The following is a 144,179-nucleotide window of genomic DNA, read 5'->3' as shown; positions in this document are numbered from 1 at the left end:
GGTGCATGTTAACATAGCAGTGTAAACCAGTCTGGACTAGAAAGTAAATTCATTGGGAATGCCAGATGTTTCACATAAAACCTAAAAGATTTATTCCGAAATACCGAGGCATTTAAGTGACTGTACATGACAGTATTCTCTTCAGACATCCTCATCATTGTCCAAGCGCCAATGAATGTGACATTACCAGACACCAGAATCCCTCATCCCACATGCCATCGAGCATTTCCATAATTCATATGGTAACATTCACTCACTTCTGTAGTGTTTCGGCAATCTGCGGCCCAAGAATCCAAGAGGTCCAAAAATGTGGCTTTGTCACATTGAATGAAGAGGTTGTGCATTAAACACCATTTCCAGGAAAGATGCTCATTTGGTTCTTTTAGAAACCACTGCAATCTGCGAGCCAGACAAAAACACTCGCCACATTAATAGCAAAACATCATCGGACCAGTGTTGTGTTGCAGAGGCATGACTCGTGCGCTCAGCCTCTGTCTGTAATTATCACCCATCGCATGCCTCTTCTAATGAGCAACGCCTACGACTGTAAGCCCAGCGAGGAATTAAACATGTCAAAAGTGTTTAAGAAAGATCTGTGTCATGTATTATACGTTGACAGTCATTTAGAAAATATTTGTTTGCGCGATATGAACTGATGATCCCTCTCATGATGGCTGTTAAGAACTTGGCAACAAGAAAAGACAAAATGGCACCTCAGCATCATCTCAAGAAGCTTTTCTGGAACAAATTTGACGTGAGTGAGAGCCATTTATTCATTGCTAAATATTTGAGCAAAGATGTCTTTTTTTGAGAGAGAGAGAGAGAGAGAGAGAGAGAGAGAGAGAGAGGTTGTATATTGAGATTAGGCCTTTTTTTTATTCAGTGTGTTAAATTTCTTCTTTTTCTCTTTCAGTTCACCTTTTGACAGCAGGCTTTGTGTACAGACTGTGGGAAAGTTTCCTTTCCTGATGAGGTCATCCCTTCACCCCCCCACCAGATCGGTTTCACTCACACACTCACAAACACACAGGAAGAAGGTATACAACACGGTCTTGGCTTCTCGGTTGTTTGTGCACATATATAGGACTGCGATATAGTTCACATGTGGGTTTTGTCATAATGTTGAAGGAAAAACACAGGTCCATAATAAAGAAAAGAATCAAGGTAAAAAAATGTGAATATGAATGTTCATATGAATTTGAAACACTTTTATATTAAACTTATTATATTATATTTACAAAAAGGATTTTAAAAGTTTTTTTTTCAATGTAAAGTATTTATTGACCAAATACCATGAATGCCATACAATACTACATAAATATTACTTTTTTTCATAAAATTTCATAATGTTACAACACATGACATTTCACAACATGGACTAAACTTGTCTTATCATAAAACATTTAAATATATCTGATATTTTTATTTGACCTTGACACGCAGTCATAAGGGTCTGAAGGGGTCCAATATGTGATAGAATTTCCCATCATATACTTCATGTATACATACATGTAATATACAGTATAGTATATAATATATAATTTGGTGTGTGTGTGTGCTATATACAGTGGGTATATGTTTTATCAAATTCCCTCCACTTCTTAATAGTCCTCAAAGTGCTTCTAGGCATCGATAAAGCCTTTGAGGTTTTTTTCCCCCCATATTAATCCTGGAGAGCTTTGTCTGTGCCTTGCCACCTATGTTATTGTTTGCTTCAGTTGCACTACCAAGGACTGAAATGTTCCAGAAGAGCTCTTTCATGCTGAGCTGATCAAAATGATCACAGCTGATCTTTTTTGTGACTCTGATTTATTTATTTATTTTCTGATATTATTATTTTAGAGGGGGTGATTCTTTTTCATACCCACTATATATAAATATATGGTATATATGTGTGTATATACACACCCAATATAAATAAAAATATATAGCTTTTTTGTATATATACAGAAAAACTATAAAAAGCAATATAATTATACACAATAACAAAGCAATAGAGTTTGCTTTTCAAGAATTTAATTTCTAATGACACTTTTTCTTCATTTATTGAATATTAAAACAAAATGTAATGAATCCTATTATTGAAAAGGCGTATTTAAGTTACTTGATGTTTGAATTGCAATTTTTTTATGTATTTTGAATAAATTAACAGATCAGGAAAAAAAAAAAAACTGTGCCATGTCAGTGATCCAGTATAAAAAAAAAAAGAGCAGGAACCCCCCAAAAAACCTCTCCCACATCTCTCATCATGTAGCAAAATGCGACTCAAACACCCAACCACGTATTGCACGTACCCCTGTCTATCACATTTCATTCAAATACAAATTTGCAGTGACCTCTCGCACCCCCAACCCACAAATAATCAAGCTCTAGGCCAAAGTCTGTATCCATACATGAAGTAGCACCCCAGGGCCGCGCATAGGACACAATGTGTCTTTATGGCCAGAGCTCACACTCCCGGAGTGATGCTGGAACTCAGCAGCAAGCAAAACGTGCAAAACTAAACATACGCAAGAAAAAACACAGAGCTCCCAGTCGTGACCATGAGTCTGATGAAGAGGAATGCCTGACACACAGCTCTGCAGACGTACACACACACACAGGTCTTTGTTTTATATATGTGGAATACACTCACAGCGCTTAATCAAACTCTCCCGACTATGACTCTTTTCCAGTGTGTGTGTTTATGCAAACATGTGGAGACCTGCAGGGTGTTGAGATTAATTGTGTGTGTGTGTGTGTGTGGAGTTGCATGACTGGCATTCTTCTCGGTCACACTGAAGCACATAGTGAGAAGGTTAAAGAAACAGAAAAGTAAGAAGGCACACTCATCGAGCTTGTTGTATTTGGGAGGGTGGGCCAGAAGGGGGCGCTACATCGAAGAAATCCAGCTTCGCTTACTCAGAAAATTCACTCTCTTTCTGAGTTTCTTTATGTCTAGTTCCTTCTTGTTTAATTTCCACCTCCACCCCCTTGCCCCGAGCCTGTATAAAGGGTCAGTTTGTTTAATCAGTAATCACATCTGAACAAGTGAGACACTATGTTTTTATCCGACCGAATCTCTGAATAAGCAAACCATTATACTACCCTCTTTCTCACCGGAGAATACGGTTAGCTGAGCTCATGCCACCTGCAGTCTACCACATTATGCTGAATCAGTGCCTTTGAGTTCGTCAAACTGTGATCCCTTACAAAAACTAACCATGCTTTTACTAGTGTAACCTTGGTTTGACTATGGTTTTTAGTAAAAGAACAGCAACCATGGTTTTACTACAGTTATAACTACAACAATGCTTATGGTTTTAATACAGCATTTACAGTAAATTAAAATGTAGAGTAACCATGGTTTAACAATTGTTTTGTTTGCAGTAAATCTGTCTTAGGGAGCTAGTATGTTCTTTTAGCACAGTACATGACAAATGCTGCCTCGATTTAGTACCATACGGTTTCTTTAATATTGTATTCTGTGCATGTATACAGTCCATAAATCATTCATTTACAAATAAACCAAAGCCTTAGACAGTACAAAGAAAGTACAGAATAGCTTTTGTGATGAAAACATGGTCCTTGCTTCTTAAAGTAAGAAACGTTTCATGCACATGCATGTTTATGCAGATATGTCTGATTCAGATGATTTCCAAGTTAAATGTTTATGGCAAAATCCTCTTTACAGTAAAAAAAAAAAGAAAGAAAGAAAAAATCACAAGTTATGTTATGCTTACCTCAACTAAGGGTGGTTTATCAAATAAGATGGTTTAATTCTCATTTTGCATAGATGAGTAAGAGATAAGTATACACAGAATATGAGTTATATGATATTTCCAAATATATAAACAAAGTCAATACAAATATGCTTTTTAGGGAAACCACTTGTCATTGACTAAAAATGGGAGCTCAGCACTTATAAACAAACACAGAGATAAACAACAACTGAATATTTTGAGCAATTTTTTTTTTTTTAAGTAGCTTCACGTATATAAAATCATTACAATTTTGTAAATTGATATGCAAAATGGTCTTTGGTCTGCATCTTTTGTTTGCATGTGCCCAGACTGAATATGAATCTACATATACACCTCCAACATTTTTATTTCCAAACAAACCCAAGGAGCTCGGAAATACTGCAAACCTAACTGCAAAATAATAAATAAAAATAAGATAAAATAATATTTTTGTGTTTATGGCAGTGTGAGAACGAGCCGAAGAAATGTGGCGCCCCCTTCTGGATGTGTCCTGTGATGCAAGAGTGCCGCATAGATTTCAAAGACTTCCTGTGGAAGGGATCTTCTTGTCCATCATTAGGGGGGACAACTGGAAATGTTGTCCTGGGCCTTGTAAAGTAAAAAAAAAAAAAAAAAAAAAATGGTAGCCCACCTATAAAATAAAATCCCAATGGCATTTAGCGCCGTCCCTGTGTATCTTGTCAAAAAAATAAATAAATGGAGAATCCAACATAAAATAAAGTTTCGTCCATTCCAATACTGATGTTTTACTGTCTCAGCGCCATCAGTGCTTAAAAGCGGTCACATTACAGTAGCAAAACTGTAAATCCGTTTGGCTCCTCTACATCTGAAGTTGAAGATGTGGAGTCGGCCCCAGTTCATCAGGAACCTCTGCATATGTTTTTTCTATTTGGTCTTCTGAGAGCCGATCATCACCTTAGAGACAAAGTTGACAATGGCGCTGGCCGGCTGCTCGGGGTCGTGCTCAGCAAACAGGTGACACACATTCTCTGTGCTGTTACCACTTTTCCTCGCAATGAAGCCAAAGATCCTGTTGTCCAAAGATCCACACACACATAATAAATGTACACACTCAAATACATTACTAGAACTACATCAGAACGGAGATAGTCTGATTAAAACAGGGATTTGACAACACAGAGTGAGAAGGTGATGAAGGAAGACTTACTTTGCAGCTGTGCAGCCGTCCCGTGTCCACCTGTGAACAGAAATCAGAACATCCCATTAAAAGTAAAGTAAAGTGTGACGGTTACATTTTTCTTCATAAATGTAAAAATTTAAGGAAGCTTTAAGATAAATTTGCATTAATTGTATGTATTGTATGGACTAGATGATGAATGAAAAGCAGTCAAACAAATGTTCAAACAAGGGTGCACTGTGTGTGTGTGTGTGTGTGTGTGTGTGTGTGTTACGTACTTCCTGTCCTGAGGATCCAGAGCACAGAATATCACAGTGTTGACAGCATAGTGTCTCCTGAAGAACAATCTGGAAACACACAGTAATATAAAAAACTCAGGACAGCATTATATGTCTATGCATATAGAATGATTCTTTGTATAAATATATACTACTTTTTTTATTTTTTTATTAACCAAGGAAGCATTACATTTGATCAAAAGTAACAGTATATATATATCTATTTTAAATAAAAGCTGTTCTTTTGAACTTTCTTATCAAAGAATCCTGTAAAAAAAGTATACTGAACACTGGAGTAATGACTGTTGATTGCCATCACACGAATCCACTACTGTACATTTTAAATTATATACAAGCTGAAGACAGTTCTTTAAAATTGGAATAATATTTCACAATGTTGCTGTTTAACTGTATTTTTGATCAAATAAATGCAACCTTGGTAAGCCTAAGACACTTTTAAAAACATGAAAAAAGACCCCAAACATTTGAACAGTTCTCATTACACAACTTTACATTAAGATTAGTTTAAAATAGCAACATTTCCATTACAACGTTACTCAGAAAAAATCTCTAACATAAATGTACCATTTCATTGATGACATTACATTATCACTATCTCCCCCTAAACCCATCTAAATATAACTCAGAACTTTATTCAAAATATAAAATCAAGTTAAGAACCAGAAATATAAAGAGACAGACTGACTTCCTCTGGTTGTCTGTGAGGGTGATTCCCTGTGCAGACACTTTAAAGTGAACGACGGTGGATGTGGGTGCTGGATCCATGCTGAAGATCCCAGTGGTGGCCTTCTGGACACCCTGAACTCCTGTCAGAGACTCTAGATCCACGCTGCCCAGGAACCACACGTTACATGCTGAGCAACAACACACACGTTAACACATGCATGAGATAACCACTGATATTATTCAGCATGCACACAGATATTACTCTACCTGCTCCCTGTTTGAGTAGCTCTGCTGCAGAGTTTGTAGACGTCTGTGATGAAGATTCATTTAATTCCTCCAGAGGGTCTGAAACAGGCTTCTGTTAGCATATAAACACTAAAAAGATAAAACACAAACACACACACACACACACTAATATTATACCATACCTCTCTTTGGGATGATGAGTCTGCAGGGTAAAGCCAAGGGTGTGATTGAATGCTGACACACCAAAGCTGTGAGACTCCCTGTACATACAAGAAACAATATTAGTAAGATTAGCTGAATGTTTTACCATATTTTCCATACAATACCAATGCATGGCTGTTGCAATAATTTTAAAATGTATGCTCAGCATAGATGCATTTATTTGATTAAAAATACAGAAATATTGTGAAATATTATTACAATTCAAAATAACGATTTTAACTGATTTTATAGTGTAATTAGTTTCTGCAATAACATCATTACTCCAGTATTTAGAGTAACATAATCCTTCCAATATCATTGTAATATACTGATTAAGTGCTCAGTAAATACATATTATTTCTATCATCAATGCTGAAAATGCTGAATTTTTTTTCAGTATTGTTTGATGCATAGAAAGTTCTAAATAATAATTTCCAACAATACGAATGCCGCTTTTGATCAATTCAATGCATCCTTGTTTAATATAGGTATTAATTTCTTATATACAGTACCTACCAAAAGTTTGGAAACATTACTATTTTTAATGTTTTTGATATTTTATTACAATTTAAACTAATTGTTTTAAAATTTATTATACTTTAAATTATCATTTATTTCTGTTATGCAAAGCTGAATTTTAGGATCATTATCACATGATCCTTTAGAAATCATTCTAATGTGATGATTCATTATCAAAGTTGGAAACAGTTCTGCTGCTTAATATTTTTTTCAGAACACGTGATACTTTTTTAGGATTCTTTGATGAATAAAAAGTTAAAAAAAAAAAAAAAAAAAGAAGCTATGTTTTTAAAATATAAATATCTTGTAATAACAATATACACTACTGGTCAGTAATTTGGGGTCAGTAATTCTTTCTTTTTTTTTGTTAAATTGATAAAAAGTGATAGTAAAGAAAATATATTATTAGAATATATATTATTAGAATTTTATTTTTATTTTGAATAAATGCAGTTCTTTTGAACCTTTTATTCATCAAATATATTAGACAGCAGAACTGTTTCCAACACTCATAATAAATCAGAATAGTATAATGATTTCTAAATGATCATGTGATAGACTGGATGTTACATGTGACACTGAAGGCTGGAGTAATGATGCTGAAAATTCAGCTTTTTTTTTTTTTTTTTTTTTTTTTTTTTAAGTATATTCAAATAGAAAACTATTATTTTAAGTTGTAATCCTATTTCACAATATTACTGTTTTTTTCTGTATTTTTGATCAAATATAAATGCAGGCTTGATGAGCTGAAGAAACTTCTTTCAAAAACATTAAAAATAGTAATGTTTCCAAACTTTTGGTCTGTTCTGTATATATTGCTAACCTGATCTTTTGAGTAAGTGAAAAAAGGGAAACTATTGTATGATGCTCCTGATTACAGCCACTAGAGGGAGATCCTGTCCATGCAGTGATTAAAGAACCAGGCCTCGTGTCTTCATTAACATTCACATGGACCTTAACAGATACTTACCAAAATAAGGTTCGTTGGGGCAGCCTTTTAACCTCACTCCTTTAGATGTGCACTCGATCAGGAAATGCCGCACAAGCTCACTGGACAGATCGCCCACTGTGCACACACAACAGGAAATGAGAAGATTATTAATTATGAGTTTATGAGTACAATTCTTTTTAATTACCAAAGCAATCACAGCACATATGTAATGTCAGGACGAAATGGATGCAGAGGTGTTGACCAGATTTGTAAAGACCCATTTATATATAGAAGATAGAATCAAAAGGATCAAATGGTTATTATTATTATTACTTGTTTTAATAAGCATTTCCCATCCTCTCACTGACGCTTAGAATGAATCTGACTGTTTTTTGTTGCTGTGCTTTACTCACATCATATGTGAAATGAGAAATAGCGCTCTGATATGGGTTTAATATATAACTCCTTCAATGACAACATCGCCAGAATGTAAACAAAACGAAATGTGCTGTACAAACTATGAAAGTAGCTCTGAAATGATCAGGGATGTTGTTATAAAGAGCGTTTCAGCAGCTTGTTCTGAGATCCTTCTGCAGGACTTCTTCCTGTATTTTACTCTTATCATTAGTTCATCTAGCAGTTAGGAACAACAGCATGTATCCTGCTTCCTCCTCACTGCCTCACCATGACTGGCCAGGCCACGTTTCTGAACACCACGCACATCTGTTATTGAAAATAGACTCGGAGTATGTTTTCACACAATGAACTAAAATTTAATTGAATGAGCTAAATTTAATTTATCATGAAAAAATAAATAACATAGCATAATACTGTGTGAAACCCCCTGTTGAGGAGCCATCTAGAATTGAATCAAGAGACTGACAGTGTGTGTGTGTGTGCGTGTGTGTGTGTCTCCCTTTCTTCCTCTGATTGAGAAACACGCCGTGTTTACGGAGGGGCTCTGGATATGAATGCTCCAGCTGTGTTCACACTCATTCAGCTGTTCCTCACACAATAGTGCTGGGACATCCTGCTCTCCAGGGTCTTAAACCCCATCAAATATTTCACTGCAGTTCATTCCAGGAGTTGCCCTGTACATTCAGACTCTGGGGACAGTTCATGTGCTGACAAAGTGCTGGCCATTACAAACCACTGGTCTCAAATCTGGAGCCGTGCTCGGATATTTTCCACACAAAGTACTTTTTAAATCACATGAAGTATGCTATCAAAACCCGAACAGTTTGCAGGCATTCAGTCATCGTTCAGCTCAAGTGAGTGGAAATGTGAGAGCTGTCATAAAAATTACAATGTATGGAGCGTTCTCTTACTTTTTCGGCTTTGCTGTGGAATGGACGGTGGGGGCGTGGCCACCTTCATGGCCAATCCGTAAGCTCCTCTGAAAGAGTGACTGTCTCTGATGATGAAGGACCCCGGCTCTTTATCCTTGAGAATGGCAATAGCTACAAAAAAAAAAGTATATATATATATATATATATATATATATATATATATATATATATATATATATATATATATATATATATGCATTCTGCTGTCATTTTAATTAAAGAAGCAAAGAGGATTTAATGCTTATAAACCTTAGCCGGGATAGACAGCGATGGAGTAATGGAAGCTCTTTTGAGAACATTCAAGTGATCAATTTACATTATAAACCACCAATAAACAGAAAACTTTCACAGAAGCCAAATTTATGAAAAGCAGTTGCTGTCAAAAATAATAATAATATTACATAGAATGCTGCTACAAAAATCATCACTGGTATCTGTGCAAGGATTCAGATAAATCTGAACAAATTAATTTAGTAAAAGGAGTTTAAAAATAATTTCCATTGCTTAATATGACTGAAAACAGCTGAACTACTTTCAGTCTGCTTCAAAAAAGAGGTAAGTGAAAAAACAAAGCTGTGAGGGAAAGAAATGAATAGATGAATTCAACAAAAACACATTGTGACAGCAAAGACTTTTATAATGTCACAAAATATTTCACATAAATATTTGGAAGTTGCTATTCATTAAACGATCCTGAAAAAATTTACCAGTTTCCACTTAAATGTTGATCAGCATAACTGTTTTCAATCAACTGATTGAAAATAATAATAAATGTTTCTTGAAAGCAATTCAGCATAATAAAATGATTTCTGAAGGATCATGTGACACTGAAGACTGTAATGTAATGATGAGTAATGATGCTGAAAATACAGCTATGCCATCACAGGAATAACAAGAATCCTTTTAAAAACATAAAAAAACCATACCTACCCCAAACATTTGACCAATACTGTTTATCCCTCACAGCCATAATCATATTTAACATGCCTCCAAATTCAACTAAGGCCTAATGAGGCTCTAATATTATTACCTTGCTCTCTTGAGATATCTGGCTTGTACCAAAACTTTGACGTATCCTGAACGAACTTCACATTTTCTGGTTTACTGGCCATGAAATCTGCAAATAAGAATAATATCACATTAGCATGTGACGTTTTAATCTAGTTGTCTGTGTGTGCTTCCAGACAGACACGCTACAAACCTGGACTTGGTGTGGATCTGGTGGGTGAGGTGTTGTGACTGGCATAGGACGTGCTGATTCCACTCCTGCTGAACGGGAACATGGTCTCTGAGCCTTCAGTCCCTCGTCTCTTCAGGGGCAGAAGGGGAGGCTGAGCCACATCCAGACCCAGAGCCTCCAGACCCTCCACCGCCTCCAGAAGGCTGCTCTCCAGACCCTCGACATCCAGAGAGGAGGACAGGCCACAGGGTGCTCCCCGAGGGGAGCTGTGGGAGTTTGGGGCCGGGAGGGTGAGGGGTGGGGAGGGCTGAGGGGTGTAGTGACTCAAGGGGGTGCTGGATCCACCCTCTAACCAGGAATGAGCGAGGGTGGGACTGCACGGAGAAGAGAAAACAGCACAGAGTTATCTTACATATCCTGTGCATAGACAAACACACCCCACCATGTGTTTATACATCGTTAAATATAGACTAGATACACATTAGACCACACATGCAGCCTGTTGTTACTGAAAACCCAGCATTTACTTCAGAAAGGTGGGAGAGGTAATATAAAAGTAATATAATGCAGTAATATAAAAAATTTGGCCGATACTATTACCTAGTCAGAAATTGTTAACATACATAAGAAATTTTATATCATTATAAGATTTATATTTTTATAAGTATTATATACATATAATTAATATTTTAAGATTTGTATAATATACATTTATATACAATTTATGTTTACATACTCTTATGATCTGCATTTATATGATCAAAAATACTATTATAGTGTGAAATATTATTACAGTTTAATGAACTGATATCTATTTGAAAATATTTACAAAAGTAATTTATTCCTGTGATGGCAAATTAGATTTTATTAGCAGCCATTACTCCAGTCTTCATTGTCCCATTATACTTTAAAAAATCTTTATCAATGTTCAAAACATTTGTGCTGCTTAATATTTTTTGTGGAAACTATGATTTATTTATTTTTTTTCAAGATTCTATAAGAAACATTTTTACTTAAAATGAACAGCATTTATTAGATTTGTTGTTGTTGTTGTTGTCATTTTATAAATGTCTTTAATGTCACTTTTGTTCATTCCAGTGTGTCCCTTCTCAATAAAATTAAAAGTATACATTATTTATATTTATTTAAATGTGCAAATACAAGAAATCAGCCATTACTTTTAAATACTACATACTAAACAAGTGAATTACAAGTGAAGATTACATTTTACTGCATTATTAAATTAAATTAGCATTTTAAAAGATTTAATGAACATTTAATTATAATAAAGGTACGGGTAATCTAAAAATGAAATTAGGAAAAATGTACATGCACAGTTACTGTAAATACCCAATATCAACTGTTAACTGACATGGAACTGCCATATTGTGCTTCATCACTTTTGACTGCTGTGGTTGGTTGATTGACAGACGGACAGTACCTGTCTGTGTTGACCAGTGGGCTGGGGGTGGAGATAGAGTGCATGGATCCAAACATCCTCTGACAGGAGGTGGGACTTCCTGTGACATCAGAGTGATAGAGCTCTCCATCAGATGATATGCTGTCCACATATCCTCTTGACTCTGCAAGGAAATACACAACAGGATTTTAAAGGCCCGAACACACACACAACACACACACACCTTCAACCACTTTCTCTGGAAGATTCCATTTGGTTTGAGCAATGTCTTATCGCATGCCCACAAAATATTTGAAGACCTGCACTGTGCAACCTGCTACTAGTTGCCAAATCCAGGATATAAATCAAGTGGTATTATTAGACAGAATCTTATAAAGGAGTTGGGCTTGTGGTTTTGGCAGAAACCCATGCATACGCATTCTTCAGATAGTGCATAACAAACCACAGGGGAGGGACCCTGCAGGATTTTCTCTCTGTTTGTCTCCCACTCCCTCGCTCGCTCGCTCGCTCTCTATGTGGAAACTGGCTGGATATAATCAAATTGATTTTGTAGTCTATCCTCTTTGATCTTTGAAAACATATCTGCAATTAAAAATATAGCTTTAGGCAGCAGTTAGCGGCAAAATAATGGGCTTTATTGGCCCTTGATGCAAATTTGTCCCCCATGAAGAAATGGATTCACATCTTTGAAATTTTAACTCCAAGAAGGAAACAGGATTGTTGTTCTCAGTATTGCAAATGTAACCAACAGTCCCAAGTAATCATCCATTCCATAGTTATAGAAAATGCAATTAGCAACAGCCCTTTATGCTGGACTCCTCACAAATGTTTTCCTTCAACAGACAAAGCAATGTTTTACTAATCAAAGCATATACTGTAGCATGATAGCGGCTCCTTCTTCAGCCATGACCACACTCCTAACCACATCATGTGATGCTTGTCAAGGAGATGTTGTCTTTGAAAACGTAATCAAGAATACAGGAAAACACAAACAAACACACAAACAACATCTATAGGCAGAAGAGTCTAAAGTGTTCCCAAAATAGATCTTTGGACCCTCCCAAAAAACAAAAAAACAAAAAAAAAACTGAAACTCATTACCAAGACACAGAATCCCAAAACTGCTTCGCAGAGATTCATCTGGTTTGCTTCTCTCAGATCAGAACAGCAACACAGCTGCTCACCGGCACATGTTGTGTATTGATGCAGGTGGTCAGCATGGGATGCTGGTTTGCTGGTGTCCCACCAGGCTTCTTAACTAGCTTAACCAGCAATTAGCTTCACCTGAAAGACCCATGCTGGTCCACCAACTTCACTAGTTAACTTTTACTACTGAAAAGCACAGCTACACTGATCCTCAAGCTAAATCTGTAAAATAAAACAGAATAACTGAATAAACCAGCCTGGACTTGCATGGCAGTTCATTTAAGTCAACAAATGGATTCAAATGAAGCAGAAAGGCATCCAAACATAATTCTCCAGAAACCAACGGCATCAACAGATGTCAGGGTCACATGAGGATTGCAGCCAAGAGGTCAATGATCTGCTGAACTGTACCAGCTCTTCAAAGAGAAGATCTAGATGACCCTTCCAGACAGAAGAAAGAGGTCTGAGGGGCTAACAAGAAACTTATTACATGCCAAAAATGAAGCAGCACTGACTTTAAGATGTCAGGCATCCCAGGTTTGTTTTGAAACTTGCACTTTATTTCTCAAAATATGAATGCAGATGCTTCTGGTTATTCAAGCTTTCAAAACGCAAGCTTGGAGATTAACTCTTGAAGTGGAGAAGGTACACAATGTCAAAAAATGTGTTTTACAGAAATAACTACTTACAAATGACTTCACATGCCTCTCACTCAAAGAAAGAGTTTAATTGAATATAAGATGTTGTTTTGTTTTCAATATATTTTCTTTAATATATTTAATATATTTAATTTAATTATTAAAGGGAAAAGTATATACTATTAAATGCTTTTTTACTTTTATATATTTTGAAATAATTTTAAATTAAAATTAAAATTATTTCAGTGCTCTACCAATTGAGCTACAGAAACATAATTTTCTTTTAATTATTTAAGGGAAAGTATTTAATATTGGATTGTATAACTAGTCCTCATCTATTTAAGTTTTTTCCACAATTTATATTTTTATTTTGCAGTTCATTTAAATGCAATATAAACAAAATATGTATGTATATATATGTGTTTGTGTGTGTGTGTGTGTATATATATAATAGATATATATAATTTTGCTCATATTCCTTTAGTTTTCGTTGAAGTACTAAAATTAAAATGTTTATTTAAAAATACATCAAATAATAACATGATAATAAAAACTATACAGACATATTAAAAAGTAATTAAAAGATATCAAAATACACAACAAAATAAAAATACCTTTAAATTAAATATAAAATATAATTCAAAATATTAAAAACAATATTATCAAAAACCCAAAATACTATTCTTCTTCTTGTTTTATTTGTATTTATTATAAAAAGATTACCCCTTAACACTAGCATTTTTTATTCATTTGACTTTTTTTATTTAATATATTTATTTTTTACAAAGACCATCTAATACTAGTGTTTCCTATTGTTTTCCTGTTATATCTACCTGTTTATCTTTTTATTTATTCTAAAAACATTAGACTAACCAAGACTTGTCACAGCACTTACATATTATTCCCTTTTATTGTTTTTTTTTTTATTGCTTCTATTGTCCTCATTTGTAAGTTGCTTTGGATAAAAGTAACATCTGCTAACTGACTAAATGTAAATGTAATGTAGTCTTCAAATGAATGAGGTCATAACTTAGAGAGAGTGTAAAAGAGACAGGAGTATATGTTTATGCATCAGTCTGTTTTACATTAAATGCTGTCATGAAAGCACAGCATAACGCTCCTCAATATTTGCACATCATATCAGCATCTTACAGAGTTTGGAATTTGGCTGGCAAATGAAAGAAAAGGATGATAAAAGTTTGTGTAAGCATGTTTGTGTGCATGTCTGCTCAGACCAGGTCTTTCAGGATTAAATCTCTCACATGCCAGTGAGACAAAGGACAACTTCAGTTTTACAGACTTAACAAACTCGCCATTCAAAGGAAGAATGCACAAACACAGACACACACACACACACACTTAACAGTGAGCCAAGTTGAAAAAAGTCCAGCTGTTGTGTTCAAAGCTGCAAAGCTGAGCTGCACAGAGAATGTGTGGAGGGGAAAATAAAAAGAGAGAATTCAACACATGAGAATTAAATACTTTACAGTCAAAGGCATTTCTCCAATATGATGCATGGTCTAAAATATGTCTCTTATAAGATTTAGCTCTAGTCTGATTTATATATCTGGGCTTCCTCTCACACTTCAGCTGCCTTTATGACCAAATTTACATGACGTCTTTTCTTTATGAGACCTGTCCACTTCTGCACAACACTCTCCACTTATTTTAGAGGAGAGAAAAAAACATACCAAAAATAAAACACATACCTTTTCCATCGCTTAGGTACTCAGCACACTAAAATAGCTATGGAGTCTGTTTTGGTCTTTATAATGCAAAATACACATTCAACACATGTAATCAATCAGACAGCTAATGGACTGGACTAAAGCCGCGTTTCCACCGCAGGAACTTTACCCAGGAACTAGGGACTTGGTCCGGTACTTGGTGTGTTTCCACCGCAGGAACCAGGAACTAAATAAAAGTTCCGGGTAAAAAAATGCCCCCCAGAAAGTCCCTGCTGGCGAGGTGGTACTTTTTTAAAGTTCCGGAACTTTCGGGGGCGGGACTTTGGCGCTAAACATGCTGATTGGTTGAGTTCACGCAGCATTGGTTGAGTTCAACCACCATTTATTTGGATTAACATTTTCAAAATATTACTGTTATTGTGTCATGAAATGTAATTTTAAAAGTATTTCAGGCGAGAATGTAGTTGTTTGAAACTCAAATCTGTTGTTTATTTATAAAGACAGCGTCTATTTAAAAATGTGTTTCGCCGATCTCGTAGACGCTGAGCTCCACACGATCAGCGGAAGCTCAGTCCTCATGTATCCGCAGAGAGCAGCCTCTCCTGGGATAGACCTCCTGATATGTGCCGCTGGCTCTGATGTGTCTTTAGTGGTTAAACATAACATATAATTCAGCTGCGGGGTAAATCTAACAGGTTTTCTTTGGTCTGTATTCATTTCATCTATATGTTAAAATGAAAATAAAAAAGGCAAATTTATATAATGTTTCGTTTCAATGTAATGGCTGCATATACACATTTCCCTGAACTAAGTACATTTCTGCAGTTGTTATTATGCTTAAATGAAAACGAAAGGAGGCAGTGGTATTTGATATCATATTTCGTTTTATTGTAAATATACAGTAAGGAAAATTGCAGTAGCCATGACGAGCAGACTGAAGTTATCAAGTAAGCTGCTGTTTATAGATTTACCGGACTTGCGTCATCGCGGACATCACACTCCTGAGACGAATGCACAAAGTCTGAACCAACTACCGAGGATGCACGTCCAAAATCAGCGTACTTTTTTTTTTTTTTTATCAGCGGTACTTTGTGCGCGCAGACCTACGTCACCAGTCATTTGCCTAATCTTCCCGGTACTTTACACCGCGGTGGAAACGCAGAAAGCAACAGGTCTGGGGGGAAAAAAGTTCCTGGGAAAAAAAGTTCCTGGTACAAATGTTCCGGGTAATTTCGGTGGAAACGCGGCATAACTAACCAAATATTCAGATATTCATTCATCCTATTCTTCGTCAAAGTGAGTCCTACCCTGGCAAAAGACCAGTAATAAAAAAACCAAATAGTTTGTTTTGGATCATTTGGGTGTGTGCTGTTCAATCTTCAGCTCAATTTTAGTTCAAACTGACCCAAGACTCATTCTACAATTTCATAACACATTCTTTCCCCATCCACATTCATTTGGACACAGGCCCAAACAAAACTGTCCTTTGTCCAGAGACAGAGAGAAGAATAGTGTCCACTGTCTCCACTCCATCAGAGTGCTCACACATTTACTCACGACAAGAGCACCACGTCCATCTCTTTTTGTTTTAGGGCCTCCCATGGTTACTTGATAAATCTGCCTGGCCAGATGAGAAAGTGCCAAAGCCTAAATCACCAATCTGAGGTGAATTACGGGACAAGTCAAGTGTAAATGAGCTTTAGAAAAGACTGAATACAAGACGTTTTCCACAAAACACCCCACTGGTAAAGTATGATCTGCTGACTCTGTGAGAAAGCACATGAGGAATGCAAAACACCGACAGAACCAACAAAATTTAGAGTACTTTAAGCACAAACACTGGGGCTGAAAAGTGTTTGTCTTCATCAGTGAAGTTTTGGCAATGCAAATAACACTTTCAGATCTTTAGACAAAGTTTCCAAGTCTAAGGGCCAGCGGAGACAGGAAACATTCACAAACCAAAAGAGTGTACCACATACACCCACATCACCCATATACATAAACATAATCTCCAAATATATAATATGTCATTTATATCTTACAATATTTATCCCCCAAAAATTTTGAGATAACAATAGACTGTAAATGCAAAATTCTAAAGAAAAAGCCTAAATTGTGAGATATTAAAAGTGAGGAAAAATTAAACAAAATGTGTATGATAAAAAGTTGCAATTACATTTATTTTAGTTTAATTTATTATTAATATTTAGTTCTTTTTTTTACATTTTTATTATGAGGTAAACTCCAAATATATGACCTACACTCTAAAAACTTATTTTATTTATTTATTTAATCATCATTTCATTGTGTATTTTTGCTGGGAGATTTATTTATTATTTTTTACCCAGCTGCTGGGTATAGGCGGATTTTTTTTATTTATTGAATTTAATTTAATATATTCTTAAAACAAGATAAATATTTCATCCATAATAAGGACACTTTGTCGCAAACAAGTTTTCATGTCATGAGAAACAGAGAACGTTAAAATGTTTTTACTGGAAAACAGGACTGAAACACTGATTCGAATGATTTGCAGTGTACTAAAGATGCACTAAGAGAAGAGAAGGTTTTGTCCATGATGAGGGGGTGTTCACATTGACCTCATGCTGACAAGAAGACTATTCAAGTCTGCGAGAGATGGCTACAGCAAATGGCTGATGCATCAGCATACAAACACACAAGCAAATGCTCAAACACATGCACAAACACAAGCACAACTCAAAAAGTTTGTCAGAATGGCACAAAATCATTCCCCACATACCTAGAGAAGCAGTCATGCTGAAGTATTCCTCAAAAGAAACTCATCCACAGAAGATGGGCTGAACTTGCCAGACCCTGCTGTGTTCTGAAGCTCCTGCACGCTTTCAGTCTTTCACTGCTCCGAGTCTGTAATGTCTACATTGTCACTTATTTCACCTCACATTTTCTCTCTCTCTCTCTCTCTTTCTCTTCCCGGCACAAACACTGACTATGACCATCACATCACACAGTTGCTGTTCTGTCCAACTCCGTCCCCTTACCCTCTCTCTCTAATCATCTGTGTCTAGCCTGAATGAAGTCATTGAGGTTTTGGAATTCTGTTAAACCCCAGATGGAAAACTACTTCATTCTTCCAGCAGTGCCACTGGTTGACTGACTCCAGCTTTGAGGAGGGAGGGAAGGGGGAGGGCAGAAAGAAAAGGAAGAGGGAGGGAGGACGACTGCCCCCAACTGGCATGAGAGAGAAAGGTAGTGAAAACCCCCCATGGCTTCATTACCATTTGAGTTCATGAGTGCTCTCCTGCCTTTGATAGCCCATTCAAGCATTGTTCTCTGCAGACTCTCACAGTCTGTTTCACATAACCAAACGCCAGCACTGGGGTCAGGGGTGAGGATGGCCTTTTATGGACCACCATGTGTTGCTGCTCACCACATCTGCTTCTATGCAAAACAGTCATATTCTTAAAACATACTGTGGTCGTTTTTTGGGGTAAATACATTAAAAACATTATCTTTACCCGGGAAGCAACATTCACAATATACAGTGTGAAGAGTTCTCAGACGAGAAACTTCAATATGTGTATTTTGACTTAAATGTGACTTTCCTTTAGCAGATCATTTCACTTGTTTGACTACTGATCTAACAAATAAACAAAATCTGTTCAAATTAAAAAACGAAATCAAAATTTTATTCAAGAAATGTAAGACAGAATTGCTTTTCCCTGGTGGTCCCAGACTCTATTCAAGATATGTCTTGTTACCTCTTGCTTCTCTAGTGAATTTATCTTGTTTAAAAGTGTTTACTTATTTTTTATACACTACTGTTCAAAAGTTTTGGGTCAGTGAGATTTTATTCACCAAGGGTGCATTTTAAAATATGAAAACATATTCAAATAGAAAACTTTAAATTGTTCCTGCTTAATCAGACTGTATAAAAGACTGATTTATACTTCTGCATCAGAACTACAGTGTAGCCTACACATAGACGCACTCCCTCAGGTGACCTTTAAAGAGGCCGTGCTTTCCTCTTCCTTCCCCCTCAAACGTCTGTGTAAATATTTACATATGCCTGTCAGTGAGAGTTTGGCTGTAAGACCTTTTCTCCTGTTTATTTAGACACTAAAACATAGATGGACTACTGTTACATAACCTCCAAATCTTCCCAAATCAGGAAATTAAACAAGCCGTCCTCCCCTCCTCTAGACCAAACTTGCTAGAGGCTGTGCATGTTTAATGAAACAAATCTTTTTCATGATCACTTTATTTTTTTATATTTAAAATAGAAATCTTGTAATGCTGGAAACTGGATTATAAAACAGGTAATCTGACTTGAAGATAATTTATATTGAAGATAAAGTATAAAAACATTTAATACTAAGATTTGTAGTTGCTTGTAAACGTTTTTATACTTATCAAAGTATTTATACTGTAAAAAGAGTAAAAAAAATGTTAATATAATGTGATACAACATCATCTTCTCCGCTCTTCCAATCTATCATTATTCCCATGTTTTCCTGTGCCTCCTCATTAAGATGTAATCAGGCAATAGTATTTCCCCCATAAAAGTTACATAACTGATGAGTTTTTGCAAATGTGCTGTTTTTGACTTACAATTTTTTTGTATGTTTGTTTTGTTTACATAACTTTAACAAATATGGTTTTGACTAGTAAATAAAGAAATCAAGAAATGACTGACATAATATAATTAGTTAAAGAGACATTTACACTAAATCCCATAGTATACTTGTTTTTTTTTACGCATAGGGTATGTATACAATCAACGATTTAAATGTCATCCTCAGCAAAGTACAGTAAGTGGGAACTGTAAGTGTCTGATTTTTCTAAACATGCAAACTCTGTACACTCAGCTTGCACATACACTTAGCATTTTTGAGCTAATTATTTGGTCGACAAAGGTGGCAACACTGGCAACTGAAAACTGCAATAATAACAGATGCTAACATTGACAAGGACTTGTCTGAGGGAGTTAAGAAATTTACACAACTCTAGTTTAAATGAGTACAAAGACGTTTTCTTTGCTTATAACTTCTAGAAAAATAGTGCAAACACTGGACAAGGATGAAACTGTTTAGTGCATATGTGTGCACTTTCTTTTGCACACTTTGGAAGGTTATGTGTTCAGCTGTACACATACAGTAAGAGCTTGCATCAAAACTGAGTACTTTGGGCTTAATTCTAAGGACAGCTCTAGTTCCCAGAGCACTGACTGGTGAGATTACAGGAAATATGCATCCTGACCCAGAGGGCCACATCCTGTAGCAGAGTTATTATGAGCAGCACAGAATTTGCGACAGCAGCAAGACAGACTTTGCTACAGGGGTATTTTAAAGGTCAAATTTGTATGAGATACAGCTGGATGCTTTCCTAACTGGAGCAACTAAAGGCACGTAAAATGATATCCACACACATTCTTGTCCTCTCAAGCAGATATAACCATGATTTTGCTACTGTAGATATAAAAAGTAGCAGCAAAAGAATGTAGCCTCTGTGTCAGTTGATTACCTTGCCATATTGGAGAGCTCATGTAGTGTCTACTGGTTTGAGAGCTAGATCTTGAAGGGATGAAGTCATGTCCACTCTTCACTGTAAGGTGAAAGAGACAATTAAGCACATTAAGCAGTGGTGTGCCACAGGGTTCTATTCTTGGACCTTTTTATTTTCAATGTATATGTGTCCATTAGACTTTTTCATAAATACAACAATTCCTATCATTTATATGCTGATGATACAAAACTTTTGTAAATAATGCACTTGATCCAAGAGGGTATTCATTGTCTTGTTCACTAGTACATTTCTTAGGCAAGGTGTTTCAGATCAGGTTGGGAACATGTGTGTTACTCTGGACTCTACATTGGAACTTGATATACAGGTTAATGATTTTGTTTAGGCTGTTTTTTACCAACTCAAGAGTTATTTCCAAATTGAAATTGATTATCTGGTCATGTTTCATACTGATTATTGCAATTCATTGTATATTGACTGTTTTATATGTATTTTTCAGTGCCAGTTATCTTAGCTTGACCCATGCACAGAAGATCACTAGTTTTACTCCAGTTTTAGCATCTTTACATTGGTTACATTTTATTTTAGGAATCAGCTGAAGATTCTTTAAGATCAAAAGGTGAACAGGCATTTTCTGTTTTCTGCTCCCAAGTTATGTAATTCTCTTCCATTGCACATACATTATTTTCTGACAGTGGATGTGTTTAAATTGAGTAGACTTTTTAGAAAGAGACATTACTAGGTTTTAATGTATCTATGTGTATGTAAATGTTTATATTTTTTAAGTTATTTGGTGTAAAATCTGCTGGTCAATTCAAGTATTTTGTAAATGTGCTATAGAAATAATATTTTCATAAATGACCATACATGTAATAGTTATATACTAAAATAGTAATAACACTATAATAGTAACAGAGGTTAATAAGACTGTGAAATGCTGCCTCATATAACAAATATCAAACACAGTGTCAGTCTTACCATAAGGAGTGGGGGGTGTCACAGGAAATGCTGGTGTGGGCGGAACTTGATCAAGACCTACCCACAGTGGACTGTCAGCCTCTGGAGGAAGGTCACCAATGTCAACAGAGTCAGTGCGATATAGACCTCGCTGGAGACATAAACATATGAGGCATTGTTTTTTATTGAGTTTAAAAATTAAACATTTAAACGTTTAAAATGTTGAGGCTATACAATTATAAAGTATCTGTACAGTAATAAATGGGTGCACATTTGTACCAGAGATGGTTTGCCAAAGATGAATCTCTGTTTGTTCTCCATTCTATCGCTACCTGCACTCTGCAGCACAGAGTATTCAGAGACATCACTGAGCTGTTTGTGCCTCCAACCTTTACAGAAAGAGACACAGAAACAGAAAGTTATTCACTTGGCATTCACCGTTGATATTCAATGCATGACAGTTCACATTTAATGGTGACTGGTCTTTCAGAAATAGGAGGATCTCCCTCTTATACATGATTTTCTAACAACATCAAACAAAGTTAAAGAGCTTCAAACAGCATGAACTAAAATAGCATGTTCTCAAACAAAGCTTGTTTTCATAAGATAAATTAGTTTATGACCTCACATAAACTCCAGCGCTGTGATATAGTACATTCCACAAAAAACATTAATGGGGTCATATGATGCTGCTAAAAATAACATTATTCGGTGTAATGAAATGTGTTTATGTGGTTTGAGGTTCAAAACCACACTATTTTTCACATACTATATATTATTGTTTCTCCTCTAATCCCAGTCTTCTGAAATGGGTTGATTTTTACAAGGCTCATCGATCTGAAAAGCGAGGTGTGCTCTGATTGGCCAGCTATCCAGTGCATTGTGATTGGCCAAATACCTCAATCGTGTGATGGAAATGTTACGCCTCTTAACATATTGTGATCCCCTGTCCGTTCTGAGTGATGAGATATAAACATAAACCCTATTATGAACATGATATAAACATGATTTCTTGTCGTGTCCTCTTTTGGAAGGTCAAACTAATTCGTTTTGCTTTCTCAACGAAACAGTGTCACACACCATGGCCTAGAATGAGCAGTGGCCAGAGCAGAGGCAGGCTTGAATGAGTGGAGGCCGGCTTGAGAATGGTGCAGGCCGCAGATTTTATGAAAGAGCGTTCATAGGGCTTGCGACAACCACATGTGATGACCCTTGACTGGACTCCACTTCATCCATGGTGAAAGCTGATCTGGCGATCCACAGTGCAAAGTTGATGTATTTCCTCAGCAACCAACCAGGATCAGCTACAAGCATGACGAATAGGATATCGTCCTCTTTTGGAAGGCCAAACAAAGTCGTTTCGCTTTCATGTGAAACACACAGCATCTATATGACATGGCGTCGGCGGCAACGACAATACTAAAAAGAGAATAAAAGGTACACCTTCTTTCTTTGCGTGAACATCTGGGCGGCGCTATGCAAATCTTCCCACATAGTGACGTATAAATGTGAAGGCGTGTTAGAACAAGCCGTTTAAGGGGACGTGGACGAGTCTTAACTTTTTGTAAAGAATATCTCTTTAGATTTGAGACTTTAGTCTTTGCAACTTTACAGATCTTTTAATGCACCAAGAGCTTGTAACAATCAAATTCGAAATCAATTCAAATCGCATCATATGACCCCTTTAAATAAATTAATAAAATAAAATAATATTAGAAAATTATATATTATTTTCTGACACCACCAGTGAAAATGCTCCTGCTTTGCATACTTTTCCATGCTATTTAAACAGTTTTCTCCATTACAAATTATAACATCTTGACTGAATCTTAATTTCAAAATACCTTATTTTGTAGTTTCTGTCTTTTGGTTTAATAACAGCACCACTCAACATACATGAAAATGTTATTCTCCAGCATGATTTGATATCAATGGATGCAAAAACTATACTAACAATCACATGATCAATGACACAAATTTGCTTGATTAGTTATCCCACCCCATATCCCATATTGATTATTTCAAAAGAATCCTAGAATTTCAATGCAGTCTCATAACTTTAGTTCCCAGTTTTTCATAATAATTACATAAACATTCATTACAAATGGGCAACAGTACAAGCTCTGTGAAATATCACTGTAAAGACAAACAACATTTTTTGAGACTTAACGATGGGGAAAGACAACATGTTTTCTGTTTCAGGAGATTTCACTTCAAAGGCATTCCTCAGCCCTTACACCATGTGTATTCAAACACACACCACCGGGCATATTTCTGGTGACATACTACAGTAATAATAACACTGCTAAGATTTCTGTTCAGCAGGATGAATTCATGCTCTACTCAAATAATCTCCATTCCAGGTGTCAGAGCTGTTCTGACATGAGCTGATCCAGCACGAAAGGACCTTGGGATCTTATAACAGAAAACACAGAGGACATATGCAAGGCAGGGACTCACTTCAAAAGCAAAAAGACCCGCTCAGTATGCTGAGGTCAAAGGAGACAGAGTATTGCATTCATTACTGCATCACAGATGTGTTTGGAAAAAGCAGAAGCCAACATAACATAATTAGGGAGTCACTTAATGGTTGTCAAAGGCAGAGTTATTACACTGCTAGAAATATGATTATGTAAATTTTAAAACGAAAAGGCAGCTTAGAGGTCACATTAGCACTATGCAGTCACTCTATACTAGTCATGCATGTTTACATTCAAGCACAGTCACTCTTACACACACACACAGAAATGAAAGGCAGGACTTTATTTTCTTTAGCAAACCTGTCAGGAGCCACACATAGAGGACCATTGTATGTTGCTTTTGAGCATTTATTAACATAAATTAGGCCCCTGCCAATAGAAACCTCAAACATTATAAAAAAAAAAAAAAAAAAAAAAAACATTAACCAGTGAATCAGGCAGAAAATTCCACTGAAAGCACCAAAAAAATGGCACATGTATTTGAAATGTGAGAGTAATACAGTACATGTTTCTGTACTGTACACACACTACAATTCTAAGATTTGGTTCGTTTTTTAAATGCTTTGAAATAATTTATCAGGATTATTTGATTTATAGGAAGTTTAAAAGAACAACATTTGTTTAAAATAGAAATCTTTGTAACAGTATACATGTCTGTACATGCACACATTTTGACTGTAATGTAAAAAAAAACAGTAATAAACAAATCGTTGGTTGCCTTAATGTCTATTTACAGTTAGCTTTACATTTGATATTAATTTGATTTTACAGTCATAATAATGAATTTATGAACATCTATTTCAATTCAAATTTCAAAAAGTATTTTATATAAATTGCCATTGTACTGTGCGTTTTATGTTTAGAACAATAACTATAGAAACTATAAAATCAAAAAGGTTAAAATATTGCCTCTTAATAAAAAGGCTAATTTGTTGGGTATGCAAGTTGAATTAATTTATGAACAAAATGTATGTTGAAAATTCCATGGTGCTGTAATGGTCTTAGATGGTAATACCTGTAACATTTTAGTATGGGAACCAAGTCTCACTATTTACTAGTTGATTATATGCATGCATATTACTAGCATATTGGCTGTTTATTAGTACTTAAACCACATATTAATGTAGTATTCTGCATGGCCATATTTTAATCCTTAATCTTAGCCAATACCTAAACTTAACCACTACCTTGCTAACTATTAATAAGCAGTACTTTAAGGAGTTTATTGAGGCAAAATTCATAATTAATAGTAAGTTAATAGTGAGAAATGGACCTTAAAATAAAGTGTGATCGTAATACCATGATACTTTTAATATTTAATCTGTGACACAATGCTTGCAATTCTGATGTACTGTGGAATTTCATTTCATTTTTGAAATTATATTTCAAGGAATGCCATAGTACTTTGTTCTAAAACATAACTAGAACTTTTTGGTGGATGATTGCAGGTCAGTTGGAATCAATAAATTGATTCGGGACTGGTGAACGTACAGTAACAGGATTTGCTTTTACCTGACTGGAGAAATTTGGCCCTTCCACCTGATTGCGTCTTTCCATTGGTGTCAAGGGAGGCCGAGCGGGTCATGTGACTCCTTGCCTGGGTGGAGACTGGCTCAAAGTCCGGGTCAAGGTCCAGGATCAGCTGATTGAGCTGTTCGATTGATTGATCTACATCCAAAGCCAGTGTCGCAAACTCATCATCTTTGTCTGGTTCGGACTGCGACTCCGGAAAGCCATTGTCTGGTAATGAAGGTTTGTTTGCACCTTTTTGGAGCTCCATCTCCTCCCTGTGTTCCAGTCCGTCTGAGGAAGTGTGCATGTAAGACGTGGATTGTTGCTGTTTCACCCATATATGTGTCTGATATCCAGCAGGTACTGAAGTGTGTATGAGAGTGTTTGAGGAATTCACATCGTCTCTAAATATAGCAGGGGGAGCTTCACTTTGGCAATCATCTGATTGGATGGAGTTCTGACATTCACCTGAAGACAAACCAGACATTTCCTTTGAAGACAGTGTGTATTTAGAGTCAGAAACAGCAGCAGTGGCATCATTAGGAACAATGATGTCATCGTCATCATCTATAATGTCTGTCTCCCGCTCTATGAACATGGCTTTACCATTTAAATGACTGGAATGATCAAATGCATCTTGATTGGCTTTAGGGTCATATCTCAGGATGCCTGGAGAAGGTTGTTCCTCCTCCATACTTAACCCAGGGTTTACTCTGGAGAGTTGGGGATGCTCCTCAGAGCTGTAGCTGATTGTGAGCCCAGAGGCTTGTCCTCCAGTCCACTGGGAGGAGCTGGAGAGTCCAGAGTCACTGCTCAGAGAGTGTGTGCCTTCTTTTTGCTTGGCTGTGAAAGAGAGAACAAAAAGTTAGTACAAAAATTAGAATTAGTACAATAAATTACAGGTGCAATAAAGTTGACCTCTATGATTTGGAACTCATTTAAGATGGCTTATGGAGCCATCAACTTTGAAATGAGTAAAATGAAAAAAGAATATATAACAACGTTTTTTAGTTTTTGTTTTACAAAATCATGAATAAAGAATATGAATCAGGTCTGCTTTAAATATTGTACATTTACAGAACTGTCACATTGATCTACTATTGTATAATGCTTTTTTTATTATTATTATTCAATCATTCAATACAGATGCTGAATAGGGCTTGGGTGCAGCGTTGCATTCTGGGACGTGGCGGCCATGTTGATGGCCTCGCGAATGTAAACATACAGCAAGTTGAATGAGAAGAAGCAGAGTTGGGAGAAAGAAAAAAGATGTTAAAATCACGAAAAGGTTGTGGGATTTATAGGGATACGCTAAATAAGAATGCCAGGGACCGGTATGTGGACAAAATCGGCACTATTAACGGTTTGGATCCATATGAAATTCCCAACAAAGAGTGGAGTACCGACGACAACTTGCTGCCGTACTTTTGCATTACAGATATCTTCGGCTACCTTGTTTGTTTTGTGCGCGTACACTTCAGAATAGTTCCGAAGCTACAAGTCATTGGAGTCTCAGCAGAGGGATAGCAACAAAAAGATGAATGTAGAAATTTCCCGTATTTTGGATGAGTAACCCAAGAAATTTCCCTTATTTTCAACGTTGACTTAAGCTATATAAATTCATATTCAGATGTTATGGTCGCTGTGGACGCGCCTCCAAGCAGGAAAGCGGTGAAAAGTTAATCCATTCTCATTTTATTTTCCCTAAGGCGAATATGTGTTGCGCTATTAAACACCACAATACAGCAACGGTTTACCATGGTTGAAATAGATTTTTAATTAATCAAATTAAGACACATGGATGAGAGGGAGTATGTCTAAACACTGCGCAGTTGTCTGAGTAGCAGTAAAGGAGGCCATCAACATGTCGTCGCCAAGTAATGACGTCACGACGCCCAAGCCCTATTGACTGTGTCTTCCATGTTTTCTCACTGACATATCCCTAACTCAAAGAAAATGCCATTTCCCCCGCAATTGGCAATGCACTGACATTCATCAGAGATAAACTCGTAGATACGAACTTGACTGTGTATCTTTCTCTAGCCTATAGGACTATACTGACACCTATTGGTGTGGATGAAGAATCATGCAAAACAAAAGGCAGATTGAAGAGATTTTCAGAGTCATATTTGGCATCCATGATCTCTGATATTTGAAAGATTAAACATGTTTGTTTAAATTACTAATAATTTTTTACATTTATAACAATTTGAAATTGTAAAAAGTTACCAAGGTGACACGTATAGTTGTTGAAAACAAAGTCACACCTGTGGCCCCTTATCTTCACCCACTCCTCCTACATTCAGTCCTCTGTGTCATTGTCTGGGGTCTAGTGGAAATGTTAACATGTCTCTAACGAGTTGCAGACACCTTAGTCATCACACAAATACACAGGTACAAAGACCTAGATATGTCTTTGTGTGGCCGTGGTGTGTGTTCTAGCAAAGACACATCAGTCAGCCTCTGGCAGCTGAACACCGATCACAGCAGATAGTGTCATGTGTCATGACACACTCAGAGTCTCGCAGCAATGATCATGACTGATAACACGTATCTACTGTTCAACATGAAGCCAGAAGGCAGCATCACACAAGCAGGCTGTACAAACACACACAAACACTGATATTTAACATCACGCCACACTCCATGATCAATTCTGACAGTAGAGTGCAGCTGGGATGATGTGTTTTTGTAAGCCAAAACCCAAAATGTTTCCTACAATAATTAAAAAGCCAATGGAAAAAAATCCTACTGGGTTATTGTCAAGAAATCCAAGGTGAAAATACGTAATCACTGCAACACTCAATAGACAAGATATATGTTACGTAAAATTCTCAGTGGTGTTTTGTTAACTAGAAATAATCAAATCACATGGACCCACTTTATTTTAAGTGTCTTAACTTCCATACTACTACATTTATCATGAATCATTTTGGTACAGTGCACTTATTTGTGAACATAAACGCTTTTGTATTCATATTTAAAACCACCTGAATGTAATTATATCCTTTAATTAATTTCTGCGATTACATTGTTTCCCTCTTAACCCACCCTTAAACTTAACCACACCACACAACAAACGGTGTGCTATACAAAATGAACAGAGTGAGTATATTGTATTACAGTTTTTGTGATGAAAAGTGGGACCAATCACAATAGCATTGGTTAACAACTGGTTAGTATGTCAACTGGTGAAAAACACAGACCTTTTTAACTAAACCAGTAACGCTTCTCTAGTCTCAAGAGGCTGAAATCCAAATACCAGGCATGCATGATAAAACGCCACAGCTGGCAACTCTTTCTCACACACACTCACTCACACAGGCATACAAACACACACCCAACAACCGAGATTCAACAGGCATTTTATTTTTTACAAATGTTAATAACCTAAAATAAATATTGAATAGACCACTTGATCAAAACCAACTACTTTAATGCTCAGAATTGAGAAAAATGGCAACAAACTTGACTTTGACTTTTAATTTGACTTTGCAACTAGCAATATAAATGAGTACTTCAAAAGTGATTCATGCAGCAACTTTTCCTGATAAATTAATTTGTTAAATCACAAGAGCCTTCAATAACTCACAAAATAAATCAAGCGTGTTGCTGCTGAAAGCAGATGCCACGACCCTGCACCGCTTCAAACATGCACGTAGCATCACAAACCTAATGCTTTCCAGAAACATCCTCTCAAACCAGACCCCAAAAGTTATCTGAGAGGACAACAGATGACTCTGACCATGGAAACAAAAAACAAAAAACATCTTACAAAGTCACAAGTGAGAAAAAATCCCAACAGTACAAAAAAAAGAGAAAAACATTTCATGAATGAATAAAGAAAGAGGTTAAAAAAAAGGGAGGAAAGAGAGAGGCAATCAGTCCTGACCGTGTTTATCCAGCAGACGTCTGTGCCCATTTTGTCCTGCTCTCTCTTTCAGTCGTTCTCTCCTCATGCAGTTTTAAACAGACAGGCAGCTTGCATTCATTCCCACAAGGTGATAAAAGCTCCCCTGCTTCTCTTTTTCATTCCCTTTCTTCCTTTTCTTTCCTTTCTCTCAGTCAATCTCTTTCCTCCCTTTCCCCTGTTTTCACCTTCTCCTTTTCCTCTCACAGTACTGCTCGCTCTCCCTGTCTCTCGCTCTCTTTCTCCACCTCTACACACAGGTAACCCCTTTCAGGTGCCCCTCCTGGGTGTACGGGAAAATCCTGGCTTAGGAAGCATTATTCCACTCGAGCCAGCCAATGCTCCTTGAAATACAGCTGTACACACACACACACACACACACACACATATGCTTGTTGTAGAGCGCGAACGGATGCTTGGAGGTCCTTGAGCCCACCAAATATGGAGTGGGGAATGTAAACACAAAGGCGGAGTTATGTATGGGTGGAGAAACCGAGAGCAAAAGAAAAGGAGGCAGAGAGAGATAAGGAAGGTACTGGTATAGTAAACAACAAGAATACCAGGCAAAAAGAAACACACAATGATGAAAGAGAGATTGAAAGAAAGGGAAAAGAAAGATAACAAGAGAGAGAGAGAGAGAGCATGCAACTTCTGGTCGGCTGGCAGCACAATTCCCTTCAGACTGTTTGTCGCTACGACTGGAAACAATTACAGACATTCAAGTGTGTGTTTGTGAGCATGTGTAATTCTATATTTGAGTTTAAGTAATGTAATTTGTAAAGGGTGTTTGTGCTCCAACTATGAGGTGTCTCTAAATTACACGGCTGCTTGACACAGAGTCACACAACCAGATGTGCATCAAGCCTCAGTCCCATATGAAACACACACACACACACTGTTGTGATTGATTTTTTTTTTTTACAGTTGTGCACAGAAACTCTCAATCTTTAAATATATGGCCCTGGAATTTCTGCTTCTTGTGCGTAGCCCATTTAGCATCTGAAACACTGAACTATGTGCAGAAGTGAGGGGTAAACATAGCAAGTGCAACTTATTTGTTCCCTGATCACTGAACTTTAACTAGACAAGGAGAACAAAGTTAATTTCCATGGAGTTAAACACTCATTGAACACTCATTGAAGCGATTTACTTCAGCATAATTCAGTTTTGTGCATATAGGGGAAGGTGGATTAAGATGTGCCAGTGGGTAAATTGAGCCATCCTGAATTTTGTTACTGCATCAATACAATACATGTTTGGGGTCAGATTAAAAGATTTTCTTAAATTGATCAAAAGAAAAGGCAATGTTTTAGTGTTACAAAGGATTTCAAATAAATAGTTTTAACTTTTTATTAATCAAAGAATACTTTAGAATAACATTTCACAAACTGTTTTAACTGTTCAAATGAATGCAGCCTTGGTGAGAATTAGATGCTTTTTTTTCAAAAACATTAATATATCTTAAAGATCCCAAACTTTTAAAAAGTAGGAAAAAAAGATGGATTTTTACATACCAATTTTTTTAAAGCCAAAATAAATTTTCTGCATCACTGATAAAATTATGTTTACATCATTGGCAAATCTACCTACTTCAGAAATAAATATCATGGGCACTGGTGTGACAAATGATTCATAGTGAAATATAAGATCACATAAATTGTGTTAACCCTGTTATCATAAAATCGTCCTCTTTTCAAGTAACAAATTATTACCAAAGTAACTAAAACTTTGTTATAACTGCATCAAATTAAATTGTCAATAAAACCCATCCTTTTACTTTTGTAACTTTTCTAGCATTTAGTTAGGGTTCTGGCAATTCTGCCATCGTAGAAAAGCTGAAAAGAACACATTCAGCCAGTTCATTATGGACTGAGTCAAAAACTGTTTCAGTTTACAGCTGGTTTCTATATAGATAGCTAGCTATTTGAAATTGTAGTCCACATACCTCCTAGCCATATATCAATATATTCATGTGTCTCGTGTCAAGACCCCATAGAGGAGAGGGCATTTAAAGTGACACGCACCAAAACGGGTCGCTGTGAACAGAACTGTTTTTGACAAGTTTTACACATCTACTGAGGAGTTTTAACCAAAGTATGTAACAGACATTTCACAAAGACCCTAAAAATCATACCATATTGAGGAAAATTGGCATCTGATGTCCCCTTTAAGACAATTATGTTTTGCAATACAGTTTTAAATGTCCACACTGTTAGTATGAGTTAATATAGTAAACATCTGATGACTGAAATGTGGATATCTATAAAGATTTCATAATTGAAATTACACTATAATTTAAATTCTTAGGCACCAGGCTTGTAAAAATCAAACTGAAGTGTACAACAGTCAACCCTGTTACTGTTAAATCTCAATGAAGATGTATTCAATTATTATATATATTTAAAAATAAAATGCTTTACATATCATCTTATTAGACTGGAAATGTTATGGTTACTATTATGGTTGCCATCATTCAGCAAATATGTTTCACCTCTACCTAGAAGACAACTCAAACCATTTAACACATGAGTCATTTGTGTCTGTTATGTCTGAGCTCCATCCCTCTGCTTTGATATTCTGACTCACTCTCCTCGACAAAACATTTTGTGGTATGAGCAGTTCTGTCTTACTACAGTTCATTTAGTGCAGCTACCTTAACATTTTCAGTAATTACAAACCCCCAAGGAAAACAGTCACGCCAACAGCACTGAGCACTGTGGCCATACTATGGTAACTGGCAGATCTCGTTTGGAGCTCATTATGGTGCGGAGGCCTAAGGCCAAACAAGATTAGATTAGGGTCAAATACAAGAACTTTACTATTATTGTAGGAGATTACGTTTTCCACGCATTCTGAACAGTCCCTCACAGTCTCATATGTTCCAATTAACCTCAGCAAACAGTGGCCAGACTTAACAAGGGTATTAGAGGTAAAGCGTGTTTCCTGTAGCAGACTTGGCAATTAGTAGACCATTACGAGCATTCATGTCTCGGAAAACTATTCTTTGCATCCTAAACTAAACACTGCTTACATGTGCATGCTTTTGTTTGCTTTCTAAAAATAAATACCCACAACCCCATGGTTTCAACACCCAAGCCCCACAAGAGGCCTGTGAAGTACTATATAAATGTGTCCCGCGACAGTTAGTGAATGCAAAGCCAGATTTAGTGTGGTTGTAGTATGTTAAAAAAGTGTACGCAAAGTAAAACTAACTGTTATTTATTGGGGAAATTAAAAATAAAGAAGAAAGAAAAAGAGACATGTTACTGTATAAATGATATGTTGGATTTAAAGTTTGATGAAAAAAGTGATTTGTTTTAAAGTGATGATATTAATAGGACAATAATTGGTCCTTTTGAGATCTGTACTGATTAATATTTATAATCTGCCAATTAGCAGAACTCTTCCATTGTTATTTTCTAAAATGGACCAACATTTTAAAGTAAAAATTTAGGTAAATATTTTGTAAATAAAATTTCTCCACCATATCTGGTTCTAATCTAGGGCATAGGCCTAGCCACCTGTCTCCATTAAATCTATAATGTCAAAGGAATAAGGAATATCTCCTCGGCCACTATTAACCGTACAAGTGAATCGGGTCCCTGCCAGATGACTGCAACAGAGCAAACCAGAAATGGGGTCTGATGTCTGAAAAATGACTGCACGCCTCTAGACCAACAACATCCAAAATATGATTGTTCAAGTTTAAGCACCGACTGACAACACAGAAGGATGAGTTTTAAAAAAAAAACAAAAAAAACTTTATGAAATACCTCATCATGACCTCAAGATTGTCCTTGGTAATTTCAATGCACAGCTGGACAGTGATCAAAACAGACTTGAACTGTTGGTGCTTTTGCATCATCTGAACATCTGCATGATAATGGTGAGTGGCTGATCTCATTTCGACACCATAACAACTTTTGTATCGGTAACACATTCTTTCAACATTGTCGCTGACGAGTGGGGTGGGGCCGAGGGCCTTGGGAACGGAGCAAGGCTGGTGGAGTGATTTGGAAATGAGCGACACCTGCTCCACTCACTGGTCTCGAGTCCCATGGAAGAGATTAAAAGATACAAAAGAGGAGCGATGACGGACGTAAGAGTACCACTTTTTGTCGTCTGTGAGGGGCTGTCGCGCTGTTTTGAGTTTATTTTATTATTAAAGCTTTATTTATAAGTGTTCCCAAACTCAAACGCCAAAGGCAAGTTCAGGTCAAGCATCCATGTGCCACAGAGAAATTTAACAATCAAGATATTACCGAAGAGTTTGCTTGACCTTCAAAATTGGTTTGAGATCCTCACTGACAACATTGAAGATAGTTGGAAGACAATGAAAACCATCATCTAGAGCTGTGCAGATGAGAAAAATGGCTGCAGACGGGGAAAGATTAAAGAAAAATGGATCCAAGACCAGACCTGGCAACTGATTGATGAAAGATGAAGAGCAAAACAGAGAATGATCAGGCTAATACTTTGAATGAACAAGCACTTGCAGCCACACTATATACACTGACCTCAACCACCAAGTCAAACTATCAAATTTTGAGTTAAGAGAGGATGGCTTTTAAGAAAGGGAGCAGAGGTCCTGGACCCAGGACTGTGGAGACTCCAGAATGCTCCACTGAACTGTCAACGAGCTCACAGGATCACAGAATTGTTTGAACATCCCAATTTATAAAGACAAACATGGAATGCTTTTATTTTCCACAGCAGAACAGGATGAAGGATGGATGGAACACTTTCAAGACAGCCTTAACCAACCTGACCGACCACCATGGGCAATTTCACTGTAGAAGGGGGGCATATCGATCTAGATGTCAATATGGGCAACTTTTCGATGGAAGAGACGAAGATGGCCCTCAAAGGGCTCTGGAACAATAAGGCGGCTGGACTCGATGAGACCAACCCAAAACTTCTGAAAGTGAGTGGTCAGCCCCTTCGCCTGGGGAAAGTCAGAGAGGATTGGAAAAAGAGCGTCATTGTTCGACGCCCCAAGAAAGGCGATGTCACCAACTGCACAAATTGCCAAGGCATTACACTCCTCTCCGTTCTGGGAAAGACTTTCTGCAATGTTATGTCATTTACTCTAACCCACTGTCTGCGAGAACAGCAGGCAGGCTTTTGTAATGGTTGCTCCTGCTGGCAAGCAGATTTTTACTCTACCAAATATCATTGAGCAATGTGTTGAGTATCGCCATGCAATTTACATAAATGTTATTGATTTCAAAAAGGCATTTGACAGTATTCATCGAGACTCACTGTGGGCAATCCTCCTGCTCTATGGTGTCCCAAAAGCCTTCGTAATCATCTTTGTAAATCTTTATCTAAACACTTCTTGCTGTGTAAGAAGTTCTTTTTTTTTAGATCACTACCGGAGTCCGCTAGGGGTTCATCCTTTCACCGATCATCTTTCTTATCACCCTTGAAAGCAACTGCATACAATGGAGCAGGCATCCCTTGGATGGTTCAAGATCGTTTAACAGATCTAGATTTTGCCGATGACGTGGCCCTGTTCACCGAAGATGAAACTCAGCTTTCAAACACAAGCTCATGAAGACCGGACATACAACCAAGCCAGTCAACATCACTGTAGACGCAAAACATCTGGAAGCAGTGGAAAAATTTACCTACTTGGGGAGCATCGTTTGTCACAATGGTGATGCCAATACCGAAATCCAGACCAGGGAAGCTTGTCTTTCATTGGCTACTGCACATCTGGTTGTCAGCTTCAATGTCTTTATGACTATACTCCTCCATTGTCATCCCAACCACAATCTATTGAATGCAAAATGTGGAAGAGTACAGCAAACATAATCCAGAGGAAAAACAGATTCCACCAGCGATGTCTCCAGTGCATTCTCAGGGTCTTGTGGCAGAGAAATTCCAACAGCCTTCAAGTCACAATCACATAACACCACCTTAGACTAGCCGGTCATATTCTACGAATGCAACGACATCACATCGCCCGGGTGGAAATGCACTGGTGTGGCCGATACCAGCCCTAAACCTAGTGCTGAACCTTTATCAACAATCTCGAGCTCACCAGGATGAAGCTGAAGTGCTAGTAGAGGACCGACAACGGTGGAGAGATCCAAAGTGCCCAACAGCATGGTCTAAGTAAATTTTATTTAAACAATTTAGCACACGTTATGTCATTACTTCTTAATTGTTCTACTGTTTCAATCTCTAAAAAGCAATTAAAATGCCAATGACACAACTTTATAACCATTTCATATTTCAATATATTTGTTGAATTAGATAACATTTATATTATAAGTCTTTTCAAGACCACTATTCCAGACATTATGAAGAACTTGAGTCCAGTCTTACCAGCTGCTGCAAGATTTTCAGTGAAGTCCCATTGAGTGTGTAGTGAATTCAGAGTGTCATTTTCCATGTCAACTGCTGAACTGTTCCAGTGGCCACAATCTTGAAATGGATAAACAGTGTTCATTTATTCCTAAATTAATTTCTACCTAAATTAGCCATATTAAATCATGCAAATTCACAAAGATCCATAAAACACCTTTCATTCAAGAGAAATTAGAGGATACCTGAAGCAAGGGACGGGCCTCTGTTGGCAATTTCTGAAAAGAGCATCTCCACCACACCGTCCTCTGGGAATCTTGGGTCTTGAATAGAGACAAGAGCAAATGATGACTGAAATGGATGAAAGGTATAGAAAAAAAACTACGCTGCAAAGCAATATGGGAACATCAAAACACACAAGTTCAATGACTCTGTGACTTGTAAGCACATTCGCCACAGCCATGTGACTGTTTTTGCTTCTATCCATCCAAAAGTTTGATTGATTGCGTAAGGTTTCTAAAAATAAAGAAGTAAAAATGTATGTTGGCCCGAAAAGGATGAATTTCACAACATTACATAAAAATATCAAATGTCATCTGAAAACAACTGCTTTTAGAGGATGTATGAAATCAGTTTCTTTCCATTATAGAAAGAAAACACATATAACAAAGACTGTTATTATTTCTACAATAAAAGAAAAACAATAAGGATACAAAATTATGCACACACACACACACACACACACTGTTCAAACTATGAACATTTTCCAATAAAGCGTCTTCCAGATTTACAGTTTAAGTCAATTGATTTATATGAAAAGATTTTTGTGCTACATACAAAGTAAACATTATTTGGTTATATTTTGTAATATTTTGCAAATGGAAAAACCTCCAAAACCTTTTGGGCCACTTCGAGTGCAACAATTTTAACAAAAAAACTTTGTGTACCTATGTTGGCATGATCAAGGTCTTCTTTCTGCAAGGAAAGTTTGTCTCCACACAGAGTGCTGGTGTGGAACTGCACACGAAACACTGTCTCATGAGTCCTCGTGGAACCATTTTTATGATAACACGCAATCTGCACAGAATGAAGAATTTAAGATTAGTGCTGTCTGCATGTGTTAGTGTGTGTTTGTGTGTGTGTGTAAGGGACAGAGAGAAATCTCACCATGAAATCGCCTTTGAGCATCTGCGGGGGTTCCAGAACAAAACACACTCTGTCTGTTTGACCTACAGCAACCTGCCTGAGAATTATACACAAGCAGTAATTAGGAATACTGTATAATCACATGGAGAAACAGGATGAGACATAAAAAGTGCTTTCATATTGTATTTATATGATATCTGGTGTCTTACTGCACTCCTGATGTGTATACTGTCTGTGTGTCTTGATACACTCTGATAAACAGCTGACACACTGAAAAAAAAAACCCCAGATGAAAATAGTTACCTTTTCGATAGTTATCTTAAAACAGATCGCAGTAATGGTTCATCAACTATTAACTTGTACAATGGAAGCAATCGAAATCAGAGGTGTGACGTGTGTTCTTTTCAGCTCATTAAAAATTAACCTTGCTGTCGCGTTCTGGATTAATTTTAAAGGATTATTTAATTCTGCATTAATTAATTAGTCCTTTACTCACGTTGATTTACGTCTGTGAAACACACAATATATTTTGTCTCTTTTTTGTTTTCATACAATAGAAGTCAATGATCACCAGAACAGTTTGGTTACCAACATTCTCTAAAATACCTTCATTTGCGTTCCACAGAAGAAAGAAATGAGAGTGAGACGACAGACTTTTCATTTCTGGGTGAGCTAATATTTTAAGTGATATTACAGATGTATTTTTCATAGGAGAAAATTTGGAGAATTCAGAGAAATATCTGTTCTCTATTAATGTACAAAAGAAAGAGTGTTGTCCTCACCTGTAGGGTGAAAGTCAGGAACGGGATGGATATTAATGCAATGGATGAAGAGTGGGGAAGAGTTTATGTGGATCTGATGAGTAAGGAGCCTGCCAAACGCCTGCACATACCTGAATCATCCAAAAACCCCACAGTCACTCTTACTGACACAAGACAACAAATCAAGCCTGATGACACCAGCACAACTTCAGGTGAAATCAATAATAAAACAGCAAAAAATGCACCAGCCTGGTCTTATTTGGCAATTATCAGCATTTAAAAAAAGGGGATTTATGGGAAAGAAAAAATGCATGAGTATTTCCAAACAAACAAGCCAAAGGTGTAAAAAGTATGGAAGCACATTTCCACCGCAAGGTTACAAAAAATAAATAATAATAAATCAATGTAATTGCTACTTTTTATAAAAAAGTCTGACTAATCTTCTCAAAATTCAGAACTGCTCAATATAAACTCATGAAAAATTCATAATTGCGATATAAAGTCTTAATTTTTTCTTGCACTTTTTTGTTGTTTACCTCTCACAGTTCCAACTTTTCTTCACAGAATTGCAAGTTATTAACTCACAATTGTGAGTTAACATCAATTTGAATCTGACTTTTTTTCCTCCGAATTTAAAGTTTATATCCACCAAGTTTACATTTCATAAATCTGTTTTTTTTTTCTTTCTTTCCTTTTCATTACAATTGCAAGCTTCTCACAGTTTGACTTTTCTTTCCTCGTAAATGTGAATAAACAACTTAAGCAACTGCGAGGTAACATCGAGTTTAAATCTCACAATTCTATGTTTACATCACAAGAAAAATTTACATCACATTCTAAGAAAAAGAACTGCAAGATAAAAATTCAGCATTACAAGATATTAACTGAAAACGCCTGTTGTGGAAACAGGCTTCCATAGAAAAGTGTTACTGGTTCTGAAAGATGACCCCAAAAAATAAAAAACATTCCTTGACATTCCTCCATTGATTGAGTGCTATTCTGGGTGTGCCTCACTATCAAAGAGAATAAATAGCTTCTTTATACTTTTGCCAAAATCAGCTTCTTTGTGCTCTTCCAACAACAGATCAGAGCAGAATATTTATGTTGCCGTTTTTGAAACTTTACAATAACTCATCTTCTGAAAAGTGTTTCTATAGTCAATAGAGATGGGAGAACATAAAGGGAGGAAAATGATAATGTACTTAAACAGCAGGGGAAAAAGTAAAAACTCTTGCTCAGTTTGTACGTGCATGAAGACTCACAGGCAGTGTCTTTCAGTATGATGTTAAAAATTAAATACCAAAGTGTAAAATGAAGATCATTCAGAGAAAAGGGAAGTGGGGAATAATGTCAGGACATCCAGACTGTATAGGGGGATTTCCTCTTATGTGTGTCCACAGCGTAACCTGAGTATGCTTCAAGGTGAAAAGCAACTGGAAGAAGGGGAAAAAGAAAGTTAATGCATAAACGAATGAGCCTTGCCTTTTCTGAGATGGAGTCATAAGGTTAACCATTTTATCACGGCAGAACTTCTTCATGGAGTAGAGATCTAATGCTTGTTCCTCACTGAAAGACAGACAAACAAATGTATAAAACTATAAAATCTCTTTGAATATTCCCCTACAGTTAGTTTTTTACTTAAGAATCTCTGGATCACTGAACAAAACCTGGACATTGCTCATGATCTGATATTTGAATCTGTTCCTCACACATGTGAATTCTGAGGACTTGGAATATGGTGCATAATCAAAAGGACTACTTTTTTATGGTGCTTTTGGATCTATTTCAAAGCTTTAATGTTCTCGTGACCATTTATTGTAATCACACAGAAAGACATACAGGTTAAGAATGGCATGAGTAAATAGTACAAAATATTTCATTTTTGGATTAACTATGTCTTTAGGCAGCTTTTCTGAGAAGGCGATTGTATTTTTAATGATGTTTGGACTTGTTAACAGTGGATATAAATGGTTGAGTTGTACCTGGTGGAAACATTAGCTAGCTGGATGTAAGAGGATATGACCACACCCACTCTGTCTTTGCAGCCCTAGGAGAGACACAGGAAGAAGTCAAGCAACCGTGGCAGAGTCCCATAGACAAATAATGGACTTTGAGCCTTAAAATAACCTTAAAATATCTTGAAATCTCACTTTGCAGTGTAGCAGCAGCACATTTTCAGAGTATGCCCTAAGCCAGCTGTCCATGTTTTTACACACCGAACACAGCAGATGGAGCGACGGAGCATGTTTCTCTGGCCATCCCAAATCCACCACCTAACAGTCAGAAATGTGAAACAGTTAAACATATATTTCCATTCAAATGTTTGGGGTACAACAGCTTTTTAGCTTTTTTGAAGATGAATAGAGTGGAAAAGATTACGAGAATGAAGTCTAAATATTATGAGAATAAAGTATGAATGTTTCGAGAATAAAGTCATAATATTATGAGAATAAAGTCGAAATATTATGAGAATAAAGTCGAAATATTATGAGAATGAAGTCGAAATATTATGAGAATGAAGTCGAAATATTATGAGAATAAAGTCGAAATATTATGAGAATAAAGTCGAAATATTATGAGAATAAAGTATAAATGTTTCGAGAATAAAGTCGAAATATTATGAGAATAAAGTCAAAATATTATGAGAATAAAGTATAAATGTTTCGAGAATAAAGTCGTAAAATTATGAGAATAAAGTCAAAATATTATGAGAATAAAGTCAAAATATTATGTGAATAAAGTATAAATGTTTCGAGAATAAAGTCGTAATATTATGAGAATAAAGTCAAAATATTATGAGAATAAAGTCGAAATATTATGAGAATAAAGTCAAAACATTATGAGAATAAAGTCGAAATATTATGAGAATAAAGTCTAAATATTATGAGAATAAAGTCGAAATATTATGAGAATAAAGTATAAATGTTTTGAGAATAAAGTCAAAATATGAGAATAAAGTCAAAATATTATGAGAATAAAGTCGAAATATTATGAGAATAAAGTCGAAATATTATGAGAATAAAGTATAAATGTTTCGAGAATAAAATCGTAATATTAAGAGAATAAAGTCAAAATATTATGAGAATAAAGTCAAAATATTATGAGAATAAAGTCGAAATATTATGAGAATAAAGTCAAAACATTATGAGAATAAAGTATAAATGTTCGAGAATAAAGTCGAAATAGTCTAAATGTTTTGAGAATAAAGTCAAAATATTATGAGAATAAAGTCAAAATATTATGAGAATAAAGTCGAAACATTATGAGAAGTCGTAATACTGTGAGAATAAAGTCGAAATGTTTAGAGAATAAAGTCCTAATATTATGAGAATAAAGTTAAAATATTATGAGAATAAAGTCGAAATATTATGAAAATAAAGTCAAAATATTATGAAAATAAATTCGAAATATTATGAGAATAAAGTCAAAATATTACGAGAATAAAGTTGAAATGTTTAGAGAATAAAGTCCTAATATTATGAAAATAAAGTTAAAATATTATGAGAATAAAGTCGAAATATTATGAAAATAAAGTCAAAATATTATGAAAACAAATTCGAAATATTATGAGAATAAAGTCAAAATATTATGAAAATAAATTCGAAATATTATGAGAATAAAGTCAAAATATTACGAGAATAAAGTCGAAATGTTTCAAGAATAAAGTTGTAATAATATGAGAATAGAGTTGAAATATTACGAGAATAAAACAGTTTAATTTAATTAATTGTTTCACATAAATATAACGATCTGATCATTAAAAAAATTGAAAAACAAATTATTGTAAAATACATAATTTGTGTTTAGCTATAAAACTGATTTTGAAAGCCGAGACATTAAAAGTAGGTTTATCAAAAGCACTTATTTTTATTGGGTGGCTGGCGCACTACAAATAACTAATGCAATGGAAGATATGAAATATTATTTGCAAGCATACTGTCCCCGCAAGTATGACACATGGTATGAGTTCTGCTAATAATCCCACATATATTTGTAGTTTATTTTAAAAAAAGGGTTAACCTAAATAAGAGAGCTACAGCGCCCCCCCAAGGAATGTCGATTGGGTGTGTGGGCTGATGTTAACATAAAAAGTTGTTCCTGTTCAGTCTGTTAATAAATATCATATTCTTGATATTAAGCTGTTTCCGCGAGTCCTTAAAACTGACTCTTCCTCATCCCAATAAGATGATGCGGGCACTCAGATGGAACAATATTCAAACAATCTCAGTGGTCTGCAACTTCTCCCGGTGCTCTTAATCCGGGACATTTACCGCCGCAATAAAGGCATACTCTCAAAATATGATAACTTTAATTTCTACTATTAAATTCTCAAAACATTTCCACTTTATTCTCCTATAGTATTACAAATTTATTCTCAAAGTATTTCAAATATATTCTGGAAAAATTTCGACTTTATTTTCGAAGCATTTTGACCTTTTCCTCGTAATATTTCGATTTATCCTCGTAATATTTCGACTTTATTCTGGTAATATTTCGACAGTTTCAAACACTGATCAGAATAAGTAATGTTTCTTGAGCAGAAAATCAGCATATTCGAATGATTTCTGAAGGATAATGTGACACTGAAGACTGGAGTAATGACTGCCGATGACCCAGCCTTGCCATCATAAATTATATTTTAAAAATATATTATATTATTCCAATAATATTTCATACAATTATTTCATATTTTAATATTCATATCTCACAAAATTCCTATTTTTATTTTATTTTGGATCAAATGAATGTAGCCTTGGTGAATATATAAAAAATGTTACCGACCCCAAACTTTAGTATGGAAGTATGAATACTATCAGACATCTGTAATAGTCAAGAGTTTATCTTTACCCTGTGATTCATCCTGCTGAGATCATCACTGCGTTCGGTTAAGTTAATGACCTGCATGCATGAAAGTAAAGGTTTTGGTCCATGTAACAGTCAGCCAGGTCAACAGACACACAATGACACCTGATTCGGTTGTTTTTCTGGTCTGCTCACCATGTATCGATCAGCATGTTTGGACCGCAGCATCTGCGTGATGCTGTGCAGGTTGTGCTGGTACGTCTGCTCTGTGCAGGACTGGAGGAAGGTGAGGCCAATGATACGCTCTGTAATGTAGTCCAGGTCAAATTCCGATCCCTCCGCCATCGCAGTGTTCCCTCATGAGAGGAGACCTGCAGAGAGGACGAGACTGGCTTCAGTTGAATAATATGCAGGACTCTTTGAAAAGCAATTGTTTTGGCATGTAGGGATGCTCAAAGCTGAAAGAATCCATGAAGGACCTGCACTGGTTGAAATTTCAGCCAACAGACAGTAACAGTAGGACTTTGTCAAGGCTTTGGACACTTACAATCAGACATGCAGAACTGCTTGCATCATTTAAATGGCATAGAAATCTTCAAGATAAGATGTAACTTTAATATATGAAATAATCTGTGGGTTCTTTAACACATTCATTAGTCTCACATACTCTTAATACACACTTTTTACACTCACTTTTTTTGTTTTAATGGATGTAAATTATTATAGCACATGCATGCAGTGAACATAGATGCATTATGAGAGAAATCTGACACTTCTGTCACTTTATGAAAGCCTTGTGTGTGTAGTGTTCTGTAGTGAAAATGCTGATGGTGGAAATTGTATTTTCTTAACTTCTGTAATAAAATGTTCAACTACTTTTGCTAAGCCTAGTTGCATAGCTAGATTTCTATGCACTCTTTTTTGTTTTTTAGTTTTTTGCATAATTTGGCAAAATTACAGCTTGACTGGAAATGAAAAGTCATAGTTAAACTGATTTTTCTTCACACATCATGTGACATTAGATCTCAAACAAACCACAACAAAGTGACAGTGTAAATCATGTTCAAAAACTTCTGATTATTAGGTCATAGTTTTGAAAATGTTACTGCTATTATTTAAGAGTTATATTATGATGTTTAAAGGGTAAAACAAATAAAATCTATAAACTACCATTTAAAAGTTTTTGAGAAAAAAAATGTCTTATGCTCACAATGGATGAATTCAAATAAAAAAAATACTGAATTATTGAGAAATATTAATGCAATTTAAAATATCTGTTTTCTATTTAAATTTATTTAAAAATGAAATTTACTCCTGTGAATGCAAAACTGAATTTTCAGCATCATACTCCACTCTTCAGTCTCACATGATCCTTCACAAATATGCTGTTTTGATGCTCAAGAACCATTTCTTATTATCATCGATGTAGAAAACAGTTGTGCTACTTAATATTTCCTTTTCATTATTCTTTTATTAAAAGAAACAGAATATTTTGAACATCTTCGAACATGTTATCTGAATGTCCGTCAACTTTTTAAATCATTTTATGCATCCTTGCTGAAAAAGGTCTTCATTCCTTTTTTTGTTTTCTTAATAAATCTCGACTTTTGAATGGTAGAGTACATAAAGGACATTTGAAAAGTAAAACATAAAAAAGTAGATACTTTACAAAGTGACTTGTTGACTTCAGAAAAGCCCATAAGCAATGTCTCACCAAACATTAATAGCAGCATTTAAAAATCCACAAGGAAGCAGCCACAGTTCCTTCATCAAGGAGTCACAAGATCTAAATCTGCTTTTGCTCCGATACATTCTCTTTCACACCAAGGATGCTTCCTCTATTATTTTCAATCAGTATCTCTTTTGCTTTAAGAAGATAAAAACTCTTCGCAATACTACTACATTGCAAAAATTCTCTCTCTCTCTCTCTCTCTCTCTCTCTATATATATATATTTACACACACAGTTCCATTTTTGCCTCAGTCCTCTATTCATTTCTGACCCACAAACACAAGATCACACAGCTTCTAATATATAAACACATGACAGCGTAAGGGTCACTCTGACCCTTGTCATATGAGAGTGGAAAGACAAAACAGACCCACTGAACTGAAGTGAGACACAAAATTAGCCACTCAGAGTGTTTGTCTTGTGAGCTGACCTGACACAAAGTGGACACACCTAACAACAACACAGAAAGAGACAGAGAGGACTTTGCTTCTCATTTCTATTAACAATTCAATATAAATACCTGTTTCCGAACACACCAATTCTCCACTTCAAGCAAAGCTTTATTCTCCGTGTATTTCAAAATAAATATAAGATAACCTTATATCTCGTATAGAGCTGTGGCTAAGCACAGTTGATCTGCTCACCGTGTTCCCGGTTCACACCAGATCAGTTTTCCTTCACTTTCAGCATTGCACACCTACACCATGTGCTCCATGCGTCAGTGTATGTGCGTCTGCTCACTTATCTACAGTATGTTTAATCCTTAACCTGTGTTTAACCTTCAACCTCCAATTAGATCCATAAAAACAAAAAGACACAAAAACTCGAGTTACGTACAGAGAGCTCACCTGAGAGCTGTCTTCACCTAACACATGTAGAAAAAGCTGAAAGAACTCACCCTTCTGTCCGGTTGAAATCTCCTCTCAATACTCTTCTAAATGCCTGCAAACACAAAAAGGGTAAATAAATGCAGCCGAAGGTGCTTTGTCTGAGCTCACATGTACTTTGGCCGTTGTGGTGTATGTGCGTGTTCATCCGTTGTCAGTATTTGTTGTGTGGTAAGCATGAATAAAGAAACAGTAGGGTAACACACCTCCCTATTTCAAAGAAAAAGCCCTGTGACACACAATGGACATATGATGCAGTTAACTCTGCATTTTTTCTTTGTGTATTGGAAAGGCCAGACCTGATATTGAACAGATTGTATATCATTAAAAACACACAATTATCACAGCAATCCAGTGATTTCTAAATAATTAATGAAACTATGTGAGCTCACGTAGGTTTTTTTCCATCCTGTAACTGGGTCATAATGGTTAAATATTACCAGGATGTGCATTCCAGACTCCTGCTGTCTCCAGACTTCCGAGATCATGAATGTCAATCACAAACTGAAAAACAACTCTGAAGGAGTGTGGAAGCTGAAGCTTCACCAAACATGGAATATGAAACATAAATGTATGGTTCGTTCCTTTTTAATAATTTCTAGAAAAAGATTACATAATAGGTTTGCTTGAGCAATGCAAGTCACATTCAGCAATAAGGTTATTTAAGGTCATACATCATAGTAAATGTGAGGTCAGACTGAGGGGCCAAACGTGCATGTGTGTCTGCTGCCCCCTACTGGACAATCAGTAATAGAAAAACAGAACAGGCTCATCCATATATATATAAATATATTTATATTATATTATATTATATATATATATATATATATATATATATATATATATATATATATATATATATATATATATAAAAAATTTTTTACATTATTTACTCGCTCTCATGTCATTTCAAACCTGTATGACTTACTTTCTTTTGCAGAATGCCAAAGGAGATATTTTAAAGACTGCTGGTAATCATATCATTTAATTGACCATATTTGGACCAAAAAGAATTAAAATCAAAAATCTAAAAATCTGTGTTATTGTCTGAACTATCTTGTGTAAACTAAATTTTCTGCATAACTAAATATTCAAAACAATGATGTCGAAAACCAAAAGACTAACTGACCATGGGTTCCATACAGAAAGGTTATATATATATATATATATATATATATATATATATATATATATATATATATAATGGGATATTTCAATTTATGAGTAAAATAAGGTTTTTGGTAAATATAAATTAACAAAACTTTCATGTTTTGATCTATAATGTAAATTGCACATATCTATACTGTAATCGCAGAATCTGAATTAGTTATGTTGAAGGGGTCTTTGGATGCTACATGCACTTTTACAAGTTGTTTAAATGGAAATGTGTGTTGACAGTGTTTCTACAACCACCGTTTAATAATACAAATAATAAATAAAAAAAATTCTACTAAAATGGCTACAAAACGGCATGCTCTGAAAAGAGCTGTTTTTGACAGGGGAAAAGGGTGTTGTTTTACACTACCAGTGAGAAATTTTAACCAAACTATGTTACAGACTTTTCATTAAGACCCCAAAGAATCATAGCAACTTGGGAAAAGGGCATCCGATGACCCCTTTCATTTTTCAAAAATGTACAGTATGTTTGTAATATCATGGTTTCTACAAGTTCATGAAGGTAAATTTAAGACTTTGAAATATCAAAGAAAATCTAAGGAATACAATAAAGGGGAACACAGCACATTAATATTTACCAGCACTTTACCGTACCTTCTGATCACACTGCACAAAAAGTGGTGCTCCTCAGTATTTATTGTCTTGTTTTGATAAGACGTCCTGTTTACTGGGAAATTCATCAAAATGAAATGAATTTATGATCACTGGGGAAAGACAAACATCTGCCAGTGGGCTCAGAGAGATCAACTGGATTAAAAGGGGAAGCAAGTTTTCATTTACAGATGTTTTAATAAACTCTCTTACTCTTTTAAAAAACACTCATATCTTAATTTGCATCTCAAGTAAATTGTTTAGATGTTTGAAACGGAAAATAAGACGGAACAAAGATGCAGTGCATGCAACATTTAATGCCATAAGCCCATTATAAAACGTTTAAGGCCTGAATTTGTGGAAGGGAAATTTAGGGCTTTTCAGTACCCAGAAATACCCTGAGTAAGTAACTACAACAGAACATTTTTGAGTGTGTGTGATTTACACTGTAGAGCAAAACGCCAAGTTGTACCAAAAGTGCACCAAGTGATGTTTACCACAGCCCTTAGTTTACTCATGATCTGAAAAACCCCATTTTAAAATCCATAGGAAAATCTTAAGCGGAGCCATGGCCAATTAGTCTTCTGAGTTTTGCCGTCAAAGCTGCAGCACTCTATTGCACTTTTTTTTCCATAAAAAAAACAAACAAAAAAAACCTTTATACAATATTTATTCACTGGTTATTAGTTGAAAAATGTCATAATTAAAAAGCCTGAGACTATAATATGCATACAAATTCTAAAAACAGGTTTCTCACAGTCAAAATTGTTTAAAAAAATAAAGAAAGCCAGTTTATATACATCCATTCCAGAGGGTTACGAGTTTGCTGCACAACTCAGACGTAAGTGTCAGGATGAGGAGGTGTTTTCAGAGGACTTCTGGGTTGTTCTCTGCGTTCGGCTTCATAGCGGTCACGCTCCTTCAAGTAACGTCTGACATCCTGGATTGTTTGTCCCGTTAAAAAGGTCCCGGCAGCATACAGAATTGCAGTTATGATTCCAAACAGCGCAACAGCTGCATCCCCCCCACCTACGCTACAGTTCATCCAGGTATATCCGTTACGAGCATACAGTCGTTCACGCCGGGCGCACACATCCGTTGAGTTCACGGAGATCACGAAGTGTAGGTACAAACCTACAGCAACCACGTAACCCACTGCACCAATGATCTGGAAGGCAAACTGTCCAATCAGGAGCTTCCTTGGAAGCATGTGGGGGGGTTTGCTGCTGGACACTACAAACAGGAGTGTAAGTGCACCAAAAGTGAGGCAGAAGGCCACACCTCCATAGACTCCTGGTGCTCTCATCTGTCCGAACTGCATGTCAAGCTCACGCACCTGCTTCAGCTCCACCCCCTCAAAAGGAATCATGGCATCAATGAAGCTCCCTCCGCCCATGCCCATCGCAGACATGCCCATCTGTGACATGTGAGCAGCCACCACGCATATGAGCACCAGCGCATTGGTCAGCACGGCACATATCAACACAATACCTGAAACAAACACAGAAACACATGCAACCACATAAGAAACTGTGATCATGTTTAGAGCAGGAACTTTTTAACGTCTAAATCTCCCAAATATGATGATCATCTTGTGAGGGACCTTTTATGAAAAAAAGATGCAACATAAGTAAATCTACTCTATCATGTAAAATTACAAGGAATTAGATTTTGTTGTTGTTGTTGTTGCAAAATTGTATTTATATTTTACTCAAAAGAAAGAATCTCAAATTTATTTCACAAAATTTAATAACTATATAATACTATAATGTATTATTTTTTTAATAAAATCTAAATTGTTTTGTTGTTTTTTTAACTGAAGTACATACACAATCTTAAACCTTATAGAATCTCAAAATGAATCTTATTTTTATCAATTTAATATACAAACACTCTAGAGTCTGTTAATAAAACAGTTTGAAAACAAGAAACCGTTATACAGCCTTCGAATATTGTGCTGGAAAATGGGTGGACTTAAGTCGAACCACCCCTTTACTCCTCCCTGAGGGTCCATGGACCCTAGTTTAAAAGACAATATATCTGTAAGTGACCTTGAATTAAAATGTTCTTGTGTACAAATCAGCACTTTTTATGTGTGTCAGAAACAAACTGTCATGTATGTGCATCATTTTATGAGATAACTTCTCTTTATACAAGCATGCAAATATAGGTCACCCGCTAACACAACAGCAAGCTTAAAAAAGCTAAACCAGTTAGACCAGGAGAAAGGAGGAAGAGGGGTAAATATACATTGTGTCATGTCAGAAGGTGTGACTTGAGCTAGGCTGAAACCAGACCTGTGTGAGGTCATGTTTGAAGTTTAAAAAAAAAATAAACATGTTCTCAGTACTGACACCCAAATTCAGAGAACTACCCGAAACTGATTCCAGACATTTTAGTTGTTTGGATACATACTTCCAACATAGTCCCTACAAGGTTTCTCTTTCAGTCCAACGTTCGCCTCCCATCCACAGTTATGTGTGTCTGTGATTGCCTACCTCTCCTGGAACAGATGTGAGAGCACTTTGACTCCCGGCGCTCCTCTTGAGGATCGCTCCTCACATGTCTCTGAGAACCTCTGGGGTTATAAGAGGGCTGGCCAGATGACCTAGGTCAGATGCAATTATAAAATAATTAAAATAATATTACAATCATTTGTAATAGTGCACAGTTAGCAAACCATAGCCTTCAAAGCAAAGATTTCCTCTGTGTATGAAGTAGTATGTGGCCCCACCGGTCACTGGGACTGTCCCGTCGGCTGCGGGGCTCTCGGTCTCGCCTCTCACTATGCTGTCCTCCGTTTCTCTCTCTCTGCGGACGATGGTTTCTGGAAGGCTGGCTCATAGCTTCATCAGGGAAAGAAGCTTTGGTGTTATGTGCTTACATGCCAGAAGATTTCACATTTTACAGAACCAGGGACCCTAGAGGTGACCCAGAGACCCCAATATAAAAAGGATGAAAAAAAAAATGTATTACCATACAAACGTTTTTATGTTCATAAAACGTCTATACAGGTTTGTATAGCCTATAAGTTTGATTTCTCTGTAACTCCTAATACTCAGGGGTCGATGGACTCTTGTTTTTTTAAAGAATCTTATATTACTTTTTATCATTAACAATACATTAGGATTCATTATTTTTCAGTAAGGTAGACTGTAAATGCAAACCTATAAATTATATCATAATCCCAACCGTTCTTCTACCTAAAGATTTCTCTCTTCCTTCCTTTATGTAAATCAACCTGCTCCTCAGTTTCGGTAACTTAACGTTAAAGGAGTTTCACTTGTCTCCTGTTTCAGTTGACTTCAGAATCAGCAAGAACATTTAACGTTAGGTTAACTTTTTCCTTTCTTAACACATATCAAATAACTTTTAGAAACACACACAACTTACCTGCTTAAAGGGCGTCGATCACATTTGTTTTGGTTTTCCAGATCAAAACGTCACTTTCTCCGCTGACACGAGACTTTGACCGAACCCCGTCAGTGAGATCTCGCGATAATTACAGGTGGGGTTGGAGACAGGTGAGAAGTAGGTGACAGAGACGCGTTATTCGATATTTGCACGGTTGCTTATGCGCTGTACTGTACGACTCAATCCGTTATAACGATGGCAAGGGTCAAGGCAGACTGCTGTCTGAGATCACTGATCTGTGTCTGCAACACAAGCTGCTCTGTTTTGGCTCTAAACCTACGTCATTGAGGAGAGTATGGTGTTTGATTCGTTCCAGAGACTCTCTTCTTTTGAATCAGTTCACTAGAAAGATTCATTATCTGATTTGTTCAGTGAATCTCTGCATGATTACTTCCTTACCTTACGCCAGTAGATAGCGAAACGTGTATTTTTCTTATTGTATCATTGACACAAATTATTAATTAGAAAAACAAAAACACAGTCAACCGAAACAAGTAAAGTGAAAAATTAAGTACTGAGGAAGAAGTCATGGGAAGAATCGAAACTCTGAATCGTTCCTAACATCCATAGACCGAATAAAAAACAAGTCTACTACAACATCACAGGCTGGCGACACCTGCTAGTCAAAACTGTGTAATGCAGTAACGAATTTAATATATATATATATATATATATATATATATATATATATATATATATATATATATATATATATATATATATATATAATCTCCAAATAATTAAACACCATTAATTGTGAAAGTTTTGTAAAAGTGCATTTAGTTATTGGGCAGGGTTTGGCAAACTAAGCTAATTAGGCCTACAAGCTACATTTCATTCTGATTTTTATATTATGCACGTGTAAGTGTTAAAATACACTGAAATAATAAAAAATGTGCATCAATTATAAAACTGATCCATGAAAATAATTAGACACACGAACTAGCGGCGAACCAATAATTATGAAATGAAAATTTCGACAATATACTAGTTTAGGCCTACAAATCATAAAACGCAAACCACTCAAGATACTTGTACATGGAGATGTTTAATCCAGCTCCCTCAATGCTATTTGCTCGTGTGTGAACTGAACAAAAGAAGATTCATCTACTTAAAAGATTCGTTCAAAACACTAAATCTCTTGAAATGGCCTGTCGCCTGAGGCTCCTACCCTGGAATGTGGTAATAAAAGACAATTAGGTAATTTATATGCGGACTATGCAACTACATGGGTCAACTGTTAAAGATCCCGCAAGAAATAAACTCTAGTTCACTGAATAAATCATTGTCAGACGAAGACACTGTAGCGTCTTTATTCCTATTATAAAAGCTTGTAAATGTATCAGATGTCTCTTTTCACTGGCTTTGTCAAATACAATAGAAACGAATAAATTAATACTGTGGGAGTTTTGCATTAGAAAAAGATACTGCAAGTGACATTTTACAAGGGCCACATTCCTCTCTTCCATTGTCCTTTTGGTTCAAGCAAGCTGTGCACTTTAAGGAGATAGATAGCTTGTGGTTATTGAGCTGAGGAAGAGTACACACTTTCATCAAATTCATCTTATGTTCAACAGTTACACTGGGTGCAGGTCTCAGGTTGTATAACAGGTAACCACAGGCTCCAATTAACCTAATTAACATAATTGATTTGTAGGCGTGTGTCCACCTGGTTTCCAAAGACATACATTTGGTTGTCATTCATGTTTGTGTTTTTGATTATCAAAGTTAAACTGCTGATTATTTCATTTTGTGTTTTATAGCAGAGCCCATGCTGACCCGGCTCTAGTGGAAATGGACAGTGGGTTTGAGGATCTTGAGCTGAGAGAGTCTCAGAGGGAGTACCTGGACTTTCTGGATGATGATGTGATCTCTTTTATTCTTTGTCTTTCTGTTTTTGACTTGATGTGGATCATGTGTAAACATCTTTGCGATCTCCATCATATTCAGTGTCGTATATCTATTTGTCATTTTACAGCAAGACCAGGGCATTTATCATGAGAAGGTTAGGAGTATGGTGTCTGATGGCCAGTGTCGTCTCGTTGTAAACATTAATGACCTGAGAAGAAAAAATGAAAAAAGAGCTAAAGAGTAAGTATTTTATTTATTTGTCCATTAGTTTGTCCTTGGAGCTCATCTGATTAATGGGCTCTTGTCAATAGATTACTGATCAATGCCTTTGCTGAGCTGGTGGCGTTCCAAAAAGCCCTGAAAGATCTTGTGGCTTCAATAGACGCCACTTACGCCAAACAGTTTGAAGAGTTTCATGTTGGGTTTGAGGGCAGCTTTGGGAACAAGCATGTCTCTCCACGTACTCTCAGTGCACGCTTTCTGGGAAGCCTTGTGTGTGTGGAAGGCATTGTGACCAAATGTGAGTAGGATTTACTTAATTTTACAAATGATTATAACGGTTTAATGCTTGTAATTTCACATGCCATAGTTAAAAATAATTCCCTTTTGTTCAGAACTTCAGGCACTGATTTTTTATTTATTTTTTTTTATTTTTTTTGCGTTTAGGTCAGTCATTTTTGTCTTTTCTAACTTGTAATTTTAATGTGATCCGTAGGTTCCTTGGTCAGGCCCAAAATTATGCGTAGTGTCCACTATTGTCCAGCCACCAAGAAAACCCTGGAACGAAAATACACTGATCTTACCTCACTGGATGCTTTCCCTTCCAGTGCCATCTACCCAACAAAAGTGAGTTATATTCTGTATGGGTCATCTATTTAATGTTTTTATTTTTTTGTTAAACTATTTATAAAATGTAATGTGTGTAAAATGTTATTTACCAATTACATTTTTTACAATTAATCTTTTTTTATTTTCAATTTTCTTTAGTAATTTTTCAGCAGTTTAAATGAATGCATTAGTTGCATAGATGTAGTATGCAACTATTTAATGTATTCATTTAAACTTTTGAATTATTCACCAACTTAAAAAAAAAATTGTTAATTGAACTATTTGCAGTTATATTTATGCACTTTATTAAACCTTTTTTTTTATTTGTCGAACCAATTAATTTGCTTGATTTATTAGTACACGTATAGTTTATTATATAAACTATATAATTTATTTATATATAATAAAATATATATTTATTTATTTTTGTGTATGATGATGGATGTTCCCAGATCATTCTCTTTTTCTGGTCCTGTAACACTCCTATCGCAGAAACTGGGATGTTGATCCAGGAGAATGTTCTTTTTGGAAAAATCCCAATAACCATACAATGTTAACCACTGATTCAGGATTAAGAATATTAAGAAATCTCAAATTTGCACGTGTAGGATGAAGAAAACAATCCTCTGGAGACCGAGTTTGGGTTGTGCTGCTATAAGGACCACCAGACACTGACCCTTCAGGAGATGCCTGAGAAAGCCCCTGCTGGACAGCTGCCACGTTCCGTTGACATCATTGCGAATGATGACCTTGTCGACCGGGTGAAACCAGGTGACCGTGTGCAGATTGTGGGGGTCTACCGTTGCTTGCCTGCGAAACAGGGTGGTTTCACCTCTGGGACCTTCAGGTGTGTATATCTGAGCCCTTTCCTGACATCAGGACTGGGATTTCATATCCTCGGGTGAACTTTGTGATTTTGCAGAACAATCCTGTTGGCTAACAATGTGAAGCTTATGAGTAAGGAGATTGTGCCGACGTTTTCTGCAGACGATGTTTCCAAGATAAAGAAGTTTTGCAAAGCTCATTCTAAAGTAAGAAGAGGCACAGACACTGTTAACTGAAAAATTCTTTTCATGATAAGCTGGTGCCAATGGTTTCTATTCTGATGCTTTTGGGAAATACAGTTCTGATCGGTTTAATCTTTGCTATGTAAGGTAAGTGTATTGGTATTTATTATTGGTATTCAGGATGTCTTTGAGCAACTGAGCCAGTCTTTGGCTCCCAGTATCCATGGCCATGAGTACATAAAGAAGGCCATTCTGTGTCTGCTGTTGGGAGGCAATGAGACCAACCTGGAGAATGGAACCCGCATCCGAGGAGACATAAATATTCTGCTCATAGGTAAGGTGTCAACGTGTCCTGTTTAGAATTCCTAGATTTTTACAAAACTAAATAATTTTAAGTTTGGTCTTTATTAATAAAGTGTTTTTGTGGCGCAGTTTTAGTTGATATGCATTCATAGAAATTTTATCCACCGAATCTGAGGTTTCCTCATTGTAAATCCTGTAAAAGATGTGTTCTGGGGTTTCTTTTATTTATTAAAAAAAATGCTTTATGCATCCAAAATAGTTCCATCATGGAGCATTTTGAGCAAATGGGAATGCTAAAAAAAAAGTCCACTTTTATTTGATGTAGTCTCCTGTTAAGCATAAGTTTTCTTCTATAGTGTCTTCAGCTTGTGAGAAACCTGAAAATTAAAAAAGAGCCCATAAAACATTTATATAAAAATCAGTTAATGCTAGATTATTAAAAAGTGTGTAAACGTAATCTAAATTGTTTCATCAAAATATTAATTTATGTGATCTTTATATAAATACAATTTTATTTCAGTTTTATCGGTGCAGTTATATAAATTGAACTCCTGTTTCTATAAATTATAGAAATCCTGTATCTACTCGTTAATTTTTATATATATATATATGGTTTCTATCAGTCTTTCTCACATATTTAAAATGTAATTCATTCATGCAGATCTAATCTTAATTGAAGTCATTTCTGTGCCCATTGTGCAGTGTTTGTCGTTTTATTTCAGGTGATCCTTCAGTAGCGAAGTCTCAGTTGCTTCGGTATGTTTTGTTCACGGCACCAAGAGCAATTCCCACCACTGGACGAGGCTCATCTGGGGTTGGTCTGACCGCTGCAGTCACGACTGATCAGGAGACAGGTAATCCTTAGCTCAGATGACAAGTATACACCCAAAAATGTATGAAAAGTCATTTCATTTCACTCAAGTGTCTATGCTGGAAATGCCCCAGGGCAGTTATTTTCTATTCCTGCTACAAAACGTAACAAATCTCAAAATATTTTACAGAATAGTTTATATGTAAAACAAATTATAATCTGAAAATGTCAAATAAAATTTAGCATGGTGAGATGACAGCTGATAGCTGTAAACTATTAATTGGCAAATCCAGGTGAGCGACGCCTGGAGGCAGGAGCCATGGTGCTCGCTGACAGAGGTGTGGTGTGCATTGATGAATTTGATAAGATGTCTGACATGGACCGAACAGCCATCCATGAGGTGATGGAGCAGGGTAGGGTCACCATTTCCAAAGCTGGGATTCAGGCACGGCTTAATGCTCGCTGCAGTGTGTTAGCTGCTGCCAACCCAGTGTATGGACGGGTAAATATTCACTTTTGGCTTGGTTAACAAAATTGAGCTAATTGGCTTGTTTTGGTTTTTATCAATCCTACGGTTTTCTTAAAGTATGACCAGTATAAGACCCCAATGGAGAACATTGGGCTCCAGGATTCCTTGCTTTCCCGATTTGATCTGCTCTTCATAGTTCTGGATCAGATGGATCCAGACAGCGATCGGGAGATCTCGGAGCATGTGCTGCGGATGCATCGCTACAGAGCACCGGGAGAGCCGGAGGGAACAGGTGAGGCCGACATCTGCTGGTAAAAGCACGATCTGCACTGGAGATGTTTGTACAGGAGGTCATTGATCAACTTTGTTTTAGGTGGTAGATTATTTTCAGCGAAATAACTTGTGGAGTGTTAACTGGCTAAGAAGTTGGACTGAATACTTGTGCTTCATACACTAATTGATTACTGTCAGTTATGTTACTGAAGTGAGATAGTAGTATATACAGCAATTCTTATTTCACATTCAACTATGCATTTTTATGTGTGTTTATGCATATATAGATTGATAAGTCTCTTTTAATGCTTATTTTTACTGCTTTTTTTTACTCTACGGTTTAAAAGAAATCAGTACTTTTATTCAACAAGAACACACTGAATTGATCAAAAATGACTAAAAGGTTTAAAATTAATGCTGTTCAACAGCAATGTCACTGGGGAGTACAGTGGATGTGTTTGCCACTGAGGACCCGAACATCACAGAAGCCGCCGAGCAGGAGCTGCAGATCTATGAGAAAAAAGACAATGTCCTGCATGGCCACAGGAAGAAAAAGTATGCATTTGATATTTGAATTTGATTTAAAATCCAATCTCGGTTTCCTTTTTATAGAATTAGTTTAGAGGCCAGCCTACCATAATTCATTGGGTTTCTGTGATTTACCCTTTAAAGGGAGAAGATTGTTACCATGGAGTTCATCAGGAAATACATCCACGTCGCTAAGCAAGTGAAGCCGGTCCTGACACAGGAGGCATCAGACTACATAGCAGAGGAGTATTCCAGACTCCGGAGCCATGACCAAGTCAACAGTGACTCCGCCAGGGTGTGTAGAGCACATTTAAAGCTTATAATGTTTGTACTTTGGTGCTTTTCATGTTATTGTTACTCTTGAATTGCTTGGTTTGACATCGGCTGACTGAATCCCTTCCCACAGACGATGCCTGTGACCGCTCGAGCTCTGGAGACCATGATTCGATTGTCTACAGCTCACGCCAAGGCCCGCATGAGTAAAACCATCGATCTGGGAGATGCAGAAGCTGCTCTTGAACTCATGCAGTTTGCTTATTTCAAAAAGGCATGCAGTCGTTCACATCCAGAACCGAGACTGCTATACTGTACGTTGTCATTTGTGTCTAATGTAATTTGTCATGACTTTGTAGATTCTGGAGAAGCAGAAGAAGAGGAAGGTGCCTGAGGACTCTGAGATGGACGTCTCTCAGAGCCAAGATACAGAGAGCCAAAGGAACCTAAGGTGAGTGTGAAAGTGAGGTTAAGTGTTTAAAGTGACTGGCCTGAGCTGACTCTGTCTGCAGGAAGCGTTCTCGCATCTCTAAAGATGTTGATGATGTGGAAATGACTCAAGATGGAGAGGACTCGGACCCTTACGATTTCACAGAAGATGAAAACAGTATGTCAACTTTCACTTTGAGCTCTCCTTGAGCTGTGCTTCATCAGTGCAGGTTGTTTTCCACTGCTACTTGAATGTATATTTAACCAAAATGGTAGTTTTCTCTAAATTTCAAACGTAATATCTTATATATTCAGTGTCCTTTTATAAATCTAATGTCTCAAATTTGTCATAAGCTCAGCCAAGTCAGAAGAGCAGGCCAGCGTCTCAGAGAAGCAGTCAAAGGAAGAAGGCTGACATCAGTCAGGACAGGTACAACTGCTCATTTTCCTCTTCTTTTTATTGCCTTCGCTAATACTGTGAATTTTTCTGCATTGTTCCTCTATTACTTGCTTAGATGTCGTGGTATAATGATGGACTGGTCTGGAAACTGTCATGTTTCTTCTTTTTTGAGTCAATTCAACAGGCTAACTGCAGCGTAGATATGAAGACTGATATTTTTTTTTTAACAGTGTGACCCTTTTGCCTTGACATTTTTAGATTAAAAGTCTTCAAGGCGGCTCTGCTGAAGGCCTTTAAGGTGACGCGGTCTCAGTCTGTGGCGGTGCCTGATCTTCTGACTCACATTAACAAAGGCCAGGACGAGGAGTTTGACCAGAACGAGATTGACCTTCTGCTGGAGCGCATGCAGGATGACAACCAGGTCATGGTTTCAGAGAATGTGGTGTTTCTCATCTAAAGCCGTGCCAATGGAGAGCTGCATCTTTTGCAGATTCAGAAATGTAAATTGCATTGCAATTGTCAACACGGTTACAGACCATAACAAACCACTAATAAACTGTGAGCATTATTGGTTGAGTACGTACTTTGATCAAGTGCATTTAATTTTTTACATGCATTCATTCCTTTTAAATGACGAATACAAGAAGCAATTTATCTTAAGGATGCAAAGAATATGAGAAATGCTTGGGTCACCTTGGGTAGCCTACCTATGGCTGTCCTGAAATGCATGAACAATCCAACCTCTGTAGAAGTATAAACTTTATTAGATAATAGGCCCTTAAGCCGGTCTTCTTGCATCCTCTTTGGACCTTATAATGGAGTTTAAATATCATTTTGCGTGTCATATAGCAATCATTGAAAAGAAATGTCTGAGAAGGTCAAAGAATATTTCCTTGTAGTATCGGTAAATTGTGTTTATCATGAAGACCAAAGTGCCACCATAAAAGAGTTATCAATGCAGGATTATGGACTATAAATTATTCAACTTTTTACCCCATGGTGATACAACAATGAGCAGACAAAATTAAACAAATGGTCTTCCATGTGACACAGTCCCATTTAAGAGAGTCTTTGGTCTAACACACTGTGATGACCCATTTTTGCAATATTTAACAAATCTAAAAATAAAAAAAATTAAATCTTATATGCATTCAAAACACTAAACGTATGTTAAATTACCTTGGAAAAAAATAATAATAGTCAAATTTGTGAATTTCCATTATCCAAATCTATTTCTGTACTGCCTACAAGAAAAGAAAAAAGGTAAATACATTGTGTTATTAATTGTTAATTAATTGATTGTTATGATTCACCTGTGAGTAAAGATGTTGGTTTTGAAAACACAACATTTGAGGGATAAGTAGTAAAGGCCCCCATTTACATAAACCATTACAGTGCAAGCTTTGATATTAACTGAAATAACCCCAAACGTTTTCATCATCAAACTCTTTCAGTCTTAAACAAGTTCATTGATTTAAAATATGATTATTTGCTTTTGTTTAGCACAATATTAATAACACATGAGCACAAAATTGTTGTTTCTACGACATCTGAATTCTACATTTATAAAAACACAGGGCTATGGCACATACGCATTACGCACAGAATCAGCAACGTATGAAGAGACGCCATGAGACGACTTAACTCTGAGCTGTTCTCTTCTGAACATCAGTGCATTGTGTACTCACCAATATAAAGAACAAAAGAGCTTAGTCTGCAATGATAAGAGTCTGTACCGGAAAGGGAAATATATATAACACTAATGGTTAATGAGGTATTATTAGACATTATTAAAGTACTTATTTATGATGATTAGGCTAAAAGGCAGTTCACCCAAAATGTCTTGATGGATTTGTTTCTTACAAACACACAACTTCTCGTACAAAAGGTTAATCTATGGACCGCAGTCGTGTGGATTATTGTCATTTTTTAGTCAGCTGTTTGGACTCTCATTCTGACGGCACCCATTCACTGCAGAGGACTGGTTCTGATGAAGAAGAAAAAACTCCATCTTGGCCTGAGGGTCAGTAAATGTACATTTTTTTGGGTTAACTATTTCTTTAATTGCATATATTTTCTACAGACTGTGATATATTTTTTTTTTACATTGGGGTGCAGCATAAATACATTAACAGAGCCTGGTGTCACTTGAATAATTCATTGATACATTTTCCTACAAAGTAAATCCCACAAACAATATCACAAACGTACGTGTATGTTACATAAATCTTGTATCTGAAAAGAAAGTGCAAGGAAAGCTTAAATGTGCAAAATGTTTTGGGCAGGTTAATCATTACTAGTAATTTTAAAACCACGAACAATACCTGAGATGCATCAGATAGAATATGACAACACATTACTTCGTAAAATACCCCTTAATCACAATAATGTTCTGTTCAATCAAAATATTTCCGACCACACACAGTATCATGTTTCACATTACATGTATCACATATTTGATATACCATATATTTTTATGATTTTACAGTTTCGCAGTTTTAATGATGTTTAAAAAAACTGTGTTGTCATGTTTCTGAAAATGATGACTAAATATTTTCCTTATATGATGCTAGAATTGCACACTGAATGTTCATCTCATCCGTCTGGTTGAGGTTCTGTGGATCAGAGAAATAAAGAATTACACTTAAACACTGACACGTGTGTGTGTGTGTATACACATTTGTTATGGAAAAAATATTTGATTAGTGTTCATGTACATGACTTACAGTCATATCATCTAGGTAGTAGCAGTGGCGCAGGTTGAGGTGGCCAATGAAATTGCGGCTGTAGTACTGTGGATCACCGTGGGGCGTCTGCACACACACTGGACACACCTAGAGGGCGCCAGAGGGCACACAATAAACTTGAGCATTTCTCTGCTTCTACTATAACAGTCAGCAATACTGTGTGTAATATGGGAATGTTAAAAATATAAGTAAGCAATTTATAGGTTGATTCCCCCTGAAAAGTGTAGCACTGTGACTTTAAGAGCTATCAAAACATTGCAGTGTATGTATGAGCATCACAACCAGCCCGACTTTTCCACCTTGGTTCAACCAATAGTGTGAGTTTGTGGTGGGGCAATCTGTTTATTCAGACCAATAAGTTTTAAAATTGTTGAAACAGTTTATACATTTAGCTTGTTGATGATAAAGGTATAATAATTACTAACTTTAGCTTTAAATATAATTTAAAAGAACTAATTAATGTTTCAAATGCATGCATGCATTCAAGACATGATTGGATATTAGAATTACTACATGAATGGTGACTGACCACATGTCTGCTGTCATTGGCATGGTGTTCATTGCAGTGATCACGTAGATCGAGTTCATCAAGTCCATCATCCTGGCAGTACGGACAGACAAAAGTCCTCACAGTTAAACTGAAAAGAAAAAATAAAATAAAATCAGGAAAATAATTCCACTATAAGTACACTATTTCCACTATAGAGAACCTTTAGTGCAATGCAGTGTTAAAGCTTCTTCATTGAACCATAGATGCTAATAAAATACATTTATTTTGAATAATGATCTGACTGATGATCTTTCTAAAATGATAAGCCCAAATAAATACATGCAATTTTGAAATAATCCAATTTTAGGATTGTGTAACGGCGCATTATGTCATGGGAATGCACAATACATTTTGAACGTTTGTGGTAATGTGGTAAATAAGGGTTGTAAGCACCAACTTAGCAAGAGATGTAGAAGAATCCTTTCATTTTCATTTTCATTTTCACTTTTAGCACAGTAAGGGGTTTTCCGAGCTGTTTCCCAAGTACAGTCATCTAAAAAAAGGGATTTCCAGAGGAACGCAGCGAGGGTACATTTTTTTAGAGAAAAACAGTTTAAGAAATGTAGAAATAAATGAATAATAAAAATACAATTAAAATAAACAAATGAATAAAAATAAATAAATACATAAATAAATTTATTTTAAAATAAATAAATATATAAATAATAAACATGATCAAAATGAACAAGTATATAACTATTTCGATTGGATCTTTATAAAAATTACATAGCTGATATATAGCTGTCTTTTAAATTTTAGGATGAGAGTCCCTTATATAAGGATGATCCTATTTAGGCATCCATAGGATCTAAAGATCGAAAACCCCCGTCATTGTGTGTTTTAAGATTAGGATTTGTTGAATTACTGGAATAATCAAACATGTTAATTATAAGGCGTTTTCCAGATGCGACAGTGTAGTGTGAGTAATGTCCTCACCCTTGAGGTTGTGGATTCATCGCCATTAGACTGATCTCCGTGTGCCATGGCCTGTAAATGAAACTAAATATGAGTTATCCAAACCATAGTGTCAATAAAATAATTATCCTCTTGATGGGACTTACCAGTCATCCAGCTCAGCTTGCAAATTTTCCTGGGACGGGGCGGGGTTTAGCAGCAAAGGAGCTGTAGCAGGAGGCAAGGGAGCTTGAATAAAACCATTAGGAGCAGCATTAATGGGTGCAGGCTGTCGGGCAGCGATTAAATTTGCAGGTCGAGCTCTTATCCGTGGTGTAGGAACAGGCCGTGCAGAGGAAATTAAAGGGAAAGGTGCTTGATTTTGCGAGGCGGGTGGCCGGGCAGCCTGATTGGGTGGACTGGCTTGAGAGTCAATGTTTGCCTCTTGTGAATTTCGAAGCTGGCCGAGCAGACTGTTTAAAAGAAATGATGAATTCTTTATTTAACAGAAAAAAATGCAATAAAAATGACATTTGTCTGAGACTTACTTCTGTATGTTTGAGCCAACAGGTCTTCTTGAATTAAATGCTTGACTATCCCCCAGCAGTATTTGGCGCCGATGACTCCTCCTACTGGGAGACTAAGACAAAATTATTCATAAGCATGCAGTCCTTGATGACCTCCACTCACAGAGAAACCAATATTTATTACACACTTTAGCAGGGTAATTACTTACTACCAATGGATTACGGGCAGAATCACGGTTGTTCACTGAGCTTCTGCAGTATGGACAGTGAAGCCTATATCGAAGAGATTGACTGAGGCATTGCTGGCAAATTCTGCAAGTACAGACAGAGACAAGGTGAGTCTGGTTGAGACAATAAAATAATCAACTACCATCAACAAGAAGATAAGAGATTGCCTGGCAAAGCAGGTAATGTTGGTAAACCTATCATGTGATGGAATTTCCCTTTAATAAAATACTTTCGCTTTTTGCTGCCAGAAAATGGTCAGGTTATTTATCAGAAATGATACGCACTTGTGGACAAGGAGAGATTGCACACACACACACACACACACACACATATATATATATATATATATATATATATATATATATATATATATATATATAGTAGATTAAAAAAAAGCAAATTACATAAACGTCCATCATAAAAGCTGTTTCCAACTACAAAAGCACCTTTTAGAGAAATTTAGATGTATTGAATGAGTTTGATTTACAATCACTTATATGTACAAATATATTACAAATATAATTTTTTATACAAGGCATTACTGTATAAAATTGTAGACCATACATTAGCATGCTAAATTATGTAAATGCCTCACAGAGTTTGATCCACAAGTTTTTTTCGTGTTTGTAAAGTTTCCACATGAAGTAACCAAAATCACCCATCTATGTCAAATATGAGCCACACTTACACTTTTCCACAGCATGGAGATGGCTGAGAAGGATTCTGTATGTTTTCCCTGCATACAGGACACTCTTCCTCTGAGGCGGACATATCGTCTGCTGTCTAGTGTGTCTACTGGCAGTCACTCTTCTGATATGCTCACTTTCAGATCGCAGTTTAATAGAGTCTTACTTCCTTATGGCCAAAGAGGGAGTGTATTCTGTTTGCTTCAGCTGCTTTCTTTTCATTATGGTAAATATCCAACCGGTTTAACCTGTCAGGTACTAATTTTGTAAACAAATCTTAAATGTTGTGACTCGGGGACATTGACAGAAATTGACATATTTCTATGCAGTTCATGAACATTTTGTGTGTGTGTGTGTGTGTGTGTGTGAAATCAACAAATTGAACTGATTGATTTGGTGAAGTTAGCTTTGTTGGCATATCAATGTAGTTAGATTAAAAATTTAATTTTAACTGTGCCATTTAATAGACAGTTTTATACAATTTTAAAGCAATCCTAGTCTTAGAATAATAGTAATTTTTTATTTGGACAGAACTGTAACTTTTGGTTTAATCTGTAATTCAAATATATAATCCATTAAACTGATTAACATCACAGTTTATATATTTGTGTCAGTCTGTCGTTGTCCATCTTTAGTACCGAAAGTAAAAAGTTATTTATGGCAACCGGACTTTTATTATGGAGGACGCCGAGCTTTTATGTCATTGCGGAAGTAAAGTCACCTGACCGTCGCTAAGCTTCTCGGGCAAAATCGATCAGCAGGGCAGCACTAGATTTCAACATGTCTGCCGTCGGCTGTCAGTAAATAAGGTGTTTGTTTTCAACTCAACAGCAGATCCTTTGAGCTCGGTGAAGACCAGTGGAGGCGGGCGCTCATGGCTCAATGCGTGCAGTCAGTGCAGGAGTTCATCCAGGACTCGTTCGTGCCGATGGTGGCCGTCCTGTGCAGCGAGGATGCGGAGAGAGTGACCCGCAAAAACAGCCTGAGCTTCCCCGAGCTGCTGCGGCCTTTCTGCCGCCTGACGTCCGATGGTAAGAGGCCAGCTGATCAGATAACCGCCGATCACTCATCCCAACCGATTATCACTAGATAAGACGGTTGTTAGACCGCTCCCTTGCACATAAACACGGGCTGTGTCTCAAAACTTCGTGAGCTTTCTACCTGGAGACATTGACCACAACTGTCTAGGTGCCATTAAAACGTTCAGACGGGGAAAATATAGTTTAACTAGACAGTTCAGTATAGGTTTCGAGAGACATGCCCCAAAATGCTCTCTAGCAAGCCATCTTACTAAGATTTAAAGCACACTTGTGATGCTAGGTAGGCAGCTCATTAGGTTTTATTACACGCCCCAAAAATGCTGTTTAGACAGGCAGCTCAATAGATTTTGAGATACACGCCCAAAAGTGCCATCTAAATCTACAGAAAGTCATGCCCCCCTCCCAAAACAAAAGTAAATTCTTTCTAGGTTGACAGCTAACTAGATCTTGAGAAACACACCCTAAAATGATGACTAGATGGGTATTTAATTAGCTTTTCAGAAACACTACCCAAAAAAATGCTGTTTCAATGAATGTGCAGCAGGCATCCATCCACTAACTGGGTTTTTATCATGCACCCTAAAATGCTGTCTAAATAGGCAGCTCTCTATGTTTCGACAGACATTCCCAAAAATCCTTTCTGGACTGCCATCTTACTAAGATTTGAAGCACACTTAAAATGATTTCTAAGTAGGCATCTCATTAGGTTTTCAGACACGACCAAAAATGCTGTTTAGACGAGTAGCTCAATACATTTTGAGTTACACGCCCAAAAGTACCATCTTAATAATAGTTTTGAAAGACATGCCCCAAAAATAATCTGTCTAGGTTGACCGCTAACTAGGTCTTGAGAAACACACCGCAAAATGATGCCTATATAGGTATCTAACTAGCTTTTGAGAAGCACCACCCAAAAATGTTAGCTAAACCGCTAACTTGATTTTTATTAATTCACCATAAAATGCTGTCTAAATAGCTCACTATGTTTTGAGAAACCCCAAAATGCTAGTGTAGGTTGGCAGTTCATTAGATATTTATGGTCTAATCCAGTGATCCTCAAATCTGGCTCGCGAGATCCACTTTCCTGCTAAGTTTAGCTCTAACCCTAATTAAACACCCATTAGTTTGCTAATCATTGTCTTCAGGATCATTAGAAAATCACAGGCAGGTGTGTTTAATTGGAGTCGGAACTAAACTCTGCAGGAGGAATTTGAGGATCACTGGTCTAATCTTTGTCCAGTGAGGGCCCTGGGCAGACGTCTTTGTAGGCCCCCCAGCCGCTGCTGACTGTCGTTTTTTCAAGCAACAAAATCAGGTTTTGGTTGCGAACATGGAATATAGTTTTTTAGGCCCTTTCTTTCACTGCATTCTGAGTGCCCGGGACCCTAGTGGTCCGTATGCTCGATGTGCAAAGAGACCTGGGGTCCCTAGTGGTTATCTCATGCCATGTGAACCAAGTGGCTCTGGGTTCTAGTGGTCAGCAAATGCTGTATGCGTTAAGGAACGTGGGGCATCTCTCAATAAGTTTTGGAGCCACAAAACTTGATCGTGTAAGGCCCTCTGGCCCATTCCATAAACAAGTTCTGATCCTCAGGGAAATGATAGGAAGGATTTCAACCTGGTTTCATCTGAATTTGATCTCTCTGTTTGTGAAATCTGATCTGATTTCCGCTCACCTGACCATTCATTGTCCAGAGCCTCAGACAGACACAGCACAGATCAGATGTCTCATCGGTGAGGGTTAGATTACCGCTGGACTGTCTGTGTTGGGCCTGTGCTGTTAATCAGCCGCCCATGGTCTGTTTTATTTACTTTTTTTGTCTTTATTATTCAGTCTTCAGTGTTGCATGATCCTTCATAAATCATTCTAACATGCTGACTTGGTGCTTAACTTACATTTATTATTATTATCAGTGTTGAGAACAGTTGCTTAATATATTACAGAAAACTGCTTAATATATTTGTGCAAACTTGTCCACTTTTTGCTGTCACTTTTGATACATTTATTGGGTTTTTGCTGAATAATAGTATTAATTTATTAACCTTAAAAACATTTTAATTGGTTCATTAAAAATGTCAATCCCCCTTACATCATGAAATATTCCTATTGGCCCTGGGTTTTAAAACAAAATGGGTAGAAAATGTATTTTTGTGTGTGTTCTTTGGCATCCTTTCTAAATTTTAACCACTTATGAAAAAATAAACCAATTCACTTTCTTGCTGCAGAATTTTTCCCAGTCAACACTGGACACATGTAGCTCAATCAGTAGATCATGACACTTGCAATTCCAAGGTCAAGGGTTTGATTTCCTGGGAAAGAGAAAAGTGTTAAAATGTGTGCCTTGAATGCATGTGCAATGAAAAATTAGTTGGTTTTACAAACAATTATTAACCAGTTATAAGCATTAAAAATACTAATCATGTTCCATTTTACTATGGAACAACAGAAATGGATTTTGTGCACTGTTTCATTTGTTTTCAGTTTTTGTTCCTTCAATTGCTATAAATCACTTTCTGAGCTACAACATCACATTCACAGAAGGAAATCCCTCTATAACGCATTTATAAAAAATATTGGTCTTTTTAAGAATCATGCAGTTGTGGGAAAACACGGTACACATTTTGTTGTAGCACAATAGACACAGCCTTCTCATATTATGTGTTGCAGTGTGTGTGTGGATTTTTTTTATAGAAATCCTGGAAACACAGTTAGGTCGACCCAAATGAAGAGAGTGTACTGTAATTTATTCTTCATGTTGTGCTTGTCATGTGAATTGGGAAATGAAAACCCACAGGAGTATATGGGGAAGTGTTTGGTAGAGGGGTGGCACTGCCAACATATTTGAGCTGGGTGGTGGCCATGCATATTGCATATTTGTCTTTTCCTCTGATCTTCAAGTTGGAAGTCATAATAGATTGTAAAAGACAGCATTAATAAATCCCAAATACTCTGTTGGAGGGCTGTCCACAAGAGAATGAATTGCAAATAATTAATTAATTGTGGTCCAGATGGAAACAGCCTTGGGTTCTGTATTCTGTATATTGCTTAGGAAAAACTAAAGCTTAAGCTAAAAGAAGAATTAGTAGCACTATTATGAATCTGACAACAGCCACTTAACCTATAAGTTTTGTTCTTCCTTACTGTAGGTCACCTGCGTGATCCCAATAACCAGGTGGTAGTGGTGAAGGGCCTCCGGATCAGTGTGACTGGGATCAACACACAGCCTCCACAGAGCCCAGAGCTGCACAGACTCCTCAGCCAGACGGTTTCTGTCTGCCAGCCGCCTGAAGGGTCGCCCGCCAGCGTCATCACGGCGGGAGACTACGACCTCAACATAAGCGGTTAGTGCTAATATAGAAAATGATAACAATCATAGCTTCTGCAGGGTGTGTGTGGTCATCTTAGAAAATGAGTATAAAAATGATGCATACACTCAAAATATCAACTTTTTTTTTTTTTTTTATAAATGAGACTAATTTCAAAGTAGTTTCTCATATCAGCACCCGATGAGGGCAGCAGAGCCCTTGAGGGGAAAAGTGAGAATCAAATGTTGCAGTTGTCCATTAAATTAAAGGATTTGGTTTGCATTACACATCTATTAACATAGTTTTTGATCTTTTTTTTTTTTTTTTACATTTTCTTTCCTCATTCTCCAACTTCTCCTGTGGATTAATTCTTGGTAAGAGATCTGCACTTCATACACACACTTTCCTTTTGTGTGTGTGTGTGTGTCAGGTCACACACGTGTGCTCTGCTGTGCTGTTAACCCTTTGAGTAATGGGCGTGAAGTGTTCCCCTCTTTCTTCCCCTACGTGGTCTCTTTGCTACACCCTTCACTTGGGTGAGCCTAACAACAAATCCCTGTGACGTAGACACTAACACACCAGTCTACATCAGCAGCATCCTCCTTTTAACTGAATGAACCTATAACAGCCAAATATGAGAACAGAGTCAAGATGCAACATACAGCGGCGTAGCACACTTGTATATGTGAATTTGATTACAGAGCTGGGGTCTCATAAACGGATGCTGTGTACTTAAATGCATTGATTCATATTCCTGGTCTTATTGTAGCAGTTATTTTTGTATACTTTATACTATTATAATATATTATTTATATTATAAGTGAGTAAATGAATCATAATTATTTAACTATTATATATTTAATGTTATATTTAGATTAAGCTTTAATATTATAGCTTTTTATTATTTAATTTTAAGTTTTAGTAATTTTTCCAATTCAGTTTTAATCATTTTATTACTTTTATTTTACACTTATTTCAGTTAGAAGCCAAGGCAAAATTGGTAATTTTTTATTTTTCAAATTTAAGTTTATAGTTTTCTTGTAATCTTTATATTTTATTTGACATCAGCTTTATTTCAAATAACAAAATGTTATTTTAATGAACTTTTTAATTCATTTTAGTTTACAGTATTAACACTGTATTGCACATAATTTAGTAGTGCACATCATTCCAAATGTAATGAATATAATGTTCTGAAACACCAAAAAAAAAAAAAAAAAAAAAAAAAAGTGATGTCATCTAGGACTGGTGGGCGGATAAGTTAAGGTTAACCAATAGCTAAGTAGCTGTTAGGCATTGCTTTAGGCTCCGTAAAGCATCCTCTCTAAAATGTTGCCGATTTACATGAAGAATAAAGTAACGTAACAAAAATAATAATAGATTTGGAGATCGATTTAATGATACCTTTTCAATATGTCAAACTGCTTTTGACCATGAACTTGACCTTAAGTCCTTTGCAGGTCCCTTGCAGGAAAAGTCTTAAATAAAGCCTGGTTTCTCAAATAAAATTATAACTCACTTTCGGGGTTCTGATTGCTTTTCACAACCCAATACATTCTCAGTAAAATAAAATAAATGACATCACGCTCTGAATGTTTCATACAGTATCCCGTTTCCCTCAGTAATGTCACATTATAGAAGTAGAAGAGGTTGTGATTGTTTTTCATGTTGATTTTAAAGCATTGGTTTGCTGTGTGTGCTCTACTCACCCTGACCCTTAGACTTCTCCAGAAACATCTAACTTCATTATTTTTTCACTTCTGCTAGAACTGGTACCAGTAGTTTGTTTTTTATGTTTGTCTCAAGGCCAGAAATATCTTCATCATCCTACATTTAGTACATTGGCTTTTCTCGCAGCGGGAGGTGCCAGCTGAACATGCCCATGTTTAACCTAATCAGGAAAATGGGATTTTAGAACAATGCTCATTTGCTTTCTGAATTTATACACTTCAATATATTTTAGCTCCTGTTAAGATCGTAGACAATCATTGTAGCTATCAGTTTTTCAAATGCAAACACAAAGAGCAATTGGTCTTGACATTTTGTCCATGCCATACAATTCATGTGCATCTGCAGGGTTTGGGTTTGAAGATGCATTACACTTCTGTGGTTCCTGTCCGTAAGCTTTAACAAGATGCCTGTTTCTTCTCCTCTCAGACCGCACGGTCAAAGCGAGTGTTCCCTGGTACTCGGACTGGAAAGAAACGCTCACACAGCTGAGCTCGTCCAAGTACTACACAGGTATTCCCTTCCTTCCCTTGCTGGGGGTGTGTGAGAGGGCTTTCCTCAGTCGCCTTCTCCACCTTATTTCCCGTCCCAGCTCGCTCCGTAGCAGAACTGTCACTAAATCTCCTTTCCTCTTTCCAATCCAGCTTCCTCTGCTTTCTCGGGATGTTGGTGGTGGTTCTTTAGCTTTATGTGTGTGAGACTCATTGTGCTAAAACTCTCAGTGGTAGATGTGTCCACTGCTTTGTCAAATAAAGGGTTAGCAATCTTAGTTAGTGTTCCAATTTACAGTCAGAAAATAGTCAGAAAATACTATTTTGACTGAAATTTAAGTTAAATTCTATGTTTCAGAATTGTTTGGGGTCTTTTTGTGAGATTTTAGTTCAATGAGTCATTGTACCCATTCAGTTAAAATGTGCTTCACTTTATAGTCTAGTTTCTTTTCCTTTGTAGAATCATTCCTTCCGGGGTCGAGAAATTTACATGCACTTTTTCTGAAATCCAAACTGAATAAATTTTTTTTTTATTTTTTTTTACGTTTTTCATCTGTTTGATTTAATGTGAAATATTGGTCTCTTTATTTAATTTACAGTAAAAAAAAAAAACTGCGACAATGTTTCCAGTATTACAGCTGGCGTATTGGTGCCTGTATATTTTAACTTAGTTATAACCACATATTTCAATAAGTGATATAATTTACCAATATCTGCTTTTTACCTTACTGTATTGAAAACTATGATCTGAGATTTTTTTGCTGTTAATGCTCTGTGGAGTATAAAGTTTCCTGAATTTAAAGGTTGGATTTTTTTAAACTATATTTGTTTACTACATTATTTATTTAGGATGTTCAAAACACATTTTCAAAAATGCTTGGTAGTAGGGATGTCAAATTTCGATTATTTCCATGATCGATCGTCGTTTAAATTAACGATCAATTAATCGATTAATCGTTAACCATAATACTGCAAAATGCGTCTATTGCAGGCACGCAGTCAGCGGTATGACAGGATGTGCAAAAGCCACACGCACACACAAAACGCTTTCTCACTTGAATTAAAGAGGTTTTAGTCTGAATAAAATGCTAGTAGCAGGATTATAAAATGAATAGATGCGATTATGATCATTTGATAAAATGAAGAGAGCGCGCCATACTTTTGAGGTCATTTTACTTTGTTGACAGTTTCCAATCCCGCACGGAGAACGCTGAACGCGCCTCTTTAAATGGTTTTGTGGTGCTCGTTGTTGTATTTTAAAGCACAATTGCAATGTTTTCAACTGACATTATTGTATAAAATTATCCGAAATGTGGAGCGCGTGTGACTGCGCTGCACATTAAGTGAACTACATCGGCGCTGCTGCACCAAAACACAGTTGCTCACATTAATTTGATCCTGCTGGATTCTGTCCTAGAAAATGTCAGATTTTTAAAAATCCGGCATACAGCGCATTAGATCGTGACAGTGCATGCGTGCAGACGAGGATGAGCGAGCGGGGCTTTGGCTAGATTTTTTTGGAGGTTATTGCTCATGTCTCATTAGGCACAAATCGAAATGTTTCAATATTCGCAATGTATTTGAATGTTAAACTATTATTTATAATGTAAACTAGGCTTGTACTTAACACGCATTCGCATATAGACGGAAAAGATGACCCTCTTCATATGAGCAAAAACGTCCTTGGCATAACAGCAGAGTGGACCGGTATGCCACGGTCTATTTAAACTGACCAGTGTGACCTTTTAATGTTTAGTTGACATTTTATTTTGATAATGAACAGACAGCGATGTAACTTTGAATCGCTAGAATATACGTGTGCAGCAGGCTCCGGGGCGATCGAAACAGCTGAGACATTAAAAAATATATATATTTTCCGCAAAAGTGTTTACTTTCATTTGTGCACACTCACAATAAAAACAGAAGATTTGTGCTCTTGTAAAATAAAGCAAACAAACAGAATGCGTTGTCATCCTTTTTTTTTTTTTGTGAACTTATGGAGCGCCCACACTTCTGTTTTAAATCCGTTTATCTTAATTAGCCTATTTAAGTCGGATATATTTCGCATAGCCTATTTAAAAAAAAAAAAAAAACCTTAAACCTATTTTTATGTTGGGCCTATTACTTAGTAGGCTATAAATTTTCCTTAAAGCATCCCATTTTGTCCCAGGGCTTAGAACCTGTGCCCTAGTCAGGTCCATGCAGAAACTTGTGAACGATGCTCGGCATCACCGTTTAGTGACAGCAGTGAATGCTCCAGGAATTTGTCGGTCACAGCGCCTATTAATCGCTGTTTTGAATCCAGCAATTATTTATTTAGAAATGATAAGATCTGATTATGACAAGTGTGATATAAAAGCTTTGTTTATTAGAGGAATAATAGGTTAACTGGAAAATGTTAGATCGCGACCATGCTTTTGGACCCCATAGTCTTCATTTACGCGGCTTTGTTCTGGTTTGCCGGTTGGTCACGAATTTCCACAAATTCAGTATATTTAGTCATCGTTTCTTTTCCTTAATCTTCATAGTCTAACCCTCTAATTTCCCAGGTTTATTTTATTATCTTTCGCTTTTAACTGTTTTCGCATCTCTTACTGTGGTAAACATGGGAAGGGAAATTAAAGATTTCATGAATTAAGAATTCGTTCGATTTATTAATTTGTTCCCTTATTTCACTTAAATCATGGGTTATTTAGGGAACAAAATTAATGAAACATGGACAATTGCCACATTAATAATTCGTAGGAATGAATTAACAAGTTGTAGGAATGAATAGACTACCTGTCCTGTCACTGTGTCCCGCAGCCCTGCAAAGCGCACGATATAAAACAGTTATCTGATGAAATGATTAGTAACTACATTTCTATTGCTTTTAATGTTGAAGAACTTTTATGTTGTTTCTATTTTAATGTACTTTAAAGTTTAAATCACATTAAAAGCTTAATTTGTACATTGTGAATGAATGATGATGCTTTTATATATTGTCACCGTCACTCACAGCCGCTCGCACGTGTTGAGTGCGCATGAGCCGCACGCAGCCCAACATTGAATCGGTTAACCGACCATCGATAGCCTTAATCGATTGCATCTCTTATCGACAATTAATCGATCATCGATTAATCGTTGACATCCCTACTTGGTAGGTTGTCTGAGTAGGAACGATGTATATTTTGGTTTAGGGTCATGTTCATGAGACATCGGACACATTTCTTAGAGCTATACTGAATCACTTGATGAATTATGGAAGTTACTTCAAATTAATAATCAATTATGGTTAACAAAAAGGAAACTGTCTATCAAAACTTTAACAGTGTTACTGCAGGGGGTATGCTCATTAACGTTCATTAACCAGAAATAGTATTAACAGAATTAACTTCAACCACAGATTAAAGGGTTAGTTCACCAAAAATGTACGGTATACTGTCCATGTTCAAAAAGGTAAAAAAAAAACATCAAGAACAACAAAAAATTATTTTAGTTATTTTTGGACCAAAATGTGTCTTCGATGCTTCAACAAATTCTAACTGACCCTCTGATGTCACATGGACTACTTTGATGATGTTTTTCTTACCTTTCTGGACATGGACAGTATACCGTACACACAGCTTCAATGGAGGGACTGAGAGCTCTCGGACTAAATCTAAAATATCTTAAACTGTGTTCAGGATTTTTGGGAGAACTAACCCTTTAATCTACATTTTTCGTCGTCCCTCCTACATAAAAATATTAAGTACAATGTACAAGTTTGTTAACAATTATGGTTGTTTTGAATGATAAAGTAATCTTTGCATCAGAACTAAGTCTGTATAAAACATTAGTATGATACACTTCGCCATAGGCCAGACTTCTAATGCAACACTCAGTAATGTAATGAGGGTTCATATATACCTGTCAAGAGGACCTTGGACCTAAAAAAAATAAATAAACAATAGTTAACAAACGTATGTAAATTAGCCTATTTCATGAATGTTGCCATTGTTATCATCAGAGATACTGCAAGCGAGTGATGCGCTTTATTGATTTTAATGACAATTATATGTATTTTTTTTTTTGTGCTGTAGTGCAGACATTGTGTACAAGCTCTACCCAGATAAAGAAATGAACGCGAGGCTGCCGGAGTGTGGTGCGTCATTCATACGGTGTGCTTATTTTCATGAATGATTCTGAGAAGGGCCATTGATTGAGAAGAAATGTCAAGGCATTCAACTAATGAAGCTGGAGCATAAAAATGACCACATCTTCATCTTAACCTCCTCGCTGGATAGATTTGAAGGGGGAAATTGATCAATAATTGCTAATGTGTCGACCTGTTTTGAACATTCTGTCTCTAAAAAAAAGGGGTTGAATCTGAATTAAAAGTGATTTAAAGGGTTAGTTCCTCAAAATTATAATTAGCCCATAAATTACTCACCCAAAGCTGACTTCATACTTCATTCATCTGGAACTGCGTCCGTGTATAACAGTGAGCGCTAGCTAGATTAGTGATTTATTTTAAATGTTTTTTTTTTTTTTTTTACAAAAGCACATCGATTTGCTAAAGAAGTACTTTGTTCACCCTCCGAAGCGGTGTGAGACACTTTTTATTAAGCATGGGTGCTTTTTATTTGACTTCTTCTGGACTGATGCACTGCAACACCCACTGAGTGCCACTAAACAGCTTGAAAGATCAAATACTATTTTTAATAAAACTCAGACTACTGTAGATTCGTCTGAAAGAGGAAAGTCACATACACCTAGGAGGACTTGAGGGTGAGTAATTTATTGGCTAATTTTCATTTTTGGGTGAACTAAACCTTTAAGGTGTGAGTACGTTCTATTGTTTTGTGGGACAAATTAGTAATTTCAATAAGAATCCACACAGGTATTTTTTGCCAGGCCACATTATTATTATTATGCAACTGGTTGAAGTTACTTCGTAAATCAACGTGAAGCTGCTTGGTTTGACTTCACTATGGGCAGCGATTCATACGTCACTGCACTGTTAACAAGAGACAATAGACTTTTTTTGCCCACAATACTTCAATCATGTGACCTTATGTTTATGCTTTATAATTGCAGGATAAGGGAGAGCATTCTATTTGCCACTTTTTGAAGAGGAACTGTATTTACATTTGTTGGATTTTCGTTTTTTGTTGTTGTCTTTTTTCCATTCTTTAATTTTTAGGTTAGTTATATTGCTGTAAAAGAGATTTGCTATAAAAATGTTATCTGTTATAATTTGTTCCAGGGAATATCATTTTCTTGGTGGGTTTTCTATTCGTCTTGGCTTTCATGGTGTGCTTCTCTCCTCTTCCGCCAAGAGGACTGGTCATGCGTCCTGTAATAAACTTATTTTTGAATGAGACAATATTTCTTTGTGTTTAACTTACAGCAACAACACCATGGTTTGAGACTTACAGGGAGAACTTCCTGCAGTCCATGCCAGCATCAGAGCACGAGTTCCTCAGCCACTACCTGGCCTGTATCCTTCCAAGATCTTCGCTCTTTTTTCCTAATAATTCTTCCTCAATTCTTTTTCATGCTTGCATTTCGCCTCTTTCTTTACCACAAGAGACGCATCAAAATTCTGACCATATGATTGCTATAAAATGTCAAGAAGTGTCTGAGAGTCTATAGTAAATGATTTAATAATGGTGAATAAATATAATAACTAGCACTGTCAATTGATGCAAGTCTGTTGATTACCAGGGCTATATATTTTTTGAGCAATTTTGTTTCACATCATTAATATGATTACTTAACTTACTTACAGTCCAGCCAGAGGTTTGGTTTAATTGGTTTTAAACAAGATGTATTTTTGTACTGCACAGTTTAGCAGTTTTTTTCATCTGTATTCGGTGAGATCTCCTGAACTCAGGTGCAGGTATGTTGGTGGTGTCGTCCCATGAGGCCGTGCCGACAGAGCAGTTTCTCAAGCTGTCACAGGAACAGCACCGAATCCAGCACAGTGGGGAATACACTCACCCCAAATGGTTCATCCCCAACACACTCAAATATTATGTCCTGCTCCACGATATCAGTGAAGGAGACGAGCAGAGGTGTGTGTGCACATCTGTCTGAAGTGTTCTCCTGTACTCCTGTTGTCTGTTTTCATTTATCGTCAACCTTTTAAAAAGACCAACAGTCTGATGAATAATCATTGATTGACTCTTGCAGAAGCTTCTGTGTTCAGTCAGCGATATTTGAGCACTTCAATGTCATGCTTGAAAAATTATTAAGAAGTACTTATATTTTTAAGAACATTTTTAAACAACCTTTAGAAGAAAATTATGAAGATTTAGCATTACATCACTTCATCATCCTCTGGAGTAAATGGGTGCCGTCAGAATGAGAGTCCAAACAACTGCTTAAAAGATGCACAGTTATCCACACGACTCCTGTCTATCAGTAACCATTGTGTGAAGTGAAAAACTGTGCTTGTAAGAAACCAATTCATCAACATTTTTAGCTTTAAACCAATGCTTCCTCTATCCATAATATTTCTTCGGTGAAAAAGTAATCTCGTCTGAATCAGGAGTGAAATATGCACAGATCAAGCATGGTTTACATGTAAAAAAAATTATAAACGGATATGCCAGTGGATTTTGGTGTGCGAGGACAACAGGGGATGGACTTTTCTACTGTTGAAGGCTTTATTCTGGATTATAGACTATTTTGGCCAGAAGCAACATAAGGTTGAATAATAAAAAAAAGACAAATTATTTGTAATCGCTTCTTGATCTAGAAGAACTTTTTTAAGTGTTATTGTGTTCATTTGCATAGATCTATCTGTACAGGAGTACTGTATGTGTTCACTCATGATCCATAATTATTATTACTAAAAATATCTTTAAGATTCTAGCTGATGGTTGTATTTTTATTGATTAAATTGCTATTGATATTCCAACTGCTTGTTCTGATTCTGCAATTAAACGAACAGAGTTGATTAACACTGGGAACATGTATCAAACCCTGCCTCAGGGATTCAAACTAAAGTGATCTCAGGAGAAAACATTTCTGCTTCCTCTTTGTGATTGCGTAGATTTAATTAGAGAACATATCATGAGTAGAATAAAATTGAATCTTAAAGGTAACATGAACTGCATTTGGAAAGCGTTTTTCTATGAATATTATTTTCTGATATCAGCTGCTTGCATTTATTTCCACTTCCTCTGCATGTCGATGATTTCCTCTGAATTCTGTATGTAGATAAGTTGCCGATCACTGTAATTATGTGCTGCCTGTAGCCTCAAGGTCTAATGAACAGAAGATAACCTGACTGTGGGGAGAAAGATTAGGCTGTCATATATATTTATGATTGTATAGAACTATTAATATCTATCTCTGTGTTTCTCAGGGCGGACTCTGTGTACGAGGACATGAAACAGCGGTATGGTACTCAGGGCTGCTATCTGCTCAAGATAAACTCCCGGAGTGGTAGCACTGTTGCGGACGAACAGATGCCGGACCCCTGGAGTCAGTACTTACACAAGACCAGCATACACAACCCTGTGAGTACCACAACCTCTGAACATACAACTCGACTTCTGATTACCATCAGAAGGTCTGGTCCACATAGCAGCTTCTTCTGGCTAAGAATTGGTTCAAGTGTAGTGCAATATTTTGTTACATTTAATCAATTAAATATATGGACCATGGTGAAAAAGATTATTATATTATATTATATTATATTATATTATATTGTTATAATATAAAAATAATATTAAACACATTAAACAATAATATAGATGTTTATAGTGTTCTTCCACCGTGGTCAGTAAAATAAAAATTAATTTACCAAATATTATGAATTGAATTATAATACAAACTTTTGTCAGCTGAACCCATTTAAAGGGTTAGTTCACCCAAAAATTAAAATAAGCCCTTAAATTACTCACCCTCAAGTCATCCTCAGGGTGTATATGACTTCATCTTTCAGACGAATCCAGTCTGAGTTTTATTAAAAATAGTCTTTGATCTTTCAAGCTGTTTAGTGGCACTCAGCAGGTGTTGCAGTGCGTCAGTCAAAAAATTAAGTAAAATTCACAAGGTATTAGGGGTGTAATGGTACGTGTATTCTTACCGTACCGTCTCGGTACAGGGCTTTTGGTATGGTGCACGTGTATACTGAATGACCGAATGCAATTTTTTGTACGCGGAACATAGGTACATTTTCTTGTTTCCAAACGAACATATTAAGTGGTGGAAGTCTCTACGTTCAGCGCAAATCCCGCCCTGCAGCTGATTCTAAGGCCGGTGACACACTGGCTGTGTGGCGTGAGCGTGGCGTTTCTGCTGCGTGACAGTTGCATGATGGCTGCTTCGCGTTTTCTGTGTCTTTACCCCTCTTTCACACTGCAATGTTGAGCAGCGCGTATTTTTTCGCCAACCATGTTAATCAATGAGTGCATTCACACCGGGACCAGGAGCAGCGCGTGAGAGTCAAGCAGGAGCGTCGCGTGAACAGCAGTGCAGTGGGTGTTTCGGCGTCCGGTCTATTTTTGCTGTGCTGCTCACGCTCAATTAAAGTGAAAGCACACTTTTGATGGACAATAAATGTGATTTAACACAAAACGTGCTCAAAATGCACAGAATAAGCATGTCAAGAGTTTTGACAACAATGCCGATGTCTAGTGTTTTAACAATTATGCCGGAAAAGAAAATTAAGTATAATAAATATGTATTTACCCATTTAAACTTTTTAATTAATCGTTTTGGGTGAAAGTATGGTGTATTGTTATAAAAACATATATTGAAAGAATTATACCCATTGTTTGAAATGGTTTTACTGTCTGCCGAACACGCTTTGCAGCCGCTGCTGTGATGCTGTACTTACAGGCTTCCAGTGTGAATACTCGCGAGAGTATGCTGTAGGTGACACAGAGGGAGGCCGCCGACAGACCAGGCTCTTGTCTTCACGATAACAATATCTATACTTCATGTTGAGCATAAATATAAAGCCTACTGATAAAGGAGACCGTCAACAGTATTGACGGCAAAATAGACTATGTTTGACAGGTGCAATCTGCCAGTGTGTCACCAGCCTAAGGTTTTCAAAAGGCATCACACGAGTGTGAACATAACTACAACTAGGAAAAAAATTATTGTAATTCAAACGCAGCTCCCGTCGGCATTTAAACAGACCTTTGCTCTTAATTCTGATCGGGCCAACGCAATAACGAAATCTGAGCAGGTCTAAAAACTGAAACTGTTCATGCTGCACTTTACATTTTGGAAAAGTTATTTATATATATATATATATATATATATATATATATATATATATATATATATATATATATATATATATATATATATATATATATATATATATATATATATATATATATATATATATATATATATATTAGCAGGCACACAAGCTGGGATTGGTAGTGCTGCACTTTAATCATAGTTATTTATATATATTTTTCATTATATTTTATTATATGATATTGGTTTGAGACTGAGAGTATTTTATTTAGTGGAGAACTTTGCAGCAGTATTTTATTTCTTATTCTTTTTTTTTTTTATATATTTTAAAATAGTGTAAACACATTTAAAAAAAAAAGTTTATAGTAATAAACAACCTGCAGTTTAATGTTTGCATTTTTTTCCCCTTACTGTACCGAAAATGAACCGAACCGTGACTTTAAAACCGAGGTACGTACCGAACTGTGATTTTTGCGTACAGTTACACCCCTACAAGGTATATAAATAATATATATAAATAATATATTTTATCTTAATCAAATGAAAAATCATTTTTTTGGCAAACAAAGTGCTGCACAACAGAGGTTTACTGTTAAAATTAAAAAGAGAACAAATATGATTATTCCTTTAGTAATATTTATATTATAATTTAATTAGTTATATTTATTAGTAGTAGCAGCACTGTTGTTACATTGAGTCTTAAGACTGCTAAATAGTAATATATTGTTGACCGTTTCTACATGTTTAAATAAACTTTTATTTTAACGGTTTGTTGTGAGGAACTTGCAGCTGCTGTGTATGTGATAAGACGGTAGTTTTGTCAAAATAAACAATAAAATGCTAAAGAAGTGACTCTCAGAGCAGCTGGGGATGAATGTACTCCTATCATCACAGTGAGACGACAGGTTGAAAACATCAAATGCTTCCACAGATTTGTTGTAATACTATAGATTTTTACCTCAGTGTTGCAAATCATGCTTTGTTCTTGGATCTTGTCAACAGTCTCTCCAGCATGATAAGCACTGAATGAGTGACAGGCTTTCTGTTGTGACATTGCGCAAGGAGGTAAATAAGAGAGTGACCTCTAGTGGAGAAGACTTATGAAAAAATTCACAATTATCAGATCTTCTTTTAAATGTTTGCTTATATAAATATCGGAAAAGATCAATTCACAGCTTTTGAGAATCAATATCAAATCGACGTCATAAAAAAAAAAAAAAGAAATTAATCGAAAAATAAAACATTTTTGCCCAGCCCTATTCAAAATGTAATAATCGCTCTATATTTTAACACAGTTATCACAAATCAACTCTGAAAAACGGATAACGTAAAAATAGTAACATCTAAGTTTACATCTGGTTTTAATCAAGTAAAAAGGAATAATATGCTGAATCAATATAAATGCATTAATGTGTTTAAGGAAACAATTGCAGATCATATTTATTTTACAGTGAACGTGATTATTTTGTATAACTAAAATAGTTTTTGATTGCTATGTGTAAATAGTTTTTATATGATTGAAGTAATAAGCTTATCTGATTACATGAAATAATGATAATTTCTGAAATTATGTGTTTCCTCTAACATGTATAGACCTTATGGATTTACTCTTTTTTTTTTTTTATGACTATGTTAGATTTCTTTTAAATCTGATCAGCCGAATGAAATGTTCCTTATCCCTGGTGGTGTTTTATAGGAGCTATATGAAGAATCTGCAGTGAGTAATGCGGTTGAAAACAACATCGGTGCAGAGGAAGATGGTCTTGATCCATCCATCAGAGGTTAGTCTGGCTCAGTTGAACCCCATTATCAGGGATTTTTGGTTGTAAGCCTCATATTGATGAGAGATGATTGTCTAGTGTTAATTAGATGTTCTTCTCGTGTTTGCAGACGGCGTCTCGGAGACTCATCCTCTGCAGCTGGACCACCCTACTGATGTTGTTTACCCTGGCAATGATGCCAGTCAGTCTGTAAACAACGTGGATGAGACGAGACCTCAAAAACAGCCCAGCGGGACCTCTCACACCAGCCCGACCCCTCGAGGAACCTGCCTGACCCTGAACGACCACGACCACATCCGGCAGTTTATCCAGGAGTTTACCTTCAGAGGATTACTGCCACACATCGAGAAGAACATACGGCAGCTAAACGACCAGGTACATAAACACACAGCAACTGTAAACTACAACTAATTCATCTCAAGTCTCTGCAATGATTCACTCTCTTTTCCAGGTAATTGAGTATTTTATTTGGAGGTAATGACAAATTTGGTGATGTGTGATTTCTTATTCTCAGTAATATAGTAAAATTTTAATATTTTAAAATAATAGTTTGAAAAACTTTTTTTTCTATTTTTAATATATTTTAAAATGTTATTATTATTATTTTTTTTTATTATTTATTTAATAAGCTGGATTTTCGGCATCATTATTTCAGTCTTCAGAGTCACTTGATCCTTCAGAAATCAGTCTAATATGCTGATTTACTGCTCAAGAAACATTTCTGATTATTGTCGGTGTTGAAAACATTTGCATTTTCAGGATTCTTTCTTGAATAGAAAGTAAAAACAAAAAGAAATAGAATATTGATATTTTTTTACATTACAAATTATACATGTCTCTATAGTTTAATGCATAGAATAAAATGATCAGTTTCTTAAAAACATATTCATATTAGTATTATATATTTTTTATATATTGCTTTTGGAAAAAATAAAATGTATATAGATACAGTAAGTTCATGCAAAAGTAAAATTATACATGTATGTATGTGTATATATATATATATATATATATATATATATATATATATATATATATATATATATTATACATACATACATGCATACCGGTACATACATACATAATCGGATAAAAAATAAACTAGCAAATTTAACGGCGCAAAGAAATTAAAAATAAAAATAAACATTTATTTTTATTGTACAGTACATCATATTTATTCCATAACCTCTTATTATTATTACATTAGAATCACTCAGTCAGTCATGTTTTAACATTGACTCCAATATCTTAATATATTTATGTTTCCCTCCTTACATGCATAACTTTATGATGAATTCTTATTGCCTGTAATAATTAGTAATAATTAATTCCTCCATTGTTTTGTTGTAAATTTATTAGCTGTTTTCCTATCATTAATATGCAGCTAAATAATAAAAGTTTTCATATTTTCAAAATAAACCTCACTTAATAGGCTTAAATTACTCTCTGTTTAGTCAATGGTCTATTAATATTAATTTCCTTAACCTTTGACAGTAATACAAACACATTTTATATATTTTTCCAATACAGTTTTTGACTTTCTCTTTGCTTTCATTTTCTTCATCTTTCTCTCTCTCTCTCTCATTCTAGCTTGTCTCAAGGAAAGGTCTGAGCCGATCTCTTTTCTCCGCCACTAAGAAGTTGTTCGGTGGAGGCAAGGTCCCAGAGAAGAGTATTGCTGAACTAAAGAACGCTGCAGGGCTGCTGTAAGTGACCTGAAGCACAATTAAAATTGATCTATTCTACATCTTATCTGACTCTTGACCTGTGTGATGTCAGATATCCCTCAGAGGCTCCAGAGCTTCAGATCAGAAAGATGGCCGACCTCTGCTTCCTCGTTCAGCACTATGAGCTGGCCTACAACTGTTACCACACTGCCAAGAAGGACTTCCTCTCTGACCAGGCCATGCTGTACGCTGCAGGGGCGCTGGTGAGACACACACCACAGTGTCACAGTGTAATACTGTCTGAACTCGTCTCAGACGGACTGTCTTCTGTCTCTGTCTCTAAAGGAGATGGCTGCTGTCGCTGCCTTTCTGCAGAGCGGGGCACCCAGGCCGTACCCAGCACACTACATGGACACGGCTATTCAGACCTACAGAGAAGTGTGCAAGTAAGAACAAGCATTCGCCTGCATTTGCTTTCGCTTTGATTGTTTTCCTACCCATTCCCATGTGTATACTATTTGGTAACATATTTGAATGTTTTTAGTATTTTAAATGTAAAATTTAAAAACAAAAGTAAGTAAATATTATGTTTATAAAATTGAGTTCTCTTTTTGCTTTATTTCAAGAATTGTAATCTTGTAATCATTTTATTGTTTTTTTTGTAATTGTAACAATTATTGCTTCAGTATTTCATACTGAATTAAAAAAAGTCTTCCTGTTTTGGTTTTGATATCATTTTATGTGGCTTTCAAAAATTAGCTTAGTTTCTTTTTTATTAATTAAATAACTAAATAAAATTAATTAGAGTTCTTTCTTATTTCTCTTAGGCCAGACATTGCTTCATGTGCTTTTAGGAATTAGTTTAGTGTTTTATTTTATTTGAATAAAATGAATGAATAAAGCATTTTCATTTCAAATTTTGATTTCATTTGCTTCCTTTTTTTAAGACTGTACACCACTTTTGGAAATTTCTTAATTGTTTTAATGGTTTATTAATAAATAAATAAATCAGTTTTCATCTTTGCTTCCACTTTTTTTGACTAATGAATAAAAAATAATATTGCATTAATTTTTTAGGCCATATATTACTTTTTATTGCTTTTAGCAGTACTTTAAATAAATAAAATAAATTTGAACTGCTGCTTCTGTTTTTAGGCCAGACATCAGTTTATGTTGTTTAAATGATTAAGTACTTGACAGAAAGATCATTCAGATGTTGTTGGAAAGGTGCTGTATGCGTATAATGTATCCAAGACGTTGTTCTTGCTGTCTGTGTCACAGAAACATGCTATTGGCTGAGCGCTGTTGTCTTTTAAGTGCTGAGATTTTGAAGAGTCAGGCCAAATACTCCGATGCTGCCACACTTCTGATCAAGATGACCAGTGAGGTGAGCTCAAGACCCAGCTGACAGCGTTTCTGAGTCACATCTAAATCTGAAAACCTAGAGCGGGGGCATTTCAAACAGGTGTCCTGCTTCAAACCCGCTGTTAGGACAAACCCAGTTGACTTCACTGCCTCTTTCCCTCTGTGACAGGACTCTGATCTGCGGAGTGCTCTCCTGTTGGAGCAGGCGGCTCACTGCTTCATTAACATGCGCAGCCCAATGGTGAGGAAGTTTGCCTTCCACATGATACTGGCTGGTCATCGTTTCAGCAAAGCTGGACAGGTATGATGGTAGATGCAAGAAACGCATCTTACGAAAGCTGCTTTAACAGCTGTGAAGCTATTGAGTGTTGCAGTAACATGCATGTGAACAGGCACATTCTTTGAACATGATGTCAGTCGGTTCACAAAGTCCCTCTCTCGCTCTCTGTTACAGAAGAGACATGCGTTGAGGTGCTACTGTCAGGCTTTGCAGGTGTATAAAGGTAAAGGTTGGACACTGGCTGAAGATCACATCAACTTCACCATCGGTCGGCAGTCCTTCACGCTGCGGCAGCCAGAGAACGCAGTGGCCGCCTTCCGGCACATTCTCATCAACGACAGCAGACAGTCAGCTGTACAGCAGGCTGCGTTCCTCAGGGAATACCTCTATGTGTACAAGGTTAGCAGACACGGGATCCCATTACTTATGACTGGCTTATGACATTCTGTTTATTAAGAGAACTCTGCAGGCATGTCATCTGCCACTTTAAATGCTTGAGCTTAATTGCTAAATTGATTGAGCTCTTGATTAAAGATGGTGTTTTTATTAAAATATTATAAAAATGTGAAACGTTTTTGTCCAGCCAATCAATGTATCATGTAGTGCAATCATGTAGTGCAACCATTGCTAATTCTAAATGATCAATTTATGATATTTGTACTAAATAATTTTTACCTTGGAATATACACTACTGTTCAAATATTTGGGGTCAGTATTTATTTTATTTTTTTTGTTTTTTAATAAATAATTGTTTTTCTCTATTTAAAGTGAATGCTGTTCTTCTCAACTTTCTATTCATTAAAGATTCCCGAAAAACAAACCCAAAAAAGAAAAAAAAATTCTACAGAAATATTAAGCAGCACAACTGAGCATCAAATCAGCATATTAGAATGATTTCTGAAGGATAATGATGCTGAAAATTCAACTTTGACATCACCTTGATAAATTACATGTTAAAACTATATTCAAGTACAGTATAATAGTAGTTAATAGTAGAAGTAATTAAATTGTAATAATATTTCACAGTATTCGAGTTTTGCTGTATATTTGATTAAATAAATGCAGCCTTGGTGAGAAAAACTGACCTCTTTCAAAAACGCATTAAAAATTGTACCTACCACAAACTTTTGAATGGCATGTAAGAAAAATATTATTAATTTTTATATTATTACTGTTTTTACCTAATGGTTACACCACATAGGATTTTTGCTATTTAATCAAATAGTAATCACATTTTTAATCACACTGAACCTGCATTTCATCTTATTTCGCTCTCAGAAAGCAGCTAGACTCTGGTAGTGTCAGGTTCGGGTCACTGACCCAGTTTTTTTTCCCACCACAATCAGACTCTGACCCCGAGTTTAAATTTCTGTCTTTGCATGAGACTGCTCTTTCATCATCATTGGGTTGAGTCTGTTTCATCAACGCTCTGGCTTTGGGGGGTTCTGGTCCACAGAACACCATCACCTTCAAGCACTCGGCCTGAATACATATTAAGATTTTCTTTTCTTTTTGTGTGCTTTTGCCAATTTTTTTCTGATTTAAATTGGTTCATCAAATATTTATAGTTTATTTTATTTAAGCTTAGTTGGAAAAAATCACTGTATTTATCGTTTTACTCATTATTCTAATGTTCGTTTTGTTGGCCAATCAGAAGATATCTAGGTATATAAGGGATGATACTCAATGGATGCCTGAGTACAACTTGTAGGTGAAAAGGGCGATTTCTTCACGTGGTGTTGATATTAATAACACTTTGACTTTTTCCCTCTTAGAGCATGAGTAAGTTGACCAGTGACGGCTCCCTCCCACAGCTGCCTCTGCCCTGCCTGCACAGCTCACAAACACGCGTGTTCTTCGGCCATGAACGCAGACTCGCAGAAGGTACACATGAAAGTGATAGTTCACATTCATATGAAGATAATGAAAAAATACAAGTCGTTTAGTCACCCTCATGTTATGAAAACAAAAGGAGATATTTCGAAAAATGTTCATGCTCTTATGCATACAGTGAAAGTGAACAGGTTAGAGCTGGCAAAACCACCCCAAAAAAAGACCAAATAAAAGTTGTCCATACTTTTTAAAATTAATACTTTTTTTTCCCAGCAAGGATGCATTAAAGTAATAAAGACATTTTATGTTTCATTAGATTTTATTTCAAACTAGGGGTGCACGATAAATATCGGCCGATAATTAATGTGCATCTCGTCAGTAAAGCCTGTTCTCTAATCAGTGGTTGTTAACTGACAAGCTGTGCAAATCCATGCTGATAATGAATGTGAATTTGCAGAGCTTGTCAATTAACAATAGCTCTGTGTAGTAACGGCTGCTCTATGTGATGAGATGCGCAGTAATTATCGGCCGATATTTGTGCACCCCTGTTTCAAATAAATGCTGTTATTTTGAACTTTCTATTCATTGAATCTGAAAAAAAGTAAACTGTTTACACAGAAATATTCAGCAGCTATTTGATTTCAGCATTGATAATAAAAAAAAATGTTTCTTGAGCAGCAAATCAGCATAGTAATATCAGGGTTTCCACGGGTCCTTGAAATCTTGAAGGCCCTGGATATTTTTTTAAATAAAAATACCTTGATACAGGCAAGAAAAATTCCATATTATTCCCTCTGGTCCACTAATGTTTTATTTCACCAACAGTTTGTTGCCTATGCATACAAGCTTGCTTGATTAACATTAGTTATGCACATTAACGCGTTGAGTGTTTCGCTCATGAGGTACTTTGTGTTGTATGTTGCCATGGCATTAGAGTGACCATATTTCCTCTTTTTCCTGGATGTCCTCTTTTTGGAATAAAAAAATTAGTCTAGCTGGGATTTCTTTGTTTCTTTAGCTTTTTACAGTAACCAGGGCGTTTGTGTATTAGAGTGCTGCGAGAGACTGTTTTTTTAATCCAGCTCCCACTGAATTTCTGACCATTAATGCCCTCTCCTGTGATTCTTGTGTCCAATCCCACCCGCTCCCTCAAAACATTCTATTATTACATAATTTTCACGTATTAGCGAGCCGATATCAATATGCAGAGGATTTAAATCTCTTTTGAATCAGCCATTTCTCTCTCCTCAACCCATGATCAGTCAAATCTGACTCCTGCAGCTCGTGTTGAATGCAGGGTTGCCAAGTCAGCAAACCCCCCCCCCACCCCCAATCATGGCTTCTTTTAAACTGTTAATGGGTTGATTTTCCATGTGGGTTAAAGGTTTGAAATGTTGCTTAATTACATGTGACTAAAATGCTTGTATTGAAACATTTTGCATTCTGCCTATGATAAAACTGTGTTAGATGTTAATTTTTGTGAAGGAGGGCCACTGGTAGGAAGCTTTTTAGCTGTGTTTATGATCAGTATATATAACAGTGAATGTAAATTATGTATTTTAGGTATGGAAATTAGATTATCAGTTTTGATATTTGGGATATTGTCATTGCACTACTTTGGGCACTACTTTAACCACCAAACAACCACACCCCAGCCCCCCTGCCCCACACACCCACTGTCCTCTTTTTGGAAAACTAAAATATGTTACTGCATGCCAAAAACTACTAAGATGGCACCACTATGTTTCACAGACACAGCCAGAAATTAATGTTGAATTGCTTTGCTTGTTAAGATAATATAAACCCATGAGGCAAGAAAAACTTAAAAGCATATTCATATATCTTAAAACTTCTGGTTACATGAGCCTAAACTTTTTTCAATAAAATCCATGAAAAAGTTAATATCAGATCATTTTAGAATACAGTATAGAATGTACCGAATATTCTTCAGCTTTATGCAAAACAGATATACGATAAATAGAATATCAGATCTCTGTAATAATGGCCAAAAATAATTGTTTTGCATAGTTGTGTTTGACACATGAAAACTGTAACAATGCATCTTACAAGATAACACTTGAAATGTGTCCCCACATTAATTCCTTGAATTTGAGGGTATTGGACCTGGAAAGTCCTTTCAGTTGCAAAGACCTTTCTCCCATCATGCTCGCAGTGAAATGAAGATGAACACAGAACCATTTATGTTTTCAGATAAAAAAAAGTAATTTCCTGTGAGAACTTCAAATGAGAGTCAAAAAAGAGAAGTGCTCCTGACATGACAGAATTAATTACATTTAAAATTAGAGAAAGGACATTGACTACCACATTCAATATCTGCAATAAGCTTCACTCCAATTAAAGAGAAGCAAAGAAAAAGACTCTAATTTCAGGTATATCATGGAACTCAGATGTGTGTTGGTGAGTAACTGATGGAGTGAAGAGAACAGGCCTGAGGAGGTGTGAAAACCTTTTTAATTAAAGTATTAGCCGGATCTCACAATGAAAGGGAGTGGTGTGTTGAATGCTGAATGCATGTACCTGTTGTCTCTTCCAATGTGCCACTTGCCTTAGGCTCTGAATCCCAAATATCCTCTGAGACACCGGCTGATTGGACATAAGCCAACTCTCTTGAGTTTATTTATTCTTGATTCCCATGCTTCTTTGAAAGTACTTCAGACACATGGATTCAAGGCCTGGAAAGTACTTGAAAACAAATATAGGTCCTTGAAAGTGCTTGAAATAAATGTGAAATACATTTTTGAATGATATAATTTAAAAAATGTTCCTATATGTGCTGTCAAAGGCAAAACGAAACCGCGCTAATGATTGGGGTCGCGAGAAAAAAATCTTAACTTAGACAAGAAGTTAATATTAAGTGACTTGCATTGTCGGAACACTATTGCCTGATTTTGCTCTATTTCATCAATGAAAATAGTTTCAAACAAAGTAACAGTTGAGTCGCTGCGCATCTCCATTGAAATAGAGCGTTGTTTTTAAACGAATCTGATTCAAACTTGACATGACACTTTTTATTCCTTTAAAAATGTTGAAATTCAAATTTAAATATTTACAGGAATTACAGCAAAAACCAGTTTGATAGAAAAATATATTTTATCAATATTTGAGAAATTCAAAATTCCTTCGAACAACTGCACAATTTTCTAAATATATGAAACCTACAAATTCAAAACCTGTTTTATATAATTTTTAAGTGTAAGTAAAATGTTAAGTACTGTTAGAGGTCTTTCATGACACTACAAATGCTGGGGTGTGAATTTGTTGTGAAGTGCTTTATATAAAATAAATAGTGCTTTAAAATGTCCTTAAGTCCTTGATTCTAGTGTTCATGAAAGAATGGGAGCCCTGATAATTTTCCCTTTCCGCTGCCATGATTTGTCAATCATATTTGTAAGGAGAGAAGAAATGTGTGAAGGGAAACCAAGCGACAACCTTCCAGTCTCTCTCTTGAAACCACCACAGAAGTGACTTAAACTGCAATTCATTGACTGACTGCTAGAGACTGGCTCCAAAAAGAAGCCCATGTTATTTGGTCTCATCTATATGTGATTACTGATCAGCACCAGTTGCATTATGTAATCTCTTCCTTGCTTTCCCACAGGTGAGAAGCAAGCCGCCACCCATGTCTCTTTGGAGCAGGAGTTTGACCGGGATCTTTCCCAGCTGTGGAGGGAGTTGGAGGAGCGGGTCGTCTCAGTGACGAATAGAGGGACGGTGCCCATCACTTTCCAGCCCTCCCAATCCTGCCTGAACAGTCAGACAGACAACCTCAGACACCCCCTCGCTGTAGTAGAGGGTACGTTTTCCCTCGTACATCAACTACTTATTAAGCATTTTTATTTGTGCTCTATATCTTCCAGTTTTTGATTTGAAGACATCTACATTGCCTTGACTGTTCCAGTGACTCAAACTCTTGAATTCAGTGGAGGTTTAGATGTGCTTTAGGGTCTTTATTAATGAGTTTGATGTATTGCAGGGCTGCATTTTTGGTTTATCAATGTATTTTTAATTGGACTGAGATGAATTATTCACCATTTGTTTTCCTCTTAATTTCATGAAATTGAAGCATAGTGGCCTTACCTGTATTTGACCTGGTTGAATTATCCTGCAGCCTCATCAGTGTTATATCTAGAGGTGCAAGAGAGACTAGTATTGATGATAGAAATGAATCCGTTATCATAATTGCTGGACATGCACCTGGCCTTATCCCACAGCAAGAGGGGATTAACAATTTACAATTTAGCATATATAATTAATCATAATAATTATCATTAGTCATATGGTATTCATATATGAATACAATATAATTAATGATAATTATGATTATTTTTATATGCTAAATTGAGATTTGTTTTATAAATTGCATTTTAAATCACACATATTTTTTAATATATATTTTATTTCCCCAAGTAGTCCCCAAATGTTTTCACTGTAATGTATATGGTAATTTAAAATTGAATGCCATAATTTAGGCTTAAACTACATACGATCAGATTGCTGTTTTTGTTCATCAGTTGTTAACAACAACTACAGACCATGATCTTATAACTAGATCGAAATAAGCCAATAACAATAGCCACACAATGCTATGCATACATATTTGTATTTAAAGGAACACTCCGACTTTTTGGGACTTTAGCTTATTCACAGTATCCCCCAGAGTAAGATAAGTCCGTACATACCTTTTTCATTTCTGTGCTTTCTGTAAGTGTTATTTGATGCACCCACCGCTAGCCTAGCTTAGCACAAAGACTGGATGTAAATGGATACTGTTAGCATAGTAATCCCAATAAGTGACAAAATAATGCAAACATTTTCCTATTTACATGTTGTGATCTGTATAGTCACAGCGTGTACAAACAACAAGGCTATATGAGACCGAGACCATTTTAATCGTATAAATACTGGGAACTATATTCTCACTAGGTGTAGGAGCACAGCTAACATTACTTGGGCGGAGTGGCTACTTGGGCAGAGCTAAAGTCCCAAAAAGTTGGGGTGTTCCTTTTAATGTTTATTTTTATGTGACTTAAAGGCTGTATTGATACTTCAGTTTTTAAGTCTTTTGTAGTTTTACTGTACCAGCTCAACCCTTATATATCCTCAGGTCTGAGACATGTATTGTTGCCTGTTTCCCATTATTTTCTGTTATGTCGCTTGCTATTAATAGATTGTCTTCTTTCTTGGTTTGGTATCACAGAGCCCATCATTGTGGAGGTGGTTTTCCGTAACCCCCTGAAAATTCCTTTGGCTCTGTCGGCTCTGTCTCTGCTGTGGAAGTTTACTCTGAAAGACTTCTCAGGTCCTCAGGACGGCACAGCCGGAGAAACCGTCAGCAATGAGAAAGAAGTAAGCCTGTTAATAATCTCCCGGCTCTTTGTGCCTGAGGTTCCCAGCTTTGAGTTTCTCATCAGTTTGATTTGAATCCATTCCAGACCACGGCCCTCAATGACATCATTGATACGCAAGTCATTGCAGAGTTCACCATAAGTCCAGAGGAGACCAAAGTGGTTCGTGCACCTCTTTCTCTCATCTCTCCTCTTCGAATTTCTTTTTTTTTCCCCCATTGCTTTACCTGAATGGGCTTTTTGTTCTTGTGTTTGTTCTGGTCTGTCTCTCTCTCACTTTCTCAGGCCCGTTTGAAGTTGCTTCCTCATAAGACCGGAGAGTTGCATGTTCTTGGTGTGGTTTACAACCTGGGCACTGGAGAAGCGGGCGACAGTGAAGGTGTATCACAAACATTCATTCTTTGATGCTTTGTAAACATTGAATGCAACAGTTAAAGTTATTTATCTGATGTAAGACTAACTGTAGATGTGACTGGTTTGTGTTGCAGGCTCGCTGGCCGGGGATCTGATGTGTGTTCGTGGACAGCAGAATCTGGAGATCCAGGGACCCAGACTCAATATTACCAAAGAAGAAAAGACTTCCGTCAGATACGGACCAGACCACCGCCTGGACCCCATTATCACTCCACCTATGCCCTTACTGGAGGTGTGGGGTCAAACTTTGATTTGAAGCTTTAATACTCTAAAGGAGATAGAATGGTTCTGAGAACTGAGAGCAGATCTAGTATAAAAGCACTCGTCACAGTTATATTGAAATGGTTTAATGATTAACAGTGATAATTGAGTGATTAATTTAATATTCTGATTCCTATATTCAGAATAAATTTGGCTGGGATATATAAAATGATACTATATTGTGAATCTTGTGATTTAAATAATTTATAAGCATCTATGTTTTAAATATCTGCATAAAATCAAGAAAGAGAATGTTCAGTTTATTTTTTGAATAGATTCAAAATATTTGTATCACTTATAGGAACAGTTTTTCTTCATCGTAACACATTTGGATAAATTTAGCATTACATCGCTTTCTCACCAGTGGATCCTCTGCAGAGAATGGGTGCCGTCAGAATAAGAGTCCAAACAGCTGATATATAAATATCACAATAAACCACAAGTAATCCACAAGTGGACTGCTGTCCATTTACAACTTCAAATGCATAATTTTTAGCTTCAAACCATTACTTCTGGCTAAAATACGAGTCCTCTAGTGATAATGTTGCTTTCTTCTTTGAACAAGTCATCTCATCTGAATCAGGTGAGAAATATGCACAGACTAAGCACAGTTTACAAGCCAAAACATTTTTAAACAAAATCAATCTTTGGATTTTGATGTGAGAGGACTACAGAGGATGAATTTTTATTTTCACTGTAGGAAGTTTTAATATAGATTATGGACTCATATTTTAGCCAGAAGCAACAGTATAAAGTTAAGAACATCTTGATGCATTTGTTTATTACAAACACGCAGCTTTACACTTGGGAATGGTGTGGATTACTTTTGGATTATTATGATGCTTTTCTCAGCTGTTTGGACTTTGTGAAAGATTCAGTTAGACTGATATTCCAGTCATGAGAGACATTTTGTTTTATTTTATTATTCTGCTAACACTCTTTAAAAGTTTTTGTCATAGTTAAATTAATAGATTATAGATACATTTTTAATCAACACTAAAACATTTGTTATTATATCCCCATGAAAAAGCAGTAGAATCTGTTGTGAAGTTAAAAACTGTAATTTTTCCTTACGAAATAAAATTATAACCTTTTATTTATTAATTTGCATTAAACATTCTGCAGCATTTGGCTTTCATTAACACTGAAATTAGTAACACATCATTAAAAGAAATTCACATTGTAAGCTGATTTTTTTCTTCCTGCTCCTGTCAGGGTTAAGTGGTGGTTCTTTGCAAGAATAAGCTACATGTGCACCAGACTTTATACCAATAGTCAAACCTCTGTTAGATAAACCATGTAACCACTGTTTCTCTGTCCTCTTCCACCTAGGTGTTTTTCATTAACTTCCCCACTGGTTTGTTGTGTGGTGAGATCAGGAAAGCGTGGGTGGAGTTTGTGAATGTGAGTGCAGTCCCTCTCACTGGTCTTCGGGTGGCGTCCACACACCCAGAGTTCTTCACGTTCGGGAGTGCTACCTCTGACCTCACCCCAGTGACCCCCACAACAGCAGAGCACTGTTCTGCATACAAGACTGTGGCCATGCCCCCGTCAGTGGCGACTGTGTCGCTCGTGTCACCAGCAGCGTTCGGGGTCACCAGCAGTGACCAGCCGGTGGTGGCGGAGATTCCCTTATCACGAGGTGTGTTGGGACCCGGGGAGGCGTTACAGATCCCACTGTGGCTCAGGGGGCCTGACCAAGAGGGTGTCCATGAAATCAACTTCCTCTTTTACTATGAGAGTACAGAGAAGACTGCCAAACTTAGGTATGTGGCCATTTTAGCTTTTTTTGGACAATACAAAGAACTGTGCAGGGTGTGATTTCTCAGGCCGGTGTGGCTTCATTCAGGGTATATATTGTGAACATATAACTGATGTGATTAATTCACTGTGCGCACTTGGATTTATGAGTTCAAGCCTTTGTCTTATTTTCATTTAGGATTCTTGGAAATTAAATACAACCAAGACTTCACATGATAGTAGTAGCACCCTATTGTTTAAAGATAATATAATATATATATATATATATATTGCAATACAAAAAAAAGGAAGCCTCATCTTTGTTTCTGTCTTCTCTTTATAGTCACAGGGTGCTTCGACACACTGCTTTCATCTGCGCAAGCCGCTCTCTCAACGTCAGAGCCACGGCCAGCCGCAGCAACACGCTGCACAGCAGAGAGAGAGACACCGAAGAACAGCAAGAATCGGAGGAGAAAGACGCCAGCATGTTGGTCTTTGTGGATGTGGAGAACATTAACACAGTGAGCACTTTTTTCATCTTAATACTTTCTGCTCTTAAAGTTTGTGAAACGTCGGAACACTGTGGCATTAGGGGATGCACAGATGTGAAATCATGATGTGCTTTATCTCAACTTCAAAGATTCAAGTTTAGGAGGATTATTATACCATTATTAATATTATATTAATGCATCATACTGAATTGACAGTCCAGATCATAAGTGTTCACACAGTCACCATCAATTTCTCTGTGACCTAAGTTGATTTCATCTCATCTCTTGTGAATGGTGTGTGTTGATGTGACTCTCCTCCCTCTCTCTCTCTCTCTCTCTCTCTCTCTCTCTCTGTCTCTCTCTCTCTCTGTCAGTGTGAAGCAGGTGTTCGTGAGTTCCACATAGTTCAGGTGTCCAGCAGCAGTCGGCAGTGGCGGCTGCTTAAGTGCATCAACCCTGTGGGAGATAAAGGTATGGTAGTGTAGTTTACTTAAAGCCTTTGTGTAATATATTTTATAAATTTATAAAGCTATTCATGTCCATATGAATACAGCGGTTTACCTGAGTCATCTGAAGAGATACAATCTCTTTGTGATGAATAGATTCAATTTACGATTTTATTTACTTGTAAATATTGATCATTGGACATAAATAGTTAATCAAATATCGTAAATTAGGCTTAAACATGTTTGTCTGATACAAGAAAACCAATGATTGTGAGAAAATATTAAAAATATCTTCATTATCAAACTCTTAGGGATTTGTAACGACTTGATGGTGAGTAAATGATGACAAAATATTAATTTTTCACAATTCAATAAGACTTTCTTCCATAGAGGACAAAAAAAGTCTTCTCAAAACAAAATAACTTTATGTAAGGAAATTTGTTATCTATTTATATTGGTCATTTCATTATGTTCTGCAGCTCTAAAATCTCATTCACACTTCAGCATATTCAAAAACAAAATTCATTGACATCAAACTTGGTGTGACATATCTTATAATTTTGAATATGCATAAGTGCAAATGAGATCTGACAGCTGCGACAAATGATTTCTTTAAATATTTACTTTTTGGACTGTTACAGACACAAAACTCTCATGTAGTGTATTAAAATAAGTGTAATTATGACCTGAGTTCACATGAAGACGTTCATAAATGCTGAACCTAATTAAAACTAAAACTTGAAAGCAATGATAAAGAAACATGGAAAACAGCTTGTAAAATATAGAGCAAGGACAGCAAAACGCACTGTAAAATTCTGACTTTGCTTTGAAGAGTTCATTAACTGGCCTTGACATCTGAACTGCTTTAGTGGATGTGAGTCTCTGATGTAGGAGCAGCAAAAAGAAAGATTCTCTGTGAAGAAATGGAGGAACACTCATCTTCTTTCTTGTTTTCGCCTTCATTTGGTGTTGTGTTTGCAGACTCTAAGCTGGCCAGCAGGGAGAGAGGGAAGCTGTGCTTCAAAGCCACCAGATGCAGAACGGAGGAAGGTGGGGCGTCCAGTCCACACACATGCACACAAACACTCATGCATTCGATGTTTTTTCTTTCCATGCAAAACTTGCATAAAAGACCAAGATGTGAATCAAATTTCCAAAATGCACATAAAAACTCTGTTGAGGTGTACAATCTTCTTGTTGAATCGAATACATTGCTAGATGTGACTTTTCCTTCACAATCTCAGCTGCTCATGGCTAATAAAAATGCAGCAAACTGTGTTTAACATACTGAAGTTCGAACATGTTGATATTTTTTCCTCAATGTCTCTGCTACCTTGGATGCTGCAGAAAAATACACCTTTGCTGACCTCAACCTCGGCAACGAACAAGTAAGAGTGCCCTTTTGTTCTCCCTACTAGTTCAGATCGATACTGTGCAGATCGATACTGTGAATTAAGCGTCCTAATAGTGTTTCTCTCTCTTTGTCTATTTGTTCCCTTCCTTAGATTGTCAGCTCTACCACTCCGTGTGCTGATTTTTTCTTCCGGAGGGATCTGCATCCTGAAGCCAGGAGAGGAGGTGTGTCCGCAGGCGGAGCTAATCAAATGCAGAGAAAGAGTCTCACGCCACAGAGCGGGACTGATGACGGTGGGACAAGTATTGTCAAAAAATGCAGCGAAGTAGAGCTTGATATCATCGTCCTTTGGAAGGTACCCAAATTAATTGTTTCATGATAGGTGGGGTTTGAGTCCAGTCATTTTATGTAGTATTTTATGAGGGAGAGATGTCAGTCATATTTGAATGTTTGAGGCAGAAATTTACCATTTACCAAATATGATACAATAAAACGTGCTAAATTTGATCAAATTAGTATTTCAGATTCTTTAAAGGTGCTGTATGTAAGATTTTGATTCTGCTGAAGCATAAAAATATCATATGTTTGCAGATATTTAAGAAACATGCCAAGTTCATATACTTGTTTATCTGAAAAACAATGCTTAAGTCAGTTATTCTCCTTTGAAAATGTGCATTCAGGGCACGAATGTCTGTTGTTGTTTTGGTTTGTGAAACCCGACCACTTGCTATTTACCCAATTGAATTTCAGCACTCTGGGTTGCCAGCTGGCGGAAAACACCGCGTATTTCATTTAATTTTTCATCAAATGTGTGCGTTTCTGTTGGTGTCATCAATCTGGCAACCTATGTGTGCACGTCAAGTTTCAGGAGAAGAGGCCGAGTGAAAAAAAACCCCTCTCCAATATTTTGAATTTTGACAGCAATACCTAGTTCAACCACTCGGTGTCAATCCTACATTACGGCACCTTTAATTTTCGTAAGGACTTCATAAATCATCATGGTGATTATTTTGTGTAAAATAACTTAATTCTGTACTCTTTTGCTGCTTATTGTACTTGAATGGTTTAAAAACCATGAATGCTCGACCCTGACCCATTTTAGCCTCTAGATGTAAAACACTTTTTAACTGTTTAACTGGCCCCCAGGTAATATCTGTTGGATATCCCTGATTTAAACCTTATAATTGAAGGTGATTTCTAAAAGCATTACTAGCCAACTGTCCAGTAACTTGTGTTTGTTTGCCAAACTAATTGACTTAAGCATTTGGCACTTTGCAAGGGTTGATTTTGGATGAATGCAGTGCTTAACAGCACTATTGTTGATCAATTTTACTGTCGAAAGAAGATCAGCACCTCATAGAAATGTAGTTGTAATTAATGCATGCTGATATTACTTACACTTTAAGATTTGAGGACAAAAATCATTGTATTAATCATTTAATGTGCTGTTTCAGGCATATGTTGTGGAGGACAACAAACAGCTGATTTTAGAGGGCCAGCTTCATGTTGCACTGCAAACCATCGGCAAAGAGTCCTGCTCACTCTCACAGAAAGAGGTACTACACATCCACATTATCTCCCAATGACTCTTGCTGTTCAGCTGTTTTCATGTGGCTGCTTTATAAATACATCAATGCAGAGGCACTCTATAAAGAATATAGAGTGACTTCCTCTAGTGGAAGAGACCACTGTATCTTTTCAGTGAGACTTGTATAGAGTGTATACTTGAGCAAATAATAGTTTTGTCTATGTGTTTTGAAGTGTCCGTTATTGATAGACCAAGATGACTTCATCTTAATACACTCAGGTTAACCACTCAATTGGCTGAACACAAAATAAGTGGTAGCCTTTTTTTTATGATGCTTTTTTCGCTTGAAACATTCAGTGTGTTAGTAAAACACCCCTCATGGGAAAGAGCCTGAACTCATAGCAATCCTCTGAACAGATGTTTAACCTTAATATGCAAATGTTGGTCAAAAATGACCTGTCCCTCTGGTTTTTGGCCTGTAATTGGAATATGTGTCTTTTCATCTGACACTGCAAGTGTCTTATTCAACCTGCAGCAGTCAATCACGCTCGATAGCATGGAAAATGATTTAATTGAATTGATCACCGACTGGCTGTGGCAGACGTTACCCAAGCATTGATAATGCACTTGAGCATTGAGGTAAAACACTGAAGTGCTCACTAAAAGCATGCTTTTTCGAGCATTCATTTTTGATTGAATAAATCAGAGATCAGGTCAGCATGTGATGTAAATAGGTCCAATGATTTTAATTCAGGGCTGTGGTTATCTCTCGCTGTAGCTCAAGTAATGAACATCTGTTGACACTCTTGCTGCAAGTCACTTTTATGTGTGTCAGAGCCTTGATGCTTTTGCAGGGCATGGGAGGGTATAAAGGCACTTTGAAGAATGTGAGAAACTAAATAATTTCAGTCTCCTGACCTTGCTATATGGGGAAAGGTGTACGTGTCCTCTGACTTTTTTATGAAGAATGATGAAGGTTGGAAAGAAGGATTCTTTGGTGCTCACTGCTCGGGGATAGATAAAATGAAGATGGACCTTGAAACTCATCGGTGTGTGTGTGATTTTATTGGAGACCTGGATAAGTCTTCTGAAGGCCAAAAAAGTAGTACACTTTAGTGACGTAAATCATCAAGGGCTTAATTTGTCATTGATATCCAAGGATTTCTTTTTGTTGTAGAACAAAAACATTTATGTTTTACATTTGTAATGTTCAGGTGTGTGGTTCCATGCTTCTATTATACAAGACCAGTGTTTGGAATAACGGCGTTTAATTTAATTTGCTCTGTAATCCATAATTTTTCCCCTCTGTTTCCCTCCTGCTGTTGGGCCTGATTCTGTTCGGTCTGAAATCTCTCTCTGCACGCCGTTGCATAGCAACACTCATTCATGGCAGAGGAAGTCCCTCACGCGAGGGAATGGCGTCACACATGTTGATCTCAAAGTCTTTTTATAGAAACCTCACGTGAGCTCGTGCTTTTCTCCCTTTTGCATTTCGTGTCTCATCCACCCCGCTCTCCTCTCTCAGTCACGCACACACTTTAAACAGACTGAAAAGCTTCCGTTAACAAACCAATTTCCTTGTGCTTTTTGTCCATTAGGAAACTCAGGAAATGGTGCTTCTGAAGTTCAAGCCTGACGTTCCTCCCCCTGTAAGCAAGCCCTCGCTGGAACAGCTTTCCCACCTCATAAAGACCTGTCTCCACTACCCAGAGTCTTATGATCATCCCTTCCCACAAAAGAGGTGAAGTGCACACAAACAAACACTTTTGAAAAGCTCAAGAGAGACCTGAATCATTTAGCTGAAATCCACTGACTGTGTTTCCGAGGGATAAGACTCGCACAGACGTACACTAATGTTCTCATGCCCAGTGAAGCCCACAGGAGCGCTTGTGTGGTCTAGTTCTGCAGTGGTGCGTGAGAAGTAGGTGTGTTCACGTTAAAGATGGAGATAAACTGGACCGTGTCGAGCTGATGCATTCTCAAAGCACTCAGTCATCACTCATATCTTTGGGTTTGTGTGAATGTGCTCATATAAATGTGTTCGTGTTTGTTGTCGACAGCTAGAAAACTCACTGAAATGCGAAACACATTGTCACCGTTTAAAGAGTATACAATCAACGTGAACAAACCCCTTTAAAGTTGACATGAAATAGAAGTTCTGCCTATTTTTTCGTAATACCTAGTAAATATCATAACTGGGTCTTCCTGTGAAATCAATAGACTTCTCCAACCATTTAGTTTGCTTAAACTCCGCCCCTTTCTTACAGTCAGCCTCGAGTTTGCATTCAGATCTGCCTCCATCCAATCAAAAACCAATGGATGGAACCACATCCCTTCCTACTTTTTTTCATTTATTTTTCGATAGTCCATATTTCTAGGATTTACAGTATTGTTCAAAATAATAGCAGTACAATGTGACTAACCAGAATAATCAAGGTTTTTCGTATATTTTTTTATTGCTACGTGGCAAACAAGTTACCAGTAGGTTCAGTAGATTTTCAGAAAACAAATGAGACCCAGCATTCATGATATGCACGCTCTTAAGGCTGTGCAATTGGGCAATTAGTTGAATTAGTTGAAAGGGGTGTGTTCAAAAAAATAGCAGTGTGGCATTCAATCACTGAGGTCATCAATTTTGTGAAGAAACAGGTGTGAATCAGGTGGCCCCTATTTAAGGATGAAGCCAACACTTGTTGAACATGCATTTGAAAGCTGAGGAAAATGGGTCGTTCAAGACATTGTTCAGAAGAACAGCGTACTTTGATTAAAAAGTTGATTAGAGAGGGGAAAACCTATAAAGAGGTGCAAAAAATGATAGGCTGTTCAGCTAAAATGATCTCCAATGCCTTAAAATGGAGAGCAAAACCAGAGAGACGTGGAAGAAAACGGAAGACAACCATCAAAATGGATAGAAGAATAACCAGAATGGCAAAGGCTCAGCCAATGATCACCTCCAGGATGATCAAAGACAGTCTGGAGTTACCTGTAAGTACTGTGACAGTTAGAAGACGTCTGTGTGAAGCTAATCTATTTTCAAGAATCCCCCGCAAAGTCCCTCTGTTAAAAAAAAGTCATGTGCAGAAGAGGTTACAATTTGCCAAAGAACACATCAACTGGCCTAAAGAGAAATGGAGGAACATTTTGTGGACTGATGAGAGTAAAATTGTTCTTTTTGGGTCCAAGGGCCACAGGCAGTTTGTGAGACGACCCCCAAACTCTGAATTCAAGCCACAGTACACAGTGAAGACAGTGAAGCATGGAGGTGCAAGCATCATGATATGGGCATGTTTCTCCTACTATGGTGTTGGGCCTATTTATCGCATACCAGGGATCATGGATCAGTTTGCATATGTTAAAATACTTGAAGAGGTCATGTTGCCCTATGCTGAAGAGGACATGCCCTTGAAATGGTTGTTTCAACAAGACAATGACCCAAAACACACTAGTAAACGGGCAAAGTCTTGGTTCCAAACCAACAAAATTAATGTTATGGAGTGGCCAGCCCAATCTCCAGACCTTAATCCAATTGAGAACTTGTGGGGTGATATCAAAAATGCTGTTTCTGAAGCAAAACCAAGAAATGTGAATGAATTGTGGAATGTTGTTAAAGAATCATGGAGTGGAATAACAGCTGAGAGGTGCCACAAGTTGGTTGACTCCATGCCACACAGATGTCAAGCAGTTTTAAAAAACTGTGGTCATACAACTAAATATTAGTTTAGTGATTCACAGGATTGCTAAATCCCAGAAAAAAAAAAATGTTTGTACAAAATAGTTTTGAGTTTGTACAGTCAAAGGTAGACACTGCTATTTTTTTGAACACACCCCTTTCAACTAATTGCCCAATTGCACAGCCTTAAGAGCGTGCATATCATGAATGCTGGGTCTTGTTTGTTTTCTGACAATCTACTGAACCTACTGGTAACTTGTTTGCCACGTAGCAATAAAAAATATACTAAAAACCTTGATTATTCTGGTTAGTCACATTGTACTGCTATTATTTTGAACAATACTGTACATCAGTATAGTAGAAAATTTTTTGTAGCAATTTCAATTACATTGCAAACACTGAAACACAAGAAATCAGCATTTACTATGAAAAGAAAATGAGGTATTAATATGCAAGCTGTAAAACAAAGGTCTAGTTAACAAGTCTGAGGACTGCAATCATAACGATTCTAACAAACTTTAAGTGCTAAGAGCTCTTGCCTGTCTAGTTTTTGTCCTTACTGAACACAAGCTTTAGGACATGATTTTGATTTGTTGCACTTGGCTTGTAGCTGGATGTGTTGTATTCGGTCAGCACAAAAACACTAATTTTATATCAATTTTTTATTTTATTTTTTTAAAGTTTAATAATAACTTAAATACTTCGTACATCTTAAAGTTGTGACGAAAACAAAGCAGTAACCGATCCTTTCTTCCATATTGTGATGTACATCCGAGTTTAACAGATGATTGGAAAATAAAAAAAGGGGAAAATTGGTTATATCGATCGGCTGTTGATGTGGCTGTTACAATCGAAAATTAACCCGAGCTTGCAGTCGATTGTGGAGGGGACAAGGAAATAAAAGATTAGAATAAAAGATTATTGAAGTCTGACATTCATCATCCGAAGTCTGTCATGTTTACCAGAAAAACATTTGTGACATTCTGATTGTTACAAGGTTAAAAAAAAAAAAAAAAAAAAAAACAGAGAAAAGAAATTGATGAATAGGTAATGCAAAATAAGATGTACAACATGATTTTACAAAATAGGGTTTATTTATTAACTAAATGTTTAAAGTAATCTTTTTTATCACTGGTAATTATTTTATTTACTATGATTTTAAAAGTTTAGGATTTTAAGAGTTCGGGAATGGTATCGAAACTTTAACCCAGGTCAAACATGTCTTACTGTGTAACATCACAGCCATACAGAACTTAAATTTACCAGGAAATTGAACCAAACATCTTGTAGTATGATGAGATGAATGTTCCAGAGTCAGGGGTTTGTCCATCCATATCTGTGCTTCAGGACAAATGACTTAAGTTGCTGCACACCACAGTATGGGATAAACCGAAGTAAAGAGACCCATTGATCAAAGTACTGTCTAGATGTAAGTTGAGTGCATCAATTTTACATCGAAAAAAAAAAAAAATCCGTTTTTTCTGTTCCTATACAAGGTCATGAAAAGACACAAGTACTGATGTTTTTTCTGTTGCATATTTTAACTGAACAATTGACTGTTTGATTTCGGTTTGCTTTTGTGGAAGACACAGAGCATTGCGTCAAGAGGAGAAATTTCAAGAATTAGACCTGTCTGAACTGGAGATTTTCTTGGGCTCTAAAATCTGTACCCAACAGAAAAGAAATTGTAATAGAAAAACCCAACCTGAGACACACCTGATGAATTACTCCATTACTTTGATTGAACATTTATTCAGTTTATTATTACTTTATATTATGGGCTGCTTTATGGATGGGCTACATGTTATTTCTGAGTTCAGCTTTAATTGTGACCAGTGGTTTTGAAGAAAGAAAAAAAAACGTGATAGTTTGATGAAAATGTAATTGGTAGCCTAATGATTTTCTAGTGTTTTCTGGAGCCTAATCTCGGGCGAAAGGTTTCTACACACAAAGAAAAGCCCAGCATGAACACTCAGCATAATGAGGCGAGTGGATTTTCCTGGTGGATCTCATATCCATAAGATGATTTCAGTGTGCAAGGTTACAAACATATGCTCCTTTCTATATGCATTCCTCACTTAACACAACATGCAAGTACAGAAAAGAATTCGGGTCTTATCGGGTCCATTTGGAAAAAGCACATTTATTTTAAATTACCCGAGACCTGATGCCGCTAATACTGACCCCGACACGTGTCCGAGACACTTGTAGAAGTTTTGACCCAAGTCCTCTCGGGACGGACTTCGGGTTTTAAAATCCAAGTGGACCAGTAAATACCTCTAGTCTGAACCCCATCTCCAAAGATTTGATGTTCTTGACATTTTTTTTTTTTTCCCTTCCTTAGTTTATGTATGGTTCCAGTCACCCTGACGTTGTCCAACTGTTCCTTGGCTCAGGTAGACGTCATTGTTGATCTGCGGCATAAAACGACCAGGTACATCTCCGTTTTCCTGATACCTAATGTCCATATCTTCGAAATATGGAATGCATTTGCACTTCAAAGCAATCTCATACTCTTGTTGTCTTTCTTGGCAGCCCGGAGTCACTGGAAGTGCATGGGTCTTTTAGCTGGCTGGGCCAGACCCAATACAAGTTGCAGCTCCAGGCTCAAGAGGTGTACAGGCTTCTCTTGAAAGCTTGTTTCTTCCAGGCTGGAGTTTATAATTTGGGCACACCCCGTGTCTTCGCTAAGTTGGCACAGACCAGCACTATGTGTGAGACAAGCCAGCAGAGCGCCATGCCTGCCCTCATTATCGTCAACAGCATTTGAGTAACTCCGCAACGTCCATCCAACCTTTGTTCAAAGTATGTTCACCTAAATAACTGAAATGGACCGGAATCCAAGATTTTTCTACTTCTTGCTAAAACTAAATCTAATTGAGAGAGATGAGTAATTAAAAAGACTTGAACACATGTTTCCAATTAACACTGCATCTGATGTGCTTGTATGGTCTGCAATGGTGAGCTAAACACAAACAGACTTTAGATGTTTTGTCTTAAATGCACCTGAAGCGTGACTGGATCTGTTTTTTTGTTTTCTCATGTTAATTTATCTCTCATGTCAACCATGTATCTTTTGAAGAATTTTGCTTTTGTTTTATGAAATCTTTTTGTTTTTAGAACTAATTCTCAAGATCCCAAACATGTGGTAATGTAAATGGCTATGCATCTCTGCCTCGTACTGCCCTGCTGGCTATCTCACGGTTGTCCACTGTGCTCTGTTGCCACATTAACAAACAAAAAAACACCATCTTAAAACCAGAAGATGAAACACAACACTGTAACCTGATGCGCTGTGGTTGATATCATTGCAGCTGTTGAAAGGACAACATATTTCGGCCTTGTTCAAGAAGGCTGCAAATGTGGTGTAAGATGGAACTTAACGTGACCTTGAGAGAAACCAGTGGAATCGATGAAGTCCAAAAAGGAGCCATCTTAATGTCGTGCCCCAGTGAGGAAATGGCTGAATCCATGTTGCCCAGTCAAACAGCATAGACTTTAAAGGACCTGAAAGGACACCAAAAGGGGTGAAAGTCAGTCTGAGGGCATATTTTTGTTTGTGCATCTTTGTGTGGGTGGGCTGTGCCGTTTTCTCCAGAGAGGTTTAATTTTCTACAAACCAATCATCCTCTCCCACCACCTTGGCTCTCATTCTGTCATCTCCACTACTATGATCGAACTGTTATTTAAATGCATCTACATGATGCATTCCTGAAAAAAATGAATAGAATGTATTATATTTATAACAAATAACTGTACATAGAATAAAATGTAACCAGTAACCAAGAACGCGGCTGCCTGTTGCCTTCTTAGTCATTTATTTTATTTCAGAAAGGGAATTTGCTATATTTATTTAGCAAGTACCATCTACTAGTTGCAACACACAAGTTTGTCTAATATGCTGTTCCTGGGAAACGTGATCGAACACGCTGTAGCAAATAATGAATGTGAGGCTTTTAATTTGTTTTTAATAATAGTTTCAACTAACAAGTGCAACACCAATCGGAGCTTCAAAATCTAGCCAGAAAATCCTTTCTTGTCTTCGAAGTCATTCATTTAAACGCATCTGGTTCGGTCAGTGGTATTGTTCCTTATGTAAGGTTGGATTGCTGGAGTTAACCACTAGGTTTGTATAAAATGTTATGCGTTTTCGTCCCTGAAACAAACAAAAGCTAGCTGGAAAATTTGACATGCTTAACATCATTCTGTTGATGTTGGCAGCTGAAACATCAGTGAAAAGAATGTGATGAATTTCACAACAATATTGACATAACGGTGCACCCACATATTTGACTTTTTTATACTTCATACTTGTTTTATCAGAAATGTATCTCTCATTTTGTTTTGTTTTTTCAAAGTCTCAGAAGGTTTTTATCATGCTATTGTAATAATCATCTAAAATTATCAACTGAGGTTTGTGATGTTTTCCCCCCAGTAAAATTACAGTAAAAAAAACGTTTAACTATATCAGTTCCTGTAGCCTTCCCACTTTAGCTAATGTATTTTCATACATGTGAATATTATGATAATCACAATGTGATTTAGTGGTACTCTATGTATTATACCACACTAACAAAAAGCCATAACCAGATTAAACCAACATTTTTGTTTGTAGAAGTCTGAAAAGGACACTTGTCTGTATTAATTTCGCTGGTTGTAAACATTTTAATTTACATACAATTCACCATAATTGACCGTTCTTTTCTATCTGCTTAACACAAAATTAAGGTCAATATGGAAACATTGGATACAGACAGCTGTGAAAAGTTAAGCTACTTAAACGTTTTTGAACGATTGCTTACCTAGCATTAGTTTACTAACATTATTTTAATTCACATGCAAATTAAAAGAAACGTCATGGTTTACATATAAATAATTTTTTTTAATATATATATTTATATATGTAATATATATATTCTGAAGAAATTAACATGCCATAAATGCTCTGCAAAATTTCAGTGTAGCAAATACAGGTAACGTTGGCCTAACTATAGCATGTTTTGTCAAGATTTGTAGTTCTCAGCAAAAATGCACACAATACAAACATAGTAAATTTCTCTCCTGTTTTTATGTTACCAAATATATCCATATAACGTTTTTTTCGGTCTCTTGCGTTCATTCATTTATCTTCATTTGCTCTATATGCAGAAAATTCATTCTCTCTCTCTCTCGCTCGGAAAATGTTCAGGTAAATTGTCAATGGTAAAATGACGCTGGAGGGAAGGGAAGGACTGGGTGGTTAACTGTAGCCCAGCTTCCCGCCGCTGGATAATTTCACGCGCTTCACATTGAATGAGCGTTCACGTGCAGTTCGATGTGCGCGAGCTCGTGTTTGGAAACAAAGTAAGGTTAAAGTGGCTTACTCTCTTTTTTTTTTTTTTTTTTTTTTTTTTTTTTATGTCATCACCTGAATTAAACGTCAGCCTGTCTTAATTTAGAGTTAAACTATAAAATACAGATTTTTTTTCCTCGTTCACTTACCCTACATCTTCCCTTCTTTCTCGTTCCATTTTCTCTTCTGTACCTTCCTGCTTTTCATTTCCGTTCGTTTCTTTCCATTCCTTATTTTTCCTCTTTCTTTGCTCTGCTTCTTTTAAAATTGGCTCATTCTTATATTGGCTAATTCTAATTCGATTTAAAAGGAGTCTTGAAGCACTAATCGTGTTGCACCTGAACGCTAAACACTGTCCCAGTACGAGAATCCAGATCTAATGTAATGTGTGAAAAGGCACGAGAGGCTGCTGTAACGCGCGCTGTTTGCAAAGATAACCAGATGTGTTTCCAAACTCACCGTTGCGTGCGTGCGTCAGGGGTTCAGTATAGTGCTATTTAATGGAAAAGAGAGGTGGGGAGCATTCACAATCACACCTCGCTGTCAACCTCTCAGGATCACCTGCATTTGCGCACAGTCTTGCGCAAAAACTCTGATCAGCACCGGAAGGTCTCATATCTGGTTTTTAGTCTCCCACGCGAAGCCACTTAACTGCGCGTGCCCCCGCTATGTGGGTCAGAGATGCCGAATGATCACAGATAAAGCGGAGGAACCCCTTCGGCTCCCCGAGGAGAGGCGAGGCTGGCCGCTGTCATGGTAGGACGGTGGTTTTGGAGATGTTGTGTGGAAGAGATTAATCAGGGTTGTTTGAACCCACTTTGCATGAGTGATGACATCGAATGTGTCCTATAGCGGGCAGGTGCATGTGGATAAATAGCGCACGGATGGGGAGCTGGACACCAGAGATTGGTGCCGATGAGACGCGCGCCTGAAACCACAGTGTCTTGCGATTATTGGGCTTTAATTCTCAATTTTGGTGTCTCGCGACGACATTCTTCATGCATAGGCATTCACTTGTTGATTATGTCAGTGTTATTTTGCTTTAATAATTAATTTCCATGTTTGTCTGCTACAAACGAATGGAGTTGATAAATCTGCACCTTATTCCTAAACTGTGTAAATTAATGTCAAACAAGGAGTGTTGGTGCAGTCTACACTCCACTACTTGGGTGGTTTGTGACACCAATTAAAACACAGATGATTTAGCTACTCGACTCTATTGTGGTAATAAAAGGTACTTTTTTAGAGTAATTAAGAGTTTCCTCAGCTCATTTCATTTTAATTTAAAAATAGTAAACTAATAGGAAATTTGTTGATCAACTCTAACAACAATAGTAACAAATCGATATATTCTTATACTTTTACCCAGAAATGAACTAAATCTTACATAAATCTCACAAAAAAACTTCCTTTGTGGATTTTCTTATTTGCAAAAACCGTGAAGTAATATTATAAAAATTCTGAAAGTTTTCTGTTAGGGTTTATAAGTAGCTGGTATGAAAACATAAGTCAATGTCAGCTAAATGTCTTTGTGAGTCTAATCATATTTTGTGGCCAAATTTGTGCCTAGGAGTGAGTTAAATATGACAGAACCTCTCTCTGAAGTGATCCTCATTTGATACAACTGTATAAAGTATTTTTTATTTTTATTTTTTAATGCATAAAGTTTTCAGTTAGGGTTCGGTTGAAGTATTTATAAAAACAATAGAAGAATGGAATGTCCCCATTTAGTAAGTAAGTGTGTTGTGTCTTCGTGGATCCAGAAGAAGTACATAGTAAAAAAAAAAAAAAAAACATGAATTTTATCAGGATATTAAAAAAATTCTGTTTAACATGTAGATGAAAAGATTGATTCTAAATTAACCTGCTGGTTCAGATGAAATCGGTTGTCATAATTTCTCCCCAGCTGTAGCTCATTTCTTATGTTTCAACCCACTCTGTTACAACACTGCTGCAACAGTCCAACAATCACAGATTTTAATCACATTACTGAAACAGACAACAACCATATATTGGTCGTTTTTGTTATTACATCGCTTTTATTAAGGTTTAAGATATTCTGGTAACTAAAGAAATATCATAATCTTTTTTTTTTTTTCATCACCCATAGATGGAGAGGTTTGGCAAGGATGCATGTAACGCTTCCTTTCGTCCTTCACCTGTCCCTGACTGCAGCCCCTGCTGCCATTAATGGATTAAATTAATATAGTAGACATATATACGGTGATTTAACAGTTCACCCTATTACTTAAGAAGTATATTACGTTGATGCAATGATGAAAATGCCATAAACTGGGACATAAAAAAACTGTCAGGAAAGAAAATAATATAGTTATAAAACTGTCTGTACACAGTCAATGCAGTCAGTTTGTGTAATTATAATCAGGAATGTTTATGAAATCTGGTTAAAAAAACAACAAAAAACATTTAACACAAATTTGCTTGATATCTTCAGCTGTAGTAGTATTGCCTTAATATTTCATGCTTGTCTAACAGCTGTTTTAATCACGCAAAATAAAAACTTGAGGATTTAAGGTTCGCAAGTGAAGAAATTAAGACGTACTATAATTTTATTACTGTACTGATAAGTAAAATTATTCATATAATTAAGCAGTAATTATTATTTTACAGTGCAGTTGTGTTAACAATAGTAATATATTTGTGTTAGACATAATCTGTTAAAAAAATGTTCAACAATTGTTATTTATTTATTTCTTTTTTGTATTTTTACTGTATATTTTATATCAGTTATACTGCATTTTTGGTTACTTCTACAATTTTTTTTTCAGTTATGTCATTTTATTCAAATGACTACCTCCTAACCCCCTCTGGATTTTTAACAAATCACAAAATGATGATGATTATTAAATTCAGATATGTTGGCTTCCTAAAAAGACCAGTATGAATGTTTTGGACTAAGACACAGTCAAATCTATAAAGGGGTTTGAGTCCACTTTAATTCCCAGCTAATCGTCAATACAAATACCTTTTTATTGTTCTCTGTTCAGTTTGATCAGTGGAAGAGGTTTCCTAATTTTGTCCCAAAAATGTATGCATTTAAATGTAAAATATACAACATTTTAGATACTGAACCCTGAGAGGGTCTGAGGTCCACATGTCCTGGTCTCTTAACCTCACCCTGTGGGAAACACTGGCTGATATCTAAATATTATATCTATCTAAAGTATATAGCGCCAAGTCATACTCCATATGACATCATATGACTTACTTATATTTACAGTTCGTTTTTCCTCATTAATAAACTCCCCAAGAATATCTTCAGAGCTGTTGTTTATGATCTGATGGTAAATTCACAGAGACGTGAGGTGAAGTTTTCTCATTTAATCAGCAGACTGAGTACTGCAAGTGACAACAGTACAAACAAGTGACAAACACACTCTTTCTCATTGAAACCAACCTCAAACACTGAAGGATTTTGACTCATTGTAGCTGACTGATTTAAATGCATGTCATGTAGAGAGTGGGTTAGAATATAGATTGAGTTATGAATGCATATCTGGAGACTCCACCCAGAACAAGACAGCAATGTGGTCCCTCCTTTATTAAATCACTGAGACTTCAGATCTTTCCCTTGTGAATGGCAGTGCATTCATATGTATATTCTTGTGTCCTTGTGTGTGTAATCAATGGAAGACTGTTTGGCTGACTGATCTTCATTACAGTACTGATGGAGCGGCAGGTGAATTAGAGGTGTTCTCTGATTGACCATCATCTGTGTGTGTTTGGATGAGCGTTCAGACTGACCAGAATCGTCACAATTGCCAGTAACAGTGCTGATTATTCATTAGTTTGCATCAGCCTAAAAACACGACACGGAAAATGTGCAAACTGAAAGTAAATACTAAGTCAACACCACAATAAACCACAAGTGACCTCCATGACTCCTGTCCATCAGTTAACATTTTGTGAAGTGAAAAGTTGTGTTTGTAAAAAATAAATCCATCATTTAACTTTAAAATATAGCTTCTGGCTAAAACGAGAGTCCATAATAGGCCTAAGGCTTCCTCCAGTGATAAATGTCCATCGTCAATCTTCTCACATCAAAATCCAGACAAATTGCTTTAGAATTGCTTTCACTTGTAAAAGGTGCTCAATCTTTTAATATTTCTCTTTTAAATCAGACAAGATTACTTTTTAATTGGAGACAGAAATGTTATGGATAGAACTTCATATTTTAGTTGGAAGCAACGATTGCAAAAACTCTAAATTATAGATTTGTTTCTTACAAAAATGCAGCTTTTCACTTCATAAGATGATAACTGATGGGCTGGAGTCATGTGGATTACTTGTGAATTATTGTAATATTTTTATATCAGCTGTTTTGACGGCACCCATTCACTGCAGAGGATCCATTGATGAGCAAGTGATGTAATGCTAAATTCCTCCAAATGTGTTCTAATGAAGAAACAAATTTTCACTTTTCTCCATTCCTTTCATACGAGACAGCTGAGAGAGTTAACCCACGCCGCCCTGTGTGTGCTTTGGCTGTTGTGAAGTTGTTTTTTAAGAAATATAAGAGATGTGCACATCACAGACACCAAACACTCCAGACTGTGGTGTTTTATAATAATTGTAGTACAGGTGTGGAATGAATTCATTTTGGGAAATCTAGTATTTTATTTGTATTTTTTATTTTATTTTATTCATTTGCTGGGGTTATTACGTTTAGCAGGTTTTCAGTAATGCAAACTCCAGCAAGCCTTTGGCTGTGTGAATATTTGGCCAAAGTAATAACATGTCAAGCCTCAGTAAAGATGAATGTGTGTATGTGCGTGAGAAGGATATCATGTCAAAATGACATAATAGAACTTAGTGTTCAAAAGGATGTTGTGATGATATAGGTTTTACCATTAAAGATGGCAAGATTATGTTCATTCATAAACTCCAAGCCATGAGGAGTTTGTTTGTTGTAAATACACACACAGAATATGGTTTGTGATGCGGGTTCATGGATTGAGATTCAGATTGTATTTGTATCTCAATGCAAATGAGGAAGACAGTGGCTGGGAAAGATAGTTCATCAGTAAAACAGTGCCTTTTCCCCTTCCCTGCAGGTTTGATGAGTTCTTTGATGGCTTGTCTAAAGGGAGCGCTGTCTGTTTGCTTATATATAAAACATTAAAGATCTTTTACTCATAGAATGGGTTTGCATGGAAGAATGTAGTGTAGGTCTGGGATTATTGATCTCTAGAGATGTTTGAGTGTGCAGATTCAGCGTCAGCTCCACTGCTGATCAGTATGCTGCATGTGTGTGTTTGAGTGAAGTAGGTAAGGAAGTAAGGAGAAAAAAGAGGGAGACGGATGGAATATTTATACAGATGTAATTTAAAGAGGCTGGCAATCAGCCTAATGAAAGTTAAAGGCTAAATGCACAGCTGTTACTCTAAACTGGCAGGCTGCTCAAAGAGATTAGAGGAAATACTCACACGTTTCTAATACAAATTCTGAGAAAAGATTTATGATGTGTTCCAGAATTACTGAAAATTGGTTTACTGGGAAGGATGCCTAAATGTTTCTCGCTCTCCTCTCCCTCTGTCTCTGGCTCTGTTCCCAAACAGGTTAATTAAAGGAACAGCTCATGAATCTATCATTTTGATTTGATTTATTCAGACTGGTTTTAAAAGACAGGTCAACTTCTCTCATGAACATGACAAGGGTAGATGTCAGGATTAATAACGTGTCTGTGAATAACAACTTTAACAGACCTTTATAGAAGCTTGTTTCCGCCATGGGATAAAAAAAAAACATGTTACCGGTAATTGCAACATGTTATATAATGTTGCAATCACCTTTTTATTTTATTTTTTTTTATTCTGTAGCAGAAACAGCTACAGAACAAAACATTTCAGCTGACAAAAAATCTTTCCAAAGAAACTTTCAGAAAATACAAAAAATACATAACATTTTACATACGTTGTGAAAATTATGTGACCTTTTACTTTGCACAGTATGTACCACTGTAAAGACTGCAGTCTATCCTGCACAATCCTGTTTTCATCCATACCTTGACTAAGGTCTGTTGTGTTTATAATTATGCATTTGACAGATGCTTTATCTACACATTTTATTTTATTTTTAACTTCATGGATTCCCTGGGATCCTGACACTGGCAATGCTTGCACTGTATGCTCTGATTAAGCTTAGGTCTGTTTATTTCAACAGAAGATCTTAGAAATGCATAAAGCATTTATTTAGAAACTGAATCCTTTATATATTATTTCAATAAAAGCAATATTTAAAAGGTTACCATTATTTGTAATTTTTTTGTATACTATTATAATGAACAAATACATTCAAATTGGTAGACATTTAAAAATAAACCTAATGCTAAATTAAAACCTTTTTTCATGTATTTTTTTTTTTTTTTTTTTTTTTTTTTTTTTTTTTTGTGCTTTTTTTGCACCCAGTTAAATCCATTACACAGTTAGATTCAGTGTCCTGTGAATTATATCAGTAGTAAGTTATGGTGACACAAATAGCACTGTTTCATGACTCAGTCCCAGATACATCAAAATGTAATCAAAGAATATTAAGGCAATTCATTATAAACCCATAATATGTCTTCTGAAACAGACATATCTATTACACTTTATTTTACAGTATGTGCACTTACAGTGTACTTAACTACAGTGTATTATCTAAGAAAATAGTGGTAATATACCGCCTACAGTTCCCTAGCTAGCTATGCCTTCATCAGGTATATGTATATTTGCTTGCAATAATTTACAGAACAGCTCGGTGTCCTTATTTAAATTTGACAGTTTAGGGAGGTGGCAGCTTTCCCTTGAGTGGGCGTTGTTAACTGTGAGTGGGCGTTGTCAAGTTTTTGATAACATTTTATTTACATAGCATTTTTTTTTTCTTATCATTCAAATTTGGCTGGGTGGTTAATAACACATTTTTTCTGTGGTGTGACAGACTCAAAACACATTTAATATTGCTTTACACTGATTATTTATTATTAGTTTTATTATTTATTTATTTATTTATTTTAGATCTCTCTCTGTGTGTGTGTTACAGATGCAAGGACTGGAAAACAGCACCTTCCAGTCTAACATCCCAGCGGCTGCTGACATCACAGTGGGCATATTTTACTCCCTTTTCGGTAAGAGTGAGAGAATTCATTTAATCTTTCATCTAAATTCTCATCAACTTTGTTCTATGATCCATAACAGAGTTACAGGTTTTGTATTTGCTTCTATTTAATCCACATATACATCTAGCACTGAAAGTAAGGGTTGACTGCACTTTGCTCTGATCTGATTTTAACAGGTTTTCAGTTCTGCACTCTCCGTGTTTACATATCCTATCCTGGATGCTTTTTGATGGGGTATGTTTGTTAAACACATGCAGGTGATACAGATTAGGTTTGTGACTGGGAGTTTGTTGGGGGAATTCAGTAAGAAGGAAATATACTGTTTCCACTGAAGGAATTTAGCAAATCACATAGTGGCACAAACAATCCTGTGGAGTTGGGGCTCTTTGTGTAATCTGATTGCACTTGAATAAAGGGTAATTTGTGACAAGGCAACAAATAGTACTGAGTAAATGGCACATATACACAGATATGCAATACATATACGTCTTTTTACAAATAATAGATTAATTCAACCATTTATTTAGCAATTGTGTTCTTAATGAAGTCCTTCATAAAATCTATTAATAGTTTAGCCTTCATCAACCATACTGTTTGTTGATACTGAATCTCTGATATCTGTAACACTGAATGTTTTGTCTTACCAAATACAGTAGGCTGCCAGCAGTAATTCACTTGCTGTTTACATGCATCTTTTTGATTAGTTTAAGTGCTGACGATGCAGTTGTGTGGGCTGCACCCATGACCCTCACAAATAAATGCACAATGAACATTTCATCTAGCTAACTGTCTAAACTGAATTACGGTATACGTTCGGTCACTCAAGCAGAAGTGCTCTACTGCTTACTTTCTTTTTTTTTTATCACATGTGCTTCAGATTCTACTTTTTTATATATATATAAAATGTACTGAGGTTACAGCCACCTTCACGTGTTTATATGTACAGGAACTAAAATATTCTAATAATGTTACTAAAAATAACTCCAAAGGATAATAGGAGACATTTTTTAAACTAAGCAAAAATTTGTTTTTTATAATGTTCACACCTCCAGTCAAAAGTTTGGAATAATATATATATATATATATTATGTTTTTGAACTTATAAGGCTGCATACATGCACAATAGATACACACTGCACACACATAATAGACCATTTTCTGCTGCCAGGATCACTAAGAAATGCATACAAAGTCTCTTTTAATAACCTTTTTCATAAACAGAGGGTGAACTGACTGTAAATCTAGATATATGGCTGTTTGAAAAACAAACTTAAAGTTGTTTTCCTGCATCAAATGTATTGCAGTTTTGATACGTGTGGTTTTTGTGTGTTCATATGTATCCTGCATACTTTGTGTTGGCTATGTGTGTGTGTGTGTGTGTGTGTGTGTGTCATAAGTTCTTTGACATTCATTCTTCTTCTAACAAAGATCTCTGCAGACATTCTTTCTCTTTGATGGCCTGCACACAAAATTTCCACATTCAGATTGGTTTTCATGTGCTGTCCTCAGTTTGTTTTGATAGAAAACGTTGAAGTGTTATAATGTTTCATTTGAAATGCACTGTGGATCTCTGCAGTGTTCATTGATTATTTAAGTGAAAGCACTTCTGTGGATCACTACAGTCCTCCTTGGTCTGTTTTTTCTTCTTTTGTTATTTATGATTATGGTTCCTTGTATACCTCATTGCAGCATGATTAAAATATTCAGACATGTTGTTGTTGATAGTGTTCACTTTCTGCATCATAAATACTGATGTGTTGGGTGCAGAAACAATGGAAGTGGAATGAGTGTCAGAACACTTGTATGCTAAATGCTAATTGGCTTTTTTAATAGGACATATAGAGCACTGTCCTTCTTCTTTATTCTTTCTCTCTTCCATCTCGCTCTGTTTTATTCACTTACATTGCCTCTGTACCTTTCCTCTTGTCCAATGCATTTCTGGAATAAAAATGTTTTAACAAAATGTTGTTATGATTGAAAATGTTTTTTTTTTTTTTGCGTTATAGTAATTAAACTAGTTACTGTGATGGGGTAAAACAAAGTTTCTGAGGGTGTGATTGATAATTTTACATTTTTCTTTACTAGATATGCAAAAATCCATCTCTCAGCATTTTCTTGCACTTTTGAAAGTTTGTGTGAATGCAGTAGTAGAATAATGTGAGAAACATTCATCGGTGGAAGCTTTAGATCAGAGGGGCACACTTTTACATTTTTCATTAAAAAAAATATTAAACTTTGATTGAGAGCTGAGGGCACAAAGTAAATTGTACTGGATCTGATAAATAAAAAGATAATTAAGCATTAATTAATTAAACTACACTACCAAATGTCAGTCAGTCTGAAATGCACCTTGAGAGGACCACCCTGCCAGGATTATTTACATGATCCCTTTCATAAGAATTTTGCCATGGTATATTTTTATTGATGAAATAATACATACGGCTTATGTTTATCACTATAAGGTATTAAAACCAAGATCTCAGCCTTCATTTGTGTGTGCTGTTCCTTAAAAGAAGTCCTCAGATCGCATCTGAATCTTGCACTATCTGTGTAAATAGGATGCGATTTTCTGACAGTATATAAGGTTCATAATCTAAAGGTTGATTGTTGTGAAAATTTCATTTGTCAATCTGACCAGCTGAGACTGTTTGTTGTTATCCAATTTGGATCAAAATTTTGCCATAGACTGTACAGAAATGACTAAATTTAACAGTAAAACACTGTAAAAATGAAGGGTTAGTGGTAAATTCCCCAACTATAAACAGTGAAAAACTGTATCGGACATTACATGTCATTCTACAGTAGTATACCATTTTTGGAAGTGAAAAAGAACATATAATTTATTCATTTGTGAATAACCGTAAATTGACATTCCCAGAATTCCCTTCTTTACAATTCAAATTAGTTTTCTTGTTGAAATATCTATGTTTCTTAGTTTTTTTCTTATCAGTTTGCACATTACGGTTGTGTTTATGTAAATGACACTGTGCACTTTCTATATGTTATTACTTAAAAGCTGCTTGGGATGGGCTTTGGTTCATCACGTGACTTTCTCATCACCACTTGCATTTAGTGGTTATCAGTGTATTACAAATGTACAAAACAGATTTCATTACTTTGATAGGTTGATACAGTATATTAACATTATATCACTTAAATTACCCCTTTCACACTACACGTTGGACCCAGAAAAATGCCGGAAATTTCCGGGTCGCCCTTCTGTGTGAAAGCAAACATGTCCCGGGATTGATTCCGGGATTGATCCCGGGTCGGGGGCCTAGTAACATTGCTGGGTTCAATCCCGGGATGAGTGCTGTGTGAACAAAAGCCAGATCTAATGCCTTGTTGTAGTGATGACACACGTTATCGCAGAACTCTTTTGTCAGGTGTTTTGAAGGCAGATCAACGTTCGCAATGAAAAAAATATGTGCAAACTGTAATGAAGCAGAGATCAGGTAGTTCCTCACTTTCCGTGCTGAAGCTGAGATTGTTCGCCAGCTTAAGTGAAAGTTAAAGTGCCTAGCGTTTTCGACTCGTACATTACACATAACATCCTGATGTCATGTGTCTTTACGGGACCTTTACGGGTTGTGTGTGAATGCATGCACATATTCAGGGTAATCACAGGCAGTTTGAAAGGAGCAAAATCTAGTGACCCGGGAACAATTTCTGGCATACATTACCCGTGTATTTTCCGGAATCGCAGTGTGGAAGAGGCTTTCGTTAAATCTATAAAACCTATAAATGTTGCTACCGCATTTTTTACAGTAAAATTCTGGCAACCACAGCTGCCATTTTTTACAGTTATATTTACAGATTTTTTTTTTGCAGTAATAAAAAACAAATAATATCAATAAAAATATTGTTACAGAAAAAAAGTCTAATCTTACATTAATCAACATTAAAGATTTAGTTCATCCAAAAATGAAAATTGTCATTTATGACTCACCCTCCTGTCCGGGTCTGTTGTGAGTGCATTCACTATGCTGCTGATGTTTGTTATTGGGCACACCAGAAAACACGTCAGCAGCGTCATACATCAGCAGCATAGTGAACGCACTCACAACAGACCCCGGAAGAGAAGACATAAATAAAGTCGTAGTTTTTGCTATTTTTGGACCAAAATGTATTTTCGATGCTTCAACAAATTCTAACTGACCCTCTGATGTCACATGGACTACTTTGATGATGTTTTTCTTACCTTTCTGGACATGGACAGTATACCGTTCACACAGCTTCAATGGAGGGACTGAGAGCTCTCGGACTAAATCTAAAATATCTTAAACTGTGTTCCGAAGATGAACAGAGGTCTCACGGGTTTGGAACGACATGAGGGTGAGTTATTAATGACATAATTTTCATTTTTGGATGAACTAACCCTTTAAGCTATTTCTAATGGCCTGTTTCTGGCCACAAAGCTGTCATACACAACAGCATTTCCAGCATTTTTACTAAGCACTGTCCTCTTGTTTACTCTTGCTCGCTCAGTTTTACAAAAGAAAATGATTTAGAGATATCTGTGGACTGCATGATTTTCAATTAAAAAGAAAAGAAAATCATAAATTGATTTTAAAAAGACCAATAACTGAATACTACTTATTTTGCTGCTATGAATAGTGGTATTGCATTTTAATTTGCCATTTTATTTGAAGAAATAATTTTAAGTTAAGCCGTAATTTCACCTCAACCTGAACTAATGTGCAGATTCATTCATTGGAATAAATGGAATTGTTCTTAGATTAATTTGAGAACGAAGGCAGGTGCATAGTTTAATGCGCAGAATGCATTCCTTAAAGGGTTACTCCACCCCAAAATTAAAAATTTGTCATTAATCACTTACCTCTATGTCATTCCAAACCAGCAAAAGCTCACCGTCAAGCCTCCAACAGGAATCAACCTCACGATCTTGCCTCCAACTCACCGCATCTTCTCGACAAAGTGAAAATGTGATTTTCAGAAACTGTTCTCCCACTGCAAAAAAAAAGAGACAAGTATTGATATTCATGCATTGTGTGGCTTTGATGTCTCGACACGTAACGAACACAGAAGCGGAATTCCCCAGCTTCCACGAACATGAACTCCACAGACCCCGCACCAAGATTTCCCTTACTCACCTCTCACGAACTTTACCATAATAAAACACTGTGTTGAATTCACTAACCTCAGCTTCCGTGTGATATCCTGACAAAATTCCTTGAATCATACAGTACATCAACAGGAGAAAACAAATCAGTTTTTATTTTAGAATATATTTGTTCATTTATCCAAACAATGTCATATAAAATCATGTTTGAAGTATGTGTAATTTATGTAGTAAAACAAGCTTGAATGTTATTTTACTAATAAATCAAAAACTGCCTTTCTAAAAACTCCTGAGCAATCCTATCACTTCAAAATGCTATTTCTCTTCCGGCTTTTGGGACTACAGACTGCACTGCCAAATATCTTTTCTATTTTTATCAATTATTTATAAACGAGAGTGTGGTTCAGTTCCAGTGTGTTGGTGGATGAAAAATTAACTTTCAGAAACGATCTTGTGGAACATCATATATCCCAAATTCATCTTACATTTTTGGACTTGCAGGTGTTTGTTCGCTCTGTGGAAACAGTATGTTGCTGTATGTGTCCTACAAGAAGAAGCACCTGTTAAAACCAGCCGAATTCTTCATTGTTAACCTGGCCATCAGTGACCTGGGCATGACCCTCAGCCTCTACCCCCTCGCAGTCACCTCAAGCCTCGCACACAGGTACCACAAAGAAATAAAAACTTGAAAAGAAAAGAAAAACAGGAGAGGGTAGTTATTAAACCAGCATGCAAGCAGTCCTGTGAAACTGCAACAGCAGGACCTTGATTCAAAGAGATTCAAGACCTCTTAATTTTTATATTGGGGGATCTTGGATTGTCAGTCTGTGGTTGATTTTTTTCCTTCTTTGTCTTCCCTTTCTTTCTCTTTCTATATCTCTATATCCTACACACACATACAGTACCATACTTAGCTGTCATCTCCCTTCAGCTCATCATGTTTCATGCTCATCATGATCTTTCAAGACAGCTGAAAAAATGCAACTAATTATGTAATTGTGAATTTCAAAATAAATAAGCTTGATACACATATCTTTTGTTGTAGACATCTGGGGATGTTTATCTAATCATCTAATCAAACTCTGACATTTTGGCACTAACTAAATGTTTCCTAGGAATGAAACTCTTGACTTTGTAGCTGCTAACATTGTGATCTACCAGTTCAGAAACAAGACAGGGCTTATGCAGTTAATGGTAGTTTAATAAACTTTAATCCTTTAATTTTTGTTGAGATTTTGTATGATAAACATTTTAATGTGGTATTTTTTGTTTATTTTATTGAACATTTATTTATATACTTTCTTATTCTAAGTACTATTTTTATTCTCATGATTGTAAGTTTTTATTTTTATTTTTCCTTATCATGACTATGTAAATCAATTGGAATTACCACTTTGTATGAAATGTGCTAGATAAATGGTTTCCTTTTTTTTATAAAGTATAGTGGCACAAGTAAAGAAGGCAGTTATTAAATTGCATGGTAAAAAAAGAAAAAGAAAAGGTGATTTGGCTGACAAGAATGCCAATTCTTGTGCTTCTTTGCAAAGAAGATGCTTTGATCTTGCTTTTTCTTACTAAGGGCTGTTTCTGTTTGCAGATGGCTTTATGGAAGAACAGTGTGTGTGATCTATGCCTTCTGTGGTGTTTTGTTCGGGATCTGCTCTCTGACCACTCTCACTATACTGAGCACTGTTTGCTGCCTCAAAGTCTGCTATCCACTTCACGGTACCCTACATTATACTTTATTATAGTTATGTTAAATATAAGAAATATTATACAAAGATTATATAAATAAGTAAATATTATTAAATAAAAGTAGATTTTTATTTTATTATTTTGTATTATAACACTGACCAGTTGGGTTGAAAGAATAATTCAATGACTCACTCATAAAGATCACTTGATGTGTTGCTGTATGAATTAGTGTTTAAAAGTGTATATGTGTGTACCTGTAGGTAATAGGTTCACTTATGAGCACGGTCGTGTGTTAATAGTATGCGCGTGGGCCTACGCACTCGTGTTCGCATGCTCCCCCCTCACTCACTGGGGGCAGTATGCTCCTGAACCCTATGGCACAGCTTGCTGTATTGACTGGGCCTGGTCCAATCACGACTCAGTTGCTCGCTCCTACACCTCTGTGCTCTTCATTGCCTGTTACCTGCTGCCATGTGGCATCATCATCGTCTCCTACACACGAATACTGCTCACGGTCCGAGAGTCCCGCAGAGCAGTGGAGAAACACATCTCAGTGCATACGCGCATGGGAAACATCCAGGCCATCATTGTGAAGGTGCAGTGTTATTATTATTATTATCATTTTCTGTCTTTTGACAAACACATCCAACATAAATGCAGTCAATATCAAAATGGCAATGAAAATAACATTTTTGTTGACAAGAAAAATTAAACCACATATATAATATATATAATTTTAACCCCTCCTTTTTGAACATGAAAATACATTATCTGAACTGGTTGTAATTCATGAATGCCTTGGAATACAATACTGGTCTGTTTTTAAAGAAAAGAATCAGAAGATTATTGCTGAAGTGAAAGCATTTACAAAAAAAAATAAAAAAATTCCGAAAGAAAATGTAATAAAAAATAAATATTTTACAAAATATTTTGCCAACTAAAATTGCTATAAGTTCAACATGTCTAAGTAATTTTCTGAATTTGAAGTTGATATTACAAAAATTGATTTGTGTAGGTGCTATATCGAAAATAGCCACCCAGTGACATTAAAAACTCCACAAAAATTTTTACATGCATTTTCCTGTCGAAAAATGTATACATTTCTGCCACAATATTACTTATTACTTACAAAATAACCACCAAATATAGAATCTTGAGACTCTGACCTTTTCAACATTATGTTTTGTCAACATTATAACTTTTTTTTTTTTTTATTGTAATACATATTGTAATATGACTATTGACTCCATCCACCAGGAGGAGGAGCCCACAAAAATGATTTAAAAAACCATTTCCATGCTAACACAGTGTCTGATCTCAAAAAGGTTTCAAATTGTATCTAATTTAAGCTTTCAAATATCTAATTTATTCTCCTGATAGTGGGATGCTAACCATTCACAGGTTAAAATTGCATATATTCAGGGGCGGATTTAGTGATTTGGGGGCCCTAATTAAATTCCATGCAGGTATGGGGCCCTAACACAATATCTCTTTGCTCTTTTACACCTAACCCTTATTTTGCTCTCTCTTTAGTTTATAGTTTAGTTATACCTTCAGAAATTCTCGATTGGATAATTCATCAAATAATTATTCAACCTGATGCTGAAAATCTCCAGTGCATTTATGCATGCATTTATTTGAGTGTGCAGCAGTTTGCACCAGCACGCATAGAAAAGCTGTCACAAAATTTTGTCACTCACTTCAGCCTATCGCAATCTCACGATGTCAAATTATTAATGAATGCTGTATGAATGCATGCTTCATTGGTGAATCAACATTTGTTTGGCATGACGCATCTTTTGTGAATGCTTCTGTCTTCGTGACGAATTTGGGCTCAGAGGACAACTGCAACTATTTTACAACAGTTTAATTTTTTTTTTTTTTAAGATGCATTTTTACAATAAGCAATACTCATTTTAACAATACGACCACAATAGAGCAGAGCAATGAGAACTACTTAGTAACTTGTTAACACTGACCATGTCTGCTCTGATAAAATCTAGCATAATCATCTGAATAGCCAACTTAAAAAATAAACAATAATTAAGCAAACACTTACCAAATCTGTAGATATGGGAATTGGTACAGCTTCTTTCTTAAAAAAACTAGTCCCCAGTTTACAAAGTGATGTGCAGCTAATACATATCTATCTGTTCCCATCTCAAAAAAATGTGTTCTGGGGTTTCATGACCCTTTAACCAATTGTATTGCTTTCTCAAATGTGTGGTTGTAAGTATAGTATGAGGTGAAAATCCAAAAGGCCCCCACTGGCCATTTCTCTCGTTATTTCTGAAAAAAATGGTAGATTTGTGTATTTGGTTTGATTTAAGATCTTGTGTACAAAAACAAATGTGTTCAATTTAATGTTTCATTTTTGAGTATATAAATAAACTGCTTCATTTTTATACCTTGTTCATGTCTCCCTGCTTACTCTGCTTTTGGCAATGAACCTGTGTGCCATTGCATAAGGCTTGTGTCCCAGTATATTCCGAGTGGCATAGTCGACTATAGGATTTGGGTCCATTGTTACTGGTAACTTCCCCTACCTGAGCACTTTGCTACAAACATTTAATGCTCTCCAGAATACAAATACACACTGGAGACTTTAACAAATACGTTTTGCCAATATAAGATGGGGCCCCCATGATTACTTGAGACCGTAAGTGGTCATTTAATTCACTTATTATTTAAGTCCGGCCCTGCATATATGGAGTACACTATTGTAAGACAATGTTGTATTAATGCAATAGCTTGATAAATGTCTGTGCTGTCTTTTATGATCAATTTAATGGGTTCTTGCTGAATAAAATGTATGGTTTCTCTCAATAAAAAAAGTCTAGCTGACCCAAACCTTTGGACAGTAACATATACTGTTTATATATAACTAAATAAAATATTACTAAGTAGTTATGGTTTTTGGTAGTGTAAGAACAGCTGCCCAAGAAGATGTGCCCAAAAACTCCTGTACTGTTAGAACTAATATACCATGATAGCTCTCATGAAGTACTGCATAACATCTCTTTTGTGCTCTTTCTTTGTCTTTCTCAGCTGAGTGTGGCGGTGTGTATAGGATTCTTCGCTGCATGGAGTCCATATGCATTAGTGTCTATGTGGGCGGCATTTGGTCATTTTGAGGACATCCCGCCCCTGGCATTTGCCATCCCTGCAGTTTTTGCCAAGTCCTCCACTCTTTATAACCCTCTCATCTACCTCTTGCTCAAACCCAACTTCCGCCACCTCCTCTGCAAGGACATGCGCTCACTGCGAGGGGTTTGCATGCACCACTGCCTGTGCCATTGTTTTCCCCGCTGGAGCTACCGCCCATCACTAGCCCTCAGTCTGCGGCCCCTGCGGCGTCCAGGCCAATCCATCTCAGAATCAATGGGGGGGCCTGTAGGTCTGTTTCGTTGCCCTTGTGAGAGTTGCAATGACCCATTTGAGCAGTTTAAGCGCTACCCACGCCGCTGTCCCGTCAACGTGAACACTGTGCAGTTGTCTCTGCAGAACAGCACCGAACTCAAATTGGAGCTGGAGCCAAAACGAAAACCTAGAGTGATAAAAGAACACAAACCAAAGAGCCAATCAATTGAGTGTAAAAAGTCTGTGCGGGTGATCGTGAGAGGGCGGAAATGTTTTGAGATTGACAGTCTGGAGATCACATTGGAAACAGTGTCTGCTCATGGCAAAGCTGGCAAAAATGCCAAACTGTAACACCTAAGCCTATTCATGGGTGTGTGTCTATACACATATGCTGCATGTATTCACCTTTATATATATACATATATATATATATATATATATATATATATATATATATATATATATATATATATATATATATATATATATATATATATATATACATATATATGCCTCAATTAAGACTCTGACAACAAAAGACTTTCTGAACAAGTATTGTGTGTGTTAATTGATCTGTAATGGAGTGCAAATTATGTTTTTTTTTTTTTTTTGTAAGAAAAGTTTTCTTAAGAACAACTGACACAGCATTGGTGTTTTTTTTTTTTTTAACTCATTGAATTTTTAAATGAAGAGTTATTTAAAGTTTTATTTAAAAGCATTTAAAGTTATTTAAAGCCCTAAGTCTTACCTGCTGAGGGAATCAACACATGCATTCTCAAAGTTGCTTTAATCAGTGTATGTACAGCTATTGGAGGAACCTCATTTCAAATCAATTTGGGCTTTTCACACTTGAAATTGTTAACCCTGGGTTATTCCAAACACCTGGGTTGATTGAATCCTGGGTTAATTTGCTTCATGTTTTATATTGCTTATAATTACCTGGGGTTAACAATTACTCCTGGGTATTCGTACACTGTTTCATACAGTACATCCTAAACCCCAGGTTAATGTTCTTATATGCATATTTGCAATATCAGTGTCACTGCCTTGATGAATGCAGCACTCGACCTGTTTACATAACAGCATTAGCATTGCACATCTTCATATTAAATATTGCAGACTTTACTATTATATTTTTCCTGAATGGTCTGAATGACATGCTCTCTTCTTCACACATATTCCTTCCATTTATACAAAATACTGGCTGCATCCAAAAGCTTAGGCAGCTTGATGCCTTGCTGCCTTATCATGCAGTGACTTTGCAGGCAGAGTCAAAAACAATCTATAAAAAGTGGTGAGGTCAAGCAGTCCATGACAGACAGATGTTGTGACAGAATTATGTGCATATATACATCCACATGCTTGACTATCATTCGTTGACCTCAAATGGCTTATCATCTGAAATATGTAAGTAGTAATTTTACATGGCCGCTCAATCTAGTGAAGCTAACATTGAAGTTGGACGTACCTTAATGCCTTCCTAGCTTGGAATGTGAGGCACATGATTGGGTGTAGATGCTAAGCATAGCCGTAGCATTCTAACACACCACCATTTCATAATTTACTCATTTGGTGGCAACAATGAGGGGTTAACATCACAAAAGCATGGCTAACCCTACTCCAGAGCAGGGTTTTTTAACACCAGAAAAAAGCAGTGTTAACCCTGCTATTAAAGTACAAGTGTCAAACATTACTCTACTCAGGTTTAAAGCTTGGTTTAGAATGATGATAACATGGGGTTAGATGCAACATGAAAAGCCCTATTTAAGTGACTAACTGATATACTTCAAATTTTGATATATATGAAATATATCATATATTTGAAATATATGAACTTTAATTTAAAAAGTTAGTGTTAGTGCCACTGGATGGATGTTTTGATGGTTACACTCAAGAATCTGTTTCAGAACTGCTAACAGTTAAATGAGACTTAATTCAGACTGACGTCCATGTTTGAATTCATTCACATTAATGTAGTTTCTTAGTTTTTACCTGCTTTTTGTTTCTGACCCCATACAAACATTTGGAACGACTTCCAGATAACACTTAAAAATAAATGAAGAACTGCCACATGATAAATATAAACTAAATCTAAAAATAAATAAAAGCAAAGTTTAATGGATGGTATGAAATATTTATGGTAGACTGTTAAAATTTCTTTTGTGTGTATCATATGTGATTGCTACAAGAATCTGGGTGCTTGCTTAGGGAAGCACTGCGCTGATATCCAAAATCATTTGAAAATGTGAATTATATATGTGTGTTACAGTTGTATGTGTTGGACCCCTCGAATGATCACCCTTGTAAATATTTATAATCTCTCTATTACAGAGTCTTTGTACAGTTTGTATTGTACTATCAGCTTCATTCAGTGGTCGAAGAAGAGTTCATTTAATTGACATGGGCTCTTAAGATGTACCATATGCTTTTTTATTTATTAAAGATGTATTTGGATATCGGTAGCTATTTATTTAAATTCATTGCAATTGATTATATGTAATTTATTTATTTATTTTTCAAGTCAAATATAGTTGGGGAAAGCAACCTAAGTGTAAAAGATCTTAATGCTCATACTTAATTACTTAAGTATTTAATTACTTAAGTTAAACCCTTTAAATGTAGCAAATGTTTATGAGTGATGTTTATTGCATGATTGGAGTATAAAATCTTTCAACTCCTTGTTCTTGGTGCTTCTAATGAGTTAAAACTTGGCTTTTTTTCACTATGCTTGCAAAAACGAAAACTTATTTTTTATTTTATTTTTTTCAGTTAAAAAGGAGAGTAAAATAAAATGGGAAACAAATAATATATAATGCTTTTCATATCTCAATTTTTTTGTTTATACAAAACATACAAATCATAAGTACATACATTACACTCCCATAAGAAATACAAAAGAGTAAACATAATTATTCAAACATTAATCCAAATGTAAGAGATACAATGACTATATATGATGAATACAGTCTTTTATTTAGAGCCACATGAGGGTGAACTAGCCTTTCAAGCTTTATGAAAGAGAGAGAGAGAGAGAGAGAGACCCATTTCAATCCAGACAAGTCCATTTTTGTAAAGCTGCTACGTAATGATAAGGTTTTATATATTAGTAAAACTCTAAATCATTGACGTTCTACTAAAGTTCTTAATATTAATTAATCTTAATCCTGCCATATACTGTATAGGCCTATGCTGTCAGTTCCTGACTTTGCACTGCATTCCTGACCCAGTTCATTTGACTTATGACAGTACATAACTTTAATGTGGAGTGAGAGCGGTGTCAACACTGTTGGAATGAGTCAGCAATTCATAAACTATAAAGACATCTATATTGAATTTGATTTTCGACATCAAATAACTGTAGATAAAGGCTGTATACTCTACCATAAGGACAGTTTTCCATTGTGTGTGTGTGTGAGAGAGAGAGTGAATGGTGCAAAGCAGACATCCTGAACAGCAAACATCGAAAGACACTGATGCATGTGGATTTAAGGTATCATCACCCAGGTGACCAGGCTGTTTATCTGCATGTGACCTTTCTTGCCAAATCAGTAAGACGAGAAGCAAACACATAAACCTGGAGGTCCATGTGAATCCTGATTCAGTTCCTAATTTAAACCTAAACTAGAAAGTTGGATTTCTGATCTATAAAATCTTTTGCAATTATTTCATCTGTTTGCATTTTTTGAACTTCAAACCACTTTCTTTATAAATTCACATACAGTAACATCATTAATTGATGAAATGCTCTGAACAGCGGCATGCAGCAGCACTACACTACACTTTTTGTACACTTAAGCAGCCCACATATACACACACTCATGCATATACAAAATGCACCTTGAGGAAATAATCTGTGGAAAAACTAGGAAATGCACAGCCTACACAGAGTTTATAAATCAAATGAATGGTCAATTATATACAGCCTCAATAGCTTAAATTAACAATAAACTAATTTTCTCAGGCAGGGTGAATGTCAGAAGCTTTGTTATAGCTGTTCCAAAAGCTAGCTCTTCCTAATTATGCTGCCTACATAGACCGTTTGTTTTATTTAAGATCTGAGGCAGCAATGCAATGCATTTACTGACAAGGCAATCACAGAATGCATTACAGCACGCTCTGTGAAGAAAAATAAATAAGTTTTTAAAAGAAATGTTAATTATATTTAAATTTATATTGAATTCACTAGTGAAATGTTAAAATAAAAAAGGTATATAAGAGTAAATTGATGTCATCAGCCTATTTTAAGCTTAGAATCTTAGCAACATTCTAAAGGAAAACTGTTGAAATCTATTGCATGCTACTGAACATTTTTTTATTTTTTACAAGAGAGCACTTGTTTTTGCCCTTTTTATGATTGCAATAGACTATTTTCTCCAATTTCTCCATATAGAAACAATAAGGGGCCATCCCCACACACATCATTCACTGCAATGTTTTTTTCATTGTTTTTTATCTAAACATTTGCTTGACTGATGTGTTTTGCTACATCTCATTACTCAACATTCTAAATATAAATAAATAAATCAATAAATGGTTTAAAAAGTCTTCTTAAAACTTTTGAAAACACTACACTTTTTCCATTCCTCTATTCTGCTTGATCTGTGTGAATGGCCCTGGTAACTTCTTTTCTCCACACTAAACAATATTTTTTTTGCAAAGGAAGAACTACAGACTAATAAGCTGAGAATTATTTGCCTATTATCTCTACTTATTACATGTTGATTAATGGGGGGAAAACACATCCCATTTAGGTTTTTAGGACCCAAGCATCGATGGTACGAGGACCCTCTTGGAATTGGTCCCTTTATTCTTCTTCTTCCCGTAAGGGAATGTGTTGAGTCAGACTGGCAATCGAAAGGTTGTGAGTTTGAGTCTCGGGCCGGCAGGAATTGTGGGTGGGGGAGTGAATGTAGAGTGCTCTCTCCACCCTCAATACCACGACTTAGGTGCCCTTGAGCAAGGCACCGAACCCCCAACCGCAGAATAAATGACTGCCCACTGCTCCGGGTGTGTGTTCATAGTGTGTGTGTGTTCACTGCTCTGTGTGTGTGCACTTCGGATGGGATAAATGCAAAGCACAAATTCTGAGTATGGGTCACCATACTTGGCTGAATTTCACCTCACTTTCACTTTCTTCATCTTCCCTGAAATTAATCACATTTTTGAAGGCCTAAACATGCTCTAAAACTCACGAAACTTTGCAGAAGTAGGTCTGGCAAAATGGCTCAATAGCACCACCTCTTCAATTTCAACAGAGTGCACCTCGAGTTATGTTTCATGTACATGCATGAAAATTGGTACATACGTGTACATTGAGTTTTTGTCAAGGGGTGGGTCCCTGGCGGTCTGACAAATCTGATGTTTCACCGTGAAAAAGGATGCTCTGGCAAGCAATGTCTGATCTGCCCCCAAACTTCACACGTGTGATAGGTGTTCAGTCCTGAATAAACACCCATGACCAAATTCAGTTATAGTCATAGCGCCACCTGCTGGTAACAGGAAGTGACATGGTTAAATAGGTTGGCATCATGCTAGAAAAATACTAATACATGGTAGCACCACTTAGCTAAGTGCTAAAGCATGCTACTAATGTTTGTAACTCAGGCAAGCAATGCCCAATCTACACATTTTATAAGAGTCCTGACCTGAACACATCAACATGCCCGTATTTGGTTATAGTCATAGCGCCACCTGCTGGCAACAGGTAGTTTAATGTGTAACACTGTTATGGACTGTTATGGACTCCTAGCAACAAAGTGTCAGCAAGTGCTGAATACACTGGCAACATGTTAGAAACATACTAAAACATGCTAGTAGCACTTAGCTAAGTGCTAAAGCATGGTACTAATGCAGTGAAAAGGGAAGTTGCTGTAACTCGGCTAGCAATATCCGATCTACCCCAAAATTCACACATTTGACAAGAGTCCTGTCCTGAACACATCAACATGCCCGTATTAGTTTGTAGTCATAGTGCCACCTGCTGGCAACAGGAAGTGTCCAGTGTAACACAGTTATGGACTGCTTGCAAAATAATAAAAAGCATCAACAAGTGTTAAATAGACTGACAAAATTCTAGAAACATGCTAAAACATGCTAGCAACACTTAAATCAGTGTTAAAGCATTTATGCAGTTGTTGCAGAACATTACTTTAACTCGTGCATACAATGTCCAATCTGCCTCAAACTTCACGAGTTTGATTTGAGTCCTGGCCTGAAGATATCTACATCCTCATATTTGGTTATAGTTAAAGTGCCACCTACTGGCAACAAGAAGTAACATGTTTTAGCAACAGAGTAAAATATACCATTGTGTGCTAACAATGCCAGAAATATTTTCAAACATGCTTGCAACACTTACTATGTACTAAAGGATGCTATTAATAATATGAAACAGAAAGTTGTTGTAACTCATGCATACAATGCCCAATCTGCAAAAACACATCTAAAGGCCAATATTCAATTATAATTATAGCACCACCTGCTGGCAACAGGAAATACTTATTTTAAACTAACTTAAACATTAAATGTCTGATCTGCCCTAAACTACACGTTTGATAAGATTCCTGCTCTCAACAGATCTTAAGGCCAATATTTATTATCATACCCCCACCTGCTGGCGACAGGAAATTACTTGTCTTAAACCAACTTAAACATGCAATATATATGGTCTACCCAAAGTTCAAGTGTTTGATATGGGTCCTGGCCTGAACTCATCTTTAGGCCAATATATATATATATATATATATATATATATATATATATATATATATATATATATATGATGAGGTGCAGGTGATCAGCCCATGATGAGCTTTGAGCCAGTGCTCCTCTTGAATTACCAGGGCAATGCTGATGTGGAATCGGGAAGCTCGTCACAGCACTTCCATGAATGGGAATACAAACTCCGACTCCCAGCCCGAGCCCAGGCGGCTGAACTGTCCCGCCTCGCACAGCATTGGCTGCTCGGCAGAGGGCCCACAGCTGCCCAAGTTGTGGAGCGCGTGGTCGTTGACCGATTCCTCCGAGCCACCCCACGGACTCATCATCAAGTGGTTGGAATGCGGAACCCCACCACCATAACCGACCTCTTCGAGGCGGTGGAACTGGCGGATGCTGCCAAACAGCGGGACACTGGGCAGCAGTCGAGGTCATTTCCCCCGGAGGGTGGTCCAGGAGTGGCGGGCGCAGGAGGGCACCTTGCGACCAGTAGCTAGGCCGGCGAAGGTCAATCCAATACCCACAGCGGACCCTGCATCTCCCGCACGGACGTTGCTGGTGGGCTGTATTGTACACCGTGACCTGCCCCAGGGGGCGCCGGAGGCAGAGGTGAAAATGAACAGCCGTCCAGTCCAAGCCCTCCTAGACTCCGGCAGTGCGGGTAGTTTAGTGCAATCTAGCATCCTCATGCCATGCGGAGAAACCAAAGCTACCTGCCCCATCACCTGCTTGCACGGAGACACATGCCATGTCCCGAACCGGAGACTGACGATCTCTGCCTTCCTGGGCACCTGGCCCCGTGAAGTGGGCATGCTGAAGGATCTGCCAGTCCCCCTCCGTCTTGGCCGAGACTGGCCGGGGTTCGACCGCCTCCTGGACGCCGCCATACAGCCCGCCATCATGAAGGGGAGCTGCCGCAAGGAAAAGCTGGCGAGAGGAGCCTATCAGCGACCGGTCCTACTGGCTAAGTTTATTCAACTATTCGCCTCTCCACACAAAGAAGATGAATTCTGGAACATTGTTTGTTGAACCTTTCAAATACCGCGCGAAGACAGAACAAAGGCCCCGCTCACGCTGCTCCACGCTCACGCCAAGATCCAGCGCAGCTCACACGCGCGTCACACAGCCTCCGGCACACGCACGCTGGGCCATGCAAGTATCACTTTTCTATGGAGATTTTAAATGCTGCTTAAAGTGTGTCTATGATTTGAGTCGTTGTTGGCAGAGAAGGGTTACTGACTGTGATTTCCATACCTGAGCTCATTCTGTGATCTCATTCATTCTCTCTCTCTCTCTCTCTCTCTCTCTCTCTCTCTCTCTCCTTTATTTGGATTCCGTTATGTCTTGTAAAAAGTTTACTGTCTGTATTATCGTACGCATATTTACTCTGTGTGATTTGTAGTTTCGATGTATTATTAGTCAATTATTAAAAACCCATATATTCATGATTCTTGTCTCCACCACCCACTCACATTACGAGTCACTGAGAGGTCTGATCTTTAGCTACAAGCTTTAAATTTAGAAACTAAATGTATTATAATGATAGGATAATGTTTTCGTGGCCAGAGAATAATTTTCCTTGATTTATAAGAAGTGATAACTTTATTGAAAATTGATAGGTCAATCTTACGGCCGTTTGCTGGACAAACCACTGTTTGATTTGCAGTAATTTACAGTAAGAGATATCACATTAATTGATATGAAGAATGGAATATTGACATATTAATGAGTAAGTTACAGTGCCCTGTAATGATTTATTGATGAATGCAATTGAGCTATTTTTCATAATCAATAAAATATTAGTGTAACTGTCATATGAGATACATATTAATCATATTCCTGATTAATTATTCAAATTCCCTATATATCATTTGAGTTAATTATTCTGTACAACTCATTGTTGCTACAAATGCCAAGACCTAAATAACAGTTAGTGTAACTGTCATATGAGATACATATTAATCATATTCCTGATTAATTATTCAAATTCACTATATATCATTTGAGTTAATTATTCTGTACAACTCATTGTTGCTACAAATGCCAAGACCTAAATAACTTGCATGACACTGCATGACTGGATATCTTCTAACTCAAAGAACTGGAGAAAGAGAAGTCTTTATTAACCGCATACCAAACAGGCTATATGCACTTCAGATACATTAAGAATAAAACATTTATTTAAATCAGGCATGCCAATCCTGTTCCTGGAGATCTACGTAGCTGAAGAGTTCAATTCTAACCCTGCTCCAGCACACCGCTGTAATTGTCAAGTGCTCCTGAAGATCTTAATTAACTGTTTCACTTACGTTTGATCAGAGATAGAGGTTAAACATAAGGAATATATAAATATATACTTAAAACAATATTTTACCAAACTTATAACTTAAAACTTATACTTGGATACTTATATATTTTAACACTTCATGCTTCAAACACAAAGTATTGCTGTGCAGGGTCTGACACATGATCCTGGCAATGCAGAGGGTCTTGACTGTTACCCTTATCCTAAGGAATGCCAATATTTTGAACCTGAAAAGGGTCTGTTTCGTGGCAATTCATTATGTGGCCTAGTTGGTAATGGCATTGGGTTGTTACCAGATGGTGGCACTGGTAGTGTTGTGGACCTGGGCCGTGGCTGTGGTGCTGCAGAGGAAAGCAAAGATATTAATGTCACAAAGCCAAACAGTCAAGAAATAATAAAAGCTTTTAAATCAACCCCCGGATAAAGTTATTCAGTTAAACTGGGACATGGAAGAAATCAAAGTTTTAGGTTTACTTTAGACTGAGACAGTAAGCGTATACCAGCTGGTTTAGAATAGTTTACAGCTTAATGCATGTAAAGGATCTGATCAATCACATGAAGAAAAAAATGTTGCATGAGCTACCTGAATATAATGGAGAAATCAAACATCACTTTGTGTGATGATTATTTTATTAGATGAGACTTACTTTTTATGCTCTCCCCAGAAGTGGAAAAGATCTTTATATTTTGCACTATGGAAACCAACAGACATTTAAAGTATTATTTATATATAAAGCTAAAATTCAGATAAAAGTAATGTGTAAAAGCCTCATTAGATGCTTCACATTTGTTTTAATTTTTTTTACTTTTTTTAGTATCAATTGGATACATCCGTTTTAGATTTCCAAACATTCCTTTTGCAAACATATATGATGCACCTCTTATTTTGAACATCTCCAGGAATTTACCTCTATTAGATATCATTCCTGTCAAATCTGTGGAGACTTCCTCAAGTTTATTTTTTAGCAGAAGGACAGATTTCCCCACATCATCATATAAGAGGTGAGAATCGGCTGTGATTCTGGGCACATCAGTAGTTTGTAGAGGAACAGAGAATAGCTCAACACTCTACAGAAAACCACACAAAGACAAAAAAAAAAAAAAAATCAAACATTTAAAATAAAGACACTTTTTTGCCCTGTTTTTCTCAACCTCTCTTACCTGAAGAAAATGGATGTGATCATCTGTTTGTGAAAGCTGCTCCATTTCAGTGTCTCTTTTCCTCAGGACATCAATCTCCTGCACCAGTTGCTTCATGAGTATTTCAGTTTGACTCACTAAAACTTTTTCCTGATTTCTGATCTGCTGTGTGATCTCGGATTGGCTTCTCTCAATGGAGCGGATCAGTTCAGTAAAGTTCCTCTCAGTCTCTTGCACTGCTTTCTGTGCAGAATGCTGTAAGGACACATTCCACAGTGATCTTCAGGTGGACTGGAAGTGCACTGGGATTATCACAAAGAGTATTAACTGACCATAAAACTTTTCCACCAGTTAGCAACTCACCCTATGATTCTTCACAACCTCTCTCAGCTCCTGAAGATCTTTCTCTCTCTGCTGGATTCTCTCTTGGAAGTTTCCTCGCGTTTGATCCAGATGGTTCTGTTAAAAAATAAACATTTATAAAATGAAAAATAAATAACATCTTAAAAGAACAACAATGACCAATAGCATTTTTTTATTTACCTGTTTCTTTGTCCTCTCTTCTATAGCTGTTACAAACGTGTGATTTTTGTGTGTATTCACGGAACACGAATAACAGATATAGCGCTGATCGGTCCGGCAGTAGATTTCCAATGGTTTATTATGTTGATGACAGATCCTCTTCTTCCCAGTGGGATCAATCATTTTGTATGGTTTACTTGGGGGAAATTCTTCATGAAGGTCAAAATGAGTCTGACAGGAGGCACCAGCAGGAACAGCAGTATGTAGTTTCGTCTTCTTCAGGTTCTCCACCATTTGATCAAATATCACATTCTTACATAAGGCAGGTCTTGGGCTGAAGGTCTTTCTGCACTGAGGACATATGTAAACTCCGTTCTGATTCTCCTGATTCCACCAGTCTGTAATACAGTTCATACAGTAACTGTGTCCACAGGGAATGGTCACTGGATTCTGCAGTAGATCCTGACACACTGGACAGGTGAAATGGTCCTGTTCCACTGAAACGCTGGCCATTTCACTGCGTACGAACACTGAGCGAACCCCTCAAACAACAGCTCGACAATAACTAACGCTGCAGCTTCTTCGTGTTAAATAGCTGAAATTGTTTCCTCATTCCTAAAAAAAAAAAAAAACTGTTTTGAAGAGAACTGGTTTCAGGGAATTTAAGAGTTGTTTGTATCACAAGTGAAACTGTGAAACTGCAGAGTTAGAAGCAATCACTTCAAAACAATGTTTTTAAACCATAATGACCTTTTTTATTAATATTATTTAACATGTCTTTGTGAGAAATATTTACAAGACATTTTGAAGAAGCAATTTTATAGCCTGTAGCCTATTGATAAAATGATCTAGGTTGTATATTTTACTACAGACTTTCAAGGTCATGGTTCGGATGGTCAATTTCAGAAAGAAATCATGCTGGTAGATGCTTTAACCAGAGCCCCGGTTATGTAGGGCTATTGATTTTACAGATAAATTCTTGCCTGACAATGACAAAGATTTCAGAACTATGACTATGACTGATTCGAATTAATCACTTTTTAAAGTCAGTTCTTTTTAAGGAGCAAATACTTATTGGATGATTCAGAAGACGAGTTTTCAATACTGAGTAAATTCATAATATAGAAGTACCATACTTTGGTTTCATATGGATAGGTTGTTTGTGTGTGTGTGTGTGTGTGTGTGTGTGTGTGTGTGTGTGTGTGTGTGTGTGTGTGTGGTGAAAACAGGTCAGACTGCAAAGTGCTCTGAAGGAGCATCATTCCTATGCATGATGCAATTTATTACCAAAAAAAAAAAAAAAAGTCTCAATGATTTAGACACAACGATTAAGTTAACTAGAGATCATACTAGCAAAGAGTCTAATGAGGGATCTCTGCTGGCAAACCTGTGACATGACTCTTGAACAGGTATTATAATTATATATCATCTTGATCACTGCATCTTTTCAGAGCTCATCTTTCACTGTGTAAATGTAATAATTCACCTGTGCAATCACAGTTACTGAAGAGCTATTAGACTATTGTCTTGAGTCTATTATGTGAAGTTATTTAAAATTCAAATCAGGCTGTGGACAAACAACCTCATTTTATTAAAGTTAGAACATCGTGTCACTTTCAAAAGCATTGGGAAAGCTTCTCTTCTCTTTCAGGAACCATATCAAAAGAGACAAACATTATTGTTTATTACATATGTATCAAGATTATATTAGACTTTGTAGATTGGCAAGATAAATGCATATATGTTTACTTACTTTATTCCTGTGAAAATTATAAATGAAATGAAAGCATTAATTATTTGATTAAAGTCGTGAATGAAACAGCAAAATATGAATGGAGGATGTCATGAAGGGTTATACAGCATTAGTGTGCAGTGTCTCCATCTAAAGGAAGGACACAGGAGTTACACTGTTCAGCTTACCACAAAGAAGAAACTAAATTTCTTACAGATTTTTTATTTTTTAATTTTTTTTTATTGCAAACAAAAGAACGTAAAGCTTATCTACAGAGCCCCGCACATCACCTGTAGGAGAAAAAAATAAACCGTATTCACGAATTCATTAAAGATTTTATTTATTTATTTATTTTTATTGCAAACAAAAGGATGTATAGCTTATCAGTATGTGTAAAGTTTGAAAACTAAGACTTTTTATAAAAAAAAATATTGTGTTTACTGTGTTTTCAGAGACCACGGATTAATCAGACTGTTTTCAAAAAAGAAAATTACATAAACTCAACACCTGTCCATGTCCCAAGTGAAAACCCAGATACTTTACCCCCACGTGCCCAATCACACACTTCCACGGGTTGGCTGTGAGCCCAGCCCCTCTCAGTGACCTCAGTACCACCCTCACATGCTGCATATGCCACTACAAGTCATTCCTAAATATAATGATATCATCTAGATAGGCAGCAGCATATGCACCATAGGGCTGCAACACCCTGTCCATAAGTGGCTGAAAGGCTAGCCGGTGCCCTGAACAGCCCGAAAGGAAGTGTAACAAATTGGTGTATTCCAAACTGTGTCGTGAAAGCTGTTTTTTCTCTGGATAATGGAGACAAGGGGATCTGCTAATAACCCTTTGTTAAGTCCAATGTCTGAAAAAATTTGCTGTACCGAGCCGGTCAAGCAATTCGTCAACCCGTGGCATTGGATATACATCGAATTTCGACACAGCATTCACCTTGCGAAAGTCCACACAGAACCGGACTGAGCGGTCCATCTTAGGAACCAAAACTATCGGGCTCGCCCAGTTACTGTTGGATTCTTCTGTTACCCCCATTTCAAGGATCGCACCTAATTCTTCCAGAACTACTTTTTTCTTGTGTTCAGGCAAGCGATATGGCTGGCTGCGAACCACCACGCCCGGCTCTGTCTCGATATGGTGCTGAATGAGATTTGTACTGCCAGGTAGGGGAGAAAACACATCAGCAAACTCCGCCTGTAATGTAGTCAAATCAATGGGGGGGCGAGAGATGATCTCCGCCTGTGGCCAGAGCAAAAGATTGTTTTTTTATATTCGCTTCTGGTCTTAGATCATCCTCTCCGCTAATCACCGTCGTCAACATCACTGATTCTCCCTCATTCAATTTTTTTAGGAGATTGAGGGGATATATTTGATGTGCTCCTCTCCTATCTGAGCGTATTACCTCATAATCGAGCTCTCCAACTTGCCGTGTAACCTCAAACGGTCCTTGCCACTTTGCAAATAATTTTGAACTCGACGTTGGGAGTAAAACAAGCACTTTATCTCCCAGTGCAAATTTACGCAGATTGGTTCCCCTGTTATACAGCCGGCTCTGTTTGTCCTGGGCCTGTAACAAATTCTCCATAGAGAGCCGCCCCAAAGTGTGGAGTTTTGTTCTCAGGTCCATCACAAACTGAATCTTGTTTTTAGATTTAGAAGGTCCAAAAAAAAGGTCCCAAGTCTCTCTTATGACGTCCAGCACCCCCCTGTGCTGGCGACCATAGAGCAACTCGAAGGGGGAAAACCCCGTGGAGGCTTGCGGGACCTCTCGCAAAGCGAACAACAGGGGTTCCAACCATCTGTCCCAATTTTTAGTGTCTTCCTCAATGAATTTACGAATCATTGTCGTAAGCATGTGATTAAAACATTCGACCAGCCCGTCCGTTTGTGGGTGGAAGACACTGGTCCAAATCTATTTAATGCCCAATAATTTGTAAAGTTCGCGTAACGTCCGTGACATAAACGCTGTGCCCTGATCAGTGAGGATTTCCTTAAACAGTGCATCAACAACACTCTTAGCAGAAATGTTGTGGAGACCCACTGTTTCTGGATATCGTGCTGCATAATCCACAATGACTAAATGCAAAAAGATGTCCTCATGCTGATCGCTCCAATGGCCCGAAGAGGTACATGCCAATTCTCTCAAATGGGACCTGCATTAATGGGAGGGGGTGCAAAAGCGCTTTTGTGGTGGCCGGTGGGTTTACCAACTGACATTCTTGACAAGCCGTGTCAAAAAAATCGGGTCATGAGGCGATTTAGTGTCATTCCTTGTCCTAAATGACCAGCCATTGGATTATAATGAGCCGCCTGAAAAGCATTTCCCAGCGGCTCCAGGGAAATAATAACTGTACAACCCAGTTATTATTTCCCTGGAGCCGCTGGGAAATGCTTCTTTTGTCTGAGCTTCTTGGGTCACTCGATACAACCTATCTTTAATTATTGCAAAATATGGATAGGTAAGCGGCTGTCCAGGATGGAGAGGCTGACCGTCAATGGTCCTGACCTGTTCAAACGCACGTTTTAGCGTCTCATCCTGAGACTGCTCCAGGGCAAAATCATCGCACTCCGAGAGAATAATTCTCTCGATTTCACTCTGTTCCCCTGAGGCAGTACTCAGTGGTCCCGGTTCAATCTCTCCCGTCTGCACACTTATATTCCCCTCCAGTGCATTCTTTCCCCAAGTAAGTAAAACCCCCAATAATTCTTTAAATGCTGGCCAATTCATCCCCAAAATTAACGGATGCCAGAGGTGTGGATTAACTGCTACCTCAACACTATGCTTTTGTCCCCGAAATTTAATAATGACTGGCAAAATAGGATACTCAACCACATCCCTGTACACACACCATACTTTAACCATGCAGCTCGTATCCAATGCCCCGGATTATATCAAACTTTGATGGATTGAGGTTTGATTACATCCTGAATCCACCATCGCCTGATAGTTACCCCCCTTGATACTCACAGATATTTGGTACCACCCAGCCTGACCGGGGGAAGCCTGCGGGACGTCCAGGACCCGTATCATTGTTCCTACCTCCATAATGGGACACATGTCCACAAAATGGCTCTGGCTATGCTGTTCCGGACTCCGGCCGACCCGCTGGATGATGGCCCTCTTTAGGTCATCAAAAACCAGTAGGTTCTGCACCGGAAGCTGCTGTGCTGCTACCTGGGACAGGCCCCATTTTGTGAAGAGGGAGGTGGGCGGGCACAGCTTGTTGGACCGTGGCTTCCGGCCAAACCTCCCGGTCCATCCAGCTGTGGAATCTCTCGGGGGCTTCTTGCTGGGCTTTTAGGAGGGCTTGAAACCGCCTCTCCTGATCATGACGTAGCTACAGCAGGGCCTGGTGTTGATCATGTTGCATGACCGCGAGGTATGTAATCAACTCCGCAAATGGTGCAGCGGAGGGCACAGGCACGGCATCCATCTTCCCTCCTGGGTTTCGGCACCAGTGTAACAATGTTTGTTGTATAGGAGGGAAGATGGCAGGGTTGGCTTTGAAGACTGGCTGTTTTTATTGGCAACTTAAAACAAAAGGTGTGCAAACAGGCACAAAAACAGTCAGAAATCTACATAAATTCATTCCAACAAAATATCCAGCAAAGCCCAAGAGTGTGGCAGCCAACAGTCCTTTCTATCTGTCCCTCGCTCCCATTTCTCCTGGTGTTTTATACTCTCTCCATGCCAATTACTGCAAAAAGAGAGAGGTGTTCGTTATTTGCGCTTAACCCACTCACTAACCGCATGTCTCCTGACGCTCTCCCCGCTGCAGGGTTCGCTAAACCACACCCCCCATCCCCCTTGCCACAGAGAGCTTAAGTAATTACTTAAGTTATTACTAAAAAGAGTCAACTCTAAAACATTAAGTATTAATAAGCAAGTTATGAAGCTAGTTTCAAGGCTGTATTGTATTATCATTTTTGGTTTGGTTACTATTTAATTGTATAATATTAATAATAACATACAGACCAATATGAAGTTAATATGCAGTCAAGTTCTGTGCATTTGAGAAACAACCTTTTCTAAATGTGCTATACAGCATTCGTCAGGTCACAACACACATATTCTCTGCACTCTTTCAAAGGCTGATAGCAGTCCTGTCTAATCATGTCCTCCCCAGTAACATATACCTCAGTTTATTCTGCAGGGACTGTTTAGTTGGATTTTCACCTTAATCTCCAGTGGTGCATCAGCTATTAAAGGCACTTTGCCAGCTGGCATTCTCCCAGCAGCCCTAAAAGCGATGTTTCAGAAAATATTCTATGACATTTTCTTTCCTTGAGCAGAGGTCTTACGTCGAATAAATAGCCAATCATAATTTTCTATGCTAGTGATAGTAAAAAAAATGTAAAAAATAAAAAAATCAGATTTTATTGTTGGAAAGACTTTCTGTCTGAATATGTTATCCCATATGGAGATATTATCTGTATAATACAGATCTCCCTGTCTGCGGGTGTCGTTGTTGGACAGTGTTTTCTCTACTTCCTGTTGGCCTTCTGTAGCTAATCATAGCTCCTTGTAGCTGTTTTTATTTTATTTTTCTCTAGAATCTTTATCTTACCATCACTCGCTGTTTTTTAAAGTGATAAAATATAACTTAATTCACACCATATTTCTGATATTACCGATCAATCTTATCAGATTAATTTTGATCATTCACTTTTATTTTATATCCGTGAGTGCAGTACACCTGCAAAGCGTTAGCACTTGTTAGTTTGTCATTAGCATTTTCATTCGAACCTATCGCTGTTTTCTTTTTTTCCTCTCCTCTCTCTCTCGCTCCAGTTTTCCACAAGTTCATCAAACAACCGCAGGAAGAATATTTCATCAAGCACAGTGAGTAATGGCTTCTCCTGCTATTGTTATTTGCAACTCTTGCCACATGTACGGTTTATCTATCTCTGTCGGAGATGAGTGATTCACATGTGATAAATGCAGGGAAATAGTTAGGCTGACAGAGAAGATTTCAGAATTAGAGACAAGCATCCAAACTTTAATTGAGGACAGTAAGAATGTTAGGGCTCTAGATATGGCTAGCTTGGATGTGTCTAGCTCAGGGATTCCTGTACATTGTTCGGTTCTGGCAACATAGCCCCTGCAGCAGGGCAACTGAGTGACAGTGAGGCAGCGTAGTCGTGGGTCAAAACACCGCTCTTCTGTTCCGATCAAAACATTAAACAGATTCTCCCCACTCAGTGATGCACCCACTGAGAAACCTGATGAAAGTGCTCTAGTTATTGGTGATTCTAATGTACGGAACGTGAATATAGAGACACCAGCCACCATAGTCAAATGTTTACCAGGAGCCAGAGTGCCTGAAATCTTGGCAAATTTAAAAGTGCTGGCTAATGCTAAACGTAAATACAGTAAGATTGTTATTCATGCTGGCGCTAATGATGTTCGACTTCGCCAGTCAGAGATCACTAAAAATAACATTAAAGAAGTGTGTGAACTTGCAAGCACGATGTCAGACACTGTAATATGCTCTGATCCACTCCCTGCTTACTGTGGTGACGAAATGCATAGCAGATTGTCATCACTCAATGGCTGGATGTCTAAGTGGTGCCCACAGAATAACATAGGTTTCATAGACAATTGGACGAGCTTTTGGGGCAGACCTGACCTGTTAAAAAGAGATGGTCTTCATCCCTCCTGGGGTGGCGCCACTCTTCTCTCTAGAAATATGGCAAACAGTCTTAGTGTTTATACTTGACTAACTGGGGCCCAGGTCAGGAAGCAGACAGACTGGCTAAACCGATCGTCTGCTAGCTGTCACGTCACAGAGGTCAGCTAATTCTCAGCACATAGAGACTCTTTCAACTAGATATCACACTATGGAGACTGTGTCTGTTCCCCGAACTAGAAAATACAAAAAACGTCCAAACCAAGTTAAGATTAACAATTTAATTGAGGTTCAACAAATAAAAAAACAGATGCATTATGGATAAACAAATGATAAAGCTTGGCTTATTGAATATCAGATACCTTTCTACGAAAACACTTTTTGTAAATAATATGATCACTGATCATAATATAGATGTGCTCTGTTTGACAGAAACCTGTCTAAAACCTGATGATTACATTATTTTAAATGAGTCCACCCCCCAAGATTATTGTTATAAACATGAGTCACATCTAAAACAAAGTTTTCAGGATTTCTCAGAGGGCAGGCTTCAAGTATAACAAGTAATGGTGCTTCTTATAACATTATCCAGAGAAACAAATGTTAATGATAAATCCCCTGTTATATTTGTACTTGCTACTGTATACAGGCCACCAGGGCACCATACAGACTTTATTTAAGAGTTTGGTGATTTTACATCTGAGTTAGTTCTGGCTGCAGATAAAGTTTAAATAGTTGGTGATTTTAATATCCATGTTGATAATGAAAAAGATGCATTGGGATCAGCATTTATAGACATTCTGAACTCTATTGGGGTTAGACAACACGTTTCAGGACCTACTCATTGTCGAAATCATACTCTAGATTTAATACTGTCACATGGAATTGATGTTGATAGTGTTGAAATTATGCAGCCAAGTGATGATATCTCAAATCATGATTTAGTTTTAATGCAAACTTCATATAGCCAAAATTGTAAATTCTACTTCTTGTAACAAGTATGGATGAACCATCACTTTTACCACAAAATAATGCTTTTTAAGTTATCTTCCTGATATATACAAATTCCTTAGCATATCCAAAACCTCAGAACAGCTTGATGATGTAACAGAAACTATGGACTCTCTCTTTTCCAGCACTTTAAATACAGTTGCTCCTTTACGCTTAAGAAAGGTTAAGGAAAACAGTTTGACACCATGGTATAATGAGCATACTCACACCCTAAAGAGAGCAGCCCGAAAAATGGAGGGCAGCTGGAGGAAATCAAAACTAGAGGTATTTTGTATTGCTTGGCGGGAAAGTAACCTGTCCTACAGAAAAGCATTAAAAACTGCTAGATCCGATTACATTTCTTCTCTTTTTAGAAGAAAACAAACATAACCCCAGGTATTTATTCAATACACTGGCTAAATTAACGAAAAATAAAGCCTCAACAAGTGTTGACATTTCCCAACACCACAGCAGTAATGACTTTATGAACAACTTTACTTCTAAAATCAATACTATTAGAGATAAAATTGCAACCATTCAGCCGTCAGCTACAGTATCGCATCAGTGCACTATAGACCCCCTGAGGAACAGTTCCAATCATTCTCTACTATAGGAGAGGAAGAATTGCATAAACTTGTTAAATCATTTAAACCAACAACATGTATGTTAGAACCTATACCATCTAAGCTCCTAAAAGAGATGCTTCCAGAAGTCATAGATTGTCTTCTGACTATTATTTATTCCTCATTGTCATTAGGATATGTCCCCAAAACCTTCAAACTGGCTGTTATTAAGCCTCTCATCAAAAAACCACAACTTGACCCCAAAGAACTAGTTAATTATAGACCAATCTCGAATCTCCCTTTTCTGCTATCCTCACAATTATATTCCTTCTTAGAGAAAAATGGTATATGTGAGGATTTCTAGTCAGGATTTAGACCGTATCATAGAACTGAGACTGCTCTCCTTAGAGTTTCAAATGATCTGCTCCTATCATCTGATTGTGGGTGTATCTCTCTATTAGTTTTATTGGATCTTAGTGCTGCGTTTGACACAATTGACCACAACATTGTTTTGCATAGAGTTGACACTTTGTTGGCATTAATGGAAGTGCATTAGCATGGTTTAAATCTTACTTATATGACCGCCATAGGTTCGTAGCAGTGAATGAAGATGTATCATATCGATCACAAGTGCAGTATGGAGTACGTCAAGGCTCAGTACTAGAGCCGCTACTCTTCACGCTTTATATGTTACCCTTGGGAGAAATCATCAGGAAACACGGTGTTAGCTTTCACTGTTATGCTGATGATTCTCAGCTCTATATTTCTTTGCGGCCCCGTGAAACACACCAATTTGAAAAACTAATGGAATGCATAGTCGATATAAAAAACTGGATGACGAGTAATTTCTTACAGCTAAATTCTGAAAAAACAGA

At 36.8% G+C, this 144,179-nt stretch overlaps 7 protein-coding genes and 1 long non-coding RNA gene across 19 annotated transcripts; 3 read left to right on the top strand and 5 right to left on the bottom strand.

The window, feature by feature from the left end:
- Nucleotides 1–3,427: 3,427 nt before the first annotated feature.
- On the bottom strand, nucleotides 3,428–45,689 carry tns3.2 (tensin 3, tandem duplicate 2). 7 transcript variants are annotated; one of them, XM_026233538.1, is made up of 28 exons: nucleotides 45,606–45,689; nucleotides 45,177–45,220; nucleotides 42,743–42,918; nucleotides 42,593–42,643; nucleotides 39,895–40,017; nucleotides 39,727–39,791; nucleotides 39,227–39,310; nucleotides 37,766–37,875; nucleotides 37,193–37,253; nucleotides 37,005–37,080; nucleotides 36,785–36,914; nucleotides 36,083–36,160; nucleotides 35,859–35,957; nucleotides 25,616–26,458; nucleotides 21,903–22,012; nucleotides 21,645–21,774; nucleotides 20,667–20,747; nucleotides 11,714–11,855; nucleotides 10,294–10,646; nucleotides 10,123–10,209; nucleotides 9,072–9,203; nucleotides 7,783–7,878; nucleotides 6,275–6,352; nucleotides 6,114–6,191; nucleotides 5,866–6,034; nucleotides 5,160–5,228; nucleotides 4,912–4,941; nucleotides 3,428–4,773 (listed from the first exon to the last, which is right to left on the bottom strand). In XM_026233538.1, the coding sequence occupies exons 3-28, from the start codon at nucleotides 42,890–42,892 to the stop codon at nucleotides 4,629–4,631; spliced, it is 3,570 nt and encodes a 1,189-aa protein (XP_026089323.1). In that variant the 5' UTR covers nucleotides 42,893–42,918; nucleotides 45,177–45,220; nucleotides 45,606–45,689; the 3' UTR covers nucleotides 3,428–4,628. The 7 variants fall into 7 exon arrangements, with proteins under 7 accessions (XP_026089323.1, XP_026089329.1, XP_026089324.1 ...); XM_026233544.1 differs by lacking the exon at nucleotides 45,606–45,689 and having other exon boundaries at nucleotides 25,616–26,083; nucleotides 26,222–26,458; nucleotides 45,177–45,327; XM_026233539.1 differs by lacking the exons at nucleotides 45,177–45,220; nucleotides 45,606–45,689 and adding an exon at nucleotides 44,923–45,033.
- A 1,076-nt stretch (nucleotides 45,690–46,765) lies between these two features.
- LOC113063280 (MARVEL domain-containing protein 3) lies at nucleotides 46,766–50,650 on the bottom strand. Of its 2 annotated transcripts, none has more exons than XM_026233552.1 (4): nucleotides 50,326–50,650; nucleotides 49,667–49,853; nucleotides 49,431–49,540; nucleotides 46,766–48,423 (listed from the first exon to the last, which is right to left on the bottom strand). In XM_026233552.1, exons 2-4 carry the CDS (start codon nucleotides 49,774–49,776, stop codon nucleotides 47,768–47,770), a joined length of 876 nt encoding a protein of 291 aa, XP_026089337.1. In that variant the 5' UTR covers nucleotides 49,777–49,853; nucleotides 50,326–50,650; the 3' UTR covers nucleotides 46,766–47,767. The 2 variants fall into 2 exon arrangements, with proteins under 2 accessions (XP_026089337.1, XP_026089338.1); XM_026233553.1 differs by having other exon boundaries at nucleotides 49,667–49,778.
- Nucleotides 50,651–52,036: 1,386 nt separating this feature from the next.
- mcm3l (MCM3 minichromosome maintenance deficient 3 (S. cerevisiae), like) lies at nucleotides 52,037–58,106 on the top strand. Its single transcript, XM_026233545.1, has 17 exons — nucleotides 52,037–52,212; nucleotides 52,325–52,437; nucleotides 52,509–52,717; nucleotides 52,913–53,043; nucleotides 53,634–53,872; nucleotides 53,948–54,056; nucleotides 54,213–54,366; nucleotides 55,058–55,189; nucleotides 55,440–55,648; nucleotides 55,733–55,907; nucleotides 56,317–56,443; nucleotides 56,561–56,711; nucleotides 56,823–56,963; nucleotides 57,049–57,140; nucleotides 57,202–57,296; nucleotides 57,473–57,548; nucleotides 57,777–58,106. Exons 1-17 carry the CDS (start codon nucleotides 52,141–52,143, stop codon nucleotides 57,973–57,975), a joined length of 2,424 nt encoding a protein of 807 aa, XP_026089330.1. The 5' UTR covers nucleotides 52,037–52,140; the 3' UTR covers nucleotides 57,976–58,106.
- A 1,436-nt stretch (nucleotides 58,107–59,542) lies between these two features.
- LOC113063278 (uncharacterized) lies at nucleotides 59,543–63,401 on the bottom strand. Its single transcript, XM_026233549.1, has 8 exons — nucleotides 63,153–63,401; nucleotides 62,446–62,548; nucleotides 62,258–62,349; nucleotides 61,877–62,182; nucleotides 61,752–61,802; nucleotides 60,795–60,903; nucleotides 60,245–60,352; nucleotides 59,543–60,133 (listed from the first exon to the last, which is right to left on the bottom strand). Exons 1-8 carry the CDS (start codon nucleotides 63,233–63,235, stop codon nucleotides 60,065–60,067), a joined length of 921 nt encoding a protein of 306 aa, XP_026089334.1. The 5' UTR covers nucleotides 63,236–63,401; the 3' UTR covers nucleotides 59,543–60,064.
- A 459-nt stretch (nucleotides 63,402–63,860) lies between these two features.
- On the top strand, nucleotides 63,861–104,890 carry LOC113063270 (trafficking protein particle complex subunit 8-like). Of its 5 annotated transcripts, none has more exons than XM_026233532.1 (30): nucleotides 63,861–64,181; nucleotides 67,338–67,532; nucleotides 69,669–69,737; nucleotides 75,087–75,176; nucleotides 75,579–75,753; nucleotides 77,052–77,205; nucleotides 80,604–80,688; nucleotides 80,798–81,063; nucleotides 82,279–82,394; nucleotides 82,468–82,618; nucleotides 82,701–82,801; nucleotides 83,637–83,742; nucleotides 83,890–84,021; nucleotides 84,175–84,399; nucleotides 85,776–85,884; nucleotides 89,453–89,647; nucleotides 91,052–91,200; nucleotides 91,287–91,361; nucleotides 91,485–91,578; nucleotides 91,688–91,845; nucleotides 93,207–93,640; nucleotides 93,958–94,135; nucleotides 94,480–94,576; nucleotides 95,533–95,601; nucleotides 95,896–95,939; nucleotides 96,057–96,260; nucleotides 97,360–97,461; nucleotides 99,032–99,174; nucleotides 103,448–103,537; nucleotides 103,639–104,890. In XM_026233532.1, the coding sequence occupies exons 1-30, from the start codon at nucleotides 64,025–64,027 to the stop codon at nucleotides 103,871–103,873; spliced, it is 4,398 nt and encodes a 1,465-aa protein (XP_026089317.1). In that variant the 5' UTR covers nucleotides 63,861–64,024; the 3' UTR covers nucleotides 103,874–104,890. The 5 variants fall into 5 exon arrangements, with proteins under 5 accessions (XP_026089317.1, XP_026089316.1, XP_026089315.1 ...); XM_026233531.1 differs by having other exon boundaries at nucleotides 69,654–69,737; nucleotides 95,899–95,939; XM_026233530.1 differs by having other exon boundaries at nucleotides 69,654–69,737.
- A 1,944-nt stretch (nucleotides 104,891–106,834) lies between these two features.
- Nucleotides 106,835–126,424, top strand: LOC113063277 (opsin-5-like). Its single transcript, XM_026233548.1, has 7 exons — nucleotides 106,835–107,191; nucleotides 113,477–113,561; nucleotides 119,137–119,299; nucleotides 120,233–120,360; nucleotides 120,591–120,925; nucleotides 123,379–124,108; nucleotides 124,195–126,424. Exons 1-6 carry the CDS (start codon nucleotides 107,189–107,191, stop codon nucleotides 124,039–124,041), a joined length of 1,377 nt encoding a protein of 458 aa, XP_026089333.1. The 5' UTR covers nucleotides 106,835–107,188; the 3' UTR covers nucleotides 124,042–124,108; nucleotides 124,195–126,424.
- Nucleotides 126,425–132,840: 6,416 nt separating this feature from the next.
- Nucleotides 132,841–133,784, bottom strand: LOC113063285 (uncharacterized). The gene is made up of 3 exons (XR_003278653.1): nucleotides 133,621–133,784; nucleotides 133,360–133,404; nucleotides 132,841–133,053 (listed from the first exon to the last, which is right to left on the bottom strand). It is a non-coding gene; the product is annotated as an uncharacterized LOC113063285 (long non-coding RNA).
- A 74-nt stretch (nucleotides 133,785–133,858) lies between these two features.
- Nucleotides 133,859–134,943, bottom strand: LOC113062703 (tripartite motif-containing protein 65-like; the record flags this gene model as incomplete). Its single annotated transcript, XM_026232674.1, has 3 exons — nucleotides 134,396–134,943; nucleotides 134,216–134,311; nucleotides 133,859–134,107 (listed from the first exon to the last, which is right to left on the bottom strand). Coding segments are annotated over exons 1-3 (837 nt in total), but the record flags the coding sequence as incomplete, so codon positions are not given.
- Nucleotides 134,944–144,179: the final 9,236 nt, after the last annotated feature.

This window comes from Carassius auratus, chromosome 45 (genome assembly GCF_003368295.1).
Source record: "Carassius auratus strain Wakin chromosome 45, ASM336829v1, whole genome shotgun sequence".
NCBI classification, from domain to species: domain Eukaryota; kingdom Metazoa; phylum Chordata; class Actinopteri; order Cypriniformes; family Cyprinidae; genus Carassius; species Carassius auratus.
The sequence above is the reverse complement of the archived record's forward strand: the minus strand, read 5'-3'. Positions and strand labels throughout refer to the sequence as shown.

What these genes read in the sequence shown, in the direction of transcription:
- mcm3l (XM_026233545.1), top strand. Translation starts at nt 52,141, where the DNA reads ATGGACAGTGGGTTTGAGGATCTTGAGCTGAGAGAGTCTCAGAGGGAG. An exon ending in TTTGCAAAGCTCATTCTAAA is followed by an intron (nt 54,057 to 54,212) that starts GTAAGAAGAGGC and finishes ATTGGTATTCAG; the next exon opens with GATGTCTTTGAGCAACTGAG. An exon ending in CACGACTGATCAGGAGACAG is followed by an intron (nt 55,190 to 55,439) that starts GTAATCCTTAGC and finishes TGGCAAATCCAG; the next exon opens with GTGAGCGACGCCTGGAGGCA.
- LOC113063278 (XM_026233549.1), bottom strand. Translation starts at nt 63,235, where the DNA reads ATGTCCGCCTCAGAGGAAGAGTGTCCTGTATGCAGGGAAAACATACAG. An exon ending in CTGCCCGTAATCCATTGGTA is followed by an intron (nt 62,350 to 62,445) that starts GTAAGTAATTAC and finishes ATTTTGTCTTAG; the next exon opens with TCTCCCAGTAGGAGGAGTCA. An exon ending in ACTACCTAGATGATATGACT is followed by an intron (nt 60,134 to 60,244) that starts GTAAGTCATGTA and finishes TCTGATCCACAG; the next exon opens with AACCTCAACCAGACGGATGA.
- LOC113063277 (XM_026233548.1), top strand. An exon ending in ACCTCAAGCCTCGCACACAG is followed by an intron (nt 119,300 to 120,232) that starts GTACCACAAAGA and finishes TTCTGTTTGCAG; the next exon opens with ATGGCTTTATGGAAGAACAG. An exon ending in AGTCTGCTATCCACTTCACG is followed by an intron (nt 120,361 to 120,590) that starts GTACCCTACATT and finishes GTGTACCTGTAG; the next exon opens with GTAATAGGTTCACTTATGAG.
- LOC113063280 (XM_026233552.1), bottom strand. Translation starts at nt 49,776, where the DNA reads ATGAGCCAGCCTTCCAGAAACCATCGTCCGCAGAGAGAGAGAAACGGA. An exon ending in CGGGACAGTCCCAGTGACCG is followed by an intron (nt 49,541 to 49,666) that starts GTGGGGCCACAT and finishes CATCTGACCTAG; the next exon opens with GTCATCTGGCCAGCCCTCTT. An exon ending in TCACATCTGTTCCAGGAGAG is followed by an intron (nt 48,424 to 49,430) that starts GTAGGCAATCAC and finishes TGTTTGTTTCAG; the next exon opens with GTATTGTGTTGATATGTGCC.
- LOC113063270 (XM_026233530.1), top strand. Translation starts at nt 64,025, where the DNA reads ATGGCTCAATGCGTGCAGTCAGTGCAGGAGTTCATCCAGGACTCGTTC. An exon ending in AATACCTCTATGTGTACAAG is followed by an intron (nt 84,400 to 85,775) that starts GTTAGCAGACAC and finishes TTTCCCTCTTAG; the next exon opens with AGCATGAGTAAGTTGACCAG. An exon ending in AGAAGCGGGCGACAGTGAAG is followed by an intron (nt 91,579 to 91,687) that starts GTGTATCACAAA and finishes TTTGTGTTGCAG; the next exon opens with GCTCGCTGGCCGGGGATCTG.
- tns3.2 (XM_026233538.1), bottom strand. Translation starts at nt 42,892, where the DNA reads ATGGCGGAGGGATCGGAATTTGACCTGGACTACATTACAGAGCGTATC. An exon ending in AGATATCTCAAGAGAGCAAG is followed by an intron (nt 9,204 to 10,122) that starts GTAATAATATTA and finishes TTTTTTTTGTAG; the next exon opens with CTATTGCCATTCTCAAGGAT. An exon ending in GACGGCTGCACAGCTGCAAA is followed by an intron (nt 4,774 to 4,911) that starts GTAAGTCTTCCT and finishes TTTGGACAACAG; the next exon opens with GATCTTTGGCTTCATTGCGA.